The sequence below is a fragment of the Oncorhynchus gorbuscha genome, linkage group LG22 (genome assembly GCF_021184085.1).
Source record: "Oncorhynchus gorbuscha isolate QuinsamMale2020 ecotype Even-year linkage group LG22, OgorEven_v1.0, whole genome shotgun sequence".
Classification (NCBI taxonomy): domain Eukaryota; kingdom Metazoa; phylum Chordata; class Actinopteri; order Salmoniformes; family Salmonidae; genus Oncorhynchus; species Oncorhynchus gorbuscha.
Genome location: NC_060194.1, coordinates 12,009,677 through 12,118,531, shown reverse-complemented (window position 1 = coordinate 12,118,531; position 108,855 = coordinate 12,009,677). Strand labels below are relative to the sequence as shown.

The window sequence follows — 108,855 nt, the reverse complement described above, 5'->3', positions numbered from 1 at the left end:
ACTACTATGTCGGTCCATCTACGCTGGACCGGTTCGGGTGCTACATGCAGTGCCTTGATAGACTCTGGGGCTGAGGGTTGTTTCATGGACGAAGCATGGGTTCGGAAACATGACATTCCTTTCAGACCGTTAGACAAGCCTACGCCCATGTTCGCCTTAGATGGTAGTCATCTTCCCAGTATCAGATTTGAGACACTACCTTTAACCCTCACAGTATCTGGTAACCACAGTGAGACTATTTCTTTTTTGATTTTTCGTTCACCTTTTACACCTGTTGTTTTGGGTCATCCCTGGCTAGTATGTCATAACCCTTCTATTAATTGGTCTAGTAATTCTATCCTATCCTGGAATGTTTCTTGTCATGTGAAGTGTTTAATGTCTGCCATCCCTCCCGTTTCTTCTGTCCCCACTTCTCAGGAGGAACCTGGCGATTTGACAGGAGTGCCGGAGGAATATCATGATCTGCGCACGGTCTTCAGTCGGTCCCGAGCCAACTCCCTTCCTCCTCACCGGTCGTATGATTGTAGTATTGATCTCCTTCCGGGGACCACTCCTCCTCGGGGTAGACTATACTCTCTGTCGGCTCCCGAACGTAAGGCTCTCGAGGATTATTTGTCTGTGTCTCTTGACGCCGGTACCATAGTGCCTTCTTCCTCTCCGGCCGGGGCGGGGTTTTTTTTGTTAAGAAAAAGGACGGTACTCTGCGCCCTGCGTGGATTATCGAGGGCTGAATGACATAACGGTTAAGAATCGTTATCCGCTTCCCCTTATGTCATCAGCCTTCGAGATTCTGCAGGGAGCCAGGTGCTTTACTAAGTTGGACCTTCGTAACGCTTACCATCTCGTGCGCATCAGAGAGGGGGACGAGTGGAAAACGGCGTTTAACACTCCGTTAGGGCATTTTGAGTACCGGGTTCTGCCGTTTGGTCTCGCCAATGCGCCAGCTGTTTTTCAGGCATTAGTTAATGATGTTCTGAGAGACATGCTGAACATCTTTGTTTTTGTCTACCTTGACGATATCCTGATTTTTTCACCGTCACTCGAGATTCATGTTCAGCACGTTCACGTGTTCTCCAGCGCCTTTTAGAGAATTGTCTCTACGTGAAGGCTGAGAAGTGCTCTTTTCATGTCTCCTCCGTTACTTTTCTCGGTTCCGTTATTTCCGCTGAAGGCATTCAGATGGATTCCGCTAAGGTCCAAGCTGTCAGTGAGTGGCCCGTTCCAAGGTCACGTGTCGAGTTGCAGCGCTTTCTAGGTTTCGCTAATTTCTATCGGCGTTTCATTCGTAATTTCGGTCAAGTTGCTGCCCCTCTCACAGCTCTTACTTCTGTCAAGACGTGTTTTAAGTGGTCCGGTTCCGCCCAGGGAGCTTTTGATCTTCTAAAAGAACGTTTTACGTCCGCTCCTATCCTCGTTACTCCTGACGTCACTAGACAATTCATTGTCGAGGTTGACGCTTCAGAGGTAGGCGTGGGAGCCATTCTATCCCAGCGCTTCCAGTCTGACGATAAGGTTCATCCTTGCGCTTATTTTTCTCATCGCCTGTCGCCATCTGAACGCAACTATGATGTGGGTAACCGCGAACTGCTCGCCATCCGCTTAGCCCTAGGCGAATGGCGACAGTGGTTGGAGGGGGCGACCGTTCCTTTGTCGTTTGGACAGACCATAAGAACCTTGAGTACATCCGTTCTGCCAAACGACTTAATGCTCGTCAAGCTCGTTGGGCGTTGTTTTTCGCTCGTTTCGAGTTTGTGATTTCTTACCGTCCGGGTAGCAAGAACACCAAGCCTGATGCCTTATCCCGTCTTTTTACTTCTTCTGTGGCTTCTACTGATCCCGAGGGGATTCTTCCTTATGGGCGTGTTGTCGGGTTGACAGTCTGGGGAATTGAAAGACAGGTTAAGCAAGCACTCACGCACACTGCGTCGCCGCGCGCTTGTCCTAGTAACCTTCTTTTCGTTCCTGTTTCCACTCGTCTGGCTGTTCTTCAGTGGGCTCACTCTGCCAAGTTAGCTGGTCATCCCGGTGTTCGAGGCACTCTTGCTTCTATTCGCCAGCGCTTTTGGTGGCCGACTAAGGAGCGTGACACGCGCCGTTTCGTGGCCGCTTGTTCGGACTGCGCGCAGACTAAGTCAGGTAACTCTCCTCCTGCCGGTCGTCTCAGACCGCTCCCCATTCCTTCTCGACCATGGTCTCACATCGCCCTAGACTTCATTACCGGTCTGCCTTTGTCTGCGGGGAAGACTGTGATTCTTACGGTTGTCGATAGGTTCTCTAAGGCGGCACATTTCATTCCCCTCGCTAAACTTCCTTCCGCTAAGGAGACGGCACAAATCATCATCGAGAATGTGTTCAGAATTCATGGCCTCCCGTTAGACGCCGTTTCAGACAGAGGTCCGCAATTCACGTCACAGTTTTGGAGGGAGTTCTGTCGTTTGATTGGTGCGTCCGTCAGTCTCTCTTCCGGGTTTCATCCCCAGTCTAACGGTCAAGCAGAGAGGGCCAATCAGACGATTGGTCGCATACTACGCAGCCTTTCTTTCAGAAACCCTGCGTCTTGGGCAGAACAGCTCCCCTGGGCAGAATACGCTCACAACTCGCTTCCTTCGTCTGCTACCGGGTTATCTCCGTTTCAGAGTAGTCTGGGTTACCAGCCTCCTCTGTTCTCATCCCAGCTTGCCGAGTCCAGCGTTCCCTCCGCTCAAGCGTTTGTCCAACGTTGTGAGCGCACCTGGAGGAGGGTGAGGTCTGCACTTTGCCGTTACAGGGCACAGACTGTGAGAGCCGCCAATAAACGTAGGATTAAGAGTCCAAGGTATTGTTGCGGCCAGAGAGTGTGGCTTTCCACTCGCAACCTTCCTCTTACGACAGCTTCTCGTAAGTTGACTCCGCGGTTCATTGGTCCGTTCCGTGTCTCCCAGGTCGTCAATCCTGTCGCTGTGCGACTGCTTCTTCCGCGACATCTTCGTCGCGTCCATCCTGTCTTCCATGTCTCCTGTGTCAAGCCCTTTCTTCGCACCCCCGTTCGTCTTCCCTCCCCCTCCCGTCCTTGTCGAGAGCGCACCTATTTACAAGGTACGTAGGATCATGGACATGCGTTCTCGGGGACGGGGTCACCAATACTTAGTGGATTGGGAGGGTTACGGTCCTGAGGAGAGGAGTTGGGTTCCGTCTCGGGACGTGCTGGACCGTTCACTGATTGATGATTTCCTCCGTTGCCGCCAGGATTCCTCCTCGAGTGCGCCAGGAGGCGCTCGGTGAGTGGGGGGTACTGTCATGTTTTGTCTTATATTGTCTTGTCATTTTGCTTTTCCTTCTGTTCGTTTTCCCCTGCTGGTCTTTTTAGGTTCGTTCCCCTTTTTCTCTCTCCCTCTCTCTCTCTCTTCTCTCTATCGTTCCGTTCCTGCTCCCAGCTGTTCCTATTCCCCTAATCAATCATTTAGTCTTCCCACACCTGTTCCCTATCTTTTCCCCTGATTAGAGTCCCTATTTCTCCCCTTGTTTTCCGTTTCTGTCCTGTCGGATCCTTGTATATTGTTCACCGTGCTGTGTCTTTGTATCGCCCTGTCGTGTCGTGTTTCCCTCAGATGCTGCGTGGTGAGCAGGTGTCTGAGTCTGCTACGGTCAAGTGCCTTCCCGAGGCAACCTGCAGTTTATGATCGAGTCTCCAGTCTGTTCTCGTCATTACGAGTGGAATTGTTTTTTGTGCTTTATTTACCGCTCCGATTTGTCTAGGAGTATTGCTATTTCCTTTAACTGGATTAAAGACTCTGTTTTCGCCAAGTCGCTTTTGGGTCCTCATTCACCTGCATAACAATTTGGGCTTACCACAAAAAAAGCGGTTGAATTGACACAAGATATTTCAAATTCTGTAAAAATGTCAAAAAAGATAATTCTCCATTGACATTATGGGATATTGTGTATAGGTCATTGACAAAACAATCTCAATTTAATCATTTTTTTATTCAGGCAGTAACACAACAAAATGTGGTCCAGGGGTGACATAGTGACATGAATATACGCAATTGAATCAGACTAATACAATTATAATCTTGACAAATCGATTGTCTTTTAATGTTTTCTCAAGTGCCTAACCATTTTAGTTGGAATGTAAATCATGACTTTTGTAACATTTAAGGGGCAATCCGCAGTTGAACCAAAAACAAAACAACAGACAGCCCGCCACTGTCTTTGGTAAACAGCTGAGGGATGTGGCTGGAGACAAATACAGTGTCTTCATACTTTCTGAAGAAAAAAAACGGTATATTTCTACATCCATTATTCACTTCATCCATTTACAATAATAAAGTCTTTGTCTTTAAAATAACAAAAAAAGTATTGACAAATACAGCCCAGCTGTATCCATTCAGTAGCTCAACAGCATACAAGCATTTCTAATAGTTATTTTCTTCAAGTAAATGTAAACTCCTTCAAGTTCCACATTGTATACAGAGTAAACTAACTTGCTTTTGTTCATGTAAGACATTTGTAATAGGTATCCATATTTAAAAACATAATAATTACTTAATAACTTAATAACAACTCAATATTCAACAATACAAAATAAATATTAAATACATAAATTAATCAATAATAAATAACTAAATAAAGCAAATTAAGCTCAAACGAGACCATCTTTAGAACACTGAGAAACTGTGTATTTGTGTACTTGAATAGAACCTAGTGTTTAAGTTATTTAAAGCTCTGAAGTCCTTTCTTTGAACAGAACACCTGGGTTCAAGTCACTCAGGTGTGCCTCACTTGTGTTGACTGACGCCGACTCAAATGCTCTCAAAAAATCAGGCACTTGAAAGGACACCATCGGACAAGAACCCTTGACATTGCTGCACACCAGCCTCTCCAATGAAGCAGTGTTGACGATGTCAAAGCCCACACTCCCGCCGAACGTGCTGGGCATCCAGTATTCCGGCGAGCAAATGGGGTTTCCCAGGAGACCTTTCAGGGAGTAGGGTGCACCCATCTCGACCATAGTCTCCCCGAAAACAGCGTTAGGTCTGGGGCGCTCCACCAGAAGGCCTGGGTACAGCTCCACAGCATCTACATCCCCATATAGAATCTCTAGTTCCGCAGCCAGCTCTGTCTCTCCTGCAACACCAACAGAACAACAAACAAAGGGTTAATAACTCTAGCCTGCTACTCACAAATGTCTATACCACAATGCAGCAAAAGAAAGGCATGCAATACATCCTCACCTCCCCCCCAAAAAATAAGTTGACAAACAAGGTGCATGCTATGACAAGTATGTGTTTTGTTCTTTATGGGAACTCAATGACACAAGTACAGACACCATACACTTGGATCACTCCCTCCCTGCCCACTCCCTCCCTGCCCACTCTCTATCAGCAGCTGTCATGAAGGTGGTAACCATGCCAATAACAAAAGAGCTGGACCAATCCTGTCACTTTATCCAGGGACTACTTCAGTTGCCATGGACCTGTGCTTACTAAATGTTACCTTTCACCTAGTAACTAAGTAACTATTAGATTGAGGATATACACATATCATAATAGGGTGTGTACAATTTTAGTTCTCACCTGTGAGGTCCTCAAAGGAGGTGTAGGCCCTCATGTTGAAGCGTTTTCTGTAGGCGTTGAGGGACTGGTAACGCATGTCTCTGCTGTGCTCCAGGGCCTTAGCTGCCACGCCCACTAGTGCAGGAGGCAGGTTCCGTCCACCAGCCACCTGGGAACCAAAGGGAATCAAGATCCTCGGTCAATATCAACTTTTGACACCTTTTTTTCTATGTAAAAATATCTTGTTTGGGTATGGTGTCTGTTGTCATTCTCGTTAATATATTTCCAGCATTAGATATAGGTGTTGTTGCCCTATGAAGTGAACACCTACCAAACTCCAGTGCCATTATACAGCTCCACTCATTTATTCATTATTTAGCATATAAAGTTGATATAAGAATTGTCACTTAGGCCCCAATGAAAGACTATTGCTGTTAGGATCTTAGTGTCCACTCATTTCCGCTATTCCTCATTGGACCCCACGGTGTCCACCCCACCAGACAACTCACCCTTCCAGCGATCTGCTTGGTGAAGGACTCCACCAGGTTGTTGATGCCGTGCTCTGTGACCAGGGAGTTGTTGAAGACAAACTGCGGGTAGGTGTAGGCGCGGTCCTCAATGCTGAAGGTTTCAGGCATCAGCGGGTGCCAGTGGTACAGGGTATTGAACTCAGCTGCGATACGGTTCTGGTACTGGAAACGCTGGTTGAAGAGGAGCTCCGGGTCGAACTTGAGCTGGAAGTGGTAGCCACTCAGGTGCTGGACATAGTCCTCAATCACGATCTTAATGGTCTCGCCTGCGAGCCAGGAAAGAAGGGAGGGCGGGAGTAAGAGAATGCATGACAACACTCCTTGAGGTTGTTGAGACATTTCTCAATAAACACCTGACACCCAAATCTAGAGTTTTGATCGGTTTTATACAGAGCTGTTTTCATCTGTATGCATTGTACAGTTTCTAGAACATACTTGAATATTGCCATACTTTGATCATATACGATTCCCATTATAAGGACCTGAAGCGTTTATGACCAGTAGGTACAGTATGCGTGTCTACTTTTGGTACTGGTGACTCACCAATTAGGATAAGGCGTGTTGTCTGGAAGATGCGTTCGTCGTCCCATTCGGGATGCTCCTGCCTCAGGACGTCACAGACACGGTTGTGCTCGCGCAGCCAGATGGTGGCATACATCATGAGCCCGGGGACCAAGCCAAAATGCTCATGGCCCACAGCGAAGCGGTGCTCCTCTGGCACTTGGGGTGGGTAGTGCATCTCGGCACCAACCTCCCTTACCAATGGGGGGTAGACCTCGCCGTTCAAAACCCGATACTTCAGTTTGCCATCCTTGAACAGCCTCAGCTTGTGCTGTCTCTCCAGAGTGTCTCCATAAACATGGTTTAAGTCCACCTGAAACACAGATGTAGAAAGTGAGTCCAAACATACCCTCTAAGCCTAAGTTAAAGTCATCCATGAAACAAAATGGAAACATATTTTCATGTGACAGACGCACTATTTGTCATGTATTGTAAATTAGACTTACGCCATGGCCCAAGGCTTTGGTGAAAGCTGGTCCTTTCAGGAAGTCTGATTTGAAGAACTGGTGGGTGAAGTGCTGGGCGAAGAAGGCGAACATGAGATTGGAACCCTGAGGATCCGGAATGAACCGCTTCCTCAACAAAACCTTCTCCACCACGAGCTTGACATCCGGGAGCACTGCTCTTCCTATCAAGAGACAACAAAAAAAAGATGTTAGGAACATAATTGGGTTTCTATCTCAACAAAAAAATGTATTTGGTTACTAAAGACAGTTAAAATAATGTTCATATGACTGCATTATTGTTCCGTCTCCTTTTGGACTCTTGGGAAGTCTGTGACTTTCGACTGGTGGGAATGATTAAGTAGCTCATAGGAGGGGAATTTTTAAGGTTTCCATAATCTCAGGTAAACTGTAAGGAATCCCAAAAGACTGGTTAGGCATGAGCTCATTACCTGCGGTTCCCATAGGTGTAGGGCAGTCCTTTGGCAATGGGGGGAGCGTCCGTGTGTAGTAAGACAGGTTGGAGTAGGCCTCCCAGCTCTTGTAGCCATAATCAGCATTGTAAGTCGGTGGGCTGTCCACCAAATGTGAGCGGGCTATAGAGGCAAAGGCAGAAATATTAATTTTGTTAGGAAGCTGAGCAAAGGCCTAATCTTTTAAATTGAATGTAAAAATAAAAATATTTTCAATGTATAATTTATTTATTTATTCTATTCTTACTTTATCTCCATTACTTCCCATATCAGTAAATATCATATATCCACATAATTAATTGAGTCAACTTTCTTTCATTCATAGACAAATCTTTAATGCAAACTTCTGTAATGCGCTGACGAAAAGGTTTGACTATTTCAACTTACATGTCAGGACATAGCTCATTATAGCGTTTCTCACAAAGGTGATCTTGTTGATGACGTTCCACAACCCTTTGTAGTGAGTAAGGATGTAGTGAATAGTGTTCGGAGCTGGTTTCAATGATATTTTTATCCATGTTAGGAATTCAGCTGCAGAGTGGATAGAAGTGGGAAATATGTATAACAACAATAACGAATAAATCGCGTTAATAAGAATCAAATCAAATCAAATGTATTTATATAGCCCTTCGTACATCAGCTGATATCTCAAAGTGCTGTACAGAAACCCAGCCTAAAACCCCAAACAGCAAGCAATGCATGTGTAGAAGCACGGTGGCTAGGAAAAAGACCAAAACCTAAGAAGAAAACTAGAGAGGAACCAGGCCATGTGGGGTGGCCTGTCCTCTTCTGGCTGTGCCGGGTGGAGATTATAACAGAAGAATGCCCCATTATATCGTTGGAATAATCTGTATTACTGAAAATGTTTTACTTACGAGTTGTGCAGTTCTTTCCATAATATCCAGTCCTTGTGCAGTCGCACTCATAGTTGTCAAAGCCTTTTGAATTACATAACCCCCTGTTTTCACAAGGCTGTGCACAGCAAGGATCAACTGAAAAGATACGGCAAAAGTTTAGAAGGCTATACAAAATTATTATTAATGACTATTTTTTTTAAATTACAAGCATTACAATCTTTAACAAATAATTCAGATAAATCGAACACCTTATGTTCAGTAAAGGTATAATTCTATTATTCACAATAGAATAACTAAAGATGAAAAAAATATTCACATGAGAATCAAAATAAATATGCTCACCTCCTTCGCAGAAGTAGAGCCCCACAGTCAAGAGCAAAATGATACAGATTACTTTATTCATCCCCGAAAGATTCTATTGAATCGCAATCCGGTATAAAATGTCAAATTCCAGTCGACTCCTGCTCACTTCTGGTCACAGTGATTCTGAGGTTCTTGGATGCCTGGTCCATATTTATGTATGAAGCTCATTCCAAGCTCCTACGCAAACTATTACGCTCTTGACGAGGGGAGCCGGGAGGGGAACATTTTAACCAATCATCTTCCTCTTGGAGGTATTTGGTCTATTCTGCATCCAGTCTATTTTGGCATCCACATAGTGAGAATTTAAAACAATAAAACAAAAGTAACGGTATTTACAGTGTATTCAATCACTGAACATTGTTTTTTCGTCTTATTTTATTATATTGTGTAAAGATTGATAAGAAAAGTAACACATTTTCTAAAAACGCATAACAGGCAGAATCTACCGCACATCCAAAATCGATTAGTGAAAAATGAACCACAGGAAAAAGTATCCGCACACTTCCAGATAGATCCAAAAAGTATTTTGATCGTAGCTATACTTTCGGTCAGTTGACCTCTGGTTCTCTGTGTGTCCTTATCTATCACTATGGTTTTTGGAGAAATGCTCCGATGAAGGTCGACTGACCGAAAGCGTAACTACAATCAAAATAAATTAGCATCTGACGTGTGTTGAGACTTTTCCTTGTTTTCCCACTGAAAATTGATAACAAAACTGAAAGAAAGACATCCTACAGCCGTACACTGTTGCGACTAAGTATCCATTGTTATTTGAGACACCAGGCTAATACCACACTAAAGTTTGTCGGCCATAGGGAAGATTTACTTTACCATCATAGGCTATCTGACGCTGTCAACAAACGTTTTGGCACACAATACTAAAGTATTTGGACTTTATTGTGTTTATATCCTCAACAGTTTTTGGTACATGTATATGTATCTGTTTCGGGTTGTAACATTTGTATGTGTTTTAAATTGTTAACCCTCCTGTTATGTTGAGGGTCAATTTGACCCATTTCTGCTTTTGAGTTGTCTAAAATACTAGTTTACCTCTGTTTTTCGCCATGAAATGAAATGACTTTTCCTCATTTAGGGTCATAAACCTAACTTCAAAATGTGGACACACTGATGTGTTGTGGAATGTGTGTAGATTTTGTATTCAAACATGAGTTGGTGCGTAATTTTGACCAAGGAGGCTTTCATGTGTATAGATATTTGCACAGGTCCAAAATAAACAAGTGTCTTTGATGTATTTTGTTTTGACTGGTTCTGGTTGCACTTTTATAATTCTGTTTGGGTGAAAAGGAGCTTTCCCCAAGCTTCTTCTCAGTGCAAGAGCAGCAGATCTCTGACACAGACACTGCAAAAATGAGCTCCAAAAAAAATATGTCAGTCAATGAAGCCTCGTCACAAATTCTGGACTGTGACAGTGAAATAGAAGAGGTTTCAGAGACAGAAGACATTTCAGAGATAGGGGACAATGCTGTTGATGATCCAGATAATGCGTTTTTTCTTTGGTGAAGAGGATTCAAAGGAGGGGTCTGGTATGCCATCCCCTCCATCAGATGAGAGGACATGAAAGTCTAAAGGAGGTACTATAAGGAAGTCAAGGTAGACTGTTAGCTTCCAGTGTAATCAAAATTGTTCCAGGGCCTACACAATTTGCCCCCCCCTCGCCAGGACGGTAAAACCAGCACCACTTGTGTAGAATGCAATGAACACATCTGCAGAAAGCACACATGTGCATTGTGTTCAACATGTGGAGAGAAAGACTGAATGGCTCATTTTGACCAATAGGGTCAAATCACATCCAAATGTTACTGTTACTGGGAATTCAAAAACAATGCCTGCTTAGGGAAACAGAAAAGGCTTGTTTGTGAGAAAGGAAATATGTTTAACAAAAAGTTCTCAAATATATCGTTTTTGAAATGAAATGTTCTTGTATTTCTTTCTTTCTGTAAGGTCTGAGAAGACAAAATAAAGTTTGGTCTGTTTTTACTTGGTTCTTTGACTGTCTTGAGTGTGTTTAAACTGTGTGTGTCAATCAGACCCAATCCACAATGGATGTCATTCCCCCCCCCCTAGCAAAGCACAAGGGTTAAATCAATCAATTGGATATCACATAATAAATAATCATTCATAATTATTTATTAGGGCTATTATTATGGTTATTATTTATATAGCTGTTTTTCTCATTTTTATTCTCATTCATATTAAGACAATATTATTTTACTTTGAAAATGCATTATTGGTAAACTTCCAAAGCAATAACCAGTATGTAAGGCATGGACCATATATATAGAAATCATGGACATTTGTTTAGTAAAAACAGTAGGATAAATATAAATGTTCTCTTCTTTCCTTTTTAAGAGCTTTGTCAAAACGGACCACGTGCATGGACCATATACAGTATGGACGGTCAGACGCATTTGTCGTCATTTGGCGCCGACATGTGGACAAATGTACAACTGTCTTTACGGCAGTGGTGGAAAAAGTATTAAATTGTCATACTTGAGTAAAAGTAGAAATACCTTAATATAAAATGACTGAAGAAAAAGTCAAAGTCTCCCAGTAAAATACTACTAAAAAAAAGTCTAAAAGTACTTGGTTTTAAAAATACTTAAGTATCAAAAGTAAATGGAATTGCTAAAGTGTAGTTAGGTATCAAAAGTAAAAGCAGATATAATTTAAAATTCCTTATATTAAGCAAACCAGACGGCACAATTGTTTTATTGACGAATAGCCAGGGGCACACTCCAACACTCAAACATAATTCACAAACGAAGCATTTGTGTTTAGTGAGTCTGCCAGATCAGATGTACTGTATCTCCACCAGAATTCCCACCAGCTTGGTACAAGGTCGTGAAGTTTCTCATTAGCAGCTTTGAGAAATTCATTGTATATAATGCTCACCCACCTGGGGGCTTTGGCTTAGTTTGACCAAACTTGCCAGGCAGGCTCAGACTCGAGGGGGCAGTGTTGCTTTAGTCGGTCTCTGACCGCATTTATCTATCTGTCTTGGCCTATAAAACAGATAAGGACTTCTCCTTAGTGTGTGGGTTGCTCAGGTGGGTGTCTAGGGTATAGGGTTGGGGACCGTTCCATCATGATAGGACAATAAATGAATAGCCTATTTGTCATTTATTTTCAAATGTATATCCCATATCTGCACAAAATAGAAAACTCTGTCACAACGCCTGCTCACAGACACACATGGGCTCTGGAATTTTCCATTTCCATTTCCCCCACACTTTTCCAATCACAAAAACACACACCCCATATTCAATCACAACCACACTCCTCCCATATATACACCCGCACATACCCACATACTGGCTCTCTATGTCCTCTGTTTATTGTGTTTTTATACCCTACCATGTTGATTCCCACCTAATTACGGGCTTTTGAGTACTTTTGTATTCCAGTTCCTTTATATTTGAAAAAAAGTATTATTTCTATAATTGTCCCTTCTTCTAATGCTGTCTTTTATCCATTTATAAAAATAAATTCAAATATAAATTAATTTACAACATTCCCTATCGAGAAAGCTATAGTGTATTTGTAATTTATGTCTTTAGCAATTTGTTTTGTTTTCCTCTTTTTTTAAATGATGGATACCATGGATAGTAATTGGGTGTTCCATTATTCAAACGTCGTATTATTTCAAATATCCATGCGGCCGCAGGGTAGCCTAGTGTTTAGGGCGTTGCACCAGTAACCGAAAGGTTTCATGTTCAAATCCCCGAGCTGACAAGCTACAAATCTGTCGTTCTACCCCTGAACAGGCAGTTGACCCACTGTTCCTAGGCCGTCATTGAAAATAAGAATTTGTTCTTAAATGACTTTTTTAAAGGTAGTCTTGGTGTCTCAGAATAGTTGGTTATCGATATCGAGAGCTACACGTTTCCATTTTAGTCTACTCACTTTGAAGAGTGGGTAGAGAACTGTGCCGTTCTGCAATTTCCATCAGGAACTGATCATTCATGTCTATTTTTGTGCCAGCAAGTCATTTGCTCAGGCTTTTAACCATTATTTATCCTTAAAGAATGCAAATCTGACTCAATCTATGTCATGCTAAAGTTTGATTTTACTCTACAGTATCACCTGGGATCTGTAGCGTTTTAACCAGGAAATCTTTCACCACACTCGCTGGATCTTCACCCTCATTCCCTTTAATACCGGTAAATACCATATTTTCCCGCCGAGATCTAGTCTGTATTTCAAGTAAGATTTCTCTCAGAGTAACGTCCGTTTCAATAGTACTGACTGCACCTTTAAGCTTGTTTCTTTCTTTCTCTATTGTCGCGTCTTTTTCGTCACTCATCTCAAGTTCAAGTCAGCCCAATATAATTGATCGACTTTAGCAAGTTGGTTTCTTTTCCTGGTGGTGAAAAGCATACCTCCTTTGTGCCAGTCGAGGAGTCTAGTTTTCTTTTGGGGATTGGTTCTCTGTGCTTATTCTTCAACATATTTTGGTGTTGAATGTATTGGTAATATTGGTTGATACATATCTATAGTCTTATCATTTGTTTTGTGTTATCCAGATTGAAGGTTATTTCCCACCAGTATACGAGTATGTGGAGTGAAATGCTAATATTTAGTCAGATTTACAGATATTGAATATTAGGTTTTTATCTTGAGGCATTCTGCTCTGTTGTCTATAGTCCGCCATTGATCCCTATCAACAGAGTAAACGTTATCATATAATTCATGTTTTATTAATTAATTTATTATTATTATTTATTACTTCCCACACTGCCCCTACTCGGATGGTATCGCGCCGTCCCAACCTTCGCTCTCTCTCCCCCGCTACTCTCTCCTCTTCCATCCTATCATCTCTTCCCTCTGCTCAAACCTTCTCCAACCTATCTCCTGATTCTGCCTCCTCAACCCTCCTCTCCTCCCTTTCTGCATCCTTTGACTCTCTATGTCCCCTATCTTCCAGGCCGGCTCGGTCCTCCCCTCCCGCTCCGTGGCTTGACGACTCATTGCGAGCTCACAGAACAGGGCTCCGGGCAGCCGAGCGGAAATGGAGGAAAACTCGCCTCCCTGCGGACCTGGCATCCTTTCACTCCCTCCTCTCTACATTTTCCTCCTCTGTCTCTGCTGCTAAAGCCACTTTCTACCACTCTAAATTCCAAGCATCTGCCTCTAACCCTAGGAAGCTCTTTGCCACCTTCTCCTCCCTCCTGAATCCTCCTCCCCCCTCCTCCCTCTCTGCAGATGACTTCGTCAACCATTTTGAAAAGAAGGTCGACGACATCCGATCCTCGTTTGCTAAGTCAAACGACACCGCTGGTTCTGCTCACAGTGCCCTACCCTGTGCTCTGACCTCTTTCTCCCCTCTCTCTCCAGATGAAATCTCGCGTCTTGTGACGGCCGGCCGCCCAACAACCTGCCCGCTTGACCCTATCCCCTCCTCTCTTCTCCAGACCATTTCCGGAGACCTTCTCCCTTACCTCACCTCGCTAATCAACTTATCCCTGACCGCTGGCTACGTCCCTTCCGTCTTCAAGAGAGCGAGAGTTGCACCCCTTCTGAAAAAACCTACACTCGATCCCTCCGATGTCAACAACTACAGACCAGTATCCCTTCTTTCTTTTCTCTCCAAAACTCTTGAACGTGCCGTCCTTGGTCAGCTCTCCCGCTATCTCTCTCAGAATGACCTTCTTGATCCAAATCAGTCAGGTTTCAAGACTAGTCATTCAACTGAGACTGCTCTTCTCTGTATCACGGAGGCGCTCCGCACCGCTAAAGCTAACTCTCTCTCCTCTGCTCTCATCCTTCTAGACCTATCGGCTGCCTTCGATACTGTGAACCATCAGATCCTCCTCTCCACCCTCTCCGAGTTGGGCATCTCCGGCGTGGCCCACGCTTGGATTGCGTCCTACCTGACAGCTCGCTCCTACCAGGTGGCGTGGCGAGAATCTGTCTCCTCACCATGCGCTCTCACCACTGGTGTCCCCCAGGGCTCTGTTCTAGGCCCTCTCCTATTCTCGCTATACACCAAGTCACTTGGCTCTGTCATAACCTCACATGGTCTCTCCTATCATTGCTATGCAGACGACACACAATTAATCTTCTCCTTTCCCCCTTCTGATGACCAGGTGGCGAATCGCATCTCTGCATGTCTGGCAGACATATCAGTGTGGATGACGGATCACCACCTCAAGCTGAACTTCGGCAAGACGGAGCTGCTCTTCCTCCCGGGGAAGGACTGCCCGTTCCATGATCTCGCCATCACGGTTGACAACTCCATTGTGTCCTCCTCCCAGATTGCTAAGAACCTTGGCGTGATCCTGGACAACACCCTGTCGTTCTCAACTAACATCAAGGCGGTGGCCCGTTCCTGTAGGTTCATGCTCTACAACATCCGCAGAGTACGACCCTGCCTCACACAGGAAGCGGCGCAGGTCCTAATCCAGGCACTTGTCATCTCCCGTCTGGATTACTGCAACTCGCTGTTGGCTGGGCTCCCTGCCTGTGCCATTAAACCCCTACAACTCATCCAGAACGCCGCAGCCCGTCTAGTGTTCAACCTTCCCAAGTTCTCTCACGTCACCCCGCTCCTCCGCTCTCTCCACTGGCTTCCAGTTGAAGCTCGCATCCGCTACAAGACCATGGTGCTTGCCTACGGAGCTGTGAGGGGAACGGCACCTCAGTACCTCCAGGCTCTGATCAGGCCCTACACCCAAATAAGGGCACTGCGTTCATCCACCTCTGGCCTGCTCGCCTCCCTACCACTGAGGAAGTACAGTTCCCGCTCAGCCCAGTCAAAACTGTTCGCTGCTCTGGCTCCCCAATGGTGGAACAAACTCCCTCACGACGCCAGGACAGCGGAGTCAATCACCACCTTCCGGAGACACCTGAAACCCCACCTCTTTAAGGAATACCTAGGATAGGATAAAGTAATCCTTCTCACCCCCCTTAAAATATGTAGATGCACTATTGTAAAGTGGCTGTTCCACTGGATGTCATAAGGTGAATGCACCAATTTGTAAGTCGCTCTGGATAAGAGCGTCTGCTAAATGACTTAAATGTAAATGTAAATGTAAATTAAGTACGCTGTGACAAGTATTGTAAATAATTATGTGTTCCTGGGTGGGATCAAAGGTCATAAGGTCACCCGTGGCAGGCGGGGATACTGACCACTCACTATACTAATGAGGAGCACATGCCTGCCTTACCACAGCGCCACCACTCCTTATGTGAGTCAATCAGTGAAATTCCATTGGCCCGAGCCCACACTCTCCATACGCAACCTCACTCACTATTCACAGCGTTCACACAATTGCTCAGTTCCTTCGGCCCTCCTTCTCCATCCCCCTACACTGTGGAAGAGAAGCAGAGAAAGGGGTTGGGGGGAATGTTAGAGCTCCCCTCCCCTTCCCCTGTTCTACCCAGTGGGAGAGAAGCAGGGGATGGCTGACTGAGTGGCGTGATGTGAGGGTGAAAAGAAATGTGGTTGTGTGGAAAGTTTTATTTCTCAGAGGCTGGCAGGCTGGCAGGCTGAAATGGATTGGCAACATACCATAAGCTCATTATACACACATTCCACATTGGGATGGCCCTAATCCATTGATGGTGTCTCACTAAGGAACCTCTTCCTTTGGGTTGCTTTTAGCTACTCTGCCACTGGCCATATCATGCAACAAAGTGAACCTATACCTGTGGAATGGTTAACCACTTATTTGTATATAATAGATAACAAATAGTATACTGCCCTGTTGCCAATACAGAGATATATTCAAAAAGGGGGCCAGGAAATGCAATGATTCATTAATGGTTTGAATGTGTTTAAAAATCTGTCTTTGTGAACCGGTAGTGTAGCAATGTTTCATGTAAATTAAAGTTATGGGTTCCTGTTTAACAGGTAGACAATGTTGTTTACAAGTATCAAATACTAATAAAGAAATGGGCATCACAAGGACTGGACAATATGTGTGCGATGGTCAATGTTTATTTACATGACAAATGAAACTGCTATTTGCCTTTTAAATTAGTCCTATGTGTGTAGTAACTCAAACTTTTGACAGAATAAGCACACGTAAATTGCATTGTTATTTTTGATGCACTAATATCGTCAAGAAATTAAGATCTGCATTAGAACATTGAGTGCGTGCTTAGTCCCCTCCTGTACTCCCTGTTCACCCACAACTGCATGGCCAAGCACGACTCCAACGCCATACGGGGCTGTAGTGGAGCAGGTTGAGAACTTCAAGCTCCTTGGTGTCCACATCACCAACAAACTATCATGGTCCAAACACACCAAGACAGTTGTGAAGAGGGCACGACAACACCTTTTCCCCCTCAGGAGACTGAAAAGATTTGGCATGGGTCCCCAGATCCTTAAAAAGTTCTACAGCTGCACCATCAAGAGCATCCTGACCGGTTGCATCACCGCCTGGTATGGTAACTGCTCGGCATCCAACCATCACCCTCACCTACAGAGGGTAGGGCGTACGGCACAGTACATCACTGGGGCCAAGCTTCCTGTCATCCAGGACCTATGTAGTAGGGGGTGTCAGAGGAAAGCCCTAAAAATTGTCAAAGACTCCAGTCACCCAAGTCATAGACTGTTCTCTCTGCTACCGCACGGCAAGCGGTACCGTAGTGTCAATTCTAGGGCTTGTGTGTAAGCATTTCACGGTAAGGTCTAAACCTGTTGTATTCGGCGTGTGTGAATAAAATGTGATTGTATTTGTATTGTGGGATTGTATGCTTGCTATGTGTGCAAGAGGAAGGGAACCACATACAGCTCTTGGTAGACCGGAAAGAGATCATTACAAAAACAATGACTCAGCTCTAAGACCTTTTTGTCTGTGAACCAGCTGTCTAGACATATGCTCCTGCATTTCCCCTAGTAAAAACTTCAAAGACTCACACTCTTGTCATTTACTGTAGAAATTGAATGCTGACTCACTGTTTCACCCCTATTTCCTGGTTTTCAAATGTATATTTAATAACACATACTACTAACACTTAAGTGAATCACCTAAACACTCAGTATCCATTCCATTCATAAACTGGAATAAACTGGAGCAGGAATGTGTTAGTTGACTCATGTTATGTCACAGTACCCTCTGTTAACCTAGTTGACTAGGCTGACTAGGCTCTCAACTTAGCATACTTCATTGTCCGCTGATGGTTAGCGGGGTCCTCGTTGTATTGAAAGTGGTTAGGGGTAGGCTTATGGCAGTGGTATGGCATACAGGACTCATAGAACGTCCTACCTCTAGCTAGGAACCCACATTTAAGCAACATGTTTCAATAGGCTTCTTGGGAATTTCGTCATTCCTCATTTAAGCAATACATTTCAATAGGCTACATTGGAATTTCGTCATTCCTCATTTAAGCAATGTGTTTCAATAGGCTACCTGGGAATTTCTCACCTATAATTGAGAGGGAAGTTCCCTCTTCTCTCTCACACCATAGTTTCCGGGTTAGAGCGTTAGGCCAGTAACAAAAATTCTGCTGGTTTGAATTATAGAGCTGACAAAGTTAAAAATCTGTTGCAATGCAGTTGAGCAAGGCACTTAACCCCAATTGCTCCAGGGGTGCTGCAAAATGGTGACCCTGTCTGTGAAGCCACTCTCTGCGGGTGTCTCGGGGGAGTTGGGATATGCAAAAAACACATTTGCATTACACACTTATACAAGTGTGTAACAGGACAAATAAAAGTACCCACCATCTTCAGTAACCCTACAAATGGCTATGAAACTGAAATAAAGCACAGTCAAATCTAACCTTAGAGAGACAGTACACCTTAGAGTGACAGTACACTCAATACATTTGATCTGACACAGCATATTTTTTGCATATTTTTTTATTACTTAAACTTTACCTATCTAGAAAAGTCTGTTAAGAACAAATTCTTACTTACAATGACAGCCTAGGAACAGTGGGTTAACTGCCTTGTTCAAGGGCAGAACAACAGATTTTTACGTTGTCGGCTCAGAGATTCAATCTAGCAACCTTTCGGTTACTGGCCTAAAGCTCTAACCACTAGGCTACCTGCCGCCCCAAAATTATTCACATGGATTTTGTCTAATATACAACGATACCTTGTTTATTTTTATTCTCAAATGGTCACTATGCAACCTCAATAATACTTCTTATTTATGTGGCTCATAGGCTGCGTTCAGACGGGCAGCTAATTTCTGATATTTTTTTCCACTAATTGGTCTTTTGACCATTCAGATCAGCTCTGAAAAAGGGCTGCTGTGAAAAGATCTTATGTGACTGGTCATAAAACCAATTAGTGAAAAAAAGATCAGAAGTGGGCTGCCTGTCTAAACGCATTCATAACGTTTTATTGGTACACCTGTTTAGCAAAAAAAAATATATATATACAGTACCAGTCAAAAGTTTGCACACACCTACTCCCACCTACTCAAGGGTTTTCCTTAATGTTTTACTATTTTCTACATTGTAGAATAAAAGTGAAGACATCAAAACCATGAAATAATACATATGGAATCATGTAGTAACCAAAAACGTGTTAAATCTAAATATATTTTCAAAGTAGCCACCCTTTGCCTTGATGACAGCTTTGCACACTCTTGGCATTCTCTCAACCAGCTTCACCTGGAATGCTTTCACAACAGTCTTGTAGGAGTTCTCACATACTGTATGCTGAGCACTTGTTGGCTGTTTTTCCTTCACTCTGTGGTCCAACTCATCCCAAGCCATGTCAATTGGGTTGACGTTGGGTGATTGTGGAGGCCAGGTCATCTGACGCAGCACTCCATCAATCTCCTGCTTTGTCAAATAGACCTTACACAGACTGGAGGTGTGTTCGGTCATTGTCCAGTTGAAAAACAAAGGACAGTCCCACTAAGCGAAGTCACCAGCAAAGCACCCACACACCATCACACCTCTTCCTCCACGGTGGGAACCACACATATGGAGATCATCCGTTCACCTGCTCTGCGTCTCACAAAGACCCCGAGGTTGGAACCAAAAATTTCAAATTTGAACTCCAGACCAAAGGACAGATTGCCACCGGTCTGATGTTCATTGTTCGTGTTTCTTGCCCCAAGCAAGTCTCTTCTTCTTATTGGTGTCCTTTAGTGGTGGTTTATTTGCAGAAATTCGACCATGAAGGCCTGAGTCACGCAGTCTCCTCTGAATAATTGATGTTGAGATGTGTCTGTTATTTGAACTCTGTGAAGCATTTATTTGGGCTGCAATCTGAGGTGCAGTTAACTCTAATGAACTTATCCTCTGCAGCAGATGTATCTTTGGATCTTACTTTCCCGTGCCGGTCCTCATGAGAGCCATTTTCATCATTGCGCGTGATGGTTTTTGCTCTTGAAATTTTCCGGATTGACTGAACTTCTTAGGGCTAGGCGTCCGATCAGCGGGACACCTGTCGACATCTTCCGGTGAAATTGGAGGATGGGCAATTCAAATAAATAATCATAAAAATGATGTATATTAAACATTTAGGTACATACAAGTGTCTTATAAGTCTTGTACATCTAACTGCATTGTCCGATTTACAATAGGCTTGAGAGCAAAAGTGTGCCATGCGATTGTTTGATGACGGCGCCCCACAAAATATTTTTCAATCAACACCTGACATCACAAATAGCGATTAAATATTCATTTACTTTTTGAAAATCTTACTCTGATTTGCAATCCACAGGGTCCCAGCTACAACATGGCATGGTCGTTTTGTAAGATAAAATCGTTCTTTATATCCCAAAAAGTCAGTTTAGTTGGCGCCATCGAATTGAGTTATCCACTCGTTCAACTTGCAGAGAAAGGAATCCAAAAAGTCATAATATGGACATGGTCTTTTAACAAATAGGTTTATCTTCTGTATACCACCCCTACCTTGTCACAAAACAACTGATTGCAGAAATGCATTCCAGTGGACTACCTCAAGAAGCTGGTTGAGAGAATGACAAGAGTGTGCAAAGCTGTCATCAAGGCAAAGGGTGGCTACTTTGAAGAATCTCAAATATATTTTGATTTGTTTAATACTTTTTTGGTTACTACATGACTCCATGTGTGTATTTCATAGTTTTGATGTCTTCACTATTATTCTACAATGTAGAAAATAGTAAAAATAAAGAAAAACCCTTGAATGAGTAGGTGTGTCCAAACTTTTGACTGGTACTGTATATACAGTGGGGTAAAAAGTATTTAGTCAGCCACCAATTGTGCAAGTTCTCCCACTTAAAAAGATGAGAGAGGCCTGTAATTTTCATCATAGGTACACTTCAACTGAGAAGATGAGAGAGGCCTGTAATTTTCATCATAGGTACACTTCAACTGAAGTTGAAAATCACATTGTAGGATTTGTCATTAATTTATTTGCAAATTATGGTGGAAAATAAGTATTTGGTCAATAACAAAAGTTTATCTCAATACTTTGTTAAATACCCTTTGTTGGCAATGACAGAGGTCAAACGTTTTCTGTAAGTCTTCACAATGTTTTCACATACTGTTGCTGTCATGTTTTGTCATATATTGTCTTGTCCTTGTGCTTTCCCTTCTGTTCGTTTCCCCCTGCTGGTCTTATTAGGTTCGTTCCCTCTTTCTATCCCTCTCTCTCCCCCTCCCTCTCTCTCTTCTCTCTATCGTTCCGTTCCTGCTCCCAGCTGTTCCTCATTCTCCTAACTCACTCATTTACTCTTTTCACACCTGTCCCCTATTTTGCCCTCTGATTAGAGCCCCTATTTCTCCCCTTGTTTTCCGCTTCTGTCCTTGTCGGATCCTTGTATGATGTTCGCTGTTCTGTGTCCTGGTCTCGCCCTGTCGTGTTTTTGTCTTCTTCAGATGCTGCGTGTGAGCAGGTGTCTTAGTCTGCTACGGTCGGTGCCTTCCCTAAGCAACCTGCAGTCTATGGTCGAGTCTCCAGTCAGTCCTTGCTACTACGAGTGGATTTAAGTTTTTCCTGTTTTGTTTTCTCCTTGTTATATCCAGGATTATTACTTTTGTCTTATACTGGAATAAAGACTCTGTTTTCGTTAAGTCGCTTTTGGGTCCTCATTCACCAGCATAACAGAAGGATCCGACCAAGAATGGACCCAGCGACTACGGATTCTTGTAACACTGCCGTCGAGATCCAGGGAGCAATGCTCGGCAGACACAAGCAGGAATTGTCTGCTGCTCGTCATGCCGTTGAGACCCTGGCCGCTCAGATTTCCGACCTCTCAGGACAGTTTCAGAGTCTTTGTCTCGTGCCACCAGCTACTTCCTGGTCTTCAGAGTCTCCGGAACCTAGGGTTAATAACCCACCATGTTACTCTGGGCAGCCCACTGAGTGCCGCTCCTTTCTCACCCAGTGTGATATTGTGTTCTCTCTCCAACCCAACACATACTCAAGAGAGAGAGCTCGGATTGCTTACGTCATTTCACTCCTTACTGGTCGGGCTCGAGAGTGGGGCACAGCTATCTGGGAGGCAAGGGCTGAGTGTTCTAACAATTACCTGAACTTTAAAGAGGAGATGATACGGGTTTTTGATCGTTCAGTTTTTGGTAGGGAGGCTTCTAGGGCCCTGGATTCTCTATGTCAAGGTGATCGATCCATAACGGATTACTCTATAGAGTTTCGCACTCTTGCTGCCTCTAGTGACTGGAACGAGCCGGCGCTGCTCGCTCGTTTTCTGGAGGGACTCCACGCTGAGGTTAAGGATGAGATTCTCTCCCGGGAGGTTCCTTCCAGTGTGGACTCTTTGATTGCACTCGCCATCCGCATAGAACGACGGGTAGATCTTCGTCACCGAGCTCGTGGAAGAGAGCTCGCGTTAACGGTGTTCCCCCTCTCCGCATCGCAACCATCTCCTCCCTCCGGCTCAGAGACTGAGCCCATGCAGCTGGGAGGTATTCGCATCTCGACTAAGGAGAGGGAACGGAGGATCACCAACCGCCTTTGCCTCTATTGCGGTTCTGCTGGACATTTTGTCAATTCATGTCCAGTAAAGCCAGAGCTCATCAGTAAGCGGAGGGCTACTGGTGAGCGCTACTACTCAGGTCTCTCCATCAAGATCCTGTACTACCATGTCGGTCCATCTACGCTGGACCGGTTCGGCTGCTTCATGCAGTGCCTTGATAGACTCTGGGGCTGAGGGTTGTTTTATGGACGAAGCATGGGCTCGGAAACATGACATTCCTCTCAGACAGTTAGGGAAGCCCACGCCCATGTTCGCCTTAGATGGTAGTCTTCTCCCCAGTATCAGATATGAGACACTACCTTTAACCCTCACAGTATCTGGTAACCACAGTGAGACCATTTCCTTTTTGATTTTTCGTTCACCTTTTACACCTGTTGTTTTGGGTCATCCCTGGCTAGTATGTCATAATCCTTCTATTAATTGGTCTAGTAATTCTATCCTATCCTGGAACGTTTCTTGTCATGTGAAGTGTTTAATGTCTGCTATCCCTCCTGTTTCTTCTGTCCCCTCTTCTCAGGAGGAACCTGGTGATTTGACAGGAGTGCCGGAGGAATATCATGATCTGCGCACGGTCTTCAGTCGGTCCAGAGCCAACTCCCTTCCTCCTCACCGGTCGTATGATTGTAGTATTGATCTCCTTCTGGGGACCACTCCCCCTCGGGGTAGACTATACTCTCTGTCGGCTCCCGAACGTAAGGCTCTCAAGGATTATTTGTCTGTTTCTCTCGACGCCGGCACCGTAGTGCCTTCTTCCTCTCCCGCCGGAGCGGGGTTTTTTTTTGTTAAGAAGAAGGACGGTACTCTGCGCCCCTGCGTGGATTATCGAGGGCTGAATGACATAACGGTTAAGAATCGTTATCCGCTTCCCTTATGTCGTCAGCCTTCAAGATTCTGCAGGGAGCCAGGTTCTTTACTAAGTTGGACCTTCGTAACGCTTACCATCTCGTGCGCATCAGAGAGGGGGACGAGTGGAAAACGGCGTTTAACACTCCGTTAGGGCATTTTGAGTACCGGGTTCTGCCGTTCGGTCTCGCTAATGCTCCAGCTGTTTTTCAGGCATTAGTTAATGATGTACTGAGAGACATGCTGAACATCTTTGTTTTTGTCTACCTTGACGATATCCTGATTTTTTCACCGTCACTCGAGATTCATGTTCAGCACGTTCGACGTGTACTCCAACGCCTTTTAGAGAATTGTCTCTACGTGAAGGCTGAGAAGTGCGCCTTTCATGTCTCCTCTGTCACATTTCTCGGTTCTGTTATTTCCGCTGAAGGCATTCAGATGGATCCCGCTAAAGTCCAGGCTGTCAGTGATTGGCCCGTTCCTAGGTCACGTGTCGAGTTGCAGCGCTTTCTAGGTTTCGCTAATTTCTATCGGCGTTTCATTCGTAATTTCGGTCAAGTTGCTGCCCCTCTCACAGCTCTTACTTCTGTCAAGACGTGCTTTAAGTGGTCCGGTTCCGCCCAGGGAGCTTTTGATCTCCTCAAGAAGCGTTTTACGTCCGCTCCTATCCTTGTTACTCCTGACGTCACTAAACAATTCATTGTCGAGGTTGACGCTTCAGAGGTGGGCGTGGGAGCCATTCTATCCCAGCGCTTCCAGTCTGACGATAAGGTCCATCCTTGCGCTTATTTTTCTCATCGCCTGTCGCCATCGGAACGCAACTATGATGTGGGTAACCGCGAACTGCTCGCCATCCGCTTAGCCCTAGGCGAATGGCGACAGTGGTTGGAGGGGGCGACCGTTCCTTTTGTCGTTTGGACTGACCATAAGAACCTTGAGTACATCCGTTCTGCCAAACGACTTAATGCACGTCAAGCTCGTTGGGCGTTGTTTTTCGCTCGTTTCGAGTTCGTGATTTCTTATCGCCCGGGTAATAAGAACACCAAGCCTGATGCCTTATCTCGTCTCTTTAGTTCTTCTGTGGCTTCTACCGATCCCGAGGGATACTTCCTGATGGGCGTGTTGTCGGGTTGACTGTCTGGGGAATTGAGAGACAGGTTAAGCAAGCACTCACTCACACTGCGTCGCCGCGCGCTTGTCCTAGTAACCTTCTTTTCGTTCCTGTTTCTACTCGTCTGGCTGTTCTTCAGTGGGCTCACTCTGCCAAGTTAGCTGGCCACCCCGGCGTTCGGGGTACACTTGCATCTATTCGCCAGCGGTTTTGGTGGCCTACTCAGGAGCGTGACACGCGCCGTTTTGTGGCTGCTTGTTCGGACTGCGCGCAGACTAAGTCAGGTAACTCTCCTCCTGCCGGTCGTCTCAGACCGCTTCCCATTCCTTCTCGACCATGGTCTCACATCGCCTTAGACTTCATTACCGGTCTGCCTTCGTCTGCGGGGAAGACTGTGATTCTTACGGTTGTCGATAGGTTCTCTAAGGCGGCACATTTCATTCCCCTCGCTAAGCTTCCTTCCGCTAAGGAGACGGCACAAATCATCATTGAGAATGTGTTCAGAATTCATGGCCTCCCGTTAGACGCCGTTTCAGACAGAGGTCCGCAATTCACGTCACAGTTTTGGAGGGAATTCTGTCGTTTGATTGGTGCTTCCGTCAGTCTCTCTTCCGGTTTTCATCCCCAGTCTAACGGTCAAGCAGAAAGGGCCAATCAGACGATTGGTCGCATATTACGCAGCCTTTCTTTTAGAAACCCTGTGTCTTGGGCAGAACAGCTCCCCTGGGCAGAATACGCTCACAATTCGCTTCCTTCGTCTGCTACCGGGCTATCTCCGTTTCAGAGTAGTCTGGGGTACCAGCCTCCTCTGTTCTCGTCCCAGCTCGCCGAGTCCAGCGTTCCCTCCGCTCAGGCGTTTGTCCAACGTTGTGAGCACACTTGGAGGAGGGTGAGGTCTGCACTTTGCCGTTACAGGGCGCAGACTGTGAGAGCCGCCAATAAACGTAGGATTAAGAGTCCTAGGTATTGTCGCGGCCAGAGAGTGTGGCTTTCCACTCGTAACCTTCCCCTTACGACAGCTTCTCGCAAGTTGACTCCGCGGTTCATTGGTCCGTTCCGTGTCTCCCAGGTCGTCAATCCTGTCGCTGTGCGACTGCTTCTTCCGCGACATGTTCGTCGCGTCCACCCTGTCTTCCATGTCTCCTGTGTCAAGCCCTTTCTTCGCGCCCCCGTTCGTCTTCCCCCCCGTCCTTGTCGAGGGCGCACCTATTTACAAAGTACGAAAGATCATGGACATGCGTTCTCGGGGACGTGGTCACCAGTACTTAGTGGATTGGGAGGGTTACGGTCCTGAGGAGAGGAGTTGGGTTCCATCTCGGGACGTGCTGGACCGTTCGCTGATTGATGATTTCCTCCGTTGCCGCCAGGGTTCCTCCTCGAGTGCGCCAGGAGGCGCTCGGTGAGTGGGGGGGTACTGTCATGTTTTGTCATATATTGTCTTGTCCTTGTGCTTTCCCTTCTGTTCGTTTCCCCCTGCTGGTCTTATTAGGTTCGTTCCCTCTTTCTATCCCTCTCTCTCCCCCTCCCTCTCTCTCTTCTCTCTATCGTTCCGTTCCTGCTCCCAGCTGTTCCTCATTCTCCTAACTCACTCATTTACTCTTTTCACACCTGTCCCCTATTTTGCCCTCTGATTAGAGCCCCTATTTCTCCCCTTGTTTTCCGCTTCTGTCCTTGTCGGATCCTTGTATGATGTTCGCTGTTCTGTGTCCTGGTCTCGCCCTGTCGTGTTTTGTCTTCTTCAGATGCTGCGTGTGAGCAGGTGTCTTAGTCTGCTACGGTCGGTGCCTTCCCTAAGCAACCTGCAGTCTATGGTCGAGTCTCCAGTCAGTCCTCGCTACTACGAGTGGATTTAAGTTTTTCCTGTTTTGTTTTCTCCTTGTTATATCCAGGATTATTACTTTTGTCTTATACTGGAATAAAGACTCTGTTTTCGTTAAGTCGCTTTTGGGTCCTCATTCACCAGCATAACAGTTGCTGGTATTTTGTCCCATTCCTCCATGCAGATCTCCTCTAGAGCAGTGGTGTTTTGGGGCTGTTGCTGGGCAACACGGACTTTCAACTCCCTCCAAAGATTTTGTGGTTTAGATCTGGAGACTGGCTAGGCCACTCCAGGACCTTGAAATGCTTCTTACGAAGCCACTCCTTTTTTGCCCGGGCGGTGTGTTTGGGTTCATTGTCATGCTGAAAGACCCAGCCACGTTTCATCTTCAATGCCCTTGCTGATGGAAGGAGGTTTTCACTCAAAATCTCACGATACATAGCCCCATTCATTCTTTCCTTTACACGGATCAGTCGTCCTGGTCCCTTTGCAGAAAAACAGCCCCAAAGCATGATGTTTCCACCCCCATGCTTCACAGTAGGTATGATGTTCTTTGGATGGAACTTAGCATTCTTTGTTCTCCAAACACGACGAGTTGAATTTTTACCAAAAAGTTATATTTTGGTTTCATCTGACCATATGACATTCTTCCAATCTTCTTCTGGATCATCAAAATGCTCTCTAGAAAACTTCAGACGGCCTGGACATGTACTGGCTTAAGCAGAGGGACACGTCTGGCACTGCAGGATTTGAGTCCCTGGTGGCGTAGTGTGTTACTGATGGTAGGCTTTGTTACTTTGGTCCCAGCTCTCTGCAGGTCCCCCCGTGTGGTTCTGGGATTTTTGTTCACCGTTCTTGTGATCATTTTGACCCCATGGGGGGAGATCTTGCGTGATGCCCCAGATCGAGGGAGATTATCAATGGTCTTGTATGTTTTCCATTTCCTAATAATTGCTCCCACAGTTGATTTCTTCAAACCAAGCTGCTTACCTATTGCAGATTCACTCTTGCCAGCCTGGTGCAGGTCTACAATTTTGTTTCTGGAGTCCTTTGACAGCTCTTTGGTCTTGGCCATAGTGGAGTTTGGAGTGTGACTGTTTGAGGTTGTGGACAGGTGTCTTTTATACTGATAACAATTTCAAACAGGTGCCATTAATACGGGTAACGAGTGGAGGACAGAGGAGACTCTTAAAGTTACAGGTCTGTGAGAGCCAGAAATCTTGCTTGTTTGTCGGTGACCAAATACTTATTTTCCACCACAATTTGCAAATAAATACATTTAAAAATCCTACAATGTTATTTTCTGCATTTTTTCCCTCGTTTTTTCTGTCATAGTTGAAGTGTACATATGATGAAAATTACAGGCCTTTTTCAGTGGGAGAACTTGCACAATTGGTGGCTGACTAAATACTTTTTTGCCCCACTGTATATATACTTTTTCGTTGCCTGTTTTGCATACTATTTTGGCATTAATACGTGTCACATATCAGTTTGCATACAACGTTTAAAAAAAAAAAAAAAAAGCCGAATACAAACATGGTCTCTTTTTTTTCTTTCTTGAGTAAGGCAGCTCCAAAATGCAGGCGTTTTAGCCTAGCTTTTCACTTAGGTAGAGAGATAGTGTTTTCTTGACCTCTACCACCATCTACTGTTATTTATGAGTACTGCTCCAACTATACAAATCATACATCAACCACTAGAAAGCGCCCTCTATGCGGAAGTGAAGCTGTCAGTGCGAGACAGGAAATTAAACCAGGAATTATTTTACTGTAAAAGGAGCACAGACAGATTGCAGTATTCTTCTTTAAACAACAAACCATATCGTCAAAATGTCGAAAAATACTGATTCGAACCAATTCAGGAAGGTGGACGTTGACGAGTACGACGAGAACAAATTCGTGGATGATGAGGATAATGGAGAGAGTCAGGTCGGTCCAGATGAAGCAGAAGTGGATTCGCTGATCAGACAATATCCTTTTACATTGATTTGATTTAATACGTGCACATTTACATTTGATAAAGTGGCGTGAAGCCGATACAGATTTTCTCCAAAATGTTGCAATGCACAGACCATCTGGCAAGTCGTGGTATGATTTTGCAGAATCAAGTATATGCCTTTGCGCGTGTCACTTCAATTCAGGGCGTGGTGCTCTTATTTATTTGAATCGTTATATATTTGAGGAGAAAATACAATACACGTAGTGCAGTCAGATTTGGTGTTTTATTCAGTAGAAGTTTAGTGGTGGTAGGCCTAAAATTTTGTTACCTGAAGCAGGTTCTGTTTATTACCTCAATGCAGGTTCTGACAAATTGGGGGGTAGGAAGTGGATTCCACAAGTCAGTTAGTCATTGAGTTTCTGAAACATAAAAGCAACTTGATTTGAAGAGGTGAATCAAGCCGACCATGACTGTCTCATCAGTGTTAAACTGTGTTGTCTCTCTGTCTGTGTTCCTTAACACTGTGATGCACAGGCAACCTGATGGAAGCCCTGCAGGCTGTGCTGAAGAATCCTCCAATCAACACCAAAAACCAAAATGTTAAGGTGAGTCTTCATTACAACACAATAGATCCGTTTTGAGCATTAATAACAGCCCAATGTTAAACACAACTTTCCTCTGTGTTCCTCAACATACACTTTGAGGTTCCATCTCCTCAAAACTGAACTGTAGAGTCTGCGGTTCACACATCGTGACATCATACAGAGTCGAGGCATGTGAAAGTGTGTACTTCCTTAGCAGAAGATACTAAAGTGTGTGTTTATAGGATCGTGCTGAGGCCCTGGTGCTTAAAGTGCTGAGCGCCTTCAAGAGTAGTGACATTGAGAAGGCTGTTCAGTCTCTGGATAAGAACGGCGTTGACCTGCTCATGAAGTACATCTACAAGGGTTTTGAGAAGCCTTCTGAAAACAGCAGTGCTACACTGCTGCTGTGGCACGAAAAGGTAAGACTTCTCCTTATTGGTGAATGGCTGGAAGCACTTACAGGGTGTGTGGGCATGCTAAAGCCTGACTAATGATACAGTTGAAGTCGGAAGTTTACATACACCTTAGCCAAATACATTTAAACTCAGTTTTTCACAATTCCTGACATTTAATCCTAGTAAAGATTCACTGTCTTAGGTCAGTTAGGATCACCACTTCATTTCAAGAACGTGAAATGTCTGAATAATAGTAGAGAGAATGATTTATTCAAGCTTTAATTTTTTTCATCACATCCCAGTGGGTCAGAAGTTTACATACACTCAATTAGTATTTGGTAGCATTGCCTTTAAATTGTTTAACTTGGGTCAAATGTGTCAGGTAGCCTTCCACAAGCTTCCCACAATAAGTTGGGTGAATTTTGGCCCATTCCTTCTGACAGAGCTCATGAAACGTTCATCTCTTGGAGACAGAAGGCGTCTCCTTCCTGAGCGGTATGACTGCTGTGTGGTCTCATGGTGTTTATACTTGCGTATTATTGTTTGTACAGATGAACGTGGGACCTTCAGGCATTTGGAAATTGCTCCCAAGTATGAACCAGACTTGTGGAGGTCTACAATTTTCTTTCTGAGGTTTTGGCTGATTTATTTTTATTTTCCCATGATATCAAACAGGTTTGAAGGTAGGCCTTCAAATACATCCACAGGTACCCCTCTAAGAGACTCAAATGGTGTCAATTAGCCTATCAGAAGCTTCTAAAGTCATGACATCATTTTCTGGAATTTTCCAAGCTGTTTAAAGGCACAGTCAACTTAGTGTATGTAAACTTCTGACTTCAACTGTATTCTTGTGGGAAGCTGCTATAGACCACCAAGTGCTGTATGTGATATCAACAGAGAAGTATATTTTCTGTGTGATTTTAAATGTTGACTGGCTATCATCAAGCTGCCCACTCAAGAAAAAACTTCAAACTGTAGCCAGGTCTTGTAAACTGGTTCTGGTTCAGGTTATCAGTCAACCTGCCAGGGTATTTACAAACAACACAGGAATGAAATCTTCAACATGTATCCAAATCCATAGGATGTAGTGATCACAATATAATAGCCATATCTTGGAAAACCAAAGTTTCAAAGGCTGGGCCTAATATAGTGTATAAGAGGTCATACAAGACGTTTTGTAGGGATTCATATGTTGATGATGTAAATAATATTTTCTGGTCTGGGGTGTGTAATGAGGAGCAACCTGACGCTGCACTTGACACATTTATGAAATGTTATTATTTCAGTTAATAATAAGGATGCACCTGTTAAGAAAATGACTGTAAAAACTGTTAAGTCCCCTTGAATTGATGAGGAATTGAAAATTGTATGGTTTAGTGGGATGAGGCAAAAGGTGTGGCAAATAAGTCTGTCAGCCCAACTGATTGGCAGTAGTACTGCAAATTAAGAAGTCATGTGACAAAGCTGAATACAAATACAAATAAACTGTACTATGAGACGTAAATAAATGATATAAAGATAGATAGTAAAAAAGCTTTGGGGCTCCTTAAATGACGTTTTGGGGAAACAAGATAACACGGCTCCATCATTCATTGAGTCAGATGGCTTATTTATCACAAAACCCACTGATATTGCCATCTTATTTAATGACTTTTTCATTGGCAAGATAAACGTCAACAAATGCTGACACTACACATCCAAGTGTATCTGACCAAATTATGAAAGGCAAGAGTTGTACTTTTGAATTCTGTAAAGTCAGTTTGGAAGAGGTGACAAAATGATTGTTGTCTATCAACAATGACAAGCCACTGGGGTCTGACAATCTGGATGGAAAATTACTGATGCTAATTGCGGATGATATTGCCACTCCTATTTGCCACATCTTCAATTTCAGACTACTAGATAGTGTGTGCCCTCAGGCCTGGAGGGAAGCTAAAGTCATTCCACTACCCAAGAATAGTAAAGCCCCCTTTACTGTCTCAAATAGCTGACCAATTAGCCTGTTACCAACCCTTAGTAAACTTCTGGAAAAAATTGTGTTTGACCAGATACAATACTATTTCACAGTAAATAAATTGACAACAGACTTTCAGCGTGCTTATACGGAAGGCCACTCAACAAGCACGGCACTTACACAAATGACTGATGATTGGCTGAGAGAAATTGATGATAAAATGATTGTGGGGGCTATTTTGTTAGACTTCAGTGCAGCTTTTGACATGAATCGATCATAGTCTGCTGCTGGAAAAATGTATGTGTTATGGCTTTACACCCTCTGCTATAATGTGGATAAGAGTTACTTGTCTAACAGAGGGTGTTCACAGAGGGTGTTCTTTAATGGAAGCCTCTCAAACATAATCCAGGTAGAAGCAGGAATTCCCCAGGGTAGCTGTTTAGGCCACTTGCTTTTTTCAATCTTTACTAACAACATGCTTTGAGTAAGGCCATTATATCTATGTATACGGATGACTCCACGCTATACACGTCAGCTAAATGACTGCAACACTTAACAAAGAGCTGCGGTTAGTTTCTGTATGGGTAGCAAGGAATGTTAGTCCTAAATATTTCCAAGACTAAAAGCATTAAATTTGGGACAAATCAATCAATCCCTAAACCATAAACCTCAACTACATATCATAACGAATAATGTGGAAATTGAGCAAGTTGAGGTGACTAAATTGCTTGGAGTAACCCTGGATTGTAAACTGTCATGGTCAAAACATATTGAAACAACAGTAGCTAAGATGGGAGAAGTCTGTCCATAATAAAGTGATGCTCTGCCTTAACACTATCAACAATGCAGGTCCTGCAGGCCCCAGTTTTGTAGCACCTGGACTACTGTTCAGTCGTGTGGTCAGGTGCCACAAAGAGGGGGGCCTCTGAAAATTGTAGTTGGCTCAGAACATGGCAGCACGGCTGGCCCTTAAAAGTACACGGAGAGCTAACATTAATGACATGCATGTCAATCTCTCCTGGCTCAAAGTGAAGAGAGACTGACTTCCTCATTACTTGTTTTTGTAAGAGGTGTTGACAAGCTGAAGGTACAGAGCTGTCTGTTTTTAAAATACTAGCACACAGCTCGGACACCCACGCATACCCCACAAGACATGCCACCAGAGGTCTCTTCACAGTCCCCAAGTCTAGAACAGACTATGGGAGGCGCACAGTACTACATAGAGCCATGACTACATGGAACTCTACTCCACATCAGGTAACTGATGCAAGCAGTAGAATCAGATTTAAAAAGCAGATAAAATACACCTTGTGGAACAGCGGAGACTGTGAAGCAACAAGCATAGGCACAGACACATGCATACACACACACGATAACATATGCACACATTTTTTAATACATTTTTTATTTCACCTTTATTTAACCAGGTAGGCTAGTCGAGAACAAGTTCTCATTTACAACTGCGACCTGGCCAAGATAAAGCAAAGCAGTGCGACACAAACAACAACACGGAGTTACACATGAAATTAACAAACATGGAATACACACGTACACGTGGATTTTGTGTTGTAGATATGTGGTAGTGGTGTATGGGCCTGAGGGCACTCACTTAGTGTGTTGTGAATTCGGTATTGTATAACTGCCTTAATTTTGCCAGGCCCCAGGAAGAGTAGCTGCTGCCATGGGGATCCCTAATAGATATGCTAATTGACTGAACATTCCAAATTACCATGGCAATTATGCATCGTAATATGAATATGCAGCCAGCGATCCGCAGTATCCAAGGTACAGCATCCTATCAACTGCGCCGCTGCGCCTATAGTCTATGGCGGGTCTGTGCGTCAAATCTTCAACAGCAGTCAGCAGATCTCATGACCCGCTGCCCTGTTTTCCCCAACTCTTAAACTAAGCTTCAAATCCTTTCAAGTAACGCCGTCAATTAGAGCAAGGTACATAATGAGTCAAACAAGCACTAGGCCTAAAACATAAGCAACAAACGTGAGCTGGTAGATTAGTCAGCCTACACGGGAGAGGGGGGGGGGTTCCCACGGGGGACCAGTACGAGAGAAAAGTATGAAGATGTGTGCACTCACTACCATTGCTCACCTTTGACCCCCTGACACCAGACAATGACGCGGTTGGTTGAATGACATCCTGTGTTTGTGTCCCACCAAGTCTCCACCAGCTGTCATTTTAAAGTGGATCACTATCCTTTTATTTTATTTTTTGATAAGAGCGTCTGCTAAATGACCTAAATGTAAAATGTAAAAATGCCTATCAAAACATTTAATTGTAAATGGAAGTGCCACGATCCCAAGGGAAATAGGCCCATGGGAGGAATATGAATTGATATTAATTTAAATATTGTACCTGTAATGCCCCACCGGACAAAAAAATGACCTGTGGGAGGTTTTTTCTATATCCAGAGACCAAAAACCTGAACAGATGAACGCATTTTTTATTTGCAGACGGGGGTGAACTGCATTGCAATTATGCATCACTATAGTCATTACATTCTAGGCTTCTGTTTTTAAATAGATAGGCCTACCACGAACCCATGTTGTTCATGTCAAAACATGCGACACCTACACACGCGGCAGCGAGTGGGCATGACGCACATCTCACAGACGTCAGTAACGGTCCAGAAAGCAAGTGCCTCCAAAAACCGCACCCTAAAACACGTTATTTTGAGAACGTTGTCAGTCTATCCAGAGACACCAAAAGCTGACCAGATAAACACACAAGCTATTTGATTAGCAGGAGAGAGGAATTCCATCGAGTGATGACAAACCTCTCCAGTGGGTGTCCCGCAAGCTGCTGATATAATGCTGTTCTTTGCATTCACTGTGTTCATACTGTGTGTCTTTCTCTGTGTGTTCTAGGCTCTCTCTGCAGGAGGAGTGGGCTCCATCGTGAGAGTGCTCACGGCCAGGAAAACTGTGTAGGGCTTGTACTGGACCTGACTGACTGACCGCTGGGACCACTCACTCTGGGGATGTGCTGGCACTGGAAACCCCCAAGGGGGCGTGTGTTCATAACGCGTCTCAAAGCAGGAGCACTGACCTAGGATCAGTCTGGCCTTTTAGATCCCAATGAGTAAGAATACACGGACGCTCTTGAGACGCTTTATGAATGTGCGCCCCCCCGGAACTGGTTTTCTCTCTGCGCTTGAAGGAAGCTCGCAGACATCGGACAGCCTGTCTCAAACGGCCCCTTCGTAGTCCTAAAATGCTTAACGATATTCCAACGTTTGTCAAAATGTTGTTGTTGTCAACGAAGTTGAGAAATACTTATATTGAAAGATTCACGTCATTGTAACGTCGTAAGGATGACATGTGCTATTGTGTCATTTTCCTAGATAAATATTGTGCTATTGTCATGGTGGGTAGGATGGTACCGTCAAGTAAGCTTTCATGCCCTCTAATGCAGAGACCAGTTTGTGTGCGATTACGCTGGAACAAGTTAACCTGGTCCCAGATCTGTTTGTCATCTATAGCCAACTCCACTGGGCATTAATAATATACAGCACTAACAGATCTAGGGCCAAGCTAGGAACGAGCCCTTTGGAATGTAGTGATGGAGTGATGTTATCACTATGATCCTGGACACATGTCTCAGAGGGCCTCTTCTTTTCTATAGCCAATTTACAAGTATAGAAAAATATCCAAATGTCTTGGTAGAGTTATTGAGGGAATATCACGTTCCTTTAGAACAAGTGTACACATTCTGAATCAAATGACCAAAATGCCTTATTGAAATATTCATTTTTTATATATATGCTGTATAGGACATTTCTGGATTTAATAAACAATCTTACAATTTTTGTTTGTTTTATTTCCCTGAAATGTTTACATTTTTCCAACGTTTCTCTATGGAAAAACAAGACAATGGAAAATGTCTATGAAAATACTGCAGAAAAAAACCCTGACATGCCACTCGGTGTGTTTTGATTGCTTTCTTCTCTTTATTCATATACTGGTATCTTGCAAAGGTTCATTTTGCGTTTCTTCCCTGATCGTTGTTGTCATGGTAACCTGCGAGCCGACCACAGCTGACCCAGGTGGTAGATCACCCAGTCTCATAAAGTTCGTCCTAGATCACTGGTCCGTCTGCCATCCAGTCATGAAGAAGGATCTGCTCTAGAACAGGCCTCTTGGTGGGATCCTGCTGCAGACAGCAGTTGATCAACTCCTTACACTCTGCACCATAAAGGGGAAAAAAATGATAGGATGGTGAGTTTGCCTTTGGGTCCCTATTTTATATATTTTATATTTTTTGTCATTGAGCACCATTTTATGTATCCATAACCACATCTAAATGCATACCCACGTTTACCAACACAAACTCTTTATTTTCTCTCTCAAATGGTCTATTGCACTTGCCTCCCTCCCGCTCACCTTTAGTCAGGCCCTTTTTGAAGCGCAGGCGCCCAGCAATGATATCAGCCTCCTTGTTGAAGGGCAGACGGCCGCACACCAGGCCGTAGAGCAGTACCCCCAGTGACCAGATGGTGGCGTGGCGGCCCTGGTACACACCGCTCAGCACCCACTCTGGAGGACAGTACTCCTCTGTGCCTGAGGGGTGAAACATTATATTTTTTTATTTATCTTTACCACTAGTCATGTCCATTAGGGCACACTGACAAAATGTATTTTTTTAACGATAATGAGCGCTTCTTATTGGACGAGTTTAGATAGTACCTTCCCATTTCCCTCGGTTTCATAGCATTTCCTTGCATTCCGTGCCTACTGAACACGATAACCCTGTCCAGCCATTCTCCTGTTGTGTCCTACCTGAGTAGTCTCTGTAGGAGGATTCTCTCAGAAGGTCTCCGCAGCCAAAGTCGATGAGCTTAACCCGCAGGTTGTCCGTCTGCACCAGCAGGTTCTCAGCCTTGACGTCTCGGTGCAGGACCCCTCGGTCGCGGCAATGCCGAACAGCCAGTACCACCTGCAATAACATAATATATGCCTAAGAAAAGTGTGATTTAGGAGTGACTAGAGATATTTGTCTATGTGATCCCTGCGAGAAATGAACACACAACCTTAGCGTTTCTAGCGCCACACAGATCTCGACCCATCACCTGTATCATGATGATCCTGGCCAGACACTCGTCCACCCGGCCTCCCAGCTCCTCGATGAAATCAAACAGGTCCATGCACGGATAGGGTCTCTCCAGCACCAGGATGAAACGCTCGCCCTCCTCGAACCAGTCCAGCAGGCCCAGCACGTAGCAGCAGGACGGGGGCCGCGAGACGATCTGCATCAGGGCCACCTCCAGGGGCAAGGCACTCCTCTCTCCGGGCTGGAGGTGAGAGGGGTGGGGAAGTTGGAAAGGTGAGGAGGAGAGATGGGATGGAAAGGTTGAGAGGGGGGTTGCCATTAAATGAGGTGTTCTCTGAGAAGGAGAGTGGAGAACAACAACAACAACAAGCGTTCCCTTTATTGAGCGTAAGGACAAACAGAACACCCAACTGTTTCCCAACGGAGAACGCAAGAGGGCGAGCCAAACCCAGACCAAAACCCAGTAGGAGCGTTCTTGTCTTCTTAGACTTACAGTACTTGCCATTGCGTCAACTAAAACAGGCTACTTACAAGCTTTACGTATGGCTCGGCCATTCCTCTGTTCACATACTTTATGGCCACCTGACGGGGTAAAAGCAACATGATATATTCATATAGTAGTGTGCTTTCACTTCTTGCGTTATGTGAATATTGATAGATGAAAATTCTAATGTTTCCTCCTATCTGTTAACTTACTACGACCAGAATTAGAATTCTTTAACCAACTGTTAAAAGCTTCACCTGTTGGCCGTCACTTTTGCGCATGGCGGCGTAGACCGCCCCACATCCTCCTTTACCCAGCATGCTCCCCAGTGTGAAGAGAGACTCAAAGCTACCTGCAACAAAGTTACGCATGAGATAATGCCCAAATCATCACAGATTAGAAATAACAAACTCAAGATTAGATACTGTTTCATGTCATATCCAAATACTAGTTCTTCCTTAGCCTGGTCCCAGATGTATTTGAGCTGTCTTGCCAGCTCCTGTGGTCATTGTCAGGCCCATGGCAAGACAGCACTAACACATCTGGGACCAGGCTAATTCTTCTTCTGCTGAATTGATACTACTTGTAGTCCGGTCTTACTGGGGTTGGGTCCATGATTAAAGATACTGGAGTCTGAGGATGAAGAAGAAGAGGATGATCCTCTATCGTTGGGTAGTGGGTTCTTCAACTGGCCTCTCCTTTGTCGGGTTAGATAGTGGATAACGATGGGTATCTCCGGACTAGTGTTTCTATTGTTCTTATTCCTCTTCCAGCCCTCCCTGGACCACACCCTCTCCACCAACTCCTCACTGCTCTCCTCCTCCTCTCTGGCCCTCTTTCTTCTCTTCCGTTTGGTGTTGTCATCACGCCATCTCAGGTTTAGTCCCTTACCATTGTTCACCAACCCTCCTCTCCCTCCCTTCAGTCCCGAGCAGGAAAGAGCTGCGCTCTCCTTTCCCTCTTCCTCCTCGTCTTCCTCTTCCTCCTGGACTTTGTTCTGTCCTCTCAGGGTTTCCTCTTTTCTCTTCCTCCCCCTCTCTCTAATGGCAGCAGCTTCTCTCTCAAGCTCGGCCTGCCTATGTGGTGCTGGAGCTGGGGCTCTGGGCCTTAGTCTGTAAGTGTACGTTAAGGCTGGAGTGACCCGTCTTCCTACTGTCTCACTCTGAGAAGAAGGACTTCTGCTGGATGTCTCACTTCGACTTCTGCGTCGGCTCAGGAGCGATTCCTCCCCCATGTCCTTGGCTTTGACTCTCTCTCTGGACTTCAGTTTGATCATGTTGGGCCTCATGCGTGGGTTCTTGGCTCGGGATGGGCCGGGAGAGTCTTTGTTGGTGGGTTCGCTCCTACTTGGTTTTGGTTTGGGTCTGGCTCGGCCTCTAGCGTTCTCTACTGGTAAATGGTTGTGTGTTCTGTTGGTCCTTACTCTCAACAAATAAGGGAATGCTTGTTGTTGTTCTTCCTCACTCTCTGTCTCCTGGGTGTGACTCTCCCTGACCCTCAGCCCTGATATCTCTTCAAACAGACAAGCAGCCTGCTTCATCACTCTTCTACTTTCTCTCTCCTTTCTTTCTCCTTCACTCTCTCCAGATGTCTCACTCTCACTGGCAGAGCCAGAGCTGCTGCTGCTACCTTCCTCTTCTTCCTTACTCTCATCACTCACTCCCTCCCTCTCTCTGCAGCTCCCAGGAGATTGGTCCCTCTCGATCTGGGACCTGCGTCTCCTGATAGGGTTGTCTAACCTCCTGCCTTGGGGAGAGTTTCTCCTTCTTCCGCACGGAGACCTGCACCTCCTCACAGAGTCGGCCTCCAGCCTCTTACGGGGAAAGTGTTTCATCCCATCTCTAGAGCCGATTACTGGAGGCCTGCGCCTTCTCACAGAGTTGGCGTCCACTCTCCTGCACTGTGGCTGGGGAGAGTCTCTCCGCTCTGTTGGCTCAGAGGCTCCTGGTGGGCAGGGGCAAGCCGGAGTCCCACGCTTCCCTCTCCCCTCTCTCCCCCTCCTCAGTACTTTCAGTGAGTCTCTGGCCATGGAGAGAGGTCTCCTGAGCCCCCTACGCCTCCCACAGACTGGCAGGGAAACAGAGTACCACTAAGTTTTCTCAGACAGAAACAACCACCTACAGTAGCCTGTTACCGTATGTTTTACCACTATAATCTATAAGATTTGTAGCCCTCGCCTCTTTAATGGCATCTTAAAGAAACTGTTAATTCAGACAGGGTTGACCTTACTAATATTCTGTAAGAGTAAACATATGAATCTACAAAGTAAATGCATAATTCAAACTATTGGCATGTTCTATATATTGTAATAACCAATGATATTGTAATGCAATATTTATTTTCAATTCATTATCTGAACATACCAGGGGCAGTTGATGGATTTGACAACCTCCAAGATGCCATACCTCATGACCCACTGACTTTGTTGTCCTCAAATGGATACAGAGGGATGGTGATGTCACAATAAACCACAGATGACTGTTCATGATGTCATAATGTCTATGGTGACTGTGCTTGGACACAATATGATGTCACAGAGGAGGTTCCACATCACAATTCCATAGTCTGACTACCATAGTAACATATTATTTGCGTTATTTATAAGTCCATCTATCAATAACCCAATGAATGTTACTATGGTAAATAATTTGTTTGAACTTTTATTAAAAAAAAAAAAAAAAAATGTATGTCCCAATCACGTCACTTTTGTGTCCGTGTCGATTAGATTAGAATGTTGATCACACAGTAGCTTATCACTGACTTTGATTTCCAGACCTCAAATGCAACTGTCACCCATACACTGATAGGTGAACTGTACAGTCGTTTGACGTTTAACATCGGTGTACTGTTCCCACTCTCAACACTGACTACTAGGTTCACTGCCAGTTGGTTACAAGCACACTTGATTTTTGTTGCCTCAACTCCCACCGCCTTACAATCTCTAGGAAAGCTGGCAAAGATAGGAACACAGTGAGGGTTCAAGGGGCAGAACCATATTAACTCTCTCTCTAGATCAGGTAGTCCAGAGCTCAGCTGTGCTGTGCCAAACCGACAGAGTGTTAGGGTTCAAGGGGCAGAACCATATTTAACTCTCTCTCTAGATCAGGTAGTCCAGAGCTCAGCTGTGCTGTGCCAGACAGACAGCGTGATAGGGTTCAAGGCCCGTTTTCAAAAAGCATCTCAGATTAGGAGTTCTGATCTAGGATCAGCCCCCCCCCTCCCCCTGTAATACAATCTTCTTCATTATGATCTAAAAGGCTAAACTGATCCTAGATCAGCACTCCTACTCTGAGACTCTCTTAATGAATACTGGCCCTGAAATACACGGTGGGCCATAAAGACTAGGCAGAGGGAATGTGATGTGAGTTCAATGAGTGCGCTGTGTGGACTTTAAGCACATGCTATTGATAAGACCAAACGGTTGAGGAAATGGAATCTTTATAAAAACGATCAGTTCAATCAGTTCCTTGGATGGGATGATAAAGTTTATACCAGTCAGGCAGTTTTCTGAAGCCTCACATTCCTTTTCTTTCTTTTCTGTATTCATTGTATTGTTTCCATGTTTTTTTCAACATGAGAAGATTATTGGTTCTCCTATCAGGTGAGTTTACCTTACACATAATGACTTCGCATGATCCTATGTGCACGACTGTGTTTGTCTCTTGGATGAGTGTATAAGCAGGACAGTCAGGGTGGTCTCACGTGTGGCGCAACAGTGATACCTAGAGGGAATGGAATGGTTGTCAGAGGCCGTCGGTAACCGTTATATTCAAATGGTTGCCGTTGTAATCAACCTTCCTGAACGGTGAATTCGCTTTGTGAATATGAGTCCAGCACGGCAGACAATGATCAACAGCAATGCTATTCAGAATGAAAATACTCTACATATTTCTTCATTTGTTTCTCCCCTTCTCATTTCAGTAGACACACACCTCCTGAATTCTATTAATTGCAGTTTGCCAATGTAATGTTGTCATTCAAAATATAGAATGATCAGATCCGAGAGGTCAAGGAACTCGTCTAATAGGATTTTTTATTTTTCAGTCTTTTTGATCCTAGTTTCCTGTTGTCCTGAGAGCGACTTCCTGTGTGCGTCTGGCAAATGTGTCCCAGTTGATGATGTCTGTGATTTCAAGGACGACTGTGACGATGGTTCCGATGAGGAGTTCTGTGGTACGTCAATCTGAAATCTTCCTCCGGCTTCTCTGCGTACTCTTCAGCTCTAGAGAGCTATTATTCTCTTCTCTCTGCTCAAAACTCTTCGTTCTTCTCGTTCAAAATGCCCGACAGAGGCTGTGGGAACCAGTTGTTTCTTCCTTTGATAAAAAAACAAACAAACACCATTCTGTCTAACAATCAAACACTTTCTATCCCTTTTAGTTTTTAGTCTTAGTGTTTCTCTAGCGTGTCTCAGACTGTTTGCTGCGTCATATTCATTAGGGCACACCGTGCAACAACAACAAAAAAAACAAGCGTTTCTATTGGACAAGTTCAGGTAGTCCATCCCTGTGTCTGCCTGTTATCTTCTGTTTTGTGCCCAATGAATACGACCCTGGTGTCCCCCTCTCAGGGTCGTGTGATTTTGAGCGCCACTCCTGTGGATGGAACGACAGCAGTGTGGGAGTGTACCGCTGGAGGCTGGAGATGGCTAACATCAGCCTGATTCCTGGACAGGACCACACCACGGGATCACCCTGGGGTATATGTCTCAATACACACACTAAGTTCATCTTCATTCCATTGAAATGGACGAAAGATGATCTCAGTGCTGCGTTGCTTTAAGGGAAACCCAGCCCGAGGGAATAGAATGGTCACATAGCTCCATTGTTATGACTGCTGTGTTGTCCATGTGCGTCTTTGTACAGTATCCGTGCTGCCTGCTTGATGTGTGTGTTTATATGTCCCAGGTCATGTTATGCATGTGGAAGGAGACTCAGCAACACACTTTGGCAAGGCCGTGTTGTTGCATTCCGTTGACAAACCAATGGCTTTGGGATGCCATATAAGGTAAGGAGAAATTCTGTACTAGTCAGCGTTTCCCTTTGATTTCCGGCTTTACGGTTTTAATCATTGCGTAACAAAAAGAGGAGGAAGGAGAGTTTGTGAGGTATAAAGTCATAGTTTTTCATCTGGGAAAAAGTTTGTTTTGTGTCTTCTTAAAAGTATTTAATAACCTGATGGTGTATTGAAACAGCTATTTACTAAAATACAAACAAATGCTTTTCTATGTGGTAGCTAGAGCTCATTTACTATTATATCAAGAAACAGTTTAAAATAATATTTGTGGGTTCAGACATGGTCAGAGGTAATTGGCCTTAGCCATTACACCTTAGCCAATAGGTCCAAGCCTCTTGTTGAGGTCGCTACAGTAGCTGTTGTACTAAGGATGCTCTGATATTTTTAGCTTCTGGTACCACCTCTATGATGACTTTAGTGTGTCCACTCGGATGTATCTGAAGATGATCCGAAACACTGGGAGCACAGAATTACTGATGATCTCCAAGCCACAGCAGAATAGAGGATGGGAGAATGCTACGGCCTTCATCGGTAATCAACCAGGAGGTTTCAAGGTTGGCATTGGAAACACACACACACACACACACACACACACACACACACACACACACACACACACACACACACACACACACACACACACACACACACACACACACACACACACACACACACACACACACACACACACACACACACACACACACACACACACACACACACACACACACACACACACACACACACACTTGTACATGCACACTCTTGCTCTCTCTCTATTTTCCTCCCCCCTTTAGTTGGAGTTTTCTGTGGACCCCTCATTCCTTGGAGCTCAGGACATCATGCTGGATGATATCAGCTTTGAGAGCTGTGGGGAAGGGGACATACCTGCAGGCTCCCAACTCCTCACCTGTGACTTTGAGAAGGACACCTGTGCCTGGTAATAACAATAACAACCATAATAAGAATCAATATAATCTCCAATCCTCATAATCATACTCATCATCATCATCATCATCATCATCATCATCATTAAAATAACATTATTCCTGGTGATGTTTAAAGGTACCCAGACCACACTGTTTCCCTTCTGTGGAAGAGAGCAAGAGGAATAGACCACACTACTGGCAGTGGTAAGTCAAGGGTTTGCCAAACCACAGACTAGATCATATCCTAGATGGAGAGATGGAAGGAGAGGTGTTTTAGTCAGGAAATGTAAACAGGATTATTCTCTTGGTGTGTGGTTTTGTTTATTTGATTTATATTTTGGATGTTGACTACACTACACATGCAACAGTATGTGGACACCCCTTCGAATTAGTGGATTTGGCCAGTTCAGTCACAACTGTTGCTGACATGTCTATAAAATAAAACACACAGCCAAGCAATCTCCAAAGACAAACATTGGCAGTAAAATGGCCTTACTGTAGAGCTCAGTGACTGTCGACGTGGACCGTCACAGGATGCCACCTTTCCAACAAGTCAGTTTGTCAAATTTCTGCCCTGCTAGAGCTTCCCGGGTCAACTGTAAGTGTTGTTATTGTGAAGTGGAAACGTTTAGGAGCAACAACAGCTCAGCAAAGTGGGAGGCCACACAAGTTCACAGAACAGGACCGCTGAGTGCTGAAGCGCGTAGCGCATAATATTTGCCTGTCCTCGGTTGCAACACTCACTACCAAGTTCCAAACTGCCTCTGGAAGCAAGATCAGCACAATAACTGTTAGTTGGGAGCTTCGTGAAATGTCTTTCCATGGCCAAGTAGCCGCACACAGGTCTAAGATCACCATGCACAATGCCAAGCGTCAGCTGGAGTGGTGTAAAGTTCACCTCCATTGGCCTCTGGTGCAGTGGAAATGTGTTCTCTGCAGTGTTTAATCACTGTTTCACCATCTGGCAGTCCGACAGACGCTACAGCATGCAATGACATGCTAGACAATTCTGTGCTTCCAAGTTTGTGGCAACAGTTTGGACGGCTCTTTCCTGTTTCAGCATGACAATGCCACCGTGCACAAAGCGAAGTCCATACAGAAATGATTTGTTGAGATCGGTGTGAATGGATCATCATGTCACCAGAATAAGACCATCGATATTTATTGGAAAGGAGCATCAAACTCATCCCCCTGTGAAGTTCATCATAATGTATTTCATCTGTAGTCTAATAAACTGCATGCTTTCCCGAGTCGTAGTAGGAGGCCCACACAAATGGTTTATTAAATCAATATGTGTTCATTGAATGCATTTTCACCGCTATTTCTCACATAATTCATTTTACAGAAACAAAAAGATGCCACGTAGTGAATTATTATTTTATTTTTTTACCAAAGACTGTTCCATTTTTTACAAATCCATACTTTACTTGCATAAAAAAGTTGGATGGAAACCTGGTTAGAGTACAAGATCGTTCTCAACTGTGCGTGTGCATGTGTTAACAGGTTATTTCATGTCCATTACCCCCGGCAGTAAGCTGGACCCCTCATCAACAGCCAGACTCATCAGCTACCCTCAGCCAGCAGGCACAGTGATCTGTGTTAGCTTCTGGTATCGCATGTACGGCAGTGATGTTGGTAAGGATATGTTTTTTAGGCGCCACTGATGGCCAAACTCAATATCTTTGAATTCATTATTTGCAAAAGGCAATTAGTAATTTTTTTCCCGGCCCAATAAAGATACAATTGCGTGGGGAGTTTCAATAGGCATGATAACTCTGACATCAGACTCTGAGGAGGCCAAGGGGGATCAAAGCAGACCAAATGGTGCCTATTGTCACAGTTGAACAGACATGACCCCTATCTGGTTCTACTCCAGGCTCCGTGAGGTTCCTCACCAAGTCAACCAGAGAGCCAGAGACTGTTGTGTGGATGAGACATGGGACTCAGGGGAACAAGTGGCGCTTTACAGACCTTACCTTCACCACTGACACCCCACTACAGGTACATACCGTATGTCGGATCTTAATTTGACCCTTTTCGTCGCAGGAGAATAAATAATCCTGCAGCAGAAGGGTTTGAATGGATGTTTAATATTCAGAATAAATTGACATATTTGTAGGGGGTAGATGTATTTTTTTGTTATAATAAATTGTTCAAGGCAAACAATAGGCCAAATAAATGATTGGTTGCCTCAGTGCCTGTGTGATCCAGTGGTTACAGCCACTGACCCGGCTCACGTATGAGTTTGAATCAGTAATGTATATAAACCCTGGATCAAATCAAATCAAATTTATTTATATAGCCCTTCGTACATCAGCTGATATCTCAAAGTGCTGTACAGAAACCCAGCCTAAAACCCCAAACAGCAAGCAATGCAGGTGTAGAAGCACGGTGGCTAGGAAAAACTCCCTAGAAAGGCCAAAACCTAGGAAGAAACCTAGAGAGGAACCAGGCTATGTGGGGTGGCCAGTCCTCTTCTGGCTGTGCCGGGTGGAGATTATAACAGAACATGGCCAAGATGTTCAAATGTTCATAAATGACCAGCATGGTTGAATAATAATAAGGCAGAACAGTTGAAACTGGAGAAGCAGCACGGCCAGGTGGACTGGGGACAGCAAGGAGTCATCATGTCAGGTAGTCCTGAGGCATGGTCCTAGGGCTCAGGTCCTCCGAGAGAGAGAAAGAAAGAGAGAATTAGAGAGGGCACACTTAAATTCACACAGGACACCGAATAGGACAGGAGAAGTACTCCAGATATAACAAACTGACCCTAGCCCCCCCGACACATAAACTACTACAGCTTAAATACTGGACGCTGAGACAGGAGGGGTCAGGGGACACTGTGGCCCCATCCGAGGACACCCCCGGACAGGGCCAAACAGGAAGGATAAAGCACAGCCTCCACACCACTAATGCAGTAATGAATAGTATTTCACTAAACATTTTCAAGGACAAAATTACACGTATTAAAGTCTTTTTTTGTTGTAGTCGGGACAGTATCATTAGTCATCTCAAAAAATAATACTATAAGGAAAATGTTTTACATATTTTTTTCATTTGAATGTTTAGCTCACATAGTATAATTGAAAAGTCTGCATTAAGGTGTCTGTAATAGAATATATATATGGCAAAAATGGATGTAGACGGGAGGCAGCGCCAACTGGCCCAGCGTCGCCCGGGTTCGTGGAGGTTTTGACCGGCCGGGTTGCACGGTGTTTCCCCTGACACATTGGCGCGAGCAGCGTGTCAAGAAACAGTGCAGCTTGGCAGGGTCATCTTTTGTGGTTCTCGACTTTTGCGTCTCCCAAGTCCGTACAGGAGTTGCAGCGATGGGACGTGACTGTAATGACCAATTTAGGCAGAAAACAACCGACAGGCTACAGACGTTGTTGGGTGTCAGTCTCCACTGAAGACTACCTGTGCTGGAGGACATCTGCAAGATGCTGCTGGCAGGGTTCAATAATCTATTAATGTCAAATCAAATCTTTGTTGTTTGCCGTCACAGTTTACCATAAGGTGTAAAAAAATGACCAAACTAAATGTGTAACTAGTACTTCTGGCTGGATACTTTGTTTACTCTTCCTGGAGGAGCTGCTTGAGTAGTTTCTTAATTGAGTAAATTACAATCTACTTTTACTAAAGTACAGATGTTCAGTACTTTACCCACCTCTGCAAATTATACGTAGCCTAACAAGAAAACGTGGGCGAGCATCCACACTGGAGGAAACTTTATTGTTTATAAGTTTATTGTATAGACACCTGAAACCCCACCTCTTTAAGGAATACCTAGGATAGGATAAAGTAATCCTTCTCACCCCCCCTCCCCCCCCTTAAAATATTTAGATGCACTATTGTAAAGTGGTTGTTCCACTGGATGTCATAAGGTGAATGCACCAATTTGTAAGTCGCTCTGGATAAGAGCGTCTGCTAAATGACTTAAATGTAAATGTAATTGTTCTACAGTAGGCCCAAATCAATCAGCTGAGGGCCCAAATCAGCTCATCCACTCAGCCAGGGAAACAAACAGTAGCCTATTATTGGTTTTCACATCTTTCGTTATGTGGCAATGGATAGGCTAACGGGTAGCCGTCAGAATGTAGATTATTCTAATATAATTTAAAAAACAAGGGGTCTATTGCAACCGCCGATGGCACAAGATGACCGCCAGTTGATGTCTTGTTAAACCTCATTTTCGCTCCCTAAAAGATGATGTTGGTGTTACCTTAGTCAGAGATCTGTGTATAATGATGAGATGCTCATGTCTCCAACCTAACAATGGGACTCGTTGTCCCAAAAGCAGGAATCGCAGGCATCAAGTTTAGGCCTGCATATTACTAAGCCCACTGAAACGCATTGGTCTTATTCTGGACGGATTTTGGTGAGAGTGAGCCCTCTCGCTTTGCCTCTTCCTCTTTGTCTTAGTCCTGCTTGCAACCAAAGTCCTTCATGATACGCTTGCCCTCTGGTTGGTATTTTCATCAGAACAACTTAGTCCTTTTTTATAAACAGACTAAGGGCGACTTACAGTATCTATTTGACAAGCGTTCCGTAAAATGCACCATTGAAAGCATCCTGTATCACCACCTGGTACGGCAAATGCACCGTCTCTACATTTTGACCATATACCATCTGTATTTTTCAATGTATTGTCATGTATTTTGACCACAGAACGTGTGTTTTTCAGTTCATATTGGAGGCTGTGGTGGGTGGTAAGCAAGGTAGCATTGTCATAGACGACATGGTAGTGAGCAGCAGCAGCAATGTGAATGGCTCCTGTCCGGCGGAGAGAGAGTGCACCTTCCAGGGGTCCCTGTGTGGCCTGCAGGTGGAGATGTCTGGAGACTTCACTTGGAACAGAACCACCGGGGCCCTGGGAGCCAACACCTCCAGCCCAGCGCTGGATCACACTCTGGGTACTGAACTGGGTGAGAGAGACACACACGCACACGCACGCACGCACACAAGCAGGCACTCGTGTACACACACACACTCATCCTGTATATGATGGTATGTTTTTGCTCAGGATACTACCTGAGTGCCCAGCTGTGGAACCACCACGTGGGTAGCAGGGGGCGTATGATAACGGGAGTGAACGATGCCACCCCTCGCAGTGGAGAGTGCTGGATGTTTTGGTACCACATGGAGGGCAGGGCCTCAGGGGAGCTCAACATCTATCTGCAGCCCTTCCCAGGCTCCAGGACCCAGACCCTACTGTGGAGCAGGACTGGAGACCAGGGAGATCGCTGGAGACACGGCCGAACTACGGTCCTCAGCCCTGATATACCTTACCAGGTACATGCAGACACTACTGGCAATGCTTTTACTGCTGCTGCTACTGGTGCTACTACTACTGGTGCTGCTACTACTGGTGCTGCTACTACTACTGGGGCTACTACTACTATTACTATTACTACTACTGCTACTACTACTGGTGCTACTACTACTGGTACTAATACTACTGATACTACTACTGCTACTACTACTGGTGCTACTACTACTGGTACTCCTCCTACTGGTACTACTACTACTGGTGCTACTACTGATGCTGCTCCTACTGGTACTCCTCATACTGGTACTACTACTACTGGTACTACTACTGGTACTACTACTGATGCTGCTACTACTGATGCTGCTACTACTACTATTGGTGCTGATACTACTACTGGTGCTGCTACTACTACTGGTGCTACTACTACTATTTCTACTTCTATTACTCTTACTCTACTGCTGCTTCTGCCTCTTCTACCACTATTATTACTATTACTAATGCTACTACTGCAACAACTGCTGCTGCTGCTACTGCTACCACTACTACTACTGGTGCTACTACTACTACTGCTGCTACTACTGCTACTATTATTACTGCTACTACTACTACTGCTGCTACTATGGATTATTTGTAATGGAGATTAAGTAATCAAATGACAAAAATGAGGTAACTGTAATCAGCCCGGACGACTTAAAAACATGTTTAATCAGGATTACAGTTACTTTCTTAAACAGCTAATGACATTGGGGCGGCAGGGTAGCCTAGTGGTTAGAGCGTTGGACTAGTAACCGGAAGGTTGCAAGTTCAAACCCCTGAGCTGACAAGGTACAAATCTGTCGTTCTGCCCCTGAACAGATAGTTAACCCACTGTTCCTAAGCCGTCATTGAAAATACGAATTTGTTCTTAACTGACTTGCCTGGTTAAATAAAGGTATAAAACAAGAAGGGACTTCTTCATCCAATGGAAGACTTCGTCAGCACTGCTGTCATTTTGTGCTCCTGCTGATCGCCCGTCAAGGGTGCGTGGCTTCTTTTGTGTTCCAATTGATTGAATCGATAGGTAAGGCTACCAAACCATTTTACCACAGGCCTGGTCAATCAGAAAGTTGTCTGGACTCCATAGAGTTGCTGCTGTGTAGTGTATTTACAGTTCACTTTGTAGTGTATTTACAGTTCACTTTGTAGTGTATTTACAGTTCACTTTGCAGTGTATTTACAGTTCACTTTGTAGTGTATTTACAGTTCACTTTGTAGTGTATTTACAGTTCACTTTGTAGTGTATTTACAGTTCACTGTGTAGTGTATTTACAGTTCACTTTGTAGTGTATTTACAGTTCACTTTGTAGTGTATTTACAGTTCACTTTGTAGTGTATTTACAGTTCACTTTGTAGTGTATTTACAGTTCACTTTGTAGTGTATTTACAGTTCACTTTGTAGTGTATTTACAGTTCACTTTGTAGTGTATTTCCAGTTCACTGTGTAGTGTATTTCCAGTTTACTTTGTAGTGTATTTACAGTTCACTTTGTAGTGTATTTACAGTTCACTGTGTAGTGTATTTCCAGTTCACTGTGTAGTGTATTTCCAGTTCACTGTGTAGTGTATTTCCAGTTCACTGTGTAGTGTATTTCCAGTTCACTGTGTAGTGTATTTACAGTTCACTTTGTAGTGTATTTACAGTTCACTTTCACTCTGTCCTGAGTAGCGGGAAACAAAATGCTTTCTAATTGAGCAACATTTCAAACCATGAACTTCCGAACCTATTGTCCAACCCAAATGTTATGATAATCCGTGGTTAAGGTTATACACCACGGTATCTTGAATCATGCATTCCTGCTCGGACATGCTAATTAATTTAAACAATTGATTTATTGAATCATACCATTTTAGTAGTCTATTAGATTTAAGTCATTTGAGTGGGTTTAAGATAAGATTATCAGACTACTCGTGTGTTCTATTGCCTGACCCCGCATGACCAGATTTGTTGGCTTGTGCCGCCAACTGAAAGCGTGAGGAAAAAGTTTATTTTGAGCCCTGTGGATGGTCTCACAATATCAAATATAATGTGAATTATAGCATTTGTATGCTTTCACACCAGTCCCCAAATTAGAAATAGCCATGTTACTATATTTTAGTTGCAGTTAAAATATGCCCTGGGTGTTAGAATCGAAAGTAATCGGTTACGTTACTGATTACTTTATTTTTATTTTTCATGTTAAAAGTGATCTGCCCCAACACTGACTTACTACACAACTCAATTGAAATCGCATTGACCCCAACTGTGGTGTTTGCATGTGAAAGCTGAACACATTTTGGTCGTACATGAATTAACACTAGAAGTAATCCACACCGATAGTGTTTTATCACATGTGAACCGTTAAACATCTGATTGAGCGTCATAAATCATCTTCCAATGAAAAGATAAAGAAAAGAGGAGTCTTGCTTTTCTGCGCTGGAGATAAAACAGCTGGCACGTACATGGTTGAGTTTGTCACAAAGTCCGCCATGGTCTGCGATATATAATCTTTGGATAATCTGAAAAAAACAGAAATATACCCTCAACATAATCAGATGCGTTTTGTGCAAACAGTCTGGTGAGTGCTGACGTGCAATCTGCTGTCAGGTTGTGCACTTCAACCCTTCAGTAGACCACTAAAGGTGTACTAGCACACACAGAGAGTCAGAATGAGAGTACGGGGTGATATCAAGGCATCCTATTGGCACCCTATTCCCTAAATAGTGCACTACTTTTGACCAGAGCACTACAGTGGTGCACTATATAGGGAATAGAGTGCCATTTCAGACAAACCCTAGATATAGTATGACTTCTACTCTGGAATTCAGCTGAGGAAACCTTCAGCTGAGGACCACTGTTTACTGTACCCTGTAATCTACTTTCGCACTAATTTACACTTATGAAGCATGGACCCTGTACATATTGTCGTACAATCAAACACAGACCGTTCATAGATAGACTCACTAAGATTACAGCAATGTGTTTCCTGATTGACAGGTCATCTTTGAGGCTGTGGCCGGGGATGGCCGGGAGGGGGACATTGCCATTGATGACCTCACCCTTGTTAATGGGCCTTGTCCGCCACAAGGTGAGTGTGTCAATGAATCGATGACCAGTGGGATGTTAATGTAAAAAACTAAAAAAATACACACAGAAACCAGAAAGGCTCTGAAAGCTATTTTTACTATGTGTGTGTTCTTGAGTTCGTGCATGCGTCCATCCATATGTGTGTGCACGTAAGTCCATCTGTGTGTGTGTGTGTGTGTGTGTGTGTGTGTGTGTGTGTGTGTGTGTGTGTGTGTGTGTGTGTGTGTGTGTGTGTGTGTGTGTGTGTGTGTGTGTGTGTGTGTGTGTGTGTGTGTGTGTTCTGCAGGGTTCTGTGACTTTGAGATTGACTACTGTGGCTGGCTGAACAGTCCCCCAGCTGTGTCAGGAGTGGACTGGGAATGGTGGTCAGGGTCCAGTGGAGGACGCTTCTCTCCAAAAGTGGACCACACCACCAACTCTGGCCAGGGTAGGCTGACGGTGTGACTGAAGGGGTTTGATCCTAGGTCAATTCTGTCTGTGCCATAAGATCGTATTTGACCGCTGAGCTAAAGTCTTAGCTCAACTTTAGGCTTGGGGAGCTTTAACAAGTCCTCAAGCCTGTGTGACCAATTGGGTTTGAGCCCTGGTCGGCCCTGTGCCACAAGACAGCGTTAGCCTTCTGAAGTTTATACCCAGGGCACTGCGTTTCCCGCTGTGGTTTTCGTTGTCTAAAGAAAATGTCTTTACTTGTGTTTGTTGTGGCTCTCCTCTCCAGGACACTACATCATCTTCACGACAGGTGTATTTTCCTCTGGACTGGAGATTACCCAGCTGCAGAGTGAACCTATGGAGGCGGTAGAGAATGCATGTATAGAGTTCTGGTACTTCATGGACATGTGGGGAACCATGGGTAAGTAGCCTAAACTGGCTCTGATATGGCTGTAAATGCTGAAGGATATAATGCAAAACAATAAACCGATCTTGCATGCAGGAGGTTGGCGGCGCCTTAATTGGGCTCGTGGTAATGGCTGGAGTGAAGTCAGTGGAATGGTGTCAAATACATCCAACATGGTTTCCGGGTGTTTGATGTCATTCCATTTGCTCCGTTCCGGCCATTATTATGAGTTGTCCTCCCCACAGCAGCCTCCTGTGCGTGTAATACCATGCCACTATAGGGCCTACTGGTGTCATACATACCAAAAAAAAGTGTGCATTTAGTGTTTGCTTCCCTCCCCAGACCAGATGGAGCTGACAGTCTATGTGAATGAGACAGGTGTTCTACGTTCGATATGGAGCAGATTTGGTCAACTCGACCCAATCTGGTATCAGGCCATGGTGGACTACAACGCTACAGGACCACACCAGGTCAGACAACGGTCAACCAATCAGACAGCGGTCAACCAATGTACCAGTGAGCATTCAAGTAGACATTGTTGGACCATGTGTTTTGTTGCAGATCATATTTTCCACCAGGCGCCCCGGCAGAGAAGATGGAGGCATAGCCCTGGATGACATCCACGTTAGGATGAACCTGACCTGTGCAGAGCTGATCCCAACCACTTCAGCCCCCACCACAGTACCCACCACCCCTCCAGCCACTCCTATGGACTGCACCTTTGAACATGGTGAGGCACAGAGAAGAGGCTTGCTAGGAAATACATCAACCTGGTCCCAGATCTGTTTGCCAACCCCTCCTAGTTTAGCCTGAAGTCTCCTGGAATTGCGGAAGAATTCCAAGAAGATTTACTTAGGTCTGATTGGCATTAAGAATGAGTTGCGGGGAGGGTTCAGCTTCATAAAGGAGCACTGTGAAGGAAGCAATAACATACGCCTGTAAAAGAGAAGATGGGAAAACTACATGAGATGAAAATGTTCCTGTCTTTCCCCATCAGGCCTGTGTAACTGTGTCCAGGAGACCGACGACGCCTTCGACTGGGTCCACTCCCAAGGCCTGCAGGTGGACCAGCCATGGAATGGACCGCTGTACGACCACACGGTCGGAAATGACAAAGGTACTGTTCTGGACCTGAAGAGCTAGCTACTGTCATGGACATTTTACACAGGGACATTCCAAATCAATTTTTAAATCAATCATTGTTTATTATCAGCATGCTGGAGAGGTCACTGTCAAACTTCGATGCATAAAGTACCGGTCTGAAGTGAGCTTCCCCCACGGGGCAGTCCCGTTAGATCTCTTTATATACTGGTTACACGTTACATAGGCATAGTTCATAGGGTTGGTTCCGTCATGCGTCTGGCACCGTCTCCTACATATTCTGGCCGTTCTGCCAGATGGTCCAAAGGAGGGGGTCATGTCGCCTTGTGCATCTGCCACAAGTTTCACTCAAAGTGGCGAAAACTGTCGTTTAAAAAATGGCTGCTTTGTGTCCTGTGTGTGTGACAGGGTTTTACCTGATGGTGAATATGTCTGGTAGCGTGGACGGTGAGACCGCAGTCGTCTCTGTTCCTCTTACGTTCCAAACCACGGACCTCTGCGTTGGCTTCTGGTATTACATGTTGGGACCATCTGTGTCCAACCTGGACCTCTTAGTGCAGACGGTATGTACAGTAGACAGCTACTACAGTATGGGCTGCTTTCCCAGACACAGACTCAACCGGGTCTTGGACTGAGAAGTACTTTCAATTCAGAATACAAATTGAGCTTGTTTTTTAGTCCGGGACTAGGCTTAATCTCTGTCCTGGCCGTATATTTTTTACACAGATGTTTTATAAGGAGTTTTACAACTCTGGGCCTTAGTTACGTTATAATAAACATACAGAATTCTCTGACGACTGCTATTGCCCAAATCATTGTCAATATATGTATTAGTGGCGAGGGGGTTTAGAGTAACAGCCTTCTACAGTTGGTTGAACTGACGGTTGAACAAGTGCCTTTCATCACCAAGCTTTTATGTCATTGTCCTCTAAATTGCACATAACTACCTACTCATCTAATAGTTCTGTTTTTTTCAATGCGTCACCTACAAGAATACTGTAACACTAATATTGTATTACATGGAACTATAATCATTCTCTTCCATGGTAGAAAACATCAAGAACTGTGGTGTGGACTCGCCAAGGCAGCCAGGATTCAGAGTGGATGAATGCACAGGTTCAACTTGGCATAGCAGACACACAGGAGGTATGCACACACACACACACACACACACACACACACACACACACACACACACACACACACACACACACACACACACACACACACACACACACACACACACACACACACACACACACACACACACACACACACACACACACACACACACACACACACACACACACACACACAGTGGTAATGAGGGCTCAGAACAGGGCAGCACGGCTGGCCCTTGGATGTACACAGAGAGCTAATATTAATAATATGCACGTCAATCTCTCCTGGTTCATAGTAGAGGAAGATATTGACTTCATCAATACTTGTATATGTGAGAGGTTTACCTGATGGTACACACACGTGCACATTGACATGTTGAATGCACCGAGCTGTCTGTTTGAACTAATGGTATAAACTGCCTTATTTTTGCTGGACCCCAGGAAGAGTAGCTGCTGCCTTGGCTAATGGGGATCCATAATACATGTACATGTATGATCTGTGGTCTAGGTTCAGTTCTCTGGAAGCAGGAATACCTCTGGCAGTGGGTTTATAGCCATCGATGATGTCACAGTCAAGGAAGGGGCCTGCAAAGATCAACGTAAGAGATGCGTTCATAATGGCTCTATAAACACACTGCCCTGGGAAGCATTTTTTTAACACTGAAAGTGTATATAATTGTTGTTATTATATTGCCACTAATGCACATAGTATAACCTATGTCGATCATATCACTTACTAGAGTTCCATTTCATTCGGTGGGGTTACACCATATCAAACCCATCATGTAGGCAATATATTTCCTCACTGATTTGAGACTATGAGGATATTCTAAATCGGGAGAGAATGGGGAAGCACCAGGGTAATAAGTGTGTGCTTCATACAGATCCGTGTGGATTTGAGGTAGACTCCTGGTGTGACTTTGAGGTAGACGTGAGTCACAAGGGGCGCTGGGGCCGTTTGAGAGGCAGCAAGGACCGATTGGACCACACCTACAGAACTGAGAACGGTGAGTGCTGTTATGGCCCAATATCATTGTTTGGGAAGGGTGGTAGAAAAGGAAGGGATACATCTTTTTTGTTGTTGAACCTTTATCTAACCAGGAAGTCCCACCTGGCCGTCAGGAAGCAGGTCAAACAGTAGTCATTCGTGGCATTGTTTGGCTGCGAATTTAGCTGGTGCAAAAGCGGGATTTGGGCACCCGTTAAAGTGCTGCATAAATCCAATCTATTATAATGGCAATTATCGATTGTCTGTGTCCTGTAGGTTTCTATCTGACTGTGTTGAAACGGAGCTCCGAGGAGACCGAGGTGGCTCAGTTGCTTTCTTCAGAGCTAAGCTCTACCACAGGGATGTGTGTTCGCTTCTGGTGAGCTCAGTCCCTCGCTGTTACCTCCCTCTCCTCCCAACTCACCTCTCCTCACCTTTCTTTTCCCCCCTCACCCCTTAGCCTCGTTTCTCACCTCACTCTCCTACTAAAAACCTCACCCCGCAATCTTCTCATTTCGCCTCTGCCCTGATCTCTCACTCCTCGCCTCTAGGTACTGGCTGCCTGCTGGCTCCACTGACCGTCTGTCAGTGCATGTCCTGAGGAGCGAGGAGCAGGGCCTGGCTCTGTGGCAGCGTTCTGGAGCTCCCTCTACAGGCTGGGAGGTGGCAGAACTCACTGTGTCCGCCCCTAACACCTTTAAGGTTAGCTCCGCTCGCTAGCTACCGCAACACGCATTCTAATTGGCTGTGGAAAGTGGAATGGCGAGTGACTGATGGATATCTTTCCACTTTCTTCTGACTTCACACGCCCACAAACCTCCCATCCCCTCACCCCACACACCGCACACACTCTCAGGTGGTTTTCAGAGCGGAGCACGCGCCGGGCTCTGATTCGACGGTGCAGATTGATGACGTGTCTATGAGGGAAGGAGCCTGTACTCCCACGGGCAGCTGTGACTTTGAGTCTGGCCAGTGTACCTGGGTCAACGAGGCCCGGACAGGCGGACACGACTGGGTACAGGCAGACGGACGCTTCCATGGCCCAGACACTGACCACACCAGTCAGACACCAGAGGGTGAGAGCTTGGACCACAGGCACCGCAGGCAGTTACAAAGAGAAACACGTCGATCGATCCAGGTCAACTAGTTGAAAATCAGGCTAGAATAGGATTCCCTTCCAATTAGACCTGTGAAAGAGAAGATGCTCTCGGATTAACACGGAGATTGTACACACATCGTTTTAGTAGGTTAATGTGGTGCATCAGATACTCAAGCTGAAATGATAGTTGCTGCCTTATGATGATGACTGATGTATACGTATACCTATATTGTGATCTGTTCTCCTATCAGGGAGGTTTTTGCTGAGCCCGGCCCTGCCACAGAACCAGAGCAGTCGGGCCGTGGTGGTCTCCGAGTGGATCCAGTCTCAGACTGAAGCCACCTGCCTTACCATCTGGTACCACATGAATGGCAGGTCAGAGCCTAGACTTACTGGGACTTGACTTTTCTTAGAGGGGAATTTATTTTGTGTGGTGTTCGGTACATTAAAACCACACAAGTTACATACATTCAAAAACCAGAAATACACACTCACCGACCCTCTGGTTGGAGTCATTTACGTTTTAGTAATTTAGCAGACACTTATCAAGAAGCAGTTTAAGGTTAAGTGCCTTGCTCGAGGGCACATCAACAGATGTTTTTTCTTCATCTATAGTCGGCTCGGGGATTCGAACCAGCGACTTTTTGGTTACTGGCCCAACGCTCTTAACCACTAGGCTACATGCCACCGTATGGAACGTTACTATTGTAATGACCTGTATATGAACGACTACTATTGGGATAGCAGGCTCTATATTGGTAAAGTGTGGTAGGAGTAAACATTTCTCTAATAGAATAATTATCGGCCCTCCCTTCATGTGTTTCTTATTGTGCAGTGAGTCTGGGTCCCTGCGCGTGTTTGAGCGCTCTGGTCCAACAAAACAAGAGTTACTGTTTGAGACCCAGTCTGGGGGATCCAACTGGACCCGTTTTTCTGGCTCTGTGGAGAAGTCTGGCCCATTCCAGGTACAGTGACTGAGTGACTGGTTTAACGCTTTGTAAGCAGCTCACACACTGGTCCTGCTCATCTGAGTGTACTTTCTAACCCCTGTCTGTCTAGGTGCTGATAGACGCAGAATCTGGAGACCGTGGATTTATTGCTGTTGATGACATCATTGTAACGCCAGGGCTTTGTCCAGGTACAGTACAAACCATGTGGAAGGCTTTATAACTATAGTTGTAGACTGGTTATGGGAAAATCAAAACAGCAAGGCTAACTGCCCCTGTCCTCTGTCGGCCCTTGTCCCCTACACCTGTTTCGGTCCTCCCATACCCTATTCCATGTCCTTCCATCCCACGTTCACCTGTCCCGACAGACAATGGGACCAGCGGCGACTTTGTGGGGTGCTCCTTTGAGAACGGCACCTGTGATTGGGCGGATGTCAGTGTGGGCCAGTTTACCTGGCAGCGGGGCAGGAATGGCACTACCACGGAAAACACTGGTCCGTCACTAGACCACACCCTGGGCACTGAGCTGGGTAAGACACACACACACACACACACACACACACACACACACACACACACACACACACACACACACACACACACACACACACACACACACACACACACACACACACACACACACACACACACACACACACACACACACACACACACACACACACACACACACACACACATTTAAGACACACACCACCCTTGTAGTTCTACTTGAACTCCCCTCTGTTTACCCTGTATTCCTCCAGGCTGGTACATGGCGGTGGAGTCTAGCCGTGGGGATGTGGACAGCTTTGCAGCGCTGCAGAGTCCCACCATGAAGCAGGCCAGTGCTGTGTGCTCGCTGGAGTTCTACTACCACATGTATGGAACAGGTAAGATGCTCCAACACATCTGCACGCGTGCGTAACAAGTGCTGTGTGTTTGTGCGTGCTTGCACATACGGGTAACTGCCCAAATCAAGGGAACGCCAACATAAAGTGTTTTGATAGTGCGGTGGAACAGCTTCCATACATCGCTATAGATTCTACAAGTGTCTGGAACTCCATATACATTTCATCCTTTGGTGTTTTGTTGTTGCTGGTGGAAAACGGTGTCTCAGGCGGCGCTCCAGGATCTCCCTTAAGGGTTCAACTGGGTTGAGCTCTGCTGACTGAGACGGCCATGGCGTAGGATTGACATCGTTTTCCTGCCTATCAAATCATTCAGGGACCACTCGTGCTCCGTGGATGGGGAGCATTGTCGTCCTATAGGAACATAGCCACGGTAGCCAAAATAATGGCCTGCCCAGCATGATGGGCTGTTAATTGCTTAATTAGCTCAGGAGCTACACCTGTGTGGAAGCACCTTCTTTCAATATACTTTTTACCTGTATGTGCACGTTTTGCGTTTATGCGTGTTTATTAGGGCCGGGATGATACCAGTACCGTGATACTCGTTAGTATCGTGGCAAGGAAACAAAACACAAAGCGGATTTAACTTCTTTAGGAAAACAGACCTAATGTTGGAAACAAACATCATTATGTTGTCATCCAGAGTCACATTTATTTATTTTCCAAGCTATAGCACACAATGTTTTACATACAGCAGGTTTTTAAAGGACCAAAGAGTTTGGTCTGCTTATGTTTACATTTTTGGTATGGGCCGTCGTAGTGTTTATGGGTGTGTGCATTGTGTGTGTGTGCTTGCGTTGATGTAGGTGTAGGGGAACTCCGTGTGCTTCTTCAGGAGGGTTCTAGGACCACTCCTCTGTGGTGGCGGTCGGGGGACCAAGGGGACGCGTGGCGTCGGGGGGGAGGTGATCGTGGGTCGTACCCCCCCATGTGTTCACCCTGTTCTTCCAGGCGACCAGGACCTTCAGTCAGCTAGGGGACATCGCCATCGACGACATCCTCTTCCTCAACTGTAGTCTGCCTGGTGAGCAGCAAACACGCAAAGTGACTGTAGACAGGGGTTGTGGTACTTGTGTTGCAGAGGAAGGGAAACAATTACGCTATAAAATACAATGGCAATATCCTAAGTGGTCAATTGCATTTAGGGGAAGATAGTATAGCAAAACATAACATAGTCTATGTCTATTACAGGAGCTACAGTATATAGATTGAATCTCACTTTGCTCCAGTGCTGATTTTAAAGCAGGTTGAGTGAGTCTTTGCTGGACTGTTTTCTCTCCCCCTCGGAGCCCCAGGACTCCTGTCCAGCTAGACTGTTTTCTCTCCCCCTCAGAGCCCCAGGACTCCTGTCCAGCTGGACTGTTTTCTCTCCCCCTCAGAGCCCCAGGACTCCTGTCCAGCTGAACTGTTTTCTCTCACCCTCAGAGCCCCAGGACTCCTGTCCAGCTGGACTGTTCACCTGCTCTAACCGTGTGTGTGTGGCGCAGAGCCGAGTGTGTGACTACACCGACGACTGTGGGGATGGGACTGACGAGGTCGACTGTGGTGAGTGAGAAGGACCGTTTTGTACGCAGGGAAACCTTGGTTCATACTTTTAACAAAGGACCTGGAGTTTTTCCTGGCCAGGTCACATAATAATAACAAAGAGCTCTAATCGAGTTGGTTGTAAATCCTGAGTGTTTCCTTTCCTCTGTCCGCGTGTATCCAGAAAAGCAGGGTTACGAAGGGCACTGCAGCTTTGAGCAGGGCCTGTGCTCCTGGGAGGAGAGTGAGGTGGACACCCCCGGGGCTGACTGGACCTTCCAGAAGGGAGAGAGCGCCTGGCCTCGACACGGGCCGCCGAGGGACCACACCAAAAACAACGGAGCAGGTAGGTCCATTCGGTGCACTTCGAGACAGATTATAGTGTGTGGATCAGGGAGTTCAAGAATTGCCCTCTGGCCATCCCGGTGGTCTTTCGTCACAGACTTATAGAGTAGCAACGCTCCTGAGAGATTTACTTCAGGGTGCTGAGATTACCGTCCCCCCACTACTGTCGGTGGTGTAGATACAGGCCGGTTCTTTGTGATAGAACGAGGTCGTCTTTATGTTTCAGGGCACTATGTGATTCCCGGGAGCCACCTTACTGAGAAGGGCCAGACATCAGAGCTGCTTTCCAGCACTCTGCTACCCAGCTCCAACTGCACCGTGAGTCGCTCTACGTTCACAACCACTCTGTCAATCGTTATCTATATGGTTCACAATGAACATGAATGTTACACCAGCACATAGAGTTGGCTAGAGGGTGCCAAAGCCAAAGCCACGTGCCAAAGCCTCCTCAAGCTAGTCTGTAGTTCTCTCAGTGAGACGCTGCTCTCTGTCTCTCCCTACAGGTGAGGTTCTTCTACTACAGTCAGGATGAGGAGACGGCCAGTCTGACTATGAGGCTGAGGACAGACCAGGATGGAGCTGATGACACTGTGCTGTGGACCAGAGACTCATCACAGGACTACAGCTGGCACAGGGCAGAGGTCATACTGTTCATACCGGTCAACAGCAAGGTCAGAGAGGACAACACACATACACATACAAACACACACACACAGACATTTGTGACATGGAGATTATTTAGTGTGTATTGCATAACAGATTGGATGGCTCATTGGTGTCAAATTAAAATATAATTTTACTTGTCACATGTTGCTGAAAACAACAGGTGTAGAACTTACCGTGAAATGCTTACTTATTAACCAACGATGCAGTTAAGAAAATCTAATAACGAAAACATTTACTAGATAAACTAAAGGGGGAAGAAAAACAGTAATGAGGTTAAATACAAGGGGTACCTGTACCGGTACAGGTTAGAGGTAATATGTAGGTAGGGGTTAAGTGACTATGCATAGATAACAAACAGCGAGTAGCAGCAGTGTAAAAACAAAGGGAGGAGGGGTGGCAATGTAAATGTAAATAGTCCGGGTGGCCATATGATTAATTGTTCAGCAGTCTTATGCCTTGAGGGTAGAAGCTGTTAAGGAGCCTTTTGGACCTAGACTTGGCACTCCGGTACCGCTTGCCGCGCGGTAGCAGAGAGAACAGTCTATGACTTGGTAGTCTTTGAAAATTCTTTGGGCCTTCCTCTGACACCGCCTAGTATATAGGTCCTGGATGGCAGGAAGCTTGGCCCCAGTGATGTACTGGGCTGTACGCACTACCTACTGTAGTGCCTTACATCTGGATGCCGAGCAGTTGCCATACCAGGCGGTGATGCAACCGTTCAGGATGCTCTTAATGGTGCAGCTGTAGAACTGTTGAGGATCTGGGGACCCATGCCAAATCTTTTCAGTCTCCTGAGGGGAAAAGACGTGGTCGAGCCCTCCTCACAACTTTCTTGGTGTGTTTGGACCATGATAGTTTTTTGGTGATGTGGACACCAAGGAACTCGAAGTTCTCAACCTGCTCCACTACAGCCCTGTCGATGTTAATGGAGGCCTGTTCGGCCTTCCTTTTCCTGTAGTCCACGATCAGCTCCTTTGTCTTGCTCACATTGAGTGAGAGGTTGTTGTCCTGGCACCACACTGCAAGGTCTCTGACCTCCTCCCTATAGGCTGTCTCATCGTTGTCGGTGATCAGGCCTACCACCGTTGTATCGTCGGCAAACTTAATGATGGTGTTGGAGTGGTGCTTGGCCACGCAGTCGTGGGTGAACAGGGAGTACAGGTGGGGACTAAGCACACACTCCTGAGGAGCCTCCATGTTGAGGATCAGCGTGGAAGATGTGTTGTTCCCTACCCTTACCACCTAGGGTCGGCCCATCAGGAAGTACAGGATCCAGGGTCATTAGCTTAGTGATGAGTTTGTGGGCACTATGGTGTTGAACGCTGAGCTGTAGTCAATGAACAACATTCTCAAATAGGTGTTCCTTTTGTCCAGGTGGGAAACGGAAGTGTGGAGTGAGATTGAGATTGTGTCATCTGTCGATCTGTTGGGCGGTATGTGAATTGAAGTGGGTCTAGGGTTTCTGGAATGATGGTGTTGTTGTGTGCCATGACCAGCCTTTCAAAGCCCTTCATGGCTACCGACGTGAGGGCACAGGGACTATCGTGGTCTGCTTGAAACATGTAGGTATTACAGACTCGGTCAGGGAGAGGTTGAAGATGTCAGTGAAGACACTTGCCAGTTGGTCAGCACATGCTCTGATCACATGTCCTGGTAATCCATCTTGCTCACATCGGCTTACTTGGTGTGTGTGTATGTGTGTGTACGTATGCTTGTGTGTCTGCAGATTGTATTCCAGTATAAGAGAGGAGATAACCACATTGGTCTGGTTGCAGTTGATGACGTTTCCTTCTTCAAGGAGTGTGTCCACGACCCTAACAACAGCCAGCTGCCAGTCAACCCACCTTCCTCTGTCCCTCCAACTAATCCAGCCACACCCACTTCCTCAGTCCCTCCCACCACCAGTCCCTGTACGTTTGAGAGTGACCAGTGTCTGTGGAGTGACACCAGCGAGGGCGTCAACAGATGGCAGAGACAGGAAGCCGGAAACCACACAGTACCAGAGACGGACCACACGACTGGCACAGGTAACTACAATGGACCACACACACCGACCATACACATGGCCACAACCACCTACTAATGACAACGCAACAGCACATGTAAAGCCATTTAACATAAAGGTGTGTTCTGTTATTTTCATTTCACCAGTGACAACTCGATCGGTACTATTAACACAATCAGCCTAGAAAAAAAACGATGGTTACGTTCCTCAACACAGTTTAAAAAGCAAGTGTAGCAGCGGCACTTTTGACAGGAAATGAAAGTTACAGATTGCATGTTTTAGGCCTTTTCCTTCTCCCTCCTACTTTGTGTATAGGCTTCTACATGTCAGTCAATTTCAGCCAGTCCCAAATCGAGGCTCGTCTCCAGAGTCCCACCCTCCCATCCTTGTCCCCCTACTGCCAGATACTGTGAGTGACAGACAGGACAGCTAGTAGGCTGATGCCACGAGCCCTACTTCGATGTCTACCTGTGGATTTTGTCCTCCGTTTTATTCAACAATATTTTATATTATAGACTCACAGACCATGTATTAGCATCTCTCTCTGCCCCCCTCTCTTTCTCTCTATTTACCCCACCCTTCTCTCTCTCACTCTCTCACTCACTCAGGTTTCACTTCCAGATGCGCGGTAAAAGTGTAGGTTCTCTGACTGTTCTTCTGCAGGAGGCTGAGGGCAAAGAGGTAGCACTATGGTCACGCACACTCACCACCGCCCCCCAGTGGAGACCAGAGCACCTGCCCCTAGGTCAACATCTGCTGCCCTACAAGGTGTGTGTTCCCATATACCCTTTACTAGCTTTGTTGATATGACTCCATTGGGCCGTACAGTGAACTGGCACGGTACTTCAGTGGAGCCATAAAACCACATGTTTAGGTCCAGGAGTCATTTTTAACCAATCATGTTACTAGACCAGGAAAAACTCTGGTCGCTACTCGACTCTACTAGGCAGAGATTATTCTGTTCTCAGGTCAGGCGCTCATGCTAGTTGACTGTACTGACGTAATTGTCTGTCCTCTCAGGTAGTGTTCCGAAGTTTGGCCGGGGAGAGCCTGTCAGATGTCTCCCGTGCTGTTGCTCTGGACGATATCTCCTTCCTCAACTGTGACACATCCTACCAGCCACCAGGTAGGGTTAGGACTGGATCAGTTTAGCCTTTTAGATCATAAGGAATAAGACTAGGTAGACAGGGGGGTGGGGGGGGGCTGATCCTAGATCAGTGCTTTGAGAAGCTTTATGAATACAGGCCGAGGCCACATCATGTCACTGGGTCACTATTTGACTTTTCTCTCCCCAGCCCTGTCTGCATATGACTGTTCCTTCGAGAGGGACCTGTGTGGCTGGATGCGGGGGGCAGAGGAGGAACAGGACTGGCAGGTGAAGTCTGGTCCTACAGACACCCCAAACACTGGGCCTGCTGGGGACCACACCACCACCACTGGTCAGTCAGTCCCTCAGTTGCATCACATCACCACTCAATGTACTCATTTCATGATGATGTACATTAAAACACACCCTGTTTTAATTTGATATTTTATTGCAACATAAAAGCATCTCTCAATGTTTGATGCTAGTGATATAGTAGGCTGTGGTTCTTCCCTCACTCTTTCTGGTACTTTAAAGGGGTAGTGTAACCAATGATCATGATTACATCAAATCTGGACAATATAACGTAATATTATGGAACTGTTGCCATTTTTTAATGTTGGCATAGTCAGCAGGGTGCTTTCAATTTCTTCAATGGTTCCACCCTGTGTTAGAGGAATTCTAAATTCCTATATGTTTTGTAGCCAAAACCAAATTTGCACTCTCTCTATTTCATTATGAGTTGTAAATTCATTAATTATGCATGAAATAGATCGAGACCAGTCTTAAAAGTCAGGTAATAGAGTTTAATTCAAGAGAGTACTGACTTAAAATACAAAGAACATTACATTTTAAGGAGAGAACATAAAATGACGTCATCAGTTTCTCACCCTCTCTCCGATCCACTTCAGATCTGGAGACTGTCTTCTACTCCCCTCATAAAACAAACATTCCAATCTGTCTAAAAGATATACTTTTCTCCACAAATGGAACATCAAACAAACATTCGTATCTATCTGAGAAGATATATGCCATCCCCCTCCCTTAAACCCGCAAGGTACAGACAATTAATTTGTTTTACCTACATTTTCGGTCCTAGTTTAACCAAGAACCCATACATTTCATACCATAACATAATAGTATTAAAATAGATGGTTCTAATTTAAATGTATACATAATTAATCATTTCAACCATAATTTCCTCCAACACCCTGTTGCATAATTCAATGGTTTCCTCAATGTTAATCAGTGTGTTGTTTAATTCCTAGGGTATTACCTGTACATCGAGAGCTCTGCTCCCAGCATTGTTGGTAGTGTTGCTCAGCTGAAGTCCCAGTTGCTGCCCCCTGCAGGGCCCCAGGGGTACTGCCTCTCTTTCTGGTACCACATGTTTGGGCCCACAGTAGGATCACTCAGGATGGTGCTACACACCACACAGTCCCGGCTAGGAACACTGGTAAGAACAGAACCTGGATCAGAGATTAGGAGTAACATCTAAATCTCCCCCTGTCTTTACCCATGACCTATAGGTAATATCAGTGATCTATATCATCTACCTGCTCTCCTGTCTTTATCTATAGGTGTGGTACAGGGGTCGCACTCAGGGGGATGAGTGGCGGCTGGCCCAGAGTCATGTGACCTTACAAGAAGTCCACTTGGTGGTATTGGAGGCCTCGGTGGGCGGGGAGGCGGGGGACATCGCCATCGATGACATCACCTTCACCGCGGGACCCTGTGCCCCATCAGGTACCCTTCATCATAACTTCATTCTGTACACTTAGTATAACTCTTCTTAATGGTGTACTCTGATACAAGTCCTAGCATGCATTTGTTAGCTTTTATGTATGTCTGTATATGTTAATATACCTGTATATTTCCGTATATCATTAATTATATGTTAAAACACTACATGACCTAAAGTATGTGGACACGTGTTCGTCTAACATCTCATTCCAAAATCATGGGCATTGATATGGACTTGGTCCCACCTTTGCTGTTATAACACCCTCCACTATTCTGGAAAGGCTTTCCACTAGATGTTAGAACATTGCTGCGGGGACTTGCTTCCATTCAGCCACAAGAGCATTCGTGAGGTCGGGCACTGATGTTGGGAGATTAGGCCTGGCTCGCAGTCAGTGTTCCAATTCATCCCAAAGGTGTTCGACGGAGTTAAGGTCAGGACTCTGTGCAGGCCAGTCAAGTTCTTCCACACCGATCTCAACAAACCATTTCTGTATGGACCTCACTTTGTACATGGGGGGGGGGGGCATTGTCATGCTTAACAGGAAAGGGCCTTTCCCAAACTGTTGCCACAAAGTTGGAAGCACAGAATCTAGAGTGTCATGGTATTCTATAGTGTTAAGATTTCCCTTCACTGGTACTAAGGGGCCTAGCCTGAACTATGAAAAACATCCCCAGACCATTATTCCACCTCCCTCCGCCAAACATTACAGTTGGCAGTATGCATTCGGGCATGTAGCATTCTCCTGGCATCCGCCAAACCCAGATTCGTCCGTTGGACTACCAGATGGTGAAGCATGATTCATCACTCCAGAGAACTAATTTCCACTGCTCCAGAGTCCAATGGCGGTGTGCTTTAAACCACTAGCCGATGCTTGGCATTGGCGTGGTTATCTTAGGCTTGTGTGCGGCTGCTCGGCCATTGAAACACATGTCATGATCTCCCAACTCACAGTTCTTGTGCTGACGTTGCTTCCAGAGGCAGTTTGGAATTCAGTATTAACCGAGGACAGATATTTACGCACTTCGTGCTTCAGCACTCGGCGGTCCCGTTCTGTGACCTTGTGTGGCCTACCACTTTGCAATTTGACCAACTGACTTGTTGGACAGGTGGCATCCTATGACGCTGTCACATTGAAAGTCATTGAGCTCTTCAGTAACACCATTCTAATGACAATGTTTGTCTATGGAGACTGCATGGCTCTGTGTGGCTAAAATAGCTAAATCCACTAATTTGACGTCCACATACCTTTGCATATTTTGTGTATATTTTGTATATCTTAAAATATTTTTTTGCTTTTAGACCTGTGTGACTTTGAGGAGAGCAGTTGTAACTGGCTTCAGCAGGCTGATGATGACGGTGACTGGGTCAGGGGGTCCGGGTCCACACCTAACCCTAACACCGGTCCGGACTACGACCACACCACCAACACCGCCACTGGACACTACTTCTACCTGCCCTCATCTGGGGTTGACCAGCCTGGACAGACAGCCAGGATGGCCTCCCCACTTTTCCCTGCAGGTGAAAGGGATATTCTGCGTCCCATTGCTCTACCCTTCTGCTCTATGTGCACTTGTTCACTTCCCTTCATGGAATTAAAAGGAAAGGGCTGGTGGAAGTTTGGTATGAACCCATGCCATCCCCAATGCTGTTCATTGCGTGGGGAAGAGTGGACAAGTGCACACTTGTGCACACTGAGAGAATCAGTGCACACTGAGAGAATCAGAACGCAATCATAGACTGGCAACCATCTCCTAGAGATGACAGAGGTTCGGTCTTAAATGATAAACTATTATTTCACTTGCATATAGTGTACTACTTTTGAGCAGATCCTAAAAATATTAATAAGAATATTTGTTACGTGTCTGTTTGTGGCGCAGGTAAAGGGTTGTGTCTTCAGCTGTGGTACCACATGTCCGGGAGGGGCATGGGGACGCTGAATGTGTACCAGTGGAGTGAACAAGGGGCCCTGGTAATGCTGCTGTCCCGCTCAGGGGACCAGGGGGCTCTGTGGAGGTTTGCCCAGGCAACGCTGCAGCTGGACAGGGACAATTACAGGGTGAGCCCCTGTCTTGACGCTGTGGGATGCCGTCCTAGACCAAACACACTGATGATTGCTATGTGTCGAAACCCAATGTTTTTAGTTTCTATTCCCATACTTCTCCAGCCTAACACTTACTGTAAATAATCCTGTTTAAGGTGGAATCCTACTACTTGTTCTACACTTGTCTTGTGTGGTAGTGCTTGCAGACGATAACGGATTACAAAGGGAAACCCAGCCATGAGCTGCCCTGCAACACAGAACTCCCAAACGAGCTGAATGTCTTTTATGCTCGCTTCAAGGAATATAACACTGTGCCTCGCGCGAAAGCACATGCTTTTCCGGATAACTATATGATACCGCTCTCCGTGGCCAATGTGAGCAAAATGTTTAAACAGGTTAACAATCACAAGGCTACCGGGACAGATGGAATACCAGGGCGCGTTCTCACAGCATGTGCAGACCAGCTGGTAGGTATCTTCAGACATTTTCTATCTCTCCTTGTCCCAGTCTGTAATCCCAACATGTCTCAAACTGACCGCCATTGTCCCTGTTCCCAAGAGCTCCAAGGTAATCAGCCTAAATGTAATTATGAAGTACTCTGAAAGGCTGGTCATGACACACATCAACACCATCATCCCAGACACCCTGTACCCATTCCAATTTGCATACCTCCACAAAAGATCCACAGATGACGCAATCTAAATTACATTTCATGCTGCCCTCTCCCACTTGTACAAAAGGGGAAATAACTATGTGAGAATGCTGTTCATAGACTACAGCTCAGCGTTCAACACCATAGTCCCCTCCAAGTTTATATCACCAAGTTAGGGACCCTGGGACTCAACCCCTCCACCTGCAACTGGATCCTGGACTTCCTGATGGGTCAGCCCCAGGTGGTGAGGGTAGGCAACAACACCCCTGCCATGCTGGCCCTCAACACGAGGGCTCTTCAGGGGTGTGCTTAGTCCTCTCCTCTATTCCCTGTTCGCCCATGACTGTGTGGCCGCGCACGACTCCAACACCAAAATCAAGTTTTCTGATGACACGATGGTGGTAGGTCTGATCACCGACCGTGATGAGTCAGCCCACAGGGAGGAGGTCAGAGACTTAGCAGTGTGGTGCCAGAACATCAACCTCTCCCACAAAGTAAGACCAAGGAGCTAATCGTGGACTAAAGGAGAAAGATGGGAGAGCAGGCCCCCATCCACATCGACAGGACTATTGTGGAGTGGTTCAAGAGCTTTAAGTTCCTCGGTGTCCACATCACTAAGGACTTGATCCGCACACACCCACACAGTTGTGAAGAGGGCACGGCAGTGCATCTTCTCCCTCAGGAGTCTGAAAAGATTTGGCATGAGCTCTCAGATCCTCAAAGTTCTACAGCGACACCATCGAGAGCATCTTGACTGGCTGCATCAGCGCTTGGTATGGTCATTTCACCACCCTTGACCGTAAAGCGCTACAAAGGGTGGTGCGGACAGCCCAGTACGTTACTGAGGCCGAGCTCCCTGCCATCCAGGACCTCTATAACAGGTGGTGTCAGAGGAAGGCCCGTCTGGCAAACAGTACCAGAGCATCGGCTCTCGGACCAACAGTCTCCGAGACAACTTCTACCCCCAAGTTATAAGACTGCTAAATAGTCAATAAGTCAATTAATGGTACACAAACTATCTGCACTGACTCCATCTTGCACTGTTTTGCACTGACCCTACGCACACTCACTTTATATACTCACCATATATTGTGACCAACCTCCTCTATTCGGTCTTATGAAGCAAATTTTTTTTTCAACATTTCTTTTACATACATACAAGTAGAGACTCAGCTACAAAATGATATATCATACACTACAGTTGAGGAACAATGGGAAAGTAATTCTGCTTTGAAAGTTGATAAACTTGTAACCCCACTTTTGAGCAAATTCCCTTGAATATTTTTGGTACACCTACTGGAGAGCTGTTCTTTGTCTACACCCATTCAGAATCTTAAGCTTTAGTCCCACCCACCTCTAAGGATTCACATGTGAGGCCATGTGCTAAACAGAGTGAGTAAGGTAGTGTTAGTTAACAACGAAAGATTTCAAAACTAAAAGTGATGAAAGTCGTAGCCTACAATAAGGAAAAACTCCAGGTAAAAAATACACCTCATGTAGTCCTTGGCCTATATCCTAATCTGACTTTGTAAGTGTCCAGATCAAAAATATTGTATAAATATTTTCTAATAATTAGGTGATGCTTACCCAGACACACTTGTTAAATTGATGGGTCATGTGAAAGAAATGCTTTAACCCCCCACCAGCCACATCTAGGTAATTGGTTGGATCACTATTGTCTAGACATGTTCACAAAATTTTGATTAAAAATTAATAATTACGTTAAAATGCCTCTCCTGTGAAGTAGTGACGTGCGACATACACCTAGCTTCTTGAAACGGGTTACACTCAATCCCACACTGTCACTCCCACACAAATCCCTCACACATTCAAACACTACATACGCACACACACATAACACACACACATATCAACACTACGTAAACAAACCTACATGCACACTCATTCACTTTTACACTAATCGTTTCCTGCTGCTACTCTGTCCTTTATTTAACTTGTATTATTTTCTATCTGGATGTCGAGTCACTTTACCCTGCCTTCATGTACATATCTATCTCAAATACCTCGTCCCTCTGCACATTGACCTGGTGCTGGTACTCCCTGTATATACAGTAGCTCCACATTGACCTGGTAATCCCTGTATATAGCTCCACATTGACCTGGTAATCCCTGTATATAGCACCACATTGACCTGATAATCCCTATATATAGATCCACATTGACCTGGTAATCCCTGTATATAGCTCCACATTGACCTGGTGCTGGTACTTCCTGTATATAGCTCCACATTGACCTGGTACTCCCTGTTTATAGCTCCACATTGACCTGGTGCTGGTACTCCCTGTATATAGCTCCGCATTGACCTGGTACTCCCTGTATATAGCTCCACATTGATTTGGTAATCCCTGTATATAGCTCCACATTGATTTGGTAATCCCTGTATATAGCTCCACATTGACCTGGTAATCCCTGTATATAGCTCCACATTGACCTGGTACTCCCTGTATATAGCTCCACATTGACCTGGTAATCCCTGTATATAGCTCCACATTGACCTGGTACTCCCTGTATATAGCTCCACATTGACCTGGTACTCCCTGTATATAGCTCCACATTGACTTGGTAATCCCTGTATATAGCTCCACATTGACCTGGTACTCCCTGTATATAGCTCCACATTGACCTGGTAATCCCTGTATATAGCTCCACATTGACCTGGTAATCCCTATATATAGCTCCACATTGATCTGGTGCGGGTACTTCCTGTATATAGCTCCACATTGATCTGGTGCTGCTACTCCCTGTATATAGCTCCACATTGACCTGGTAATCCCTGTAGATAGCTCCACATTGACCTGGTAATCCCTGTATATAGCTCCACATTGACCTGGTAATCCCTGTATATAGCTCCACATTGATCTGGTGCGGGTACTTCCTGTATATAGCTCCACATTGACCTGGTACTCCCTGTATATAGCTCCACATTGACCTGGTGCTGCTACTCCCTGTATATAGCTCCACATTGACCTGGTACTCCCTGTATATAGCTCCACATTGACCTGGTAATCCCTATATATAGCTCCACATTGAACTGGTGCGGGTACTTCCTGTATATAGCTCCACATTGACCTGGTACTCCCTGTATATAGCTCCGCATTGATCTGGTGCTGCTACTCCCTGTATATAGCTCCACATTGACCTGGTAATCCCTGTAGATAGCTCCACATTGACCTGGTAATCCCTGTATATAGCTCCACATTGACCTGGTGCTGCTACTCCCTGTATATAGCTTCACATTGACCTGGTACTCCCTGTATATAGCTCCACATTGACCTGGTAATCCCTATATATAGCTCCACATTGATCTGGTGCGGGTACTTCCTGTATATAGCTCCACATTGACCTGATACTCCCTGTATATAGCTCCACATTGACCTGGTGCTGCTACTCCCTGTATATAGCTCCACATTGACCTGGTACTCCCTGTATATAGCTCCACATTGACCTGGTAATCCCTATATATAGCTCCACATTGATCTGGTGCGGGTACTTCCTGTATATAGCTCCACATTGACCTGGTACTCCCTGTATATAGCTCCGCATTGACCTGGTGCTGGTACTCCCTGTATATAGCTCCACATTGACCTGATGCTGGTACTCCCTGTATATAGCTCCGCATTGACCTGGTGCTGGTACTCCCTGTATATAGCTCCACATCGACCTGGTGCTGGTACTCCCTGTATATAGCTCCACATCGACCTGGTGCTGGTACTCACTGTATATAGCTCCACATTGACCTGGTGCTGGTACTCCCTGTATAGCTTCACATTGACCTGGTGCTGGTACTCCCTGTAGATAGCTCCACATTGACCTGGTGCTGGTACTCCCTGTAGATAGCTCCACATTGACCTGGTGCTGGTACTCCCTGTATATAGCTCCACATTGACCTGGTGCTGGTACTCCCTGTATATTGCTCCACATTGACCTGGTGCTGGTACTCCCTGTATATAGCTCCACATTGACCTGGTGCTGGTACTCCCTGTATAGCTCCACATTGACCTGGTGCTGGTACTCCCTGTATATAGCTCCACATTGACCTGGTGCTGGTACTCCCTGTATATAGCTACACATTGCCTTGGTACTGGGACTCCCTGTATATAGCTCCACATTGACCTGGTACTGGTAATCCCTGTATATAGCTCCACATTGACCTGGTACTGGTACTCCCTGTATATAGCTCCACATTGACCTGGTACTCCCTGTACATCGCTCCACATTGACATGGTACTGGTAATCCCTGTATATAGCTCCACATTGACCTTGTACTCCCTGTATATAGCTCCACATTGACCTGGTACTCCTTGTATATAGCTCCACATTGACCTTATACTCCCTGCATATAGCTCACATTGACCTGGTACTCCCTGTATATAGCTCCACATTGACCTGGTACTCCCTGTATATAACTCCACATTGACCTTCTACTCCCTGTATATTTCCTCCACATTGACCTGGTACTCCCTGTATATAGCTCCACATTGACCTGGTACTTCCTGTATATAGCTCCACATTGACCTGGTACTCTCTGTATATAGCTCCACATTGACCTGGTACTCCCTGTATATAGCTCCACATTGACCTAGTACTCCCTGTACATAGCTCCACATTGACCTGGTACTCCCTGTATATAGCTCCACATTGACCTAGTACTCCCTGTATATAGCTCCACATTGACCTGGTACTCCCTGTATATAGCTCCACATTGACCTGGTACTCCCTGTATATAGCTCCACATTGACCTGGTACTCCCTGTATATAGCTCCACATTGACCTGGTACTCCCTGTATATAGTAATATAATATAATAATATAATAATAATATATAATAATATATGCCATTTAGCAGACGCTTTTATCCAAAGCGACTTACAGTCATGTGTGCATACATTCTACGTATGGGTGGTCCCGGGGATCGAACCCACTACCCTGGCGTTACAAGCGCCATGCTCTACCAACTGAGCTACAGAAGGATCCACATTGAGCTAGTACCCCCTGTATATAGCTCCACATTGACCTGGTATGGGTATTTCCTGTATATAGCTCCACATTGACCTGGTATGGGTATTTCCTGTATATAGCTCCATTCTTGTGTATTTTATTGAATTCCTCTCATGTTAGTTACTATTTTATTTTTTACAATAACTTTTATAATAATCAATAAAACTGCATCTGTGGGAAAGGTTCGTAAGCAAGCATTTCACTGTGAAAGTCTACACCAGTTGTATTCAGCGTGTGTGATGAATACAATTTGATTTGATTTAACCATCAAGCTCTTGAATATGTGAAACAGGTGAGTTATTTCAGGGCCACAACAAAATTTTGAAACATCTGGGGGTCCACAAGGATTCATTTGAAGGTCGCTATACATGACGGTGATTTTGTTCCTGGTGGTTCTCATAGCTATTACCCGGTTTCAGATCATTGTGGAGGGGGTGAAGGGGAGCAGTGATGAGGGAGACATGGCCTTTGATGACATCCTGGTGACCAACAGCCCCTGTCCTCCCCCTGGACGCTGTGACTTCCAGACCAACCTGTGTGGCTGGACCAACATGGCCATGGCAGGGGTGGATGAGGGGGACTGGCTGAGGGGCAGAGGGGCCTCACCAAACCCTAACACTGGACCCAGTGTGGACCACACCACCAACTCCTCCCTAGGTGAGCATGTGTTGTGGTCAGTAGGGCACAACGTAGCAAAATGTTTTCAAACAGAGAAATCAAATTAGCGTTCTTAATGTTAACGTTCTGGTATGATTGTCTCTGTTTTCCAAACATTTTGAAAGTTTTTGTGTTACGTGTACCTGTCCTGTGGGGGAAAACACAGGGGACGTTGCTGACGTGCAAACGGCTGTTTAATTAGAGAATTTGTTACAATTCGGTTAGGTTTAGGGCACATGTGAAACACAAGGCCCGCGGGCCGAATCCGGCCCATGACACATTTCTATCCGGCCCACGCAACGATTTGGGTTGTCAATTAATTTTGGCCTGCTTCCATACAGCCCGCAATGCATTGCACTACAAGTCACAGCCAATGTGCTGCACGCCAAATGGCCACACACAACAACCCTCCTCCCAGACCTACACACAAGCCAGCCAGTGCGCTGTCTCATATCATCACTAATGGCACTAACCAAATCTTTTACCGGACTGAAAGTGTAAACTTGTTGTAGGCTAAATGGTCATGCCAAGTTTGGGTTCCAACGGGCCCTTTTCTGTAGCCCACAACTACAAGACATAATGGGGAGGTTTCCTAGGTACAGAAATAAACCTAATCCTCGACTAAAAAGCAAGATCAATGTAAAATCTCCATTGAAAGTACTCTTTAGTCCAGGATTAGGGTTAATCTGTGTCCGGGAAACCGGCCCTTTGAGTGCACCATTCAGCAGAGGAGGCTGGTGGGAGAAGCTTTAAGAGGACAGGCTTATTATATTTGGATGGAATGGAAAAGTGTCAAACATATGGAAACCACATGTTTGACTCCGTTTCATTTATTCCATTACAACCATTACCTGTCCTCCTATAGCTCCTCCCACCAGCCTCCACTGCCAAACAGCAAATCTGCATTCAACCTCACCGGTGATCCATGCAGTGCAAAAAAACTGAAAAATGTTGTTTTAGGTTTAAATGTTACAACAACCTAGGTATGTTTTTGTTATTTTGAGTTATTCAATTGTTTTTGATTAGGGTCGCAGAATATAGCCTAATGCACATCTGCAAGCAGCAAAGGCTGGACAAATAGTATTTATTACTTTTTTTTACATGTCAAATATGCTATATACAGCATCCTGTGTACATTATAAAAGGCCATATGTTTTCTAATAGAACAATGGCCAGTTTAGGTCGTAGTTGTATGATTTTAAAAAAAAGTGTTTTAACAAACATAATAGGCTATGTCTGGCCTGTGATTTTTTTTCTTCCCAGTATGGCCCTTGCACTGATTGAGTTTGACACCCCTAGGTTAGGGGTTTGGTTAAAGGGACAGCCCGACTAACCAAAATATATAACTGACACTTACCTTAACCCTAACATTAAAGGGATAGTTTGGGATTTTGGCAAGTTCCATTTATCTACTTCCCCAAGAGTCAGACGAGCTAGTGGATACCATTTCTATATATCTGCCTCCAGTATAAAGGAAGTCTGAGGTAGATTCGCAAGCCAATGCTAACTAGCTTTTAAAAGCAATGACTGGAAGTCTACATAGACTTCCAGTCATTACGCTAATGCTAATTAGCAACCTCTTTCAAACTGCACGCAGATGCATAGAAATGGTATCCACGAGTTCATCTGACTCTTGGGGAGTAGATAAATGGAACTTGCCAAAATCCCAAACTATCCCTTTAAGGTTAGGTTTAAGGTAAGTGTCAGTTCTATATTTTGGATAGTCTGGCTGTCAATGGGATGCTGGTCAGAAAAGGCCCGTTAGTTTCTCCCTTTCCTGTCTCCTCCCAGGTTACTACCTGTACGTGGACAGTTCTGTTGGCCAATGGGGGGACAGATCCATGCTGGTCAGTGAGATACTGCAGGCGGACAGCAGGGGCTACTGTCTGACTTTCTGGTTTCACATGTATGGCCCTCACATCGGGACCCTCAACCTCTACCGCAATGACAGGTGGGTACGATCGTGTTGTCTTCGGAAGGATAGAGGGACGGACAGTTTGGACAGTGGGTGGATGGATAGATTGGTGGACGGGGTGTATGAATGGTAGATTGATTGGCTTATTGATCGGTTGATTCTTTCATTCCCCCAGGAAACAGCATGCTAGTGGAGGTGCTGCTGATGTCTTGTGGACGGAGTCAGGCAGCCAGGGAGACGTGTGGTTGGAGGGCAGCGTATACGTGGATTATACACAGCCATTCTGGGTAAGTGTCTACAGTCATACGTATTAAGTAACTCATTTAAGTCTTCAGGGAGGCTTTATATGAAGCGGTCGTTGTAGTGGCCAGGAAAGCATACAAGGATCTTCTTCCATTTTATACGTGTGTTCTCCATGTATGTTTTGTCCCTGGTTTGATTAAACATCACTGGACTACCGTATTAGTGTGTGACAACCTGTGTCAGGAACCACCATTCCCAGGCTTCCAAGCCAAATCATTAACAAGACTTGGAAGCACGGTCATGTGAGACTGATGTGTCACTAATTATACTCTATATGTCTGTGATTTATATAAAGGCTGTGTCTTGTCCCCTCCACAGTTCGTGTTCATGTACTGGAGGGGCCGGGCCCCCGGCGGTGACGTGGCTCTCGATGACATCACCATCCAACCTGGTCACTGCTACAACACCGTACCCACGGACACTCCAACTCCAGATAGTAGGCCTCTCCTCTGTGTTGTACTAGACTGCACTGCACTATACCGTACCACACTGCACTGAGCTGTATTGTACTGTGCTGTACTGGACTGGGCTGGACTTGTTCTGGACTGGAACGTCTGATCAATGGTCCCTCAGCCCCCCAGGTTTAGACATTTGGTGTGGTGGGCAGGATGGTATTAGAATGAGTTTACTAACAACCCTGTTATGACGAGGGTGTTACACTGATGTACGGACTTTTGAACTCTGTAATGTGTTCCTGTGCCGACAGATTCGTGGGCCATGTGGTTGGGAGTGGTTCTCTCTCTGCTGGCGGTGGCTGTCATCGCCGCTGTTCTCTTTGTCCTCCCACGGAAATGCTCCACCAAGTATGTCACGATGAGAATTATGATCAAGTTGTTAATGATGAGTTGGTGATGTCTTTCGTGGTGATGAGAATGCTGCTGCTGCTGCTGCTGCTGACGATGATGATAGCAGTGACGATGACAATGAGAATACATTTGTGATTCCAATGTAAAAACAGATCCAATGATATCTGATCACAACAGTGGTAGAAATAATTCAGTGATGTCTCCCCCACAGCCTACCTGAACCTCTGGAAAATGTCCACGTTTTCGATCTTAGCATCGTAAGTAGAATTACATGAAATTACTTTAAATAACATAAAATAGCGAACATCATCCCAAAATCATATTCTATACTGTTAAGAGTTATGACAGTCAATGCCATCGTGGAAACGAGTGTTTGAGAGCCATATTGGCCAAGTCGTGCTCTGTCTAGGACTGTAATGAAGAGACTCCATTTTTATTTCTAGGGTTTAGAAGTCGGAAGGGAATCTGAGCTGTCATTCTTCAACACCTTGTATGATCCCTCTTCAGACCCTGCAGAGTTCAGCGAGGTTAACTCTGATGCTTGAGGAGGAATATCTCTAAACCGTTCTCATAACTGTTCTCATGAGCTCATAACAACACAAAGTTACGATATACACTAGGGAGAGCGGTTGAAAATTAGCTGGCCGGCTAAAACCATCCCTTTTACAGAAACATTGATTAATGTGCACTATCCCTGTAAAAAAATAAAAATAAACTCAAACACTACTAAGTACAGTGTCAACTGAAGTGAATAAGCTACAGTTTGTATCGAACAGTATTCATATTATAGCCTTAGGAAAGCTCGATTGATATACAGCACCAGTCAAAAGTTTGGAGACACCTACTCATTCAAGGGTTTTTCTTTATTTTTTCTTTTTTTTTTACTTTGTAGATTACAGTAATGATGGACTGTCGTTTCTCTTTTCTTATTTCAGCTGTTCTTGCCATAATACCTTGTCACAATTCAACTGGTTGTCTCAAACACATTAACGAAGGAAAGAAATTCCACAAATTAACTTTTAACCAGGCACACCTGTTAATTGAAATGCATTCCAGTTGACTACCTCATGGTTGAGAAAATGCCAAGAGAGTGCAAAGCTGTCATCAAGGCAAAGGGTGGCAACTTTGTTTAACACTTTTTTTGGTTACTACATGATTCCATATGTGTTATTTCATAGTTTTGGTGTCTTCAATATTATTTTACAATGTAAAAATAAAGAAAAACTCTTGAATGAGTAGGTGTGTCCAAACTTTTGACTGCTACTGTATGTTCATTATTTTATGCTCTGGAATTGCATTTACCATAGTGACAAGAGGACAATGTTGATCAAGATCAATAGCTAAGTTAAAAAGTGGTATATTCATAATGACATTAGATAAACCAACAAACAGAAATCTTTGTATCTAGAGTAAGATAGGTTTTTTTTTGCACTTTACTGTAATAAATGTTTATTTACAAGTTTATTCTTCTGTCTTTGCCTCTCTAACCTGCAATAAGACAACCATCTCATGCCCCATTCCCAGCCCTCTCTCCAAGCCTCAGTCCTCTCTCCAAGCCCCATCCCTAGCCCTCTCTCCAAGCCCCAACCCCCAGCCCTCTATCCACCCCCATCCCCAGTCCCCAGACCTCTCTCCAAGCCCCAGCCCCACTATCCATCCATCCCCAGGCCCTGGCACAGACATGGTAGCAAACACCCAGACTCCCCCATGCGGCTGCATGCCTAATGAATCGATGATAGGCTTTCTGTGGTGCAAGGGCATGTGTATCTTTGCTTTAGCTAATGGATACATGTTTATTGGTAGGCCTATTTGTTCATCATTTTCGTTAAGCTTATTTCACGAAGCTATACATGGTGTTTCAATGCTATCATATTTACACTGCTGGTGGCAATGATGTAATTACTTGTTCAGTAATTACATTTGGAAATTCAAACCTTGCAGATTGTAAAATAAATGTTTGCTGCAACTAATACTAATCAGCTACCATGAGATGTTTTATAATATGCACCTGTCCTGTGTAGGCTGCATGACATGAGCCGCCCCCCGTGCTCTCTCCCAGCTTGGATGGAAAGCTGTTGTGCGTTAAAAAAAAAACAGTTTAACAATGCCAAATAATAGTCAGTCCACCTTCAAAACACTAGCTTCCTGGGGATTGTTTCTTAATTCAGTACACTATCTATAGCCATCTATTGTATTTAGATGCTATTTATAAACTTTGTATAAAAACTACACAGCAGCTAATGGTCATCCTCAATAAATACAAATAGCCGAACAATGAGGAAAAAAGTAGTTGGCTCGAGGATAAATGAAGCAACTATTTATTGTTGAACTCGACATATTTTTTTCTGGCTAATAGCCTACACAAATGGCCTGCAATATTCAGGGTAAATGACATGAAATCCAACTTCAGAGAATTCCCTGGAGAAAACAAATTCACCATGGCCTGTCTGTCCAGGATGCGGGCCCGACTGTTTTCTATACCGAGTATTGCCAACCCAGACAGTCTTTCCTGAAACATTGTGCATTGTATGCCTATGTCCACTGTGATGCACACAATTTAAACGTAGTTTTGAATGGTGCGTGCGAAGACATACCAGAGGTAAAGGACTGCTGATATTTACGACCACACAACACAAACGGAGGTTCACCAGAATGAACAAAATCGCAACCCTCTTTTTTTTGTCCACTAAACATGATCATCTGTTTGCATCTGCCAATGTATTGGCTGTCCAGTATCCAGACGACCTGTACAATTAATCTCTTTCCGTAACGTGTCGAGGCCGGCAATTAAGGAGAATGAATTTGAAGCCCAACTCCCTTCGGCCCAGTTTCCCTGAAGTTTCCCAAGGTAATAAAGCAGTTTTTTTTTACCATCCTGTAACTGTCGCTTCTGCGGAGAGATTGTTTTCTAAACTAAAACTCATGAAGAACTACCTCAGAAGCATTAGGCTCTTGTTCTGATATGCCTTTTGAGCACCTGTGTAAGCTCCACTCATTACACAGGGTAGCCTTGACCTCGCCATTTGTCAACCGATATCCTCTTGTGCGTTCAATCAGTATTTTATTTTTTATTTGTCAAGACCCGAGTCACTTTTTCAGTCATATTCTGATAGAGGAAAATATAGAATATACACATGGAACAACTGTTAGAACTGTTTGTTTAGTGCAAGGGTATTTTAGAGGCAGGCTCACATATGGAACCTTATGAGATGTTTTTTATGGGTTTGAATTATACAGGTGACTATTTCTATTCAAAAGATAAAGGGTTCTTTATGTCTAATATGGTATGACCTTTTGACCTTATCATGACTGGCTCCCAAGGTCTGATCAGCCTCGGGGGAGAGTCATTTGTATAATGAATGGGGTCATATTGAGTTACTAGTATTAAGGTAAATTCATTAGAAATGAAGCAGTTTTGGTTGAGGGTTAGAATTACTGTTTGAACCGCAAATGAGAAAGTGGTTCAGGATTCTGTCTTATAACATTAGCTGTGAAGTTTTTTGAATGGGCTATTGGGGATTTGGTATTGTAACAGAGAGAAAGTCATATTTATCATTGAGAATAAATAGTGGAAGATAACATATTTAGAGCCAACAGGGCAGGGAAGAAATTGAGATATTTTTGTTTGGTTTTAACACTCGGTTACAGGAGTGTCAAAAGACGGGGGGACATTACCTGTGTAATAGGGGAGGGTGTCCGTATGATAACCAACTTGGGACAGTTTTGGGACTGGAGAAAGGGGATCCCACAAAGGTGGATAGGCTTTCCATAATATGGGGGAAACCTGGGAGCACTGTTGAACTTTGTAAAGGTGATGAAATCCTACTAACCATCAAAACTATTAAGCTCTCTGATGCAGGCACTTGCACCCCCGGATTACAAAGGACCGGGACAGACACGGTGGGTGTGTTTTCTATTAAGGTACTGCCAAAACCGGAGGTCTCAGACGGACCGGGGCCAGACACACTCCTCTATCACCCCTGGACCGAACCTGTCACCACTATGCTAAAAATCCCATTCAGGTAATTAATGTTAGACTATTCAGCTATTGATCAATGAGGCACGGAGACTGGTTTTGATGGTAGGGACAATTTGTGGCTGTCTTATACAGAATGGACTTGCTTAGAATATGCTTCTTGCTAGTCAGGGGGGAGTCTACAAAATGTTCAGTGAACAATGTTGTACGTATATCCCTAATAACACCAGTCCAGATGGTAGTATATCTAAGGGCCTTAAATGGGCTATCTGCTGAGATGAGGACCATGGCGGGGGTAGAGGAGTCTGACTGTCCACCTTGGTTGGGAGACTGGTTTGGTAAGTATACCGGTATGGTGGTTACTGGATTTCTGACCCTAATTCCTGTATTATTTACTGACTGAGGATGACCCATGTATGTTTGTTCTCCCTGTCGTGAAGGGTGGTATGGTGCCCACCTGATGCTGGATAAGAATAGCTGAGAGGACCAGATGGGTTATAAGAATGCTTTGTTCTGCTTTACTCTGTTTTCCAGGACCAAAGTTTTATTCCACACTTTGCAACACATATTAAACCCATGTTATTGTCGGATAGAATACTGAGGTTCCCCAAGGAGAGGGCTTGTTAGTGTAGGAAGGATTTTTAATATGGTTAGCATCTATTAGATTATACGTTTTTAAATAGTATTATATTTAACAGGAATATAGGACATCTATGAGGAGTTAGGATTATTGTTGGGATTAAGATAGATTGATTAAGGAATTTGGAGAAAAGCCGCTCATAGACATTTTTTTTTCTAAAAGAGGGTCCATGGGTTTGTAGTTCCCATGTAGTTCAAATTTGGAAAACATGAGAAACATACAGAGGAGCCCTCCCACGCACCGCAGAGACCTTGAAGGTGGGAGAGCAGATAAGTTAGGGGGGTGCAGGAAGAGCAAAGATAACATAGTGGGTAAATAAGTTTCTAAATGGGTCAGAATGGGAGCTGTAGATAGAGGAGGTATTTGGCATAAAGGGAATCTACCTGTTTTACCTAAGTCACTGTTTAAATATGCTGCTGTATTGATACATGGGCAAAGCCATGTATCAACAGGGGGGATGGTAGGAATGGTTAAACAGCACTTTGTAGCATATGGAATAACTAACTATTTTAAAAACTTTTGCTCACGGTGTACTAACTAGGAGTGAAAACAAGAAGTGGTGTTTAACAATAATTGATAAATATACCAAATGGGTGGTAGAGCATTATGTCAGGAGATAATTCCGCGATTTGGATTACCAGAAGTAATTGAGCATATAGGTCAGAAATTGGATATAAATATGAAGAAACATAGTTCTTATCACCCCCAAAGCGCTGGCCTTATCGAGAACATGAATCGATCGGTAAAAGGTTGATTAAGGAAAACACACCTAAGTACTGGAATGAACGGGATAAAATGCCTGCCCATAGTGTTAATGACTATTAGAATAACCCCTGATAGGGAGGGGCTATAACCCCTGATAGGGAGGGGCTATCTCCATTTTGGTAGACCCTATAGAGTGCCCCAATTAGGGCGATTAGAAATAGAAAGCAGTATGGTGGGACACATGAGGAGGTTGTTCATTAATCAAACACGTATGTCAAAAGTTTTATGCCCAGCAGGAGAATTAGAGGGAGGTGGCACACGAGATTCAACCAGGAGACTGGATCTGGATCCAATCATTGAAGAAAAAAAACTGGAAGCAGCCTCGGTGGGAGGGACCATTCCAAGTACTACTGGTGACTGCCTTCGCGGTGAGAATAGCCGAAAGAGCTACCTGGGTACATGTCACACATTGTAAGGGGGTGAGTCATACTGGCACTGTCGATCGGTCACAGGGGAAGGAGAGGAACCGTGACCCATATGGAACGGGGGTCAAACTCCTTCTGAAGATTCCCTATACCTGACCTTTCCCCAGCTGTGAGCGTTCATAGAAGTGAAGTGATGGCTTGGCCTCTGGCTGTTGATATGTTCTCGGGGAGAGGGTGGGGCTTCACGTGTGCACTGACCGTCCTGAGCTGTTTTATTGTGGGGGCCATATTCCTGATTCACCATGATCCCCCGGAAAGTGCCAAAGAGGATAATTTGACTCATGTGCTAGATGAGGGAAATGGGATGTTACCTAAGATTCTCTGAAGGTCACTGAAACAAAATAGTAAGGAAGTGAGGGTGGAATTGGGCAAGGATCTCTCAGTAGAATTTTGTGTAGATCAATTGGGGTCATTCACCCCTTGGCAGTCTAGAACCATGGGACTCTATGGGAAGTATTTGTGTAAATCACCGTGTAAGTCGTGGAGCCAGGTCATAGCTCACACTGAAAGGGATGGCTATGTAAACCCATACACTCAATTTGGGACCAGGTAAAGTATAGTAAGGGAATGGCATGTATGGTAAAGCTGTTCATGAAAGCAGGAATGCCAAGTAATGATAGCTGTATTGATTTACACTATTTATATCCCCAGGTTCCATTTAAATCAAGACTTCCTCCCTTTACCGTGACGAGAGGAGAATATTACTGTTTTGCCAGATACAGTACACACGGGAAATACGTGGGGGAAGTTGGTACCTGCAATAAGACAGAGAATATTACCACTGACGAGACCATGTCTGATTTGACAGGCTGGTTGAACTCTGGAGATTTCAAAATGTTGAAGGTGGCCAGGGCTGACATCTGGTGGTTGTGCAGGGGAATTAATTTGTGGTCGGTATTACCGACTGATTGGACTGGGCTATGCGCTCTAGTACATTTAGGAATGCCTTTACACTCATACAACACCAAGACGTGAAGTTAGCCAAAACGAGAGAGATGCTCCATCTGGGTCTTTTGACGACAGTATATATTGATAACATTGGGATTCCACGAGGTGTGTAATTATAGTTATGGTAATCAACAGCGCTTTAGCAGGAATACCAAAGGTGTTGTTAAAGGTTTTGTAGAACAGACTGAAGCAACCAGCTGGAAGACCTGACAGAATAGAATTGCATTAGATAAAAGGAGGAAGTGGGCGTGATAATCAGGACCATGTCTTACATCCCAGGTAGCACGGCTCCGGACGAATCAGTGCCCGAAGCCTCAGCTGGTTTGACCACCCTGGCTCACGGGTTGGCAGAAACTCTGGGGTGGATACTTCTCTGAACTAAATTGGGTAGACAGTATTTATGGAAAAATGTGGTGTTTTGGGCTGTATCAACCTGTATGACTGTATTAATTTTATGCGGCTGTTGTCTAATTCCCTGTGTGCGAGGCCTTGTTTCCAGGACTCTGGAAAGATCAATGACCCAACGGATGGTGCGTTATGGGCCGATTCCAGATTCTGACCTGTGTAGGACTGGAGGCATGTCTACAGAGGAAGTGGACGAATCCGGATCTGTCATTTGTGGGGAATTTATGTTTGATGAGAATAGTGTTGACATGAAGGGGAATTAGATTGTAATTTGTTTCAATGATTAAACTGTTTTTTTGATGAAGATTGTAAAAAGAAAAACAAAAAAGAATCCTGGAAGGAAGAGTTATGATTCTGATGTAGATTTAAAAACAGTTGGAGTTAAGGTTAGAATTGATTAATGAAATGTGGAGGGTTGGATAAACATTTATAATTGATTTGTTGATTATGTGTCTATTCATATGATAATCTGATGAACCTCTATAAAAAGGTTAGATAAGCTCGTTTATACTTTCATTTTTTATGATTAAATAAAACTAGATGTAGAATTGAATGTATAATATTTGATCAAAGGGAGGATTGATAGAGGAAAATATAGTTTAGATGATCAATTATGTATACTTTAATGATTAGAACCATTCATGCTAATACTATTATGTTATTATTTGAAAAGTATGAGTTCTTAATTGTACTGTTACTAAAAATGTAAGCAGAAATTAATTGTGTCTGTGTCTCCTGGGAAAGTTGAGGAAGGAGGGATAAGATAGGTTTTCAAACAGATAAGAATGTTTTGGTTGGATTCCATTAGCAGAGAGAAGTATATCCTTTAGACAGGTTGGAATGTAGTTTATGTGGGGAGTGAAACTATCTCCAGGACCGAATACTACGCCATTGTAATGCTGGGAGAGGGTGTGAAACTGATGACGTCATTTTATGTCTTCTTTCTTTTAAAATGTAATGTTCTTTGTATTTTGGGTGAGTACTCATCAAGAATAAATGCTGAACTTGTTTTTTAAGACTGGTCTCTTACTAATTCATGCAAATGATAAACTTACAACTTATCATGAATTAGAAATGAGTGTGAATTAAATTGGTTTTGGCAATAAAACATAAGGGAATTTAAAATTCCTCTATCATATTCCTAAAGCCCAATAAACAAACACTTAGCCTCCTACAGCAGTACATACATATGGAAAGGAAAAGGGTTCATATGAATGACACTTTGAAGGGTTACTAGAAAATAGATATCTATGACAGGCGCATGGGCCCCCAGAGCTGCGAGGGTGTCTGGTATGCCAGTGGCAAGACATTGGCACATCATTCTTAGAAAAAAAAGGGTTCCAAAAGGGTTCTGCGGCAGTCCTCATAGTGGACAGAAGTATTTTGGGTTCCATGTAGAACCTCAAGCTGTGAGGGGAAAATGATTGTTTGTGTGCACAGGCACATTTACTGTAGGTTGTCTGCCTCTGACACTAGCTGAGGATCAAAGACGTGGGTTTCTTTATTACTGTACATTGATCCACGTGTATTTGACGGGGGGCTTGTACCACGATGAAATAATACACACCATAAACACGTGATAGAAAACCACAGCTACTGTTCGTGTGTATTAATCCATTTGTGGTATAGACTTCCGGGGTGAACACAGTCCTTGGCAGTGTGATATTCAGTGTCGTGTTGCTTAGTCTAGTCAACCGATGCTTATTTATCATGTGGCTACTGTTAATGGTGCAGTAGATCACCACGACCAAGTGGGAAATATACAGAATCACAACAACAATACTCTCAATGATAACTCCAATGTAGTAACCTGGGTAACCGAGAGTTGACATATTGATATCTTTTATTTCATCTTGAAAGCTACAGTATTATGCCAAGGCTCACTAGTACACAACTGTATAAGGCCAGCATTCAGTATTAATGAGATACAGTATAGTGAAGAGGTCCTGTGTTTGGCTGTGGGAGGAAGTACAGTATGATCCATCTCTCTCTCTCTCTCTCTCACACACACACACACACACACACACACACACACACACACACACACACACACACACACACACACACACACACACACACACACACACACACACACACACACACAGACACACAGACACACAAAATAGTACAGAAAGAGACGGTCCTATATGTACTCAGCACGGCCACGGACTCACTGTTTTGGGACGTGTGCACATGGAGTTTCCAGCGCTTACAGTCAGGCTCCAGTCTCTTATTTTTTTATATATTTTTTTTAACCTTTATTTAACTAGGCAAGTCAGTTAAGAACAAATTCTTATTTTCAATGACGGCCTAGGAACAGTGGGTTAACTGCCTGTTCAGGGGCAGAACGACAGATTTGTACCTTGTCAGCTCGGGAATTTGAACTTGCAACCTTCCGGTTACTAGTCCAACGCTCTAACCACTAGGCTACCCTGCCGATTGTACCAAGTGGATCTGAAGTATTTAATGGTCTAAGTATTTGACTTACAGTTCCGTGATAAAGTATTTGCCCCCTTTCTGATGTTCTGTTCTTTTGCTTACTTTTTATACTGAATGTCATCAGATGTTCAACCAAAATATTAGCTCATGGGAACCTGACTGAACAAATAACACAACAACGGGATACTTATTTCACAAACAAAGTTATGTAGCACTCAATGCCCCTGTGTGAAAAGTAGTTGCCCCCTTACACTCAATAACTGGTTGTGCCACTTTAGCTGCAATGACTCCGACCAAATGCTTCCTGTAATTGTTGTTCAGTCTCTCACGTCACCGTGGTTGATGTTTGGCCCACTCTTCCATGCAGAACTGCTGTAACTCAGCGACGTGTGGGTTTTCCAGCATGAACTGCTCCTTTCAAGTCCTGCCACAACATCTCAATTGGGATTAGGTCTGCACTTCCACTAAGCCATTCCAAAACATAAAATGTGTGGCTTTTTAGCCATTTTCATGTAGACTTGATTGCGTGTTTTGGATCATTGTCGTTTTTGCATGACCCAGCTGCGCTTCAGCTCGCAGACCGATGGCCTGACATTCTCCCGTAGAATTATCTGATACAGAGCAGAATTCATGGTTCCTTCTATTAAAACAAGTCGTCCAGGTCCTGAGGCAGCAAAGCATCTTCAAACCGTCACACCACCACCATGCTTGACCGTTGGTATGAGGTTCTTTCTGTGGAATGCTGCATCAGTACTAAAAAAAAAGGACAACCTGGAACCTTACATGTGTGGTTGGGTGTGCTAGTGTATGGTTATAACCAACATTGTCTCTGTGTGTGTCTGTCCACTAGACACAGCCTTGGTGTTCCAGTGGGACCAGGTTCACCTGCACGACAGTGTCAGTCAGTGCCGGTTCACCTTCCAGACCTCTATGCACAGTGAAGGAAGCATCGTCTTCGCCTACAAGGAGGGGAATTCCCCTCTGGAAGTCATACATATAGACTGACGTTGGTGTGCTTGTTCTTGTGTTTAGGTTCCTATTGACATCAGTAAGGTCAGTGCAGTGAACCACCCAGTCGAAGTGGGCGTCTCCGACGCGCTTGTGGTGCTTCATGAGACTGAGCAGACACCCAGTGAGTATCAACGTACTTTACTAATCTACTGTCTCTGTGTGTCTCTTCTCCCTGCATCCCTGGTCCTCCATTATGATTAGAACACTATGCCTGACCGCAGTCTGACCACCATTGACCACCTACATCATTATGACAGATGTCCCCCGGAGGACCGTCTATGAGTACCACAAAGTGGGCATCCTTAAGTCCAAGATCTCCAACTCCACTGCGGTCGAGGTGCTTCCTCTGCCCAGTAAGTCAAAGTCTGCCGAGCTCTTTACGGTAAGATCCACATGGTTATTGTTTGTGCTGGGTTGGAACGAAAATGTTAAATTTTCGGGGTACTCCAGGGCTGTATTAATTTGGCACAACACAGACTGAAACGGGGCGGACTAGTTGAACTTATGCAATAAGAAGCATTTTAGTTTTCCTTTGCAAAACATTTTGCTCCAGTGTGTTCTAATGAATATTGCTCTGGCCTAGGGTTCAGGAGATGCTGTTCTATTGGAAATGCCTTCTTCCTTCGTCTCTCATTGTGTGTCCAGTTCTCCAGCTGTGGTCATTTTGTCTCTTCTGAGATCGGCTTCAACTGCAGCTCGTATAGTGGACTGCAGAGGTAAATAGTGAAGTCCAAGTAAAGGTTGTTGCCATTTGTAGGTAGAGAATACACTGTAATGTTGCTGTGAAGAACCCAAAAGAAAAAAGACCAACCTATCTCTCCCATATCAGCTCTGTGTTTTCTCATAGTTGCTGTTCTCTCCTAATCAGGTGCTCCAGTGGCTGGCGACAGACATCGCCAGGACTGGGTAGACTGAGGCTGCCCTGAAAAGAAGCTTGAACGATTCACTATTCAATTCATTAGTTTTCTTCTGCTTCAAGGAAACTCATTCAAAACTGGATACTAATTCACTCCGTCTTGATTTCACAGGGGGGGAAAACAGAGCTGAGTTCAGATGGTTCACACCAACACCACGCCACCTTACATTGTTACTCTCACTCACACAACAACCACTCCAGTTGCTACGACAACCACAGTGAGACAACGGACTGCCACTTTCATCGCCACGACTACCTCCACCACCGCCACCACTACTACTGCAACCAGACCCAGCACCACGGTCTCCACCGCCCTGCCCTTCACCAGTGCTCGTCCAGTGTGTTAGTAGCACTACATATCTGGCACACTTTCTGACCAAAGGCATTCTCCCCAAAGCGTGCACTAGTTATATTCCTCCTCATGGATTTACTGTAAAAAGGACTGAATTGCGTGAAAATCCCACTTGTGTGAAAATGTGTCCATGCTTGCCAAAGCCAATCCAAAGCTTCTAAACCCATGATGTGGAGTGAAGAGTGTGCACTCCAGGGAGACGGGTATAGAATGGGAGTTGTGCTGAGGTTTGTGTTTAGCTCTGGCTGCTCAAGAATGTAGTGATGGTATGCATCTATATGTGACTCTGGTGTGAACATTGGCTGCAGCCCTCTGACTTGCCATGAAATGATCACTAGGTGTCCAAACAAATCCTTTACCCATCTGTATGTTGTTTTGTTCTTTCAGATCACACAAAGAAGTGGTTGCCAATCTTATTCTAATGAATAATACATATGATCACGATAGGCAGGGCGTGCACTTTTGGGACTGTTCCATTGGTTCCATTAGGCTGGGCAAGCAATTAGCGAGCGCACCGAAAGTACTTGAATGAACGCCAATATTATTTTGACCCAGATCTGAGCGGCAGCCCAGCAAACTGAACATTCCGACAATGTTAGGTAACGTCCCAGCTTGTCCCCCTCCACAACACATCTAATTTAATATTATTTATGCTAAACATATTGTGACATTTAGGACCTTCATCAGACAGAACATCAGATACCCGGTCTTCCGGGTTGGAGCGAGCGGTCGCATCGACACTTCGCTCCACAGGTAGTATAACTTTTTCATTACATTTCATTACATTTCATTATAGTACAACGGTTTGATTTGTCTAAATCTTAGCAATTTCTTCTTAGCTAGCTACATAGCCGTCTTTGTATCAAAGATAATTGCATAATTATCGTATTTCGCCGTCCTAACGTAGTCTTCACTAGCCAGCTAGCTAACGTCCATTGATTAGCTGCACTAGAGAAACTATTACACTCAACTGAACGACTTGATTAGTGTAGTGTTAGCTAGCTACATAGCTGTCTTTGCTGTCTTCGTATCCAAGATAATTGTGTAGTTTAGAGTGTGTAGTCTTAGAGTGATTATCTTAATTTACCGAGGTTAGCTAGCCAGCTATTTGTCGTCCTTAACGTAGGAGACTCTGCTAGCTAGCCAACAGCTAGCTAACAGCTAGCCAACAGCTAGCCGACAGCTAGCCAACAGCTAGCCAACGTCTTCTGAATAGACTCAACAACCCGGTCGCATTCACAGGTAGTATCACATTTTCATTTTATTTCATTACAGTATAACGGTTTGATTTGTTTGATCGTAGCTAGCTACATAGCTAGCTACATAGCCGTCTTTGTATCAAAGATAATTGTGTAGTCTAGAGCGATTTTCTAGGTTAGCTAGCCAGCTATTGTCGTTCTTTTAACGCAACGTAACGTAAACAACACTACTAGATAGCCAGCTAGCCCCCGAATAGCAGCACTGTCGAAACTATTACACTCAACGGAACGACTTGATTAGTGTAGTGTCAACAACACACCCACTGCCAGCTAGCCTACTTCAGCAGTACTGTATCATTTTAATCATTTTAGTCAATAAGATTCTTGCTACGTAAGCTTAACTTTCTGAACATTCGAGATGTGTAGTCCACTTGTCATTCCAATCTCCTTTGCATTAGCGTAGCCTCTTCTGTAGCCTGTCAACTATGTGTCTGTCTATCCCTGTTCTCTCCTCTCTGCACAGACCATACAAACGCTCCACACCGCGTGGCCGCTGCCACCTTAATCTGGTGGTCCCAGCGCGCATGACCCACGTGGAGTTCCAGGTCTCCGGTAGCCTCTGGAACTGTCGATCTGTGGCCAACAAGGCAGAGTTCATCTCAGCCTATGCCTCCCTCCAGTCCCTCGACTTCTTGGCACTGACGGAAACATGGATCACCACAGACAACACTGCTACTCCTACTGCTCTCTCTTCGTCCGCCCACGTGTTCTCGCACACCCCGAGAGCTTCTGGTCAGCGGGGTGGTGGCACCGGGATCCTCATCTCTCCCAAGTGGTCATTCTCTCTTTCTCCCCTTACCCATCTGTCTATCGCCTCCTTTGAATTTCATGCTGTCACAGTTACCAGCCCTTTCAAGCTTAACATCCTTATCATTTATCGCCCTCCAGGTTCCCTCGGAGAGTTCATCAATGAGCTTGATGCCTTGATAAGCTCCTTTCCTGAGGACGGCTCACCTCTCACAGTTCTGGGCGACTTTAACCTCCCCACGTCTACCTTTGACTCATTCCTCTCTGCCTCCTTCTTTCCACTCCTCTCCTCTTTTGACCTCACCCTCTCACCTTCCCCCCTACTCACAAGGCAGGCAATACGCTCGACCTCATCTTTACTAGATGCTGTTCTTCCACTAACCTCATTGCAACTCCCCTCCAAGTCTCCGACCACTACCTTGTATCCTTTTCCCTCTCGCTCTCATCCAACACCTCCCACACTGCCCCTACTCGGATGGTATCGCGCCGTCCCAACCTTCGCTCTCTCTCCCCCGCTACTCTCTGCTCTTCCATCCTATCATCTCTTCCCTCTGCTCAAACCTTCTCCAACCTATCTCCTGATTCTGCCTCCTCAACCCTCCTCTCCTCCCTCTCTGCATCCTTTGACTCTCTATGTCCCCTATCCTCCAGGCCGGCTCGGTCCTCCCCTCCCGCTCCGTGGCTCGATGACTCATTGCGAGCTCACAGAACAGGGCTCCGGGCAGCCGAGCGGAAATGGAGGAAAACTCGCCTCCCTGCGGACCTGGCATCCTTTCACTCCCTCCTCTCTACATTTTCCTCCTCTCTCTCTGCTGCTAAAGCCACTTTCTACCACTCTAAATTCCAAGCATCTGCCTCTAACCCTAGGAAGCTCTTTGCCACCTTCTCCTCCCTCCTGAATCCTCCTCCCCCTCCCCCTCCTCCCTCTCTGCAGATGACTTCGTCAACCATTTTGAAAAGGTCGACGACATCCGATCCTCGTTTGCTAAGTTAAACGACACCGCTGGTTCTGCTCACACTGCCCTACCCTGTGCTCTGACCTCTTTCTCCCCTCTCTCTCCAGATGAAATCTCGCGTCTTGTGACGGCCGGCCGCCCAACAACCTGCCCGCTTGACCCTATCCCCTCCTCTCTTCTCCAGACCATTTCCGGAGACCTTCTCCCTTACCTCACCTCGCTCATCAACTCATCCCTGACCGCTGGCTACGTCCCTTCCGTCTTCAAGAGAGCGAGAGTTGCACCCCTTCTGAAAAAACCTACACTCGATCCCTCCGATGTCAACAATTACAGACCAGTATCCCTTCTTTCTTTTCTCTCCAAAACTCTTGAACGTGCCGTCCTTGGCCAGCTCTCCCGCTATCTCTCTCTGAATGACCTTCTTGATCCAAATCAGTCAGGTTTCAAGACTAGTCATTCAACTGAGACTGCTCTCCTCTGTATCACGGAGGCGCTCCGCACTGCTAAAGCTAACTCTCTCTCCTCTGCTCTCATCCTTCTAGATCTATCGGCTGCCTTCGATACTGTGAACCATCAGATCCTCCTCTCCACCCTCTCCGAGTTGGGCATTTCCGGCGCGGCCCACGCTTGGATTGCGTCCTACCTGACAGGTCGCTCCTACCAGGTGGCGTGGCGAGAATCTGTCTCCTCACCACGCGCTCTCACCACTGGTGTCCCCCATGGCTCTGTTCTAGGCCCTCTCCTATTCACGCTATACACCAAGTCACTTGGCTCTGTCATAACCTCACATGGTCTCTCCTATCATTGCTATGCAGACGACACACAATTAATCTTCTCCTTTCCCCCTTCTGATGACCAGGTGGCGAATCGCATCTCTGCATGTCTGGCAGACATATCAGTGTGGATGACGGATCACCACCTCAAGCTGAACCTCGGCAAGACGGAGCTGCTCTTCCTCCCGGGGAAGGACTGCCCGTTCCATGATCTCGCCATCACCGTTGACAACTCCATTGTGTCCTCCTCCCAGAGCGCTAAGAACCTTGGCGTGATCCTGGACAACACCCTGTCGTTCTCAACCAACATCAAGGCGGTGGCCCGTTCCTGTAGGTTCATGCTCTACAACATCCGCAGAGTACGACCCTGCCTCACACAGGAAGCGGCGCAGGTCCTAATCCAGGCACTTGTCATCTCCCGTCTGGATTACTGTAACTCGCTGTTGGCTGGGCTCCCTGCCTGTGCCATTAAACCCCTTCAACTCATCCAGAATGCCGCAGCCGTCTGGTGTTCAACCTTCCCAAGTTCTCTCACGTCACCCCGCTCCTCCGTTCTCTCCACTGGCTTCCAGTTGAAGCTCGCATCCGCTACAAGACCATGGTGCTTGCCTACGGAGCTGTGAGGGGAACGGCACCTCAGTACCTCCAGGCTCTGATCAGGCCCTACACCCAAACAAGGGCACTGCGTTCATCCACCTCTGGCCTGCTCGCCTCCCTACCACTGAGGAAGTACAGCTCCCGCTCAGCCCAGTCAAAACTGTTCGCTGCTCTGGCCCCCCAATGGTGGAACAAACTCCCTCACGACGCCAGGACAGCGTAGTCAATCACCACCTTCCGGAGACACCTGAAACCCCACCTCTTTAAGGAATACCTAGGATAGGATAAGTAATCCCTCTCACCCCCCCCTTTAAGATTTAGATGCACTATTGTAAAGTGACTGTTCCACTCGATGTCATAAGGTGAATGCACCAATTTGTAAGTCGCTCTGGATAAGAGCGTCTGCTAAATGACTTAAATGTAATGTAAATGTATTGTTTATGCCTACATGGAGTAGTTACACATTTTAAGGATTCTTCTCTTACACAGTTGTTTGTGCACAAACCTCCTTTCAGTTCTGTGCTTCCCCCAGAGGCGGCTGGTAGGCTGGCCTGCTATAAAGCTGACATCCTGTCAGAGCTCGCGGAACCCTGCATACTCCGAGGTGATACGCAGGGCGCTGTAGAAGGATGGTGTGGTGGTCATCGACCCCAAACAAGGGTTCATCATCTCTGACCGAGACCTCAGGGAGAGCTTCATGGACGGCTAAGACAGTTTCAATGACCCCGACCAGAGAATACGCTTCGTGTCAGACCAGTGCTGACTAGAACTAACCGGATCTGACCAGAACTAACCAGACCCCTGACCATTCAGGGGGCTTTGGGGAGGAACTAGTATTTTATACTGTGGAAGGAGAATGTATGCTATCGCTACCTCGCAGTCTAGTGAAGGTGCATGAATAGAGGAACAGACGAAGTTTGTGAGACAATTCAGACACTTGGAGGACAAATTGAAGTTTGTGAGAGAATAAAAACACGCTTTGGCCTTCTTCAGTTCTTCCGTGGAATTTATTCAATGACCTTTTATTCAGCATATGACAACCTCCAGGTTGATTTAAAAAGCAATGAACGATATAAACTAAGAATGTCATCAGCATGATGACCAGGTTTTGTTTTCCTGGTGGTCTACACTACTACAGTCTGCTGGAGATGGAAATTGCGGTGCCACAGGAGTCTCATGCCTATGCAGAGTTGACTGAACTCAACTACAGTGACAGAAAAAGCTGGAACAATGTACTAATGATTCTCTACTGTAAATATGCTTTACCCATTGTCATTTTCATGACATTTGTAACATTGCTAATTTGTGTGAGAATGCTGTGATTGCAGAGGACTGGACACAAAATAAATTAAACGGGACAGATGAATTGACCTATTCCTCTCCGGTCATTAAGTGATGTTTACTGTAATGCATACCTTAGTGAAGGTAGGATGCTGTCGAGTGTCTATGAAAAACAAAGACAGGAGCACTGCTTGAGCGAAACAAGTAGATGTTATAGGAAGAACCCATTGGAACATAAACTGTTGTATGTTTGTTTCCATAAAGATGGATTTTATTTCTCCAGAAGCCCTGTGTGCAGATCCCCGGCTCCATCATCACCGGTGGTGCCACTTCCTCCTCTCAAAAACCCAAACCAAAAACCCAAACAAATGTCTTTCCTCATCTCTTTAACCTAAAAGGTTAGGCAAGCTCTGTGTGTGGATGAATCTCAAGATTGATTACTTCAAAGTCTTTAGTTCATGACTTTGTTCCCACACTTGTAATAGTGGAAGACAAGTAGCTAGCCTTCACATTGAAAGGTCTGTCTGTAGGAGCACAATGATAAGCCACAAGTTACTTGACTGATTATTTTAATGTGCACTATAATTTACAATGTAAAATCAAACATCAAATGTACAAGGTTAGAAAGAACTAACGACCATAGCCCTTTATTGTGGGACTTTCTGTTTACCTGAAAATACAAAATGACGTATTACGCATATTCAACAGATACTTAACATTAGACAAATCATTGATGATTAAGGATGTAATTTGTAAACTAACTCATATGTAATTGTTCCCATAATAATGATAGACTATTAAACATGTTAAAGGCCCCGTGCAGTCAAAAAAGTGATTTTTTTCCTGTGTTTTTTTATATGCATTTCCACACTGGGGTTGGGATAATACTGTGAAAATAATGATAATGTGCTTTTAGTGGAAAGGCTGTTTAAAAAGAACACCTGCAATTTCTGCCTGTTTTTGTGGGATGGAGTTTAGGCCTGCCTGGTGGCATCACCAGGTGGTAAATTAGTTAACAGACCAATAGGAAATGTCAGTTAGTTATCAAATCAAATCAAATCAAATTTATTTATATAGCCCTTCGTACATCAGCTGATATCTCAAAGTGCTGTACAGAAACCCAGCCTAAAACCCCAAACAGCAAACAATGCAGGTGTAAAAGCACGGTGGCTATTAACAGCTGCCAATAACAGCTAGTTTTCAGTTTTCCCCCCTCCACTCCCACACAGTCCTAGCTAAATTCTTGCTTGAGAAATTTCTATTCGCTAAGAAGATATTTTTGTTTGTTTTAAATTCAAATGGTAAAAAAAAATCACAGTTAACTACTTAAATGTTTCCCAGAAATGATTTTACATTGAGATAAAAATGGCTACATTTGCCAGGAGCAACACAGCTTGTTAGTGTCCGTTCTCTTCATTACCTTATATGGCTATATGGTTACTGATTGGTCAAAAGGTCCAATAATAAAGAAATTATTGACATGTCACTCAACAACTCAACGACAAATATTCTATACGAAACCAGCTTTGTTTTTAACTTCATCCATTTTTTTTTACATAAAGTATTTACTATTTTTTTTAAATCTCATAAAAAAATCTACAACCCTCGTCTATGTCCACAGTGCCCAAATGAGTGGTAATACTGTCAGTCTGTACTCGGCATTGTCCTGATGGTTGGTTAAAGGCAGGTAGCACTGGTGTGAGGGGAAGCTAGAGGTCATGACAGGGGTCAACATGCCTGATCAGTCTGGCTTAGGTTTCTTTATCTGAAAAAAGATAAGATATGTGGGTCAAAATACAGAACATATACAGTATGAGACCACACACTATTGAATACAGGAACTAATGTGTTTGTAGTACATGTGTAACTATCATGGCATGCAGCATATATATATATATATATACTGGTACTGCTTGTGTGTGTGTGTGTGTGTGTGTGTGTGTGTGTGTGTGTGTGTGTGTGTGTGTGTGTGTGTGTGTGTGTGTGTGTGTGTGTGTGTGTGTGTGTGTGTGTGTGTGTGTGTGTGTGTGTGTGTGTGTGTGTGTGTGTGTGTGTGTGTGTGTATATATATACAGTACCAGTCCAAAGTTTGGACACACCTGCTAATTCAAGGGTTTTTATTTGTACTATTTTCTACATTGTAGATTATGGCATCATGTAGTTACCAAAAAAAGTGTTAAACAAATCGAAATATATTTATATTTGAGATTATTCAAAGTAGCCACAATTTGCCTTGATGACAGATTTTCACACTCTTGGCATTCTCTCAACCAGCTTTATCAGGTAGTCACCTGGAATGCATTTCAATTAACAGGTGTGCCTGGTTAAAAGTTAATTTGTGGAATTTCTTTCCTGTCAAGTTTCTTCAAGTGCAGTTCCAAAAACCATCAAGGGCTATGATGAAACTGTCTCTCATGAGGACCGACACAGGAAAGGAAGACCCAGAGTTACCTCTGCTGCAGAGGACAAGTTCATTAGAGTTAACAGCCTCAGAAATTGCAACCTAAATAAATACTTCAGAGTTCAAGTAACAGACACATCTCAACATCAACTGTTTAGATGAGACTGCCTGAATCGGGCCTTGGTCGAATTGCACCAAAGAAACCACTTCTAAAGGACAACAATAAGAAGAAGAAAACATGAGCAATGGATATTAGACTGGTGGAAATCTGCCCTTTGGTCTGATGAGTCCAAATTTGAGATTTGTGGTTCCAACCACCGTGTATTTGTGAGATGCAGAGTAGGTGAACGGATGATCTCCGCATGTGTGGTTCCCACCGTGAAGCATGGAGGAGGTGATGTGAGGATGCTTTGTTGGTAACACTGTCAGTAATTTATTTAGAATTCAAGGCACTCTCTCTTCTATTATTCTACAATAGAACAAAAAGAAGTTTTAAAAAATGAATAGTAAAAATAAAGGAAAACCCTTGAATGAGTAGTTGTTTCTAAACTTTTGACTGGATTATGGTTCATTGTTTACCTAGCTAGCTAGCTAATGTTAGCTGGCTAGCTAGTTAGCTAGCTAATGTTAGCTGGCTAGCTCGCTAGCTAACGTTACATGTATGATATTATTATTTGTATCTCAGAGTAATTTGCTTGGCTAGCTATAGCCAATGTTAGCTAGCTTCTTGAACCTGGTTGGTTAGCTACTTGCATATTTGCGCTCTGAATGCTCCAAGAGCGAAACGCTCTGAATTAACGAACGGACAATCTGGCAGCACAGTTGCAGTCACCAACGCTCTGGATAACATAACAGCCTAACCAGCTCTGCTAGGGCAATTAATGTGAAGTGAGCTGTTCTCTCATTTGTGTCTGGAAGTAGTTACCAAGTTAGCTTGGGTGATTGGCTGCTGTTGTTTCCACAGAATGCTCAGATTAATCCTTAAAGAGATGGGTGGGGCTAAAGCTTAAGAGGGTGTGAACGATGCTAAATGGGTGTAGACAAAGAGGAGCTCTCCAGTAGTAGTACCAAAACAGGCCATTTTCTCAAAAGTGAGTTTACAAGTTTATCAATGATCAAAGCAGAATGACTTTCCCAATGTTCTCAACTGTAATGTATGATATACCATTTTGTAGCTCTAAATCTCTACTTTAATCCAGTGTAAAATTTTGCTTCATAAGACCGATTTGAGCTGGTTGGTCACATATCTCTAACCCTTCAAGAGTGGAGCAGGTAGTCGCCTCCTCTCTGCCGTGACGAGACCAACATTTGTGGCTGCAGAGAGTCACGTGACACTTGATAAGTTGTTGTTCGAAAATCACAAGATATGTTTATAATTGCTAGTGAGTGACAAGTAGGGCCAGGAGTTGTTCCTGACCACATGACCTGACCAGGTAAAACTCCAGGTCCTAGTGCTAAGTGACCTGGTCTGGTCCAGTACCTTAGGCAGTTTCTTGGGCTTAGTGAAGCGGTTCTGTGGGACCACGTTGAGACCTGCATTCTTCAGAGCCGTGATCCTGGCTGCAATGTCCGACACCTACAACAAAGTGCGTAACGTTAACATGAATATTCTCTCACTCAGATCAACTTAAAAGGACTTAAAAACACCATTGAATGTATATGTTTGTATGTTTTCAGGCAAATATCCACATTATGGACATCTTTCTAATTCTTTCTTTCAATCATTTTATTTTTTCTAGTTTCATTATGTGACAATCACCAACATTCAAACATACAATAACATACAATTTTCTAGTTCTAATGTCATCATACCCGAGGTAAAACCAGAGGTAAAATCCCCCGCTTTCTCCTTTTTTCCAAAGCAAAAGTCTGCGTCTGAAATGCCACAAAGGGCTCGGGTCAAAAGTCGTGCACTACATGGAGAATAGGGTGCCATTTTGGACACGAACTAGCTAGCTATGAGACACAGAGGGCATCCAGACTTGAACACACCTGGAGGTCAGACTGATGCACTTGGGCGGCAGCTGATGCCACCTGCTCCTCCAGGTAGGACAGCTCCAGGTCAGAGGTGGAATTGTCGATGGCCCGGGCACACTCCTCCAGGTCGTCCAGCTCCGCCTCCAGGCCGTACGCCGTGCCCGCCGCCACATACACCTGAATGGCACAATTAATTTGGTACAGACAGATAGACTGACTGTTGGCATTTCAGTTTTATAACATTAACAGAGGTTAGCATCACAGTGTTCTTGAACCCACAGGGAATGTGAAATATAGTGCCTTTGGAAAGTATTCAGAACCCTTGATTTTGTGACGTAACGGCAATCTTCTAAAATAGATTAAATAAATATAAAATCCTTAGCAATCTATACACAGTACCCCATAATGACAAAGACAAAACAGTTTTTTTTAAAGAAAGTTTGCTCATTTGTAAAAAATGTAAAACAAATACCTTATTTACATAAGTATTCCGACCCTTTGCTATAAGACATGAAATTGAGCTTAGGTGAATCCTGTTTCCATTGGTAGATTCAATTAATTGGACATGATTTGGAAAGGCAAACACCTGTCTATATAAGGTCCCACAGTTGACAGTGCATGTCAAAGCAAAAACCAAGCCATGAGGTCAAAGGAATTGTCTGTAGAGCTCCAAGACAGGATTGTGTCGAGGCACAGATCTGGGGAAGGGTACCAAAAAATGTCTGCAGGATTGAAGGTCCCCCAAGAACACAGTGGCCTCCATCATTCTTAAATGGAAGAAGTTTGGAACTACCAAGACTCTTCCGAGAGCTGTCCGCCTGGCCAAACTGAGCAATCAGGAGAGAAGGGCCTTGGTCAGGGAGGTGACAAAGACCCCGATGGTCACTCTGACAGAGTTCTAGAGTTCCTCTGTGGAGATGGGAGAACCTTCCAGAAGGACAACCATCTATGTAGCACTCTCAGTCCTTTATGGTAGAGTAAAAGACACATGCCAAAAGCTACCTTAAGACTCTCAGACCATAAGAAACAAGCTTCACGTCTGGAGGAACCCTGGCACCATCCCTATGGTGAAGCATGGGGGTGGCAGCATCATGCTGTAGAGATGTTTTTTCAACGACTGAGACTGGAAGACTAGTCAGGATCGAGGTAAAGATGAACGGAGCAAAGTACAGAGAGATTCTTGATCAAAACATGCTCCAGAGCCCGGACTTGAACCTGATCGAACATCTCTGGAAAGACCTGAAAATAGCTCTGCAGCAACGCTCCCCATTCAACCTGACAGTGGTTGAGAGGATCTGTAGAGAAGAATGGGAGAAACTCCCCAAATACAGGTGTGCCAAGCTTGTAGCGTAATACCTAAGACTCAAAGCTGTAATAGCTGCCAAAGGTGATTGAACAAAGTACTGAGTAAAGGGTCAGAATACTTATGTAAATGTAATATTTCAGTTTTTTTATTTGTAATAAATTTGCAAAAATGTATTTTTGATTTGTCATTATGGGATATTGTGTGTAGATTGATGACAGGGGAATTATATTTTTTAATACATTAGAATAAGGCTGTAACCTAACAAAATGTGTAAAAAAGTCAAGGGATCGGAATACTTTCCAAAGGCACTGTGTGTTAAAGGTTATACAGACACAAAGACAGACAGGTCTTACATTCTCCTCCAGTCTGCTGAGCTGTTCACCCAGCCTCTTGGTGTCAGTGTTGAGGAGTAGTGAAGGGGTGTAGGGAGGAGAACAAGTGTAGTCACCCCCTTCCACCCCCTGGAGTAGGTCCTCTGTCGCATTCAACACCGTCAGCACCTCAGTGGTGATACTGCGCAGTGACATCGCCGAGTACCTCTGCACACACGCAATTGGATTTACACACGTTTTATGCAATCCCTAAAAGCCTACGGTCTGTGTGGAACACATCCATTCATGAGAGAACAACAGTTTTAGACAAGCAGAGAAGAGCCAAAGTGTCAAGAGAAAGAAAGAGTGTTTGACTGGTTGACTGCATATGGTGCTACCCCTGTTGCCCAAAGCACGGTCAAGTTTCCAGTTTGTGATCGCACCTCCTGTAGCAAAGGATCTGGAGTGTGTTTTCTAGGTCCTAATTGATATGACTATCCTAACACAGAGTAATGGGAGGCAGGACAGAGGGGGGGAAAAAGAAAGGCAAAGTAGCATAGAGGAGCAAGCACACAGTTAGTGTTACAGCTGTTAGTTGCTTTGAGGTTAGAAATGTCGAAAAGGTAGATCCACAGAATTACATAGCATTTTAGGCATCTCTATGGGTAAAGCTAGGTGCTTTTCGTTTCTTACATTCTGGATCTCCTCTGAAGACAGTATCTCCTCCTGAACACAGGGGGCGCTCTCTTCTGGGTCCTTAGTTCGGTTGCTCTCAGTTTCTTTCTCGTCTGTATTCTTCTCAAAATTCTCCCCTTCTCTTTCCCCAAAATCATCCATCTCCTGCTCGATTGTTTGCTCCTCTACCTCCCCACCTTCATATCCCCCTCTTTCTATTCCCTTGCTTTCTTCTTGCAGGTCTCGGGAAGTCTCGCTCTTTGTCTGGTCTGATACTTGTTCCTTTCTCTCATCTAAATGCTGTGGTCGGATGCTTTTATGGGTCTCTGTTTCAGCCTGCCCATCTTTCTCTCGAGCCTCTTTCTCACCTCGCTCCACGACACACTCTACTGTCTTATCCAAACTGTCCCTTTCTCTTTCCTTCCCTCCAGCCTTCTCTTGAGGTTTGACTCCAGTCTTATCTAAAGTGCCAAACCTGTCTGACAGCTGTTCTAACATTAGCATCTCATTAATTAGATATTCATCTATCTCTTCTTCTTTCTTAAACTTGCTTTCTCCAACCTTTGTTTGGTTCTTATCCTCTTCTCTCCCTTCTCTTTCGGGGTTCGCCACCATCTCTCCATCCATCTCTACCTCCATCCCACCCAGTGTGTGCTCTAGGTTGCTGATTATTTTGTCAAACATCACCTCTCCCTCCACAGTGTCCACACTTTCTGTTGTTTCTCGCTCTCTTTCTCCCACTTCTGCCTCTCCCATCCCTCCTTCCACCTTGCTCTCTGCTTCCACTGCCCTCTTTCCTTCCTTCCCTCCTTCAAACATCCTCTCCATCATCCTCTGTACCTTCATGACTCCCTCTTCCACTACCTTTGTGTCCATCTCTTCGCTTTGCAACTCTCCCTCTTTCTCACTTTCATCCTCAAAGTCAAAGAGTCTGACGTCTAGTTCTCCGATGCTATCTCTCCTCTCCTTGTTCATCCTCCTCCCTTCCACCTCCATCCCCCCCAAGTACCAGGGCTTCTCTCTCACCCTCTCCACCTGTACCCTCCTCCTCTCTCCCTCCATCTCTCCCCATCTCTCTCCATGCCACTTTCCCTCCTTCTCTCCACATCTCTCTCTGACCCAGTCCGCCACTCTATTGGACAACTTAATTCGGTCTCCTTTTCTCCCCTCTTCCCTCTCTCCCTCGTTCCTTCCCACTCTATCCAGTTCATCTTCCGTAGAGGAGAATTGGGACGCGCTAACGAGACTGGCCAGATCTCTCAACTTGGAGGTCAGTTCCTCTTTATCTCCCTCCATCTCCCACAGTGCCTCAGCGTCAATCTCCTCCCGCTCTACACCCCCTTCTCCTCCTCTCTCCTCCCTCCCTTTCTCCATCTCTTCATCATAGAGATCCACTCTACCCAGCTCGTCCTCTGTTGATGACAACAGCGCGTCATTGACCTGTCTAGCCAGTCTGCACCGTTCGTATGTCAGCTCTTCCTTCTCTCCCTCCCTCTCTCCTTCTCTCTGCTCCTCCATCTCTCCATCGCTGACACCCACTCGGTCAAGCTCTTCCTCTGTTGATGAGAAATGTGTGACTTGGCTAGCCAGCATACGCAACTTTACGGTGTGCTCCTCTCTTCCTTCTCTCTCCCTCTTTTTTGTCCTCTCCTCCACCCGCTCTCTCTCCCATTCTCGCTCAACCCTACCCACTCTGTCCAACTCATCTTCAGTGGATGAGAATTCTGTGCCTCTGACCTGACTAGCTAGCTTGATTAGTGTTGACTTCAGCTCTCCTCCTCCATCTCCCTCCCTTTCTTTGATCCTCTTCTCCTCCTCACCCTCTCCCACTCTCCCTCCTTCCATCTCGATTTCTATATGCCATAACCGCTCCTCCTCCTGAGTTCCTTCTCTCCTTCCCTCCCTTCCTCCCTCGTCCTCTCCCGATCTGTGCAGTTCGTCCTCAGATGATGAGAGGTGTGCGAGGCCGACTTGGCTGGCCAGCTCTCTCAGTCTGATGGTCAGTTCCTGCTCAAGATTGATGGTCACTCCCATGGTCTCTCCTCCCTGGCCTTTAGGAGCCCCGCAGCCGGGGGCCTCCCCCTCAGGACCCCGGGGTTCAGGGGTCAGCGACCTGGAGGTCAAGCCTCCATCCAAAGTCAGAGTGTCTGGGGTGACTGCGCCAGATTGGCTGGTCTTTTTCACACTTAGTTTCTTGGCCAGGGAATTCAGTAGCGTGCTGCTATACTCCTGTTAACAGCAGATAGAAGACATAGAAGCAATCAGAGAAATAAAATGGATGTCTAACATGATAAGGGAAATAAGTGTGATTGAGGTCATAAGTGAAAGTGACAGACTGTCTCGCTTTACCTCTCCTCTTCCCTCCCCCTGATCCTTCTTAGTCCTCTTCCTCCTTCGCGTCCTCCTGACTTTGCCCCCCTCCTCCAGCTCATCAGCCCCGCTGCTCTCAGCCTCCATCCCCTCAGGGTTAAAGTTCACGTCGAAGATGCCCGGGCGGGATGACCGACGTGAAGAGGGGGTGCACCGGTGCTCCACAGGCACCTTTCTCTTCAGGATGGCGAGCAGAGCCTTCTGGGGCTTCGGCCCTTGACCTCGAATCTGATCTTCTCCTACCTCAGATTCAGAGTTGAGGGTGTCCGTGCTGGCGTGGTGGTCCAGCAAGGGTGAGGGGAGGCTGTGCTGCTGGTCGTCAGAGGCCTGAGAATCTGGTGCCTCTGACCCCTGGTTGTTGTTGGCGTTTGTCATTTTCCTGCGTATCTCCAGCAGGGCGGCGCCCCAGGCCCCCTCTCCCCCCTCGGCGTCGTCTGAGCCCATCTCATCGTAGGCGGAGATCACACCGGACTCCTTCTCCAAAACGCTGAATACCAGTGACTTCCTCTTGGTCAGCAGGCTGGGCCGAGACAGCTGTGTGCTCTGCTGGGCGATCCAGTTCCCGTCTGGGCTCTTCAGCACTGAGGACGCACCTCCGGACACACACACATCAGGGTAGACAGATGCCACACACACACACACACACACACACACACACACACACACACACACACACACACACACACACACACACACACACACACACACACACACACACACACACACACACACACACACACACACACACACACAGGGGAGGATGCATTTATCCACCAGTCTTTTACTACAGTACATCAACAATAGGTCATTCTGTTTGTTTGTTTTCCCCCTATTGAACTGTACAAAGTTGCATGAATGTACAGTGCCTTGCAAAAGTATTCATCCCCCTTGCCGTTTTTCCTAATTTGTTGCATTACAACCTGTAATTTAAATGGATTTTTATTTCGATTTCATGTAATGGACATACACAAAATAGTCCAAATTGGTGAAGTGAAATGAAAAAAAAAAATACTAAAAAACAGAAAAGTGGTGCGTGCATATGTATTCACCCCCTTTGCTGTGAATCCCCTAAATAAGATCTGGTGCAACCAATTACCTTCAGAAGTCACATAATTACTTAAATAAAGTCCACCTGTGTGCAATCTAAGTGTCACATGATCTGTCACATGATCTCAGTATATATACACCTGTTCTGAAAGGCCCCAGAGTCTGCAACACCACTAAGCAAGTGGCACCACCAAGCAAGCGGCACCATGGAGACCAAGGAGCTCTCCAAACAGGTCAGGGACAAAGTTGTGGAGAAGTACAGATCAGGGTTGAGTTCTAAAAAAAATATCCAAAACTTTGAACACCCCACGGAGCACCATTTAAATTATTTAAAAGGGGAAAGAATAGGGCACCACAACAAATCTGCCAAGAGAGGGCCGCCCACCAAAACTCACGGACCAGGCAAGGAGGGCATTTATCAGAGAGGCAACAAAGAGACCAAAGATAACCCTGAAGGAGCTGCAAAGCTTCACAGCTGAGGCTAGAGTATCTGTCCATAGGACCACTTTAAGCTGTACACTCCACAGAGCTGGGCTTTACGGAAGAGTGTCCAGAAAAAAAGCCATTGCTTAAAGAAATAAAATAAGCAAACACGTTTGGTGTTCGCCAAAAGGCATGTGGGAGACTCCCCAAACATATGGAAGAAGGTACTCTGGTCAGATGAGACTAAAATGTAGCTTTCTGGTCATCACGGAAAACGCTATGTCTGGCGCAAACCCAACACCTCTCATCACCCCGAGAATACCATCCACACAGTGAAGCATGGTGGTGGAAGCATCATGCTGTGGGGATGTTTTTCATCGGCAGGGACTGGGAAACTGGTCAGAATTGAAGGAATGATGGATGGTGCAGGGAAATTCTTGAGGGAAACCTGTTTCAGTCTTCCAGAGATTTGAGACTGGGACGGAGGTACGCCTTCCAGCAGGACAATGACCGTAAGCATACTGCTAAAGCAATACTTGAGTGGTTTAAGGGGAAACACTTAAATGTCTTGGAATGGCCTAGTCAAAGTCTAGACCTCAATCTAATTGAGAATCTGTGGTATGACTTAAAGATTGCTGTAAATCAGCAGAACCCATCCAACTTGAAGCAGCTGGGGCAGTTTTGGCTAGAAGAATGGGTAAAAATCCCAGTTGCTAGATGTGCCAGGCTTATAGGGACATACCCCAAGAGACTTGCAGCTGTAATTGCTGCAAAGGATGGCTCTACAAATTATTGACTTTGTGGGGGTGAATAGTTGCACGCTCAGGTGTTCTGTTTTTTGTCTTATTTCTCCTTTGTTTCACAATTAAAAATATTTTTTATCTTCAAAGTGGTAGGCATGTTGTGTAAGTTAAATGATACAAACCCCCAAAAAATATATTTTAATTGCAGGTTGTAAAGGCAACAAAATAGGAATAATTCCAAGGCGGGTGAATAATTTTTTGCATCTTGAAACTGTAATTGTCTAGGACATGGAAGACAAGCAAATAAATAATTGAAAAAAAAGTGTAATTTTGAAAATGATTAAGCTATGTGTGTGGAAAGACCGTTGTAATGGTGCGTGTGAATAATGACTAGCAGAGTTGCAGTGGCCAGCAGGGTCTTACTGGAGTTGTCCAGGCGGTCAACACTCTTCCAGTTGGCCAATCCTGCCGCTCCTCCCTCCTTTTTCAGCCCATGCTGAGAGTCCTGGGAAACCCCAGAGCACTGCATCATAACGTTGTCATCCAGCAGCGAGAAGGCAGAGTGAGACCGCTGAGACAAATACAAATAATGAAATAGTTGAATCTCTAAAGAGGGGTAAATATAATCAACATAGGCCACACTGTATATACTGTAAATATAAACATGTTCTGTACTGATCTTATGTGAGAGACTGGGTTTTGAACCTGGGTCGACTGCATGCCGCAGTCAGCCCTCTGAGCTAAAGCCTAGGCAAGGCTACTGATCACGTTAGGTAGTTCCCTTACACTCCGTACTAACCCATATAGAGGCCTTGGCACGGGCTGATGTGGTGCGGGAGATCTTGCAGCTGGGGGAGCTTGAAGCCAAGGGCAGGTCACCACTCTGGTTGTCGGGGAGCCAGTCCAGGTCATAGTCTGGCTTCATCTCAGCTAGATTCTTCCTCCGCCGGATGATCTAGCATGAAATAAACTGAGTTGAATTAAATTGTATTGAAATGAATTGAAATTAAATGAAATTGGACATACTTTCTGCACAATGGTTGTGGCCAGTTCCTCAATCAGCTCTTCTCTGTGGTCTCGCAGATACCTTGCCTCGCTCTGCTTGTCCTAGTCAGAACAACAACGAAGTCAGCCAGACAGTCAATAAGATGTTTACTCTTTTTAGACAACTCCATCCTGCAGAATATGTTACCTGACTGTCGGTGTGTCCCTCTGCCTTGGCGATGGCCTCGTCGATGGCCTCCTCTGCCACCCTCAGTGCCACCGTCAGGGTCTCTGCCATGCTGTGCTCTGAAAAGGGATGGGGACATAACCAAGAGGTTTCTTTAGATTAAAGTATGTCTTGCTATACACTCACCAGCCAGCAGAGGGGGGTAGTCTGTCTTGCTAATGGTTTGTTTGTCTTTTTGGAATACTTTTTTATTTTATTTTATTTTTGTAATTGTTATTTTTCAGAGGGGGGTTACATGTACAACAAAACAAAAAATGAAGGTAACCCCGATTCATTGATCCATTATAGAGATCAGTCCTTTCTGGAGCCCAGATAATTTATTTATAAATCCCATCATTAGATGATTCGGTAGCTGACCTAAGTTGTAAATATGGGAGAAAAAAAGAAGGAATTACCCGGTAATGTGAATGTATTTTTCAAATCTTGGAAAGTTCTCAAACCATTACTGTCCATGATATCAGTAATGGTTCGGATTCCACATTTGCACTACTCAGGGGATGCAAAAGGCCGCCCTCCAGATCTCAAGGCATTGTTGTGAAATATTGGAGGACAGGCATGACATTTTGATTTTCAGTTACATTGTTTTTCAATTTTGCACCAAATAGAAAGTGTGAGCAATAGTAGCACCAAATCGTAATTTACATTAAGGGATAGATCAGTGAAGATCACCTCTTCCGGGGCAATCTCTATATACTCAACCAGGAGGCAGAATAATAATGTCTGGAACAATTTAAGATGGGGAAAAATGCTAGAGCCTGGAAATACAATTGAAAGTTTGGTGAAATATAGTCCTCCTACGTCTTTCCCTCTTTGTAAATGTACAAATTGTATCCGGGATCGTTAACCTTGCCATATACATTTTTATACCGCACTATGAATTTTATCCCAATAGCCAGAAGGGGGAGCCACGGGATGCATTTAATTACAGAAATTCAGCCATGGCAATATTCATTTTGAATATAGATTATATATATATAATTTTCTTTAACCATTTTTGCTCTTTAATGCAGGGCAGACAGACAAGTTCCTTACCTTTTCCCCCTAGACCTGCTATTGTTACTTGCCATACAGTAAACGTCCCACACCTTAATGTGATGTTATATGTTGACAATAATTTGAAAATAAGTAAATGTATAGTTATTTTTCTAAAGAAAAGCCACGAGATAGCCACCATTTATGACACATGCCACCGGAACCGGAAGTTATTTTATGAACAAAATGATAATAATGATTAGTGTGCTTATATTTGTTAACAAAAGTATGTAATTATGTTAACAGAAGTATGTAATGGAAATAGTTATTTTTGTATATCTCCTTGAGATACCTCAGATAGGTCACCGCCAGGGATCAGCCATTATGGACAACAACCAGGGTTAAGTGCCTTGCTCAAGGGAAGATCAACATATTTTTCACCTAGTAGACTCAGGGATTCAAACCAGCAACCTTTCAGTTACTATCCCAACATTCTAACCACTAGGCTACCTACGGCACCCCTATCTGTTCTTTCAGTAAAGACATGAAATGCTTTTGAAGGGGAAAGCCAGAAGCCTACCTTCACTCTGTCTGTAGAAGGCGTTTTCACTACAGACGCTGCCCTCGTTGCCGATGCTCTCCTCATACGTGCTACCCTCTGCAAAAAGATACAACACACAGGGCATGGGTCATGTTCAGTAGGTCACAATGTAGCAAAAAAGTGTGAACAGGAAAATAAAATTGGTATTGGAAAACTTTGTCTGTTTCAAATAATTGTCTCCTGTTATGTGCGTAAACCTCTACTGGATTGCTGGGTCCCCCGCGGGACGGTTGAGCTAACGTAGGCTAATGTGATTAGCATGAGGTTGTAAGTAACAAGAACATTTCCCAGGATATAGACATATCTGATATTGCCAGAAAGCTTACAATCTTGTTAATCTAACTGCACTGTCCAATTTACAGTAGCTATTACA

General features: G+C 44.9%; 5 protein-coding genes and 1 long non-coding RNA gene across 11 annotated transcripts in view; 3 read left to right on the top strand and 3 right to left on the bottom strand.

The window, feature by feature from the left end:
* Positions 1-3,944: 3,944 nt before the first annotated feature.
* On the bottom strand, positions 3,945-8,891 carry LOC124009489 (prostaglandin G/H synthase 2-like). The gene is made up of 9 exons (XM_046321305.1): positions 8,741-8,891; positions 8,417-8,533; positions 7,929-8,072; positions 7,521-7,664; positions 7,072-7,253; positions 6,608-6,938; positions 6,044-6,330; positions 5,556-5,703; positions 3,945-5,106 (listed from the first exon to the last, which is right to left on the bottom strand). Exons 1-9 carry the CDS (start codon positions 8,799-8,801, stop codon positions 4,697-4,699), a joined length of 1,824 nt encoding a protein of 607 aa, XP_046177261.1. The 5' UTR covers positions 8,802-8,891; the 3' UTR covers positions 3,945-4,696.
* A 19,252-nt stretch (positions 8,892-28,143) lies between these two features.
* Positions 28,144-35,133, top strand: LOC124010005 (actin-related protein 2/3 complex subunit 5-like). Its single transcript, XM_046322304.1, has 4 exons — positions 28,144-28,410; positions 28,912-28,984; positions 29,206-29,382; positions 34,195-35,133. Exons 1-4 carry the CDS (start codon positions 28,271-28,273, stop codon positions 34,255-34,257), a joined length of 453 nt encoding a protein of 150 aa, XP_046178260.1. The 5' UTR covers positions 28,144-28,270; the 3' UTR covers positions 34,258-35,133.
* A 56-nt stretch (positions 35,134-35,189) lies between these two features.
* LOC124010004 (serine/threonine-protein kinase pim-3-like) lies at positions 35,190-36,955 on the bottom strand. The gene is made up of 5 exons (XM_046322303.1): positions 36,908-36,955; positions 36,396-36,617; positions 36,106-36,262; positions 35,710-35,886; positions 35,190-35,511 (listed from the first exon to the last, which is right to left on the bottom strand). The coding sequence occupies exons 1-5, from the start codon at positions 36,929-36,931 to the stop codon at positions 35,405-35,407; spliced, it is 687 nt and encodes a 228-aa protein (XP_046178259.1). The 5' UTR covers positions 36,932-36,955; the 3' UTR covers positions 35,190-35,404.
* Positions 36,956-40,270: 3,315 nt separating this feature from the next.
* Positions 40,271-60,605, top strand: si:ch211-106h4.4 (MAM and LDL-receptor class A domain-containing protein 2). Of its 3 annotated transcripts, XR_006834282.1 has the most exons (34): positions 40,271-40,461; positions 40,905-41,033; positions 41,431-41,559; positions 41,768-41,867; positions 42,265-42,430; positions 42,674-42,816; positions 42,942-43,009; positions 44,309-44,440; positions 44,682-44,806; positions 47,490-47,730; positions 47,829-48,097; positions 51,087-51,177; positions 51,463-51,603; positions 51,892-52,026; positions 52,354-52,481; positions 52,573-52,741; positions 53,009-53,128; positions 53,521-53,675; positions 54,163-54,258; positions 54,742-54,832; positions 55,118-55,240; positions 55,498-55,600; positions 55,773-55,923; positions 56,078-56,297; positions 56,572-56,695; positions 57,156-57,285; positions 57,380-57,458; positions 57,636-57,797; positions 58,032-58,157; positions 58,982-59,199; positions 59,601-59,720; positions 59,884-60,045; positions 60,271-60,362; positions 60,548-60,605. XR_006834282.1 is itself a non-coding variant. In XM_046321051.1 (31 exons), exons 1-30 carry the CDS (start codon positions 40,434-40,436, stop codon positions 59,149-59,151), a joined length of 4,044 nt encoding a protein of 1,347 aa, XP_046177007.1. In that variant the 5' UTR covers positions 40,271-40,433; the 3' UTR covers positions 59,152-59,199; positions 59,509-59,539. The 3 variants fall into 3 exon arrangements, 2 of the variants coding, with proteins under 2 accessions (XP_046177007.1, XP_046177008.1); XM_046321051.1 differs by lacking the exons at positions 59,601-59,720; positions 59,884-60,045; positions 60,271-60,362; positions 60,548-60,605 and adding an exon at positions 59,509-59,539; XM_046321052.1 differs by lacking the exons at positions 59,601-59,720; positions 59,884-60,045; positions 60,271-60,362; positions 60,548-60,605 and adding an exon at positions 59,463-59,485.
* A 17,473-nt stretch (positions 60,606-78,078) lies between these two features.
* LOC124009347 lies at positions 78,079-84,631 on the top strand. Its single transcript, XR_006834283.1, has 2 exons — positions 78,079-82,684; positions 83,393-84,631. It is a non-coding gene; the product is annotated as an uncharacterized LOC124009347 (long non-coding RNA).
* An 11,376-nt stretch (positions 84,632-96,007) lies between these two features.
* Positions 96,008-108,855, bottom strand: part of myripa (myosin VIIA and Rab interacting protein a) — a 52,569-nt gene continuing 39,721 nt past the window's right edge. For 2 of the 4 annotated variants that reach the window (XM_046322191.1, XM_046322195.1), the window contains exons 5-16: positions 108,462-108,539; positions 106,871-106,968; positions 106,705-106,785; positions 106,478-106,633; positions 106,102-106,249; positions 103,445-104,058; positions 101,114-103,324; positions 100,463-100,648; positions 98,819-98,980; positions 98,639-98,701; positions 98,307-98,402; positions 96,008-96,190 (exon numbers count right to left, since the gene is read on the bottom strand). In XM_046322191.1, coding sequence (XP_046178147.1) covers positions 96,167-96,190; positions 98,307-98,402; positions 98,639-98,701; positions 98,819-98,980; positions 100,463-100,648; positions 101,114-103,324; positions 103,445-104,058; positions 106,102-106,249; positions 106,478-106,633; positions 106,705-106,785; positions 106,871-106,968; positions 108,462-108,539 — 3,917 coding nt within the window. In that variant the 3' untranslated portion in view covers positions 96,008-96,166. The remainder of the gene's footprint in view (positions 96,191-98,306; positions 98,403-98,638; positions 98,702-98,818; positions 98,981-100,462; positions 100,649-101,113; positions 103,325-103,444; positions 104,059-106,101; positions 106,250-106,477; positions 106,634-106,704; positions 106,786-106,870; positions 106,969-108,461; positions 108,540-108,855) is intronic. The other 2 variants (XM_046322193.1, XM_046322194.1) reach the window with 2 other exon arrangements.

Bases quoted from the DNA above. Each gene is read 5' to 3' on its own strand.
- LOC124009489 (XM_046321305.1), bottom strand. From the start codon at position 8,801: ATGAATAAAGTAATCTGTATCATTTTGCTCTTGACTGTGGGGCTCTAC. The intron at 8,534-8,740 runs GTGAGCATATTT...GTATCTTTTCAG, and splicing joins GCTCTACTTCTGCGAAGGAG to TTGATCCTTGCTGTGCACAG. The intron at 6,331-6,607 runs GTGAGTCACCAG...CCTGGCTCGCAG, and splicing joins AACACGCCTTATCCTAATTG to GCGAGACCATTAAGATCGTG.
- LOC124010005 (XM_046322304.1), top strand. From the start codon at position 28,271: ATGTCGAAAAATACTGATTCGAACCAATTCAGGAAGGTGGACGTTGAC. The intron at 28,411-28,911 runs ATATCCTTTTAC...ACTGTGATGCAC, and splicing joins GTGGATTCGCTGATCAGACA to AGGCAACCTGATGGAAGCCC. The intron at 29,383-34,194 runs GTAAGACTTCTC...TGTGTGTTCTAG, and splicing joins TGCTGCTGTGGCACGAAAAG to GCTCTCTCTGCAGGAGGAGT.
- LOC124010004 (XM_046322303.1), bottom strand. From the start codon at position 36,931: ATGGCCGAGCCATACGTAAAGCTT. The intron at 36,618-36,907 runs GTAAGTAGCCTG...TCTCACCTCCAG, and splicing joins CCGAGCCATACGTAAAGCTT to CCCGGAGAGAGGAGTGCCTT. The intron at 36,263-36,395 runs GTGATGGGTCGA...ATGTTATTGCAG, and splicing joins CCAGGATCATCATGATACAG to GTGGTACTGGCTGTTCGGCA.
- si:ch211-106h4.4 (XM_046321051.1), top strand. From the start codon at position 40,434: ATGAGAAGATTATTGGTTCTCCTATCAG. The intron at 44,441-44,681 runs GTAAGGATATGT...GTTCTACTCCAG, and splicing joins CATGTACGGCAGTGATGTTG to GCTCCGTGAGGTTCCTCACC. The intron at 47,731-47,828 runs GTGAGAGAGACA...GTTTTTGCTCAG, and splicing joins CACTCTGGGTACTGAACTGG to GATACTACCTGAGTGCCCAG.